This window comes from Scyliorhinus canicula, chromosome 4, assembly GCF_902713615.1.
Source record: "Scyliorhinus canicula chromosome 4, sScyCan1.1, whole genome shotgun sequence".
Classification (NCBI taxonomy): Eukaryota; Metazoa; Chordata; class Chondrichthyes; order Carcharhiniformes; family Scyliorhinidae; genus Scyliorhinus; species Scyliorhinus canicula.
This window is the reverse complement of record NC_052149.1, coordinates 174876770-175020948: the sequence shown is the minus strand read 5'-3', so window position 1 is coordinate 175020948 and position 144179 is coordinate 174876770. Positions and strand designations below refer to the sequence as shown.

The 144179-nt window shown below is 43.8% G+C and overlaps 1 protein-coding gene and 1 long non-coding RNA gene across 6 annotated transcripts; one reads left to right on the top strand and one right to left on the bottom strand.

The window, feature by feature from the left end:
- Nucleotides 1-66132: 66132 nt before the first annotated feature.
- On the bottom strand, nt 66133-124534 carry csnk1a1 (casein kinase 1, alpha 1). 5 transcript variants are annotated; one of them, XM_038795577.1, is made up of 12 exons: nt 124160-124534; nt 123858-123964; nt 117780-117906; nt 109752-109850; nt 103872-103955; nt 92312-92451; nt 87822-87900; nt 85265-85339; nt 84799-84905; nt 82910-83058; nt 80269-80277; nt 66133-67593 (listed from the first exon to the last, which is right to left on the bottom strand). In XM_038795577.1, the coding sequence occupies exons 1-12, from the start codon at nt 124280-124282 to the stop codon at nt 67586-67588; spliced, it is 1107 nt and encodes a 368-aa protein (XP_038651505.1). In that variant the 5' UTR covers nt 124283-124534; the 3' UTR covers nt 66133-67585. The 5 variants fall into 5 exon arrangements, with proteins under 5 accessions (XP_038651505.1, XP_038651506.1, XP_038651508.1 ...); XM_038795578.1 differs by lacking the exon at nt 80269-80277; XM_038795580.1 differs by lacking the exon at nt 103872-103955.
- A 98-nt stretch (nt 124535-124632) lies between these two features.
- On the top strand, nt 124633-143830 carry LOC119965180. The gene is made up of 3 exons (XR_005460445.1): nt 124633-124939; nt 128363-128568; nt 143221-143830. It is a non-coding gene; the product is annotated as an uncharacterized LOC119965180 (long non-coding RNA).
- Nucleotides 143831-144179: the final 349 nt, after the last annotated feature.

Sequence of the window (144179 nt, the reverse complement as noted above, 5' to 3'; positions counted from 1 at the left end):
GCATGCCCCCATGTATTATTCACCCCATGTTCCAGTCACTCCTTGAATTTAATGTGCAATGCTGCAGCTGAATCGTGAGGGATCGCTGCAATGATTTTGACTTTGTTCAAAACGGATTTGCCTGTTTTGCAGATTCCACCCATCAGTAGAATATGTTGCAGGCAAATGGAAAACATTTGACGGTTAAAATAATTTGTGACACTATTAGTGCACATTCAGAAAAAAAAGTGTGAAAGCTGAAGTGCAATCATTAACAGAGAAGTTGAAAAAGCACAATATTACTGTTTTTACTGTTTTGGTGGCACGGTAGCACAATGGTTAGCACTGTTGCTTCACAGCACCAGGGTCCAAAGTTCGATTCCTGGCCTGGGTCACTGTCTGTGCAGAGTCTGCACATTCTCCCTTGTTTGCGTGGGTTTCCTCCGGCTTCCGCCCACAAGTCTCGAAAGAAGTGCTGAAGGTAATTTGGACATTCCGATTTTACCCTCTGCGCACCCGAACAGGCACCGGAATGTGGTGACGAGGGGATTTTCGCAGTAACTTCATTGCAGTGTTAATGTAAGCCTACTTGTAACAGTCAGCACCATAAAACTGCAGTTTAATGCAGTTAAATGCATAAATGCTGTTTAATTGTTAGCCTCAAATAAGAGTTTGTCAAAATGCTCAAAATGGCTATCGCTCAGTGGAAGCAGAAGCACTAATATTAGCAAAAACAACTGGTCCCTCAAGACGAGAAGCGTACAAGATGCAGGAAGTTACATATCGCTTAAATCACTTTAAAAGGGGAGAGAAGATCACTGTTGAGACTGTCAATGTTGTTTGTGACAATGATGGTGCAATTGCAGAGTAGTAAATTTCTAAAAACAAAACTGTTGATTTATTGTGTGCTTTTCAACAGAGGTTTGGATGAGAATGTGAAAAACCGTTCCAGTAAGAAATCAAATGAATTCTACTGGCAGAACACTTAACAAACCTTTTTGAAGATAAAGTGAAACAATTCATTCATTCCATCGATAATGATGCACTCTGTGCTTCAAGATCACCAGCTGATTGAACAGGTTTGTATGTGGTGGCTTGCAGACATCCTTTCCAAATGTGGAAATCATTTTGAAAATATACCGGTCACAAATTCTTCCAGTGAAAGGTTTTCTTTCTGTATTGAAGAGTTAAAAATTTGCAAAGTATGATGAGTCAGACATGACAAAGTCAGCAATATTGATGATTGAAAGTGCGTCTTTACAAGAATTTGCCTGCGATGAAGCAATTGATGATTTTGAAAATTATAGGGGGGAAAAAAAGCTATTTAAATTGCAGTGCTAGCCTGGGATGAAGAAAATCTTTAAAATCTTGTCCATCTTCCATATTTTCTTGTTTAAGTTATGTTTTCAAAATGGACAAGATATAATGGCTGCAATTGGTCACACACTGATAGTTCTAACCACCATCGCTCTCAAGATGTGACTTCACAAAGTCTCTAGGACTAAGAACAGAATCCTGCAGACTGAGCCACTAATATTGGACTTGGAATTCACTGGACACTCCACTCACGTGAATTTACAGCAACAATTTCTTTGATTTTGTGAGCGAAAGTAAGGAAGTTAATTTTTGAAACTGAATGAGACTCTAATATACTTAATGTCAGTGGTTGCATCTTATTGATGGGACTATTTGTTCCTGCACTAGAGTGGCTCATTCGGTCTTCTCTGGCCTCTGTTGCAGTGATGTCATTGGCTGATTTTTTTTTCATCTCGTTGTTCATCAGCAAGTTCCACCTTGACTTGCATTAAAACACATTGCAATATTGACCATCTTTACATCATTCTGACAAGAGGCGAGCTTGGATTTCAACTCAGCAATGATTCATACAGGCATGTTTTTAACCAGTTAAAAAGCACTAAAGCAGTTAAGCAGTGATCAATTTGTGTATTTTTGTGGCTTCTTCCTTTGTGTTCTGTGGGGAGAGGGTGGATGGGGTTAGGAGGGGTATGATGTAATGGGAGGGGCAGAAATGAAAATGAGCGGAGCCCCACAAAGTGCAAGTCCACCACTGCCCGTCTATCTCCCATAATTCTAGTTCAAGAATCTGTCCACCTTAGCCTTGAATATATTCAAGTACTTGACCTCCTCAGCTTTCTGGGGTGGAGAATTAAAACATTGATGGTCCTCACGAGAAGAAACTCCTCTCATATCCATACTAAATTGACAATCCCATTGTCTGATACGACGTCTTGTTCTAGAACCCTCCACTTTTGCATCAACCATTTTAAGCCTCCCCAAAACCTAAAACATTTTAAGCTTCAATGAATACAGGCCAAAACTAATATCACCTCAAAGTAACCACTTCATCCCACGAATTGATTTAGTGAAACTTCTGAGCTTCCGCCAATGTAAATATAGCCCTCTTTCAGAAATAATTTATTTCTCACAAGAATTTCCACTATGCATAGATTTTCCCATGTTTCTAATTCAGAATACAACTTCTGAAGTCAGATGGGCTCAAAATGTTAACTCTTTCTTTCCAAAGATGCTGCCACTAGACCTGCTGAGCTTTTCCAGCATTTTCTGTTATTTCAGATTTCCAGCATCTTCAGCATTTTGTTTTTATTTCAATGTCTTGCACAATATTGGCATCATATTTGGACCTGCTGCATCACCACCAACTCCTGGGAGGTTTGGGGATGAAAACACACAAGGAGAGGGGTGCAAGGGAGGTCAGGGAAACCTGTTATGGGACCAGATCCCAACCTAGATTAGCAAACACAATGAGACCACAACAATTTTCAATTTGTAAACTGAGGAAGGGATACTTCACTCCAGGAGTGATTTCAGTGACAACTAGGGATCTTTCATATTTAAAAAACCTTTATTTAAAAGCTCAGAATTAACCAATTAACATCCAAGGCAAAAAAAACAAAACAGCTTTTCAAATAACTGTTTAAACAGTTCTTTCAAAAAAATAAGCACTTTCCCGTCTACTTCAAAAATTTAAATGAAGCTAAATCCACACACAGGTCAAGTGCCACTTCTTGATAAAGTTAACACTTACTGGCTTACAGATTTATTCACAAAGTCCTTGGGAGAGAAGCTTTCAGAAGTCAGGCTGAGAAACACACCTTTCCTCAGAAACCAGAGCAGAACGCTCAAAAATGAAACAGCAGACACAAGGCACCTCCCATGAGTGACATCGCAGCCTGTCTAATCTGGATATCTTAACCCACTTTCTGTTTAATAACATTACTGCAACAGACACATAATACAATAAATATTAAAAATTTCCTACATTCATCACAAACCTAAGGAAAAAAAATGAAATGCTGGACTCGGTTCAGCCTCCACAGCCCTCTGGTAAAGAATTCCACATATTCACTACCCTCAGAAAAAAAATCCCCCTCATCGGTCTTAAATGAACAAGAGTATGAATAGCAATGATTAGGGCTCCCTGTCAGCAGTGACAATTATGCTCTACATCCTCTTGCTCAGGGTTTGCCAACGTTTTCAAAGACTTTCCTCAATTTTAAAAGATTTATTTCCATCATTCTTCAGAGGCAAGGCCCCATTTATCAAGCAGTTATCTTCAGAGTCCTTTGCATGGCAACTTGAGTCTTAAGAAAGTGACAAAACATTACTGATGTGTTGGGTAAACTGGGTCTGCAAGGACTGCGTTTACTGCTGTAGTGAGAGAGACAGGCTTCCAACACTTGAAGAAATGCAACTCGATTTTATTGAACTCTTAACTATTAAACATACTTTAACTGTGGGTTGACACTATGCTGACTTGACTGGAGACCTGAGGCTAACCTGACCAGACTATCTTACTACCACGTGGTGTATGTTCTAGTTGCTGCTCACGGGCTCTGACGGTCTCAGAGGCTGGATCCCGAGAGAGCGGGAAAACTAGTGCCCTCTAGCTTTATAGTGGTCGTGTCCTGTCTGGTGATTGGCTGCTGTGTTCTGTGTGTTCACTGCCGGTCATCCTGTGTGTCCATCACTGCCTGTCTGTGCACCATCATATACCTGTATGTACATTATGACATCTCCCCGCCTTTTATTTTATTTTTTAAAAAACGTGTGTAGGTCAATTAATAGTGTGTGTGTGTGTGTGTGTACAGGAGCCTGACTATATACAAAGTATGTTAACGTATTTACTTGGGAAGGTGTCTAGTGCAGATAGAGGGCAGATAACAAATTAGGAAGAAACAATATGTACAGATGTGTAAACGGATCACAAGGTAATGCAACATTCAGTCTGTAAATTCAGTCTCTGTGGCGGGCGACAAATTCTGGTTGACCGCCTCAAGGGTGGGTCAGGGGCCGCCTGCACTGGAATGGGCGGAACTGCCTCCAATGTAGAGGTCGGTAAAAGAACTGGCAGATCGGTGGCCTCGTGGAAGGGTGCGTCCTGAGGAACCAGCAGGCGGGACATCATGTTCAGGTGGCGGACGTGGAAGTAGCCGCAGTGCCCGCCTATTACGCCGAAGAAAGGAACCATCATGCATACGAACGAGGAACAATCTCGGGGCCACTTGCTTAACCACCACAGCCGTGGCAGACCATCCACCGTCAGGTAGCCGAACACGAACTCGATCAGCAGGGACCAGAGCAGGGAGATCTGTGGCATGGGCATCGTACACCGACTTGCATTGGGCCTGAGACTGTTGCATCCTCCGCAGGACCGGAAAATTGTCAAGGTCCGGGATGTGGATAGCCGGCACTGTCGCCCGTAGTGTGCGGTTCATTAGGAGCTGTGCTGGGGACAGGCCAGCGGACAGAGGCTAACAGCGCCAGGTTGAAATCCGAACCCGAATCAGCCGCTTTACACAACAGTCGTTTAACGATGTGGACCCCCTTTTCAGCTTTCCCATTCGACTGGGGGTAGTGGGGGCTTGAAGTGACGAGCCTAAAATTGTACAGCCGGGCAAAATCCATCCACTCCTGGCTGCAGAAGCAAGGGCCATTATCAGTCATAACTGTAAGTGGAATGCCATGTCGGGCAAAAGTCTCCTTGCAAGCCTTGGTTACTGTTGCTGATGTGAGGTCAGGCAGTATGACCACCTCGGGGTAGTTGGAAAAGTAGTCCACAAGGAGGACATAGTCTCGGCCCTTTGCATGAAAGCGGTCAATACCAACTTTGGACCATGGGGAGGACACCAGTTCATGCGGCTGTAGAGTCTCTTTTGGCTGAGCTGGCTGGAACCTCTGACGCGTTGGGCAATTGAGGATCGTGTTGGCGATATCTTGACTGATGCCTGGCCAATATACTGCCTCTTGGGCTCGACGGCAACACTTTTCGACCCCCAGGTGACCCTCGTGGATTTGTCCGAGGAGCACCTCTCATGCTCTGTGGGATTACTATCCTGTCCAGCTTCATTAGTATGCGTTCCACTACCGCTAGATCGCCCTTTACATTATAAAACTGGGGGCACTGCCCCTTTTGCCAACCATCCGAGAGATGTCGCATGACCCGCTGGAGTAAAGGATCCCTGGCCGTCTCCTGACGAATTTGCACGACCCTTTCATCAGTGGCCGGAAAGTTGGATGCACAAAACTTTACCTGAGCGTCTATCTGACAAAGTCCAACTGCTCACACGGCATGGCGATGGATCTAGAGAGTGCGTCAGCCACAATGAGCTCTTTGCCCAGGGTGTAGACCAGGTCGAAGTCGTAGCGGCGGAGTTTGAGGAGAATACGTTGTAGCCGTGGCGTCATATCATTGAGGTCCTTTTGAATGATGTGAACCAATGGCCTGTGGTCCGTCTTGACCATGAATTTGGGGAGTCCATACACATAATCATGGAATATGTCGATCCCTGTGAGGAGGCCCAGGCATTCTTTTTCAATCTGAGCGTATCGCTGCTCAGTAGGTGACATGGCTCGAGAGGCATATGCAACTGGGACACAGGAGGAGGAATCATCCCGCTGGAGGAGTACTGCCCCAATGCCAGACTGGCTCACGTCGGTGGAGATCTTCGTCTCCTTGGCAGGTCGAAAAACGCCAGTACCAGGGCCTTGGTGAGTTTCGCCCTGAGCTCACGCCACTCTTGCTCATGAGCGGGGAGCCTCTGGAAGTCCATAGTTTTTTTAACAAGATTGCGGAAGAGTTGTGGTGTGTGATGCAAGGTTGGGGGATAAACTTCCCAAGGAAGTTGACCATCCCTAGGAAGCGGAGGACCGCCTTCTTGTCCTCCGGGGTCATCATGGCGTTGATCACCGACACCTTGTCTGCATATGGCTGCACACCGAACTGCGACATATGGTCGCCAAGGAACTTCATTTCTGCTTGACCGAACGAGCATTTGGCTCTATTGAGTCAGAGGCCATGCTCGTGGATCCTGTGGAACACTCGCTTGAGGCGATCGATGTGCTCCTGAGGAGTTGTGGACCAGATAAAGATATCATCGACGTACACTCGCACCCCCTCGATGCCCTCGATCATTTATTCCATGACACGGTGGAATACCTCTGAGGTGGAGATGCCAAAGGGCATTCGGTTGTAACAGTAGCGACCGAATGGGGTGTTAAATGTGCACAGCTTTTGACTGGACGCGTACAGCTGTATTTGCCAAAACCCCTTGGAGGCATCCAGCTTCGTGAAAAACTTGGAGTGAGCCATTTCGCTGGTGAGCTCTTATCGTTTAGATATAGGGTAGTGTTCCCTCATGATGTTACGGTTCAAATCTTTGGGGTCGATACAAATGCGAAGTTCCCCTGACGGTTTTTTGACACAAACCATGGAGCTAACCCAGTCCGTGGGTTTCGTGACCTTAGAAATGACGGCCTGGTCCTGGAGGTCTTGCAGCTGCTGCTTGATGCGGTCCTTAAGGGGTGCCGGCACCCGACACGGTGCACGATCCACAGTGACCTTCAGCTTCAGCAGTATCTTGTGTCGGTAAGGGAGTGTGCCCATACTTTCGAAGACGCTGTGGTATTGTTCTATGATGTCATCTAATTGGGCTTGGAAGTTGACATCTGGCGAGGCCATTGCCTCTGCGGACGACATGGTGTGAACCCGCTGCACAAGGTTCAGGAGTTTGCAGGCCCGAGCACCGAGCAGGGAAGCTCTGTTGGTTCCTACAATTTCAAAATGCAGGGTTGCTTTTGAAGAACGATGGGATACCGCAAGCTGGCATGAGCCACTGGCAGCAATGGCATTGCCATTGTAGTCGAGGAGCTGGCAGGCCGGTGGAAGAATGCTTGGCTTGACGCGGATGGTGTCAAGGTCAGACTTTGAAATGAGGTTTGCTGAAGCACCGGTGTCCAGCTTGGAGCGTATGCGAGCCTTGTTGACCGTAAAGGTGGCACACCACTCGTCGTCCGGATCAATGCTCATCACTGGGAGTTGTTTCACCTTCTTTGCTGAATGCATCGTATGCTTGGTGATGATACCCACCCGGAATGAGGATGTGAGGCCCTCGGTGTCGGGATCTGGAACCATGTCGGAGTCGGAGTCTGCAACGGGTTGCTGTACTGACCGGACGTTCCTGCGCTGCGGCTGGGATCGCTGTGTGTTGGGCAGTTGAGCAGATCTGCACAGTGCTGCTTGTGGCCAAGCTTGCCGCACTGGAGACAGCGTCGAGATTCTGCGGGACATTGCCGCTTTAAATGGGTGGAGCCACAGTTGTTGCAGGTCATCACTCGCAATCACAAGGCAGCCTCAAACGTCACCCAAGCACAACGCAACGCCATCCGCACTCTCAAGACCAACCGCAACATCGTCATCAAACCAGCAGACAAAGGAGGGGCCACCGTCATACTGAACAGAACAGACTACTGCAAAGAAGTATACCGACAACTCGACAACCAGGAACACTACAGGCAGTTACCCGCAGATCCAACCAAGGAACACATCCGCCAACTCAGCAGACTGATCAAGACCTTAGATCCAGACCTTCAGAACACCCTACGTGCTCTCATCCCACGTAATCCCCGCATTGGAGATCTCTACTGCCTCCCGAAAATACACAAGGCCAACACACCAGGCCGGCCTATCGTTTCAGGCAATGGGACCCTGTGTGAGAACCTCTCTGGCCACATCGAGGGCATCTTGAAACCCATCGTACAAGGTACACCCAGCTTCTGTCGCGACACGACGGACTTCCTACAGAAACTCAGCACCCATGGACCAGTTGAACCAGGAACATTCCTCGTCACAATGGACGTCTCGGCACTCTGCACCAGCATCCCCCATGACGACAGCATTGCTGCAACAGCCTCAGTCCTCAACACCGACAACTGCCAATCTCCAGATGCAATTCTGCAACTCGTCCGCTTCATTCTAGATCACAACGTCTTCACCTTCGACAACAAGTTCTTCATCCAGACGCACGGAACAGCCATGGGGACCAAATGCGCACCTCAATATGCCAACATCTTCATGCACAAGTTTGAACAAGACTTCCTCACCGCACAGGACCTTCAACCGATGTTATACACCAGATACATCGATGAAATGTTTTTCCTTTGGACCCACGGCGAAGAATCACTGAAACGACTACACGATGACATCAATAAATTCCATCCCACCATCAGACTCACCATGGACTATTCTCCAAAATTAGTTTCATTCTTGGACACAGTCGGCTCAATCAAGGATGATCATCTCAGCACTTTGCTTTACAGCAAGCCCACGGATAAACTCACGGTGCTCCACTTCTCCAGCTTCCACCCTAAACACATTAAAGAAGCCATCCCCTATGGACAAGCCCTCTGTATACACAGGATCTGCTCAGACGAGGAGGAGCGTAACAGACATCTACAGACATTGAAGGATGCCCTCATACGAACGGGATATGGCGCTCGACTCATTGATCAACAGTTCCAACGAGCCACAACAAAAAACCGCACCGACCTCCTCAGAAGACAGACACGGGACACAACCGACAGAGTACCCTTCGTCGTCCTGTACTTTCCCGTAGCGGAGAAACTACGACATCTTCTTCGCAGCCTTCAACACGTCATCGATGAAGATGAACATCTTGCCAAGGTCATCCCCACACCCCCACTACTTGCCTTCAAATACCCACGCAACCTCAAACAAACCATCGTTTGCAGCAAACTACCCAGCCTTCAGAACCGCGATCACGACACCACACAACCCTGCCATGGCAATCTCTGCAAGACGTGCCAGATCATCGACATGGATACCACCATTACACATGAGAACACCACCCACCAGGTACGCAGTACATACTCGTGCGACTCGGCCAATGTTGTCTATTTCATAAGCTGCAGGAAAGCATGTCCCAAAGCGTGGTACATTGGCGAGACCATGCAGACGCTGTGACAACGAATGAACGGACATCGTGCGACAATCGCCAGGCAGGAATGTTCCCTTCCAGTCGGGGAACACTTCAGCAGTCAAGGGCATTCAGCCTCTGATCTCCGGGTAAGCATTCTCCAAGGCGGCCTTCAGGACGCCCGACAAAGCAAAATCGCCGAACAGAAACTAATAACCAAGTTCCGCACACGAGTGTGGCCACAACCGGGACTTGGGATTCATGTCACATTACATTCATCCCCCACCATCTGGCCTGGGCTTGCAAAATCCTACCAACTGTCCTGGCTAGAGACAATTCACACCTCTAACCTGGGGTTACCCCTATCTCTGGATCTGTAAAGATGTAATTACCTGCAAATACTCGCATTCTAAGCATTGTCTAGCATCTTTGACTTTGTCTATATATATGTTTCTGGAACATACCTCTTCATTCACTTGAGGAAGGAGCTGTGCTCCAAAAGCTAGTGTTTGAAACAAACATGTTGGACTTTAACCTGGTGTTGTAAGACTTCTTACTGCCCCAGAATATGCCCAGCCAAGGTTGGCAACTGTATTAAGACACCCGATTGTGGAAGATAGCAGTTTTGAGCCATCAACTTTTATTTTATTTATATTTTTGCCTCACTTTCTTAAAACCAGAACCAAGGTTTCAGTTACAGGATCCCAGAATCCTCCATCCTGCTATAATATTTTTAAGCTGTAAAATGCACACCAGTAAGCTCAATCTCTTTTAAAAGTTTTTTAAATTTTCATTTGTGCCCTAGGTTCTAATAATAGAGCACTCTCCACCATAAACTGGAATTTAAACTAGTGAACGTATCACAGGTACGCTCCAGGATCTCATCGAAGATGGCACCAGAGCATGGCAACTCTGAGATCTCCCCCACTGATCCTCTTCCTATATCTTTTAGAACTGTTGTAACCTTGTAAATCTTAATTCTAACACAAATATAATCACTAACCATGTTCTTTTGCGTTACATACAGGTCTGGAGATTCTCTGACTTCTGGGAACTGATTCTGACCCACATGATCTGGCCCGACCAGACCCGGCAGGCCTCGGCTGGCATCCTGACCTCGACTTGGAAGCGGAGGAGACCCGACCTTTCCTGGAATACAACCCGGCATCCGGAGCACCTGACCCAGAGAGGCCCGTCCAGCGTCCTGACTCACCTGAATGGAGAAAAGATGATTGATGTGGTGGCCCGACCAAGCCGAGATAGAGGCCTGATCTCAGGAGTGCCTGACCTGACCACCAGCTCTGAATCCGACCACATGGCCTGGCTCAACCCGACCCAGAAAGACCCCGGCAGCAACTCAAACATCACCTAACCACTCCGAAAGGAGTGGACACCTCACACGAGGATCTGAACACACCAAAGACCCGACCTAGTGGAATCCGGGGCCCAGCCAGACTGTGAACACGCCCCCTGGTAACCTCCAAAATCGCAACCAGAGCCCAGGACCCTTCCAGATGCAATCACCTAACTTCCACAAGGTCAGACTTCTCTCATTGCATCCCGGGACCACCCAGAAGCTGCCACCGACCTAAGGAATGAGGGAAATGGGCCAGTCTGCAAGTGAGACTAAAACAACGTGGCTTCATGTCTCCTCTCCCTAACATACTCCTGGCAAACTTCCAGGTGATCAAAAACAAGCTTAACGTTAAACTTACCTCTCAGAAGGAAGCGAGAGGCTACTGTGTACTGTTTCACAGAGATATGCCCACTTCTGCCTCAGCAGACTGTGCCATTCAACCTGACGGCTTCTCAGTTTACCAGATGGAACGTGCAGCGTCCTTGGGCAAGGCAAAGAGTGGATAGGTTTTCCTCATTAACACCTCCTGCTGCTCAGACATGGCGACAGACTGCTCCCCGGACCTGGAATCCCTGACTGAAGTGCTGACCATTCTAACTTCAGCGATATCATGGTTGCGGTGTAATTTACCCACTGACCACTAGGAGTCTCATAGTATTTAAGTGAATGAGAGAGTTAGGTGACCTCAGACTGACGAGGGAGCTGGGAGAGCGGTTGCTTGTGCATGGCCATACTATTATTCATCGGTTGTTTGTATATATTTCATCGACAGTTAATGTTAATAAATAGTTTGTAGCTTTACCTACAAGTGTTCTGTACTGCCACAATTGTACTGCCACAATTCCACCAACACATCTCTTGTCCCACCAGGGACTCTAAACATCCTTAACCACTGCTACATAAAAATCAAGGACACCTACCGCTCCATTCCCCCAACCACATTTCGGAAAATCAGACCACAACACGGTGCTCCAACTCCTGGATTAAGAGGGAAGAAGCAGTTAAGGAGGACAGGCAACGCTGGTCCGAGGAAACGGAAGAGCTTCTACATGACTGGTAAGCGTCAGTGGACTAGTCCATATTCAAGAACTCAGCGTCCAACCCAGATGAGTATTCCACTGCCATCACAGGCTTCATCAGTGCGTCGATGACTTAGTGCCAAAGATGGCAATCCGCGAGTTCCCCAACCAGAAACCATGGTCTAACTGAGAGATCCACTACTGACTGAAGTCCTCTTCCAAGGTGTTCAAGGTGGGTGACCCTGATCTATACAATAAATCTAGGTATGACCTCCGCAAAGCCATAAGAGACACCAAGAGACTCTTCCGGTGGCGGCTATGAAGGAGCAAGTTGTACATTTGGTGGTTCCCACTCGGGTCGGACTTTTGGACATTTTCCCCTGATTTTCTACCGGACTTGAACTGTAAAACAAGACAGAGGCAATTTTACACTGAATTCCCACATCGGTGCATGGAGAGAAGGACTAGAAGTGCTTGTAAAGGCAGAAACAGTAAGACAGAGAAGGCTTGGGCTGAAGCTGCAGTGGGAGACAGTATGGCGGAGGGCCGGACCTCTGGTTTGTCAACTCAGGGGTCAACAGAGCAGTTGATGCAAGTAATTCAGGAAGGCTTTTCTAAGCAGAAACGGGACTGCTTGGACCCGATAAGAGTCGATTGAGCGGCTGGAGCTTAGATTGGACCCCCAAGATTGGGCGATCCAGAAGGTGGAGAAGGCACTGGCTGAGCAGGAGGAACATCAAACTGCGGTGGAGTTGGAGGTGGGGATGCTGAGAGACCAGCAGAAAAAGTTCCTGGAGAAGGTGGAGGACCTAGAGAATAGGTCCCGCCAGCAGAACCTGAGAATCGTTGGGCTCCCGGAGGGGTACGAAGGAGCGGACGCTGGGGCATACATCACAGACATGTTTGAGAAGCTGCTGGGGGATGGGGCATTCTCCCGACCCTTGGAGGTGGACAGGGCTCACAGAGCACTCGCGAGGAATCCGCGAACAGGAGACTTCCCTCCCCCCCCCCCCACCCCACACAGAGGGCAATGGTGGTGAGAATCTACAGGTACTTGGATAAGGAGCGCATTCTACAGTGGGCCAAGCAGACATGGAGCTGTAAGTGGGACAATAATATCCTGCAGGTCTACCAAGACCTGAGTGCGGAGGTGGCCAGGAGAAGAGCAGGCTTCAACCAAATTAGGTCGATCCTTTAAGAAAAAGGTGACGTTCGGACTGTTGTATCCGGCCCGCCTCTGGGTTACGTACAAGGAACAGCACTTTTATTTTGAGTCGCCTGGGGACGCACTGGACTTCGTGAAAAGGAAAGGATTGGTGGTGGACTGAGAACTTTTGAACTTTGCTGCAGCTTTCATGGTTTTTTTTTTTTCCTTTCTTTTTGTTTCTCTGTTCTTTTTTTTAAAAAAAAAAGTTTCTCGTTTTTTGTTTTGTGTAAGCTGTCTGTAATGCCTTCTGTATTGATTTGGGACCAGTGGCAGAGCTGAGTGAGTTAAGGTTTTCATTTGCACTGTTGGGCGATGGAGGTGTGCTTGTTTAGATTTTGGTGTTTTTCTGTCGGGCAATTGTATGGGGAATGTTTGATGTTGGAGTATGTTTGAATGAGCGGGGGGTGGGGGGAGGGTGGGGAGGGAACAATAGGTGAGAGACTATGGGGGCCACCAAGCTAGCTGGACGCGCTAGCTCACAGAAGCACAGTGGGGGGGTGTGCATATGTTCGGTTTATCAAAGGGGTTGGGTTGCAGAATGTTGTTACGGGGGGGGGGGGGGGGGAACGTTCCATTGATGAGGGAGGGACTTGGGCCAAGAGACAGAGAGGAGGTTGGGGGTGGAGGCTGCCTGGGGACGGGCCGGTGAAGGCACGGAGCACGGGCTGGAGGCAGGCCCAAAAAAGGGGATGGCTGATCGGCGAAGGGGGGGGGGGAGCCCTCCAAACAGACTGATCACCTGGAATGTTCGAGGGTTAAATGGACCAGTCTAGAGGGCAGGTGTGTTCGTGCATCTTAGGGGACTGAAGGCGGACGTGGTAATGTTGCAGGAGACGCACCTTAGAGTAACTGACCAGATTAGATTGAGGAAAGGCTGGGTCAGTCAGGTCTTTCACTCAGGACTGGATTCAAAGATGAGAGGGGTCGCGATCCTGATCAATAAGCAGGTGGTGTTTGAGGCGGGTAGAATAGTTTTTGATTTGGGAGGTCGGTACATTATCGTCAGTGGGAAACTGGAGGGGGTGCAGGTGGTGTTAGTAAATGTGTATGTGCCAAAGTGGGATGATGTGGAATTTATAAAGAGGATGCTGGGGAAGATAGCAATAGCAAGCGAATTGGCGGGATTCATGGAGCAGTTGGGGGGGGGGGGGGGGGGGGGGATACTTGGGTGATTTGGGCGGTCGAGGGTGAAGGAGTTCTCCTTCTACTCACAAGTGCATAAAGTGTACTCCCGGATCAATTTCTTCACTTTGAGCAGGGCCTTACTGGCAGGGGGTGGTGGACACAGGGTGCTCGGTGATCACAATCTCAGACCCTGCTCTGTGTCATGACATGCAGACATGCAGATAATGATATACAGACAGGAACAGACAGGCAGCTAATAAACACAGAGAACAGGACATGACCAATGAGCAGGCAGGACACTCGGGGGTGGTTTCTCACTACAGAAGGCACGAGGCACTCACACCCCGCCTCTTTCCACTGATGAACGTCTACATAGTGAGTCAGGGTGTATGTACAGAATCACACCTCCAGCACGTGGCTAAGAGACAGTCTGGTTCAGCCAGACAAGAGTAACCACACTTAGGTTAGCAGAGTGTCAAACTCAGAACTGTGCTAACTGTGCTACTGGTTCAATAAATCAGATTGAACTAACTTCAAGGTCTGGAGTATCCTTTGGTTAAAGCTGCAACCAGTTGCAGCCTGTGTTATCCCAGAGTACATAATACGACACTCCGCACTGGGTTGACCTGCAGTTTAGTAAAGACAGTAACCAGCGCCCGCACTGGAGGGGAGATGAGGGACTTTTGGCTGACAAAGGTGTGTGCGAGCGGCTGAGGAAATGTATTCAGAGCTATCCGCAGGTCAACGACACGGGGGAAATTTTAGTAGCTATGGTCTGGGAAGCACTGAAGGCGGTGGCCAGAGGGGAGCTGATCTCGATACGGGCCCATAGAGAGAAGGTGGACAGGGCAGAGACGGACCGACTGGTTAAGGAGATACTACAGATCGGTAGAAGGTATGCGGAGACCCCAGAGGGAGGGCTTTTAAGGGAACGGCGGAGGCTACAGTCAGAGTTTGGCTTGTTAACCACAGGGAGGGTGGTGGAGCAGCTGAGAAAGGCGAGGGGGGCGATCTATGAGTATGGAGATAAAGCCAGCAGAATGCTTGCACAGCAGCTTAGAAAGAGGGAGGCAGCCAGGGAGATAAGGAAAGTAAATGAAGATGAGGAGAACCTGGTTGGAGATTCAGCAAGGGTGAATAAGGCATTTAGGGACTTCTACAGTAGGCTGTATAGGTCGGAACCCCCTACGGGCCCCTACGGGTACCCAGTGGAGTTTTATAAAAGGTTCTCTGGGATATTGGGCCGGTGTTGATGAGGATGTTCAATGAGGCAAGGGAAAGAGGGGTGCTGCCCCCGGCGATGTCACAGGCCATGATTTCACGGATTCTGAAGCGGGACAAGAACCCGGAGCTGTGTGGGTCCCACAGATCGATATATATCTCTGTCGAATGTGGATGCCAAATTGCTGGCCAAACTTTTGTCCTCCGGGATGCCCCCTCTCCCCACTGTTGTTCGCTCTAGCTATAGAGCCGCTGGCAATTGCTCAGAGAGCCTCAAGGGGCTGGTCTGGGGCAGTGTGTGTGTGGAGAACAGAGTCTCGCTCCATGCAGATGACCTGTATGTATCGGACCCAAGTAAGGTTAAGGGGGGGGGGGTTGTTGGGTTACGGGTATAGGGTGGATACGTGGGTTTGAGTAGGGTGATCATTGCTCGGCACAACATCGAGGGCCGAAGCGCCTGTTCTGTGCTGTACTGTTCTATGTTCTATGTTCTAGGGGGATGGACGAAATGAGGATTCTCGGGGAATTTGGCTGGTTTTCGGGGTATAAGTTTAATATGGGGAAAAGTGAGATGTTTGCGGTCCAGGCGAGGGGACAGGAGAGGCGATTGGGGGAGTTGCCATTTAGGTTAGTAGGGGGAAGCTTCAGGTACCTAGGCATTCAAGTGGCGCAGGAATTGGACCGGTTGCATAAATTAAATCTGGCCCGGCTAGTAGACCAAATGAAGGATGATTTTCGGAGATGGGACACGCTCCCGTTGTCACTGGCTGGGAGGGTGCAGACGGTGAAGATGATGGTCCTCCCAAGATTCCTGTTCATGTTTCAATGTCTCCCCATCTTCATTCCGTGGTCCTTTTTTAAACGAGTCAACAAAGTGATCTTTGGCTTTGTTTGGGCAGGCCAGACCCCACGGTTAAGGAAGTTAATGCTTGAGCGGAGTTGGGGAGAGGGCGGACTGGCGCTGCCAAAATTTAGTAACTATTACTGGGCGGGGAATAGAGCCATGATAAGGAAGTGGGTGGTGGCGGAGGGGTTGGCATGGGAGTGTATGGAGGCTGCTTCATGCAGGGGCAGCAGTTTGGAGGCCTTGGTAACTGCACCTCTGCCATTCCCGCCGGCACGGTACCCCACCAGCCCCATGGTGGTGGCGGCCCTGAGAGACTGGGGGCAATGAAGGAGACATGTGGGAGCATCGATCTGGTCCCCAATCTGTAATAATTACCGGTTTGCCCTGGCAAGTATGGATTGGGGGGGGGGGGGGTTCCGGATATGGCGGAGAGCAGGGATTGAGAGGATGGGGGATTATGTTTATAGAGGGGAGTTTTGCGGGTATGAGGGCGCTGGAGGAGAAGTTTGGGTTGGCGAGGGGAAACAAATTCAGGTATCTGCAGGTGCGGGACTTTCTACGAAAACAGGTGTCAACCTTCCTGCTCCTACCGCTAAGGGGGATTCAGGACAGGGTAGTTTCCAGAGTGCGGGTAGGAGAAGGGAGCGACTCGGACATTTGCAAGGAAATTATGGGGTCAGAGGAGACGCAGACCGAGGAGCTGAAGCGCAAGTGGGAGGAGGAGCTGGGAGGAGAGACAGAGGATGGTCTATGGGCGGACGCGTTGAGTAGAGTCAACGCGTCCGCAACATGTGCCAGGCTCAGCCTGATACAATTTAAGGTCCTTCATCGGACTCACATGACAGTGGCCCGGATGAGCAGATTTTTTGGGGTGAAAGACAGATGTGCAAAAATGTGCGGGAGGACTAGCAAGCCATGTCCACATGTTCTGGACATGTCCGAAGCTTAGGGAATTTTGACAGGGGTTCGCAGATGTCACGTCCATGGTGTTAAAAACAAGGGTGGCGCTGAGTCCAGAGGTGGTGATTTTCGGGGTGGCGGAAGACCCGGATATCCAGCAGAAAAGGCAGGCGTTCTGGCCTTTGCTTCCCTGGTAGCCCAGATATGGATACTATTAGCTTGGAGAGACTCAAAGCCCCCAAAGTCGGCTATCGGACATGGCTAGCTTTCTCGGTTTGGAGAAAATTAAGTTCGCCTTGAGGGGGTCACTGTTAGTTTGCCCGGAGGTGGCAACCGTTCGTCGACTTCTTCGCGGAAAAATAATAGTCAGCAGAAGGGATGGGTTACTGGGCATGCCCGGCAGTGGAGGAGTTCTGGAAGGGGGTGGCGAGGACGGTGTTGAGGGTGGTGGGATCCAGGGTCAAGCCAGGATGGGGACTCGCGATGTTTGGGGTTGGGGTGGAGCCGGGAGTGCAGGAGGCGAAAGAGGCCGGTGTGCTGGCCTTTGCGTCCCTAGTAGCCCGGCGAAGGATCTTGCTACAATGGAAGGATGCGAGGCCCCCAAGCGTGGAGACCTGGATCAATGACATGGCGGGTTTCATTAAGCTAGAGAAGGTCAAATTCGCCCTGAGAGGGTCAGTACAAGGGTTGTTTAGGCAGTGGCAACCTTTTCTCGACTTTCTGGCTCAACGATAGGGTACGGGGACAGTAGCAGCAGCAACCCGGGGGGGGGGGGGGGGGGGGGGGGGGTGGGGAAGGGGGAGGGAAAAGCTGGGGAGGGGGGGGGGGGGGGAGGGGGAGGGAAAAGCTGGGGGGGGGGGGGGGGCGGACGATGACTATGTTTATTTAATTTAAATTTATTTTCAAGTTCTTTTGTTGTTCATTGGGGTTGGGGGGGGGTGGGGGATGTGATACATGCGTCGATACGGTCTGGGGGTGTTACAGTTATTATGGGTTATTTTGTTGCATTTCATGGTTTGTCGTTATGTTTTATATTTTCTGTAAAAAATTCCAATAAAAATTATATTTAAAAAAAGGGATGGGTTAGTTTAGCTTAGAGTAGGGGGTTAATAAAGGTGGACCTGTAAGGGAGGGAGACGGCTTTTACACAATGTTTATAGTTTCATGTACATTGTTTATTGTGTTGTTGTTATAATACCAATAAATACCGCAATAAAATGTTTATTAATAAAAAAAGGACACCAAGAGACAAGACCAGACTAAGCTAGAGTCCCAGGCTAACAACACTCGTAGGTAGGGGCAAGGCTTAAAAAATATAATGGGCTACAAAACTAAGCAGAATAGAATCTCTGCAATAGTGCACCCCTTCCCAATGGGCTCAATGTATTCTATGCTAGTTTGGAGCAGGAAGCCAATGAACCAATGAACCGATGTTACCTTCCCCAGCAACCTCAGACACTCCCATACCTACTGTCACAGCCTCAGAAGTTAGATCGACCTTCTTGAAAGTGAACCCATGGAAGCAACGGATCCTGACGGAGTCCCTGATTGAGCACTCTGCTCCTACTCAGACCAATTGGCAGATGTGTTCGCTAACATCTTCAACTTCTTCCTCTTCCGTTTCGGTATTCCCACCTGCTTCAAGAAGATCACTCTCATACCAAGAATCAGGCAATATGCCTCAACAACTACCGACCGGCAGCCCTGACATCGAATATTATGAAGTGCTTAGAGACGTTAGTCATGAGACACATCAACTCCAACCTTCCAGATTGCCTTGTTCCACTGCAATGCACCTACCACCACAATCAGTCCATAGCAGATGCGATCTCCCTGGCCCTACTCATCCCTGGAGCATCTCGACAACAAGGACACCTACATCAGACTCCTGTTCATTGTCTACAGCTCAGTCTTCAACACCATAATCCCAGCCAAGCTCATATCCAAACACCAAAATGTAGGACTCAGCTCCTCACTCTGTAACTGGATCTTCTACTTGCTGCCCCACAGACCAAAATCAGTAAGGATAAACAACGTCACCGCCTTCACGATAGTCCTCAATACCAGGGCCCTGCAAGGCTGAGTACATTGCCCCCAACGATACTCCTTATACACGCGACTGAGAGTCAGAATTTGGCTCCAACTCTAAGTTTGCTGATGACATTACCGTAGAGGGTTAGATCTCAAACAATGAGTCAGAGTAGAGGAGGAAGATAGACAACTTAATGAAATGGTGAAATGACAACAATCTCTCCCACAATGTCAGCAAAACTAAGGAGCTGGTCATTAACTTCAGGAAATGAAGGTGCATACACTACCATCTGCAATGGTTCCGAGATGGAGATGGTAGACAGCTTCAAATTTCAAAGTGTAAATATCAGCAACAACCTGTCCTGATCCACACACTTTGACCCTATGATCAAGGAAGCACAAAAAGCCTATACTGCCTCCGGAAATTAAGGAAATTCAGCACTTCGAAACAACTATTACCAATTTTTATAGAGGTACCATAGAAAGCATCCTATCTGGCAGCATTACAGCCTGGTATGGCAATTGCTCGGCTCAAGACCGTAAGAAACTAGAGTTGTGAACACATCCCAGTTCATCACGTGAGCCCGCCTCCCATCTATTGATTGTCTACACGTCCCGCTGCCATGGGAAAATGGGTAGCATAATCATAACCCGGGTTATTGTTTCTTCCATCGGGCAGAAGATACAAGAATTTGAGAACACGCACCCATAGATTTAAAAACAGCTTCTTTGCCGCTGTTACAAGACTCCTGAATGGCCGCTTATGGGTTGAACTGATCTTTCTATGCAGCTTCTCTACAGTTGTAGCACTATATCCCATATACTTCACCCAATGTCCATGTTTATGTATTTATCGTACTTTCTATGTTTGGAGCGTTCTGCCTGAACTGTATGCAGAACAATACTTATCACTGTACTTCAGTACATGTGACAATAAATCCAAATCTAATCTAAGGTGTGGAAGAATTTGGTTGCAACCAGAGCTCGTGGTCTTTCAGTGAGAAGGTTGGTTGAACATGCCATGCTTCAACTGAACTTGCCTGCCACTTTCCGCAGTGTTGATTCATGGTTTGCCAATGGGGGCCATCCAACTACCTCTTTTCAAGTGCAGCTTGCAGTTGGCAGACATCACTGTCAATCTTCTGTCCTCACCCAGATAACCCCGTGATTTATGATCTCTAGTACGTCCTGTAAATTAACTCAAGTGCCTCCTGGAAGTTACCACCAGAACCTTTACCACAATTATTTTCACAAACATTGTGCATTCAAAGCTGCCTTCACAGCTATCTTCTATTAAAGCAGATTCACTCTGTCTCCCCCCATCCATCCCATCTGTTGCAACCACAAGACCCATTTTCATTGCTGATGTTCAAAGGCAAATTCTTCCAGTCAGCCATCTCCATTAGGCCGTGCGCACTTTCCCACCAGCGCATCCCATGGAATTCCGATTGGCCAGTGTTCTTACTCAATGTACAACCAGGGCATTGAAAGGTGAACAAGGGGAGAAAAAAATAATTTGCACCAACCACAGGTGCCGATGAGAAGTCTGTGAATGTGGGAGTTTCCCGGCATGGTATGAAGATTCGCAGGGGTACAGCTCTGAAGGTTTTTTTTGAGGGGTGGTGTTTGGGGGGGGGGGGGGGGTTGCCAACAGTAAATTCAACACAAGCAACAGGGTGAAGGAGAGGACTCTGGGGAGAGAAAGCGAAGAGTCAAAACCAGGAGCAATTTGGAGAAACAGGTCAGGACATGGGATAGTGAAAAAACCTGGAACTGACCCGGCCAGCGTAACGGGGGCATCTAGTCACATAAATTTTCAACCATAACCGTTTTGTAAGGTCCAGTGTTTGTAACACCATAATGGTGAAGGGAAATAATGGTAAAGTTTATGCATAACGTTCCGGCATTTTAGAAAGGAAGTTGACTACGCACTCACAAGATGGACAGTAGGCAGATGAACCCAGTGACAAATGGATCTTTGCTGAAGTTAAAATAAAGTCAGGTTTACATTGGTGCAGCTACCAGCTGTGGGAAGTTACCAATGAGAGACAGCTGGCAGAGAGCAATGTAAAAGAGGTTTTAATATTGCTGTTCAGCCACCAGTTCTCAACTTGAGCATTTTCAGTGCAGTGTTCCTTCCCGCCTGGCCAAAAATACTATTTCTGAAAAGAAAAAGTTTGTTTTATTCAATATGGTAAATTTTGATTTAGGGTTGTTACTAGCTGTACATAACCAATATACATGATCAGTTTGGATAAATATCTCAGTGAATGCAACATTGATGTTGAAGGGATGAGGCAGGATTCCAATGCCCAGCCCTCCATTCTTCTCACCATTCAGTTCAATAGCTTTCTGGTATAATGTTCACCTCTACGTGAGAAATGGCAAGTAAAAGGACAGCCACCACACGCAGAACCACGACCCAGCAAAGAGTCATCATCAGGAAAAGAGAAAATAAGAAATAAAAGTCAAAATATTTAACAACATTGAGACACTGGAGAAGAAAGCCACGTACTTCATAGGAAATAAATCACTATCTCCACAATGAAAATTATTGCTGTTTGATTAAGACATAAAATGACTAAATGTCAAAACTGATGCATTGAATTCCAATTAGATGAAACTGCACATGCATCAAATACACATGCAATCATTTCGCTTGAGTCAAGGAGTCCAACTGGATTTAAACATTGTTGACATGACAGGGTGTGGGAAGGCAGCCACTCTATTTTGCGTTTTTCTTCTCACCGTGAAGCCGCTTTGCAATAAAAACAAAGTAATTTCCCAAGCAGAATGCAGCACCTCCCCAAATGCTCAGAACTGAATATCAGCTCTGGGAATGATAAGATAAGAGAAAGAATAAATGTTTATTGTAAATATTAGTCTATAATAATCTGATTAGTATTTTATTAAACACACTTTTCCATGCACATTCAAATCACAATGTGAAATAGCAAAGACAGAGTGCATGATGTGTATTTGTCTCATTGTCCGAGAGTTATGATGACATCAAAGGTGAGCCCAATCATTTCAATGATGAGACAAGGTGAATGCAGTTGGGCATATCCTCACTGGAAGAGACTTTGACTACTCAAATAGGAATTTTCTAATTTATCAGTGTTGATCTAATTCATGGTGAGAAAAGCTTCAGTAATTCGGTGATAATTTAAAATAAATGAGCAAATAAAGTAATGGCGGAATGCTGTGTGTACCTCATATAAAAATCACAGTTCATAGAATTATAGATCATAGAATTGTTGAGGAAGCAATTAGATTTGTTCCTGGAGAAAGAAGCTCAAAGCGAAATGGAAGACTGCATGGAAGGGAGCTGAGAGGTTAAAAAAAAACCTCCTGTTCAAGAATTCTTGCAATACTGATCGAGATGCACACTGCTCCAGTGAAGAAAGTTTTCAAAGCGATATAAAATGTGCAACTCATGCTTTGTTCAGGTAGCAATGAATTGGGTGGCCTTATTTGACTACAAATGATCTTGGTCATTATACCATTATCTGAGGTCCCTCACCCCAAAAAGCAAACACTACATATGAGCATTTGGCTCACATACACAATCTATTTTTAAAAAAGAGGCTTGGTTTCATATTACCACTTAACTGTGAAGCTCTTGTTTGTTATTGATGTTAGTTCTTTCTCAGCAGTCCAAAAGCTGTTCCCATAAAAGGGCATTTCTCCCGAGCAACCTAAAAGGTCTTCTTCCTTTAAACATTCCAGACATGAATCGCAAGACTTAATATTTTACCCCATTTACAATGATCTGTTCACTGTTTTTTATATTATTACACGCTGGGCATTCAAACAGGCAGATATAACTCCAAAATATTAACTTACATTTATATAGTGTCTTTAAAATATTAAAACATCCCAAGGCATTTCATACGCAAGTAATCAGACCTGAATTGACAGAGCCCAAGAAACAGATATTAAAACAAGCTTGGTCAAAGACATAGATTTTAATGAGCATCATTTCAAAGATATGTGGGGTGTCTTATGGAAGGAATTTCAATCCTTTTCACAGGCCAGAGGTTTACAGAATAAAAAATCCAATAGCTTCATTACAATTAGCAAACATAAATATCAGAGTAGTCACAAATACAAGGAGACTATCGGATAATTAGTCTTAATAAGCATGGCTAAGACGACTTCCGGTTGCTGCTATGCAGAGCTAAGCCGCACGTTCGGCAGCTCCCGCTAGGAACGGACTTTTGGGCTCTTTTTAGGGCCCCCAGCGGTACTTGATCGACGGTTTCCGACGTGGGAAGGTGTCAGCGGCAGATGCCCAGTGTTCTATCGTCTGGACCAGGAGTGGGGCCAGCAAAAAAGCGGTGGCAGCGCCTAGGAAAAAGCAGGGGAAGAAAAGCAAGATGGCAGCCGGCAGAGGCCTCGAGGAATGGAGGCGGTGGGCGCAGGAGCAGCAGCAGCGCTGCTTTCGGGAGCTCAAAGTGGAGCTGCTAGAATCGCTGAAGGCTACTACTGACAAGCTGCTGGAGACGCAGACAGCCTAGGGGGTGGCAATCCGGGTGCTCCGACAACAAGCCTCTGAAAGAGAGGATGAGGCCTTGGCCCTCACGGTAAAGGTGGAGATGCATGAGGCGCTCCATAAGAAGTGGCAGGAGCGGTTCGAGGAGATGGAGAACCGGTCGATGCGGAAAAATTTGCGGATCCTGGGCCTCACGGAAGGGCTGGAGGGGTCAGACCTGGGGGCCTATGTGGTCGCCTTGCTGAATTCGCTGATGGGAGCTGGGTTCTTCCAGGGGCCCCTGGAGCTGGAGGGGTTTCACAGAATACTGGCCAGGAGGCCCAAGCCGAATGAGCCGCCACGGGCGGTTGGTGCGGTTCCACCGGCTCGTTGACTGAGAGTGCGTGCTTAGGTGGGTCAAGAAGGAGCGGAGTAGCAAGTTGGAGAACACGGTGGTGTGGATCTACCAGGACTGGAGTGCGGAGGTGGCTAAGCGGAAGGCCGGGTACAACTGGGCGAAGGCGGTGCTCCATAGAAAGAGTGTGAAGTTTGGCATGTTACAGCCGGCGCGTTTGTGGGTCACCTACAAGGACCGTCACTTTTACTTTGAGCCCCGGAGGAGGCGTGTGCCTTTGTGCAGGCCGAGAAGTTGGACTCTGAGGGTCGGGGGCGGGGGTTTGTATGTAACTGTGTTAATTTTTGGTGGGGGGGTTCTCTGTTTTATGCTGGTTGTGTGTTGTTTCTAGGGCGGGTGGGGCGCTGTCTTTTTGCGTGGGTTCGGTGGATGGGCTCGAGTTGGGGGGTAGACTTGGAGTGTGGGGAGCTGGTGGTGGGAGCCGACAATGGTAGCTACCCTAGAGGCTGGGTAGGGCCGGGTGAAAGCGCGGGCTTTTCTTTGGTTTCCCGCGCTAAGGGTGGATGGGAGCAGGGTCGGAGCGGAGAAGCGCTTTTTTCCCCGCATGAGAGCGGGAGGGGGACGAGGAGGGTCTGCTGATGGGCATGGGGGAGGAGAAGTAGCCCCACGTTGGGAGGGGTCGGAGGTGTGGCGGGAGTCGCCGGGGTCAGCAGAAGTTAGCTGGCTCGCGGGAGTGCTATGGAGGGAGTAACGCGGCTGGGAGGGGTCCTAGCCTGGGGGGGTACCGGGTTGCTGCTGAAATGGCCAAGAAGGAGCTGGAGGATGCGGGGGGGCTGGGGTGGGGGTTTGCCGCCGTGGGGAACGGGCCGAGTGGGGGGGCGCTGGCCTGGGGCGGGCAGGGGATGGGTTATGGCTAGTCGGCAGGGGAGGCGGGCAGGGAGCCCTCTGATCCGGCTGATAACTTGGAATGTGAGGGGTCTGAATGGGCCGGTCAAACGGGCCCAGGTGTTTATGCACCTGAAGGCGGACGTGGCTATGCTCCAGGAGACGCACCTGAAGGTGGCGGACCAGGTTAGACTGAAGAAGGGATGGGTGGGCCAAGTGTTTCATTCAGGGCTGGATGCAAAGAACCGGGGTGGGGGTGGCGATCCTGGTGGGAAAAAGGGTGTCGTTTGAGGCGTCAAAGGTGGTGGCTGATAGTGGCAGGCGGTATGTGATGGCGAGTGGCAAGCTACAGGGGGAGCGGGTGGCGCTGGTGAATGTCTATGCAATGCAAGGGAGTATTCATTTTTCTCCCATGTGCATAAAAGCCTATTCCCGGATCGATTTTTTTGTTCTGAGCAGGGGGCTGATTGAGGGTGGAGGATGCAGAGTATTCGGCCATAGTTATTTCGGATCATGCCCCGCACTGGGTGGACCTTGAGCTGGGGGAGGAGGGGGGCCAGCACCCACTCTGGCGCCTGGAGGTGGGGCTGCTGGCGGATGAGGAGGTGGGCGGGTGGGTTCGGGGGTGTATCAAGAGGTACTTAGAGGCTAATGATAATTGGGAGGTCCGAGTGGGGACGGTTCGGGAGGCATTGAAGGCGGTGATTAGAGGGGAGTTGATTTCCATCCGAGCCCCTAAGGAGAGGGGAGAGCAAAAAGAGAGGGAGAGGTTGGTGGGGGAGATGGTGAGGGTGGACAGGAGATATGTGGGAGCGCTTTTTGGACAAGCTGAGATTTCTGAAGGTGGAGGAGGGGCAGGGGGCGCCAATTGAGCTGGTCACTGGGATAGGCAGCATGCAGTCGGGGAAGGTGCCGGGGCCGGATTGGTTTCCGGTCGAATTTTATAAAATGTACGCAGACCTGCTGGGCCCCCTGTTGGTTAGGACCTTTAACGAGGCAAGGGAGGGTGGGAATTTGCCCCCAACTATGTCACGGGCGCTGATTTCCTTGATCCTTAAGCGGGATAAGGACCCCCTGCAGTGTGGATCATATAGGCCAATCTATAGGCCGGTCATTCATGAGGGCCAGGCGGGGTTTGTGAAGGGAAGGCAGCTGAACACCAATATAGGTAGGCTTCTGAATATTATAATGATGCCGGCGGTAGAAGGGGAGACAGAGATAGTGGTGACATTAGACGCGGAGAAGGCCTTTGATAGGGTTGAGTGGGGGTATCTGTGGGAGGTGTTGGAAAGGTTTGGGTTTGGGGAGGGGTTTATCAGTTGGGTGAGGCTGTTATACGAGGCCCCGATGGCGAGCGTAGCCACGAATAGGAGGAGATCGGAGTACTTTCGGTTGCACTGGGGGTCGAGACAGGGGTGTCCCCTGTCCCCCTTGCTCTTTGCGTTGGCAATTGAGCCCCTGGCCATGGCGCTGAGGGAGTCGGGGAATTGGAGGGGTCTGGTGCGAGGTGGGGAGGAGCACAGAGTATCAATTTACGCAGATGACTTGTTGCTATATGTGGCGGACCCAGTGGGGGGAATGCCGGAGGTGATGAAGATTCCCAGGGAATTTGGGGGCTTTTCAGGGTACAAGCTCAACCTGGGTAAGAGTGAGTTGTTCGTCGTGCACCCAGGGGATCAGGAGGAGGAGATTGGTAGGCTCCCACTGAAAAGGGCAGGGGGGAGCTTTAGGTACCTGGGAGTCCAGGTGGCTAGGAGCTGGGGGGGGGCCCTACACAAACTTAACCTCACAAGGCTGGTGGAGAAAATGGAAGAGGAGTTTAAAAGATGGGACATGTTGCCGCTGTCGCTGGCGGGCAGGGTGCTGTCAGCCAAGATGACGGTGCTCCCGAGGTTTTTGTTCCAGTGCCTCCCCATCCTTATCCCGAAGGCCTTTTTTAGGAGGGTCAACAGGAGTATTACGGGATTTGTATGGGTGCATGGGACTCCGAGGGTGAGAAGGGTGTTTTTGAAGCGGGGCAGGGATACGGGGGGGGGGGGGGAGGCTGGTGCTGCCCAACCTCTGTGGGTACTATTGGGCTGCCAACGCAGCAATGGTGCGTAAGTGGATAATGGACGGGGAAGGGGCAGCATGGAAGAGGATGGAGATGGTGTCCTGTGTGGACATGAGCCTGGAGGCGCTGGTAACGGCACCGTTGCCGCTCCCTCCAATGAGGTATACCACGAGCCCGGTGGTGGCGGCTACCCTCAAAATTTGGAGGCAATGGAGATGGGAGGTTTGCGAGCTTGGGTGAGTTAGAGGGGAAGTTTGGGCGCCCCCCGGGGAACATGTTTAGGTACATGCAGGTTAGGGCGTTTGCCAGGCGGCAAGTGGAGTGGTCCCCTCTGTTGCCCCCACGTGGGGTACGGGACAGGGTGCTCTCGGGGGTGTGGGTTGAAGGAGGGAGGATTTTGGACGTGTACCACGTAATGCAGGAGGTAGACGAGGCCTTGGTAGAGGAGCTGAAAGGTAAATGGGAAGAGGAGCTGGGTGAGGAGATTGAGGAGGGGACGTGGGCAGATGCCCTGGAAAGGGTGAATTCCTCCTCTTCTTGTGCGAGGCTTAGCCTCATACCGTTCAAGGTGCTACATAGGGCTCATATGACCGGGACGAGGATGAGCAGGTTCTTCGGGGGCGAAGACAGGTGTGCTAGGTGCTTGGGGAGCCCAGCTGACCATGCCTATATGTTCTGGGCATGCCCAGCGCTGGGGGTATTTTGGAAGGCGGTAGCAAACACGGTGTTGAGGGTGGTAGGATCCAGGGTCGAGCCAGGCTGGGGACTCGCGGTATTTGGGATAGCAGTGGAGCCAGGAAGCGAAAGTGTGTTCTGGCCTTTGTGTCCCTAGTAGCCCGGCGGAGGATTTTGCTTCAGTGGAAGGATGCGAGACCCCCCCAAGCGTGGAGGCCTGGATCAATGATATGGCGAGGTTCATTAAATTGGAGAGGGTGAAATTTGCCCCGAGGGGATCAGTACAGGGTTTTGTTTAAGACGCTGGCAGCCTTTCCTTGACTTCCTGGCAGAACAGTAGGAAAATAGGCCGACAGCAGCAGCAACCCCGGGGCGGGGGGGGGGGGGGGGGGGGGGGCTGAAGGAGGGGTTGTTTTGGTGGAGGAGAGGAATGTGTACATGTGTTTGTTGAATATGCCGGGTGCTAACCTATTTCTTTTTGTAATTACTTTGGGGGGGGGGGGGGGGGAGAGAAGAGTTTTTGGGGGTTTTTCTTTTATTGTTTTTTGTTTTGTTTTTGTTGTTAATACTGTTTTCTTGTTGATATTTTCTATTTTTGATATTTTGTGAAAATCTGAATAAAATTATTTTTAAAAAAAGCATGGCTGCAGATTTAGTTCCAATGCCTGTCAAGTTGACTTTTGATTTAGCTGCAAATTGAAATACTGTATTAAACAGCTGAACTCTTGACATTGCAGAGAACTAGCACACTGCACTATTTCAATATATTAGCTAAATTATAATCAAGAGACCATATTGTGCTTCAGCAAACAATGTAATTGTTGTTCAGTGGATGTACAAGCTGCAAATTCAAACTTTGCCACTCCGATTCCTTCATCCTTGCGACTGAAGGTTACTGCAGTACATCAAATTGAACCCAAGTTTTTTTTCAAATTAATTTATGGGATGTGGGCGTCGCTTGTTAGGCCAGCGTTTATTGCCCATTCCTAGCTGCCCTTCAGAAGGTGGTGGTGAGTTGTCTTCTTGAACTGCTGCAGTCCACTATGCTGTTCGGGACAGTGTTCAAGGTGCTGCCCCAGCAACAGTGAAGGAGCAGCGATATATTTTCAAATCAGGGTGGCGAGCGACTTGGAGGGGAATCCCCAGGTCGTGGGGTTCCCAGGTATCTGTTGCTCTTGTCCTTCAAGATGGTAGTGGTTGTGGGTTTGGAAGGAACCTTGGCTAGTTACTGCAGTGGCACCTGTTTATGGTCCACATGGCTGCCACTTTTCGTCAATGGTGGAGGGTTTGAATGTTTGTGTAAGGGGGAGCAATCAAGTGGGCTGCTTTGTCCTGGATGGTGTTGAGCTTAGAGTGTTGTTGGAGCTGTACTCATCCGGGCAAGTTGAGAGTATTCCATAATAATAATAATAATCTTTATTGTCACAAGTAGGCTTACATTAACACTGCAACGAAGTTACTGTGAAAAGCCCCTAATCGCCACAGTCCATTGCCCGTTGGATACACAGTAGCATAGTGGTTAGTATTGTTGCTTCATAGGGCCAGGGTCCCAGATTCGATTCCTGGCTTGGGTCACTGTCTGTGCAGAGTCCGCACGTTCTTCCAGTGTCTGCGTGGGTTTCCTCCGGGACATGGGACCCTGGAGCTGTGAAGCAATTGTACTAACCACTAATTTACCCGAACTGGTGACAGAATGTGACGACTGGGGGTTTTCACAGTCTTCAGTAATATTGCTGGGATATTATCAGGACCCATAGCCTTTGCAATATGTAGTGCCCGTAGCTGTTTCTTGATATCATGTAGAGTTAAACATATTGGCTAAATATTGACATCTCTGATGCTAGGAATCTCTGGAGGAGACCAAGAACATCCACTCGGCACTTCTGGCTGAAGATTGTTGCAAATGCCTCAGCACATGTGCTGGGCTCTTTCAGCTCCATCTAGATAGGATCAGAGATGCTGAACTACCCGGCTATGTTCCTTATAACCAACTTTTATTATGTACTGCATTGCATCCACATCCCTTGCTCTATTTACAACTTATTTTGATATCCCAAAGTCTTACCCCAAATATTCCCTATGCCTGTACAGCCATCCCAGGCTCGATTCCCAAATGGGTAACATTTTTCTGTGTCTCTGCATTCTCGGAAAGGTTTATCAACATATATATCATCACCTGGTCACAACCAATTGCCACATGCCACCCTCTTACAGTCCTGATCAGTCAGAAGATCCACGAGTGGCTAATCTCACCAACCCCCTCGTCCAACTCACCTCTCCCACTATTGACTTTGCCAGCAGATTCTCAATCACCTACTCTGCCCGTAGAGCCCTCATGTCCAGTCTCTTTGTCATCCATGCTCTTATCGTGGATTAATATTTGACAAAGTCGAGGCACTGTCCTCCTCCAACACCCCTCCTCGGATTTCCAGATGGGTGGAATTGTCCTTGTTTGGTTCCATTCTTATTAAATCATAGCTAGGGAATTATCTGCAGTGGCTTTCCTTCCTGCTCCTGTACCTTTACTGCTGCTATCCCATAAGGATCTAGCTTGGGTCTCTTTCTCATTTATATGCTGCCCTTCAGTGACACCTCAGGCGGTTGCACAGTGGTATTGTCACTGGTCTACTTATCCAGAGCCCAGGGGATGCTCTGGGGACTTGGGTTCGAATCCTACCATGGCAGAGGGTGAAATTTGAATTCAATTAAAAAATCTACAATTGAAAGTCCAATGATGACCGAGAACCCATTGTGGATTGTTGTAAAAACCCATCTTGTTCACTAATGTCCCTGAGAATCTGCCATTGTTACCTTTATCTGGCCCACATGTGACTCCAGATTCACAGTAATGTGGTTGACTCTTAAATGATCTTGCAAGCCAGCAAATGGGCAATGAGGGTTGGGCAATAAATACCGCCCTAGCCAGGCACGTCCATACCCAATGATTAAAAACAATTCATCTGAAAATATTACTATTTCCACATATATGCTGACCACACCCAGCTTTACCTCACCACCACCTCGCTCAACTCCTTCACAGTTGGGATCATTCGCCTGGCATCCAATTTGGATGAGTAGAAATTAGGTACGAATTAGATATGATGAGCTGAGACGGGCAAAGTAGGACAAAGTTAGAGAAGTGGAATTCGGCAGGAATTTAAGAAATGAAAACCGCTTATTGTCACAAGTAGGCTTCAAATGAACTTACTGTGAAAAGCCCGTAGTCGCCACATCCCGGTGGCTGTTCGGGGAGGGTGGTGCGGGAATTGAACCGTGATGCTGGTCTGCCTTGGTCTGCTTTCAAAGCCAGTGATTTAGCCCTGTGCTAAACCAAAGAGACACCGACTATACCTGAACAAAAAAAACTTAATATCAGCTGACACAGAAAGGAACGTTGTGCGGTCAGCAGTTTAGTGGGAATTAGTTGACTAAAGTAGTTGACTGTCACACAGATCACTCTCCACCCACATTCCCTTCCACGCTTCAAATTTACATTCGCCACTCCAGGAAAATATACTACCGCCCCAATTACATTACAAATGTACTTTCAAAGCCCCAACTTTGTAGCACTCTAAGCCTGCGCTGACCAACTGGTGAGTGTATTCACAGATATCTTCAACACCTCACTTCTCCACTCAGAGGTCCCCACCTCCTTCAAGAAGACCACCATAATGCCAGTACTAAAGAAGAACAAGGTAGCGTGCCTCAACAACTACCGACCAGCGGCCCTGATGTCTGTTATTATGAAATGCTTTGAGCGTCTAGTCATGAGACGGATCAACACTAACCTCCTAGATGGTCTCGATCCACTGCAGTTCATCTATTGGCACAACCGATCCACAGCAGGTGCTTTATCTCTGGCCCTACAATAAACACTCAAACACCTCGACAACAAGGACACCCACAGGAGGCTGCTGTTCATAGACTACAGCTCTGCCTTCAACACCATTATCCTGACAATACTAATAACTAAACTCTGCAATTTTGGACTGGATCCCTCCCTGTGCAGCTGGATCCTTGACTTCCTTACCAACCAACCGCAATCTGTCAGGATAGGTAACAGCACCTCCTCCACAATAGTCCTCAACACCGGGGCCCCGCAGGGATGTGTGCTTAGTCCTCTACTATACGCCCTATATACACAGGACTGTGCACCAAGATTCAACTCCAATTCGATCTATAAATTTGCAGATGATACGACGGTGGGTCGTATCTCAAACAATGACAAATCGGACTACAGAAGGGAGATCACTTGGTTGCATGGTGCACCGAAAACAACCTCTTTCTAAATGTTGGAAAGACCAAGGAACTGATCATCGCATTCAGAAAGCTTAGCACGACACACCCACCTACATCAATAGCACCAAAGTGAAGATGGCCGATAGCTTTAAGTTCACCAACAGTCTGTCCACTCACGATGCAACAGTCAAGAAAGCCCAACGTCTCTACTTCCTATGGAAGCTAAAAAAATTCAGCATGTGTGCATCGACTCTCTCAAACTTCTACAGATATGCGATAGAGAGCACCTTATCCAGCTGCATCACAACTTGGTATGGCAACTGCTCGGCCCAAGGTCGCAAGAAACTGCAGAGTGTGGTGAATTCAGCCCAACACATCACACACACTGGCCACCCTCCCATTGATTCTGTCTACACCTCCGGCTGCCTCAGGAAGGCAGACAGCATTATCAGAGACTCCTCTCACCCAAGCATTGCCTTCTTCCATCAGGCAGACGATACAGAAGTCTGAAAACCCGAACATCCAGACATAGGAACAGCTTCTAGTCTCAACGACTCTCCCTCGGACTGATCTGTTCCCTGTAAGACACTATTCACAACGCCCTGTGCTGCTCTCCAATCATTATTTGCTGAAGTAGCATTTGTCAATGTACTCTGTCGATTATTCTTTTGTCTACTCTATACATACTGTGTACGTTCCCTTAGCTGCAGAAAAATACTTTTTACTGTACTTCGGGACATTTGACAATAAATATCAATCAGTCATGTCCTTCCAAGTCTGAATCCCTTGGACTAAACTGGGGAACAAAGGCCAGACTGGGCTTTTTGGGGGGAGGTGGGGGGGGGGGGGGGGGGGGAGTTGAAGCAGCAGGGAGAGAAGGAGATGGTTTTAATGGAAACGAGGGCAACAGATGAGTTGACTAAATCAGTAGCTGTGACAAACTGTATTGTGACAAATGGACCAAAGGCTCCAGAGTTGGGGTTTTGAAAGGACATTTGTTATGCAATTGGGAGATAGTATATTTTCCTGGAATGGACAAAGAAAGTAGGTTTGAGGTGTGGAAGGGAATGTGGGTGGAGAGTGATCAAAGGTGGCCTTTTAAAAAAGTCTGTGACTGTTACAATGGAACTAACAAGATCATGTGAGATGGTAATGTTAAAGGAGGTGGCAGTGCATATGGAGGGAGAGATTTGAGGATAAGAAGGTAGTGAAGAGGAGAGAGCATGGTGACCCGAGATGACGGTTGGTCACAGTCAATTGGTGCAGAAGCCTAAGGAGGAAATGAGTGAAGATATCTCACTGAGAAATGATCACACATTAGGGGATAGTAGAGAGCAATGGTTTCAAATGAGATGTGATGAACAAAGCAAGATGCTTAAAGGAGAAAATGCTGGAAGAATAAGGGCGCTTTCTGTAGATTGCCTGTGTACAGAGTCAGTTACACTAGAAACCAAAAACTTGCCACATCCAATGCTGTGCCTGAGGATTCACTTTCCAACCAATCCAGCTACTGTCTCTGCATGAACTCTCATGGAAACAACTCACGAATGAAGTAATTCCACCAGAACAGAATTTCTTCTCTGGAACCTCTAATTAGGAGTGAAAAACAAAGATATTTTGGTGCAAATATTGTTTATGATATGGAATGCACTACCACAGAAGGCTATAAATATGTAAAGGGAGAAACTCACTAGTGAAATAAAACAATCAAGGAAGGAGAATGAACATGAAACTGGGATTGAAGATTGAAATAGAGATGCTAAGTGAACCTTGGTTAAATGTTATGTTCTGACTCGTAGTCCAACAGTTAAGGTGGTTTAAATTTTACATCAGGATTTGACTGCATAATCTTAGAGTGATAATTTGGTGTAGTACTGAACATACAATGCTTTATTGATTTAACATATCATTCAAAAGTTGAAGCTCCAAGAACTGTTCAGCTGGACAAAGATCCCATGGCATTGCTTATAAGAGCAGAGAATTCCCTCAAAGTCTTGATCAGCATTTATCCTGCAACAAATACAGCATAAAGTCATTTTTTTTAATGATGTTTTGTGGGGCATTACTCCATGCAAAATGGCTGCCACATTTCTCTACAAAAGTGAGACGACATTGAAGAAATTGGGCCTTCATTCTTACAGGGCTTAACGGGGTAGATGTGCAAAATACCCTGGTGCGGGTATCTAGAATCTCAGAATTAGTAGGCCATTTACAACAGGGACGAGGGGTAATTTCTTCACTCCAGTGTGATCATAGAATTTACAGTGCAGAAGGAGGCCATTCAGCCCATCGAGTCTGCACCGGTCCTTGGAGAGAGCACCCCACTTAAGCCCCACACTCCACCCTATCCCCTTTATCCCAGTAACCCAACCTAACCTTTTTGGATACTAAGGGCAATTTAGCATTGCCAATCCACCTAACCTGCACATCTTTGGACTGTAGGAGAAAACCTGAAACCCGGAGGAAACCCACGCACAACATGAGGAGAACGTGCAGACTCCACACAGAGTGACCCAAGCCGGGAATCGAACCTGGGACCCTGGCGCCGTGAAGAAACTGTGCTAACCACTAAGCTACCGTGCTGCCCACGGTATGAATCTTTGGAATTCGCTACTGGAGAGCCATGGAAGCTTAGTCAGTACCTAGATTTTAAAAGTAATCCATTGGCTGTGAAGAACTTTGGGACATGGAAGACAAGATGGGTACAGGATAGACAGACACGCACACTTCTCGGACGAGTAGATCTCAAGTTGAAAATACAAGTTGCTTTCATGAGGGGTTATCTCTACAACAAAATATTTGTCAGCATTGTTCAATAGAAATTGTTTAGTAGAAAAGTCCCTCAAAAAATTTGCTACTTCCATTTATATATTTACATAATTATCCACTATTCAGTAACTAAAGGCATAGAAGAAAATACTTGCACACATGGTATTGTTTTACCACTTCACTGGCAAAAGCACATGGGTACACATCAATATATTGTGTGAATGAATACAGAGATCATATGCCCAAGGATAGTGGTGCATTACTTTTCCAAAAAACTAACCAAATATAATTTGTCACATCTGGATTTCTAGTTAAGCACATTGCATGAGTGCCTAATATATCAGGTAACTCTAGCCTATGAAAACACCAATGTGTTAATTGACTTCCCTCTTCCAGTAATCCCAATTGCAAAAATTGATAGGACTGGACAACAGTTCATATCAAAATCCAGAGTCTAGGAATGATCTTTGACAATACCAGTCATACATCTCAATTTGTTTCAGGTACTTATCCAACTCTATCTTCACTTTGTTGATAAAATACGTAGATTTTCAGCATAATCATAAGTTGCCTTTTTAGTCTCCGTCTACATTTAAATCTGTCCTTGTTGCACGCACAGAGATTATTTTATTGTGATGTCGTTCAAATCTCAAATGTGTATAGAAAAATTACTTGACCCTGTTTTTTTTTTAGTACAAATATTCCTAGCTAATGCCGTAACGCAATATGGTGAAAACACATTACCCAGAAAGAGTAACTGCCCATGCTGGAGGGGTTTAGATAAGCACACCTAGATTAGTCACTTCCTGAATGAGTCTTACAGTAGGCGTTACCGCTTAAGGCTGGATTTGACGTGTTGGACAGTCATGGTTGACTGCAGTGCGGAGTCATATCACTTTTGTTCCGCCTGCACTCGAAAAATCTTTGAAAAGTTCAAAATATTCAAGGTAAAGTAAGCAGAACACAGATAAAGTAGCTGCATAGCATTGTTATTCATAGCGTATCCATTATAAATTCAAAGTTTATCTCATGAGCACTTGTGGAAAATAGAGTTGAAAGGACATGATTTTGCTCACCTGTGATGCCTTGTCTGTTTGATAGCTTGCCAATAATTAAGTTGAGAGCAAAAAAAAGGTTCAAATGCACGGTTGAGAAAAAGTTCTTCAAAGTAATATGGTCTTGCCTCATGATTTCATCTCAATTACATTATACAACTGCCCTCGGGGGGGGGGGGGGAAATGTGCAAATCAAGAATTATTGTTTAACTTTTAAAAAATAATTCTATTTGACATCATCACAGCACCTTTGTAAAATGCACAAGTTAATGTTGTTGCCAAGTAGACAATCAAGATCAATTTAATATAAATCAATAAAATAGACCGACTTTGTAATATAGCCAGCTTTTTGTTTTAGCCAAGTGCTAAACTTCAGGGATATTTGGGACTTTGGGCTGGGGTGCGGTGGGGAGGGGAATGCATTCCTGCTTTCGGCAATGAAAGTTTGGATCAATAAACTCCAAGACTGAATGCTCTTTGTTTAAAAAAAAGTTTAGAGTACCCAATCCTTTTCTTCCCCAATTAAGGGGCAATTTAGCGTGGCCAATTCACCTACCCATTACATCTTTTTTGGGTTGTGCGGGTGAGACCCACAAAGACACGAAGAGAATATGCAAACTCCACACGACAGTGACCCAGGTCGAACCCAGGTCCTCAGCGCCATGAAGCAGCAGTGCTAACCACCGCGCCGTCACTTCATACCAGGTCCAATTGCTACTAAAGCTAAATGAAAATATATTCGCTGCATATGTATCATCTCAATATTACAAACAGAGCAAAATATGAGGTTATTTCTCCCTGACCCACAAGTGTCTAGGTGCTATACCTATATGAACCACTCGTTTAAATAGTTTCAACTGATAATGTAAGACAGAAATCCAGTCAAATAGTTTCAACACAATGTAAAGTGAAATAGTCTCCCAGAAACCTGGACAAAGTAGTTTGTCAAATGTGGCACTCAGCCATAGCTCAGAAGATGCCAAAAGCAATGTGTGGTGAATGAGCTGCTCCCAATTGCCACCCTGCTTAAAGGTTTTCATGCATGGACATTAGTTGAAGGCTGAAGACTGGATCAGGCTCTTCAAATGGTTACCCCTATAGCCCTCCATCACTATTTGTTTTTATATTGATCTCTGTGGTACTATCACGTTTTCCAGAATGCATTCCTTCAAAACAAATGGAGTTGACAGGTTAGATGACCATTTCTTTCCTTTAAATACACAAGCAGCAGGATTCTCCATCAGCGGGATCCTCTGGTACGCCGGCAGCATACCCACGCCCACAGGTCTCCCGACGGCATGAGATGGCCACCATGGGAAATCATATTGGCTGGCTGTGGGAATGGAGAATCCCACTGCTGGCAGGGGCGCGCGTGCTGGAAAACGCGGCTGGTGAACTGGAGTATCCCGCCCAAGACCTTCGTAGTGCCACGAAGGAAATCTTCATATATTACCATAATGCAAAGGATCTTTCTGAACATATTGGTAATGAAAAAGCTAAATCCTTTCTGTGGTTACTCCGCCACTCATCGAAAAATTTTGTTTCACAATACTATTTGCAGAGACTTCAATTCCAAAATTGAAATCCAGAGAATGGGTATGAAAAGTCCTATTTTGACCATAATGGTAAGTGAATGGGCGATCCTCAGATTCCATTGTTTGACTATGGCCTAGCCATCAGAAACTCATCACAAAATGATGGAAAGTGATGCACTGGTCACATGACAGAAACTAGGTTTCTGATTAGGATACTTCAGACACATTTTTGGAGCAGACAGAGAAAAACATCTGGGCCAGGAAAAGGAACAAGGCCTTGCCCAGGAAACATCAGTAGACAGAGATTTGACTTGGCCCTGACCCCTCTCGCTAAGAAACTGAATCAGGACTTCACTACAGGGCTTCAGTGTTGCAGCTCGATTGGAGTGATAAAGAAATCTGCTACTGTGAACAAGTAAACAACAGCAAATGCACCTCCTTAAAACCTCCAAGCTCCACTTCAGTATACCAACATAGGATTACAGGCCAGCAGGGTTTTAAAGCTTTACTCTGGAAAAAAAAAAGTGAGCGTGACAAGGGTCTCTTATGACCTAGATGCACCCTTTTTTCGTAATCACAATCTTTGAGTTTCTGTGTATGTATGCGAGAGAGAGAGAGAGTGGGTGTGGTTGCATCTATATCCAGGTGCTGAATAGCATTTATTTCCTTTGAAACTGAAGAAAACAAGCCTGCTCCTTACAGTTCGAGCAATCGGGTGGAGTTGGTTTAAAGCATTTTAAAACAAACCTTTTAGCCAAGAGGTGAAAAAGGAAACCATCCACATCATCTCTCCCCCAGTCCTTAACAATGGGTCTTGCACATGTCCACGGCAAGCATGCCAGATTTGTTGCCTATCCAAGATCACTCAAATTAAAACAGTTAAGGCTGTTGCCTTTTTGACATCTATAGCCCAGCTTTAGTGAACTTTAGTAAGGGACATTGAAAAACATAATGGTCATCGATTCCTTGTACGAGAAAACGTATCTATCCTGTCACATCCAATATGGTAGGAAAATGTCACTCTACCCTGAAAAGTAGTTATTGAGGTGGCAGTCTATTTATTATAAATACTGCATTATTGCTGAGAAAGCAATTGCATTGAAACAAATCATTTGTGACGAAAACGTGACATAGCTGATCGCCCTCCATGTCATAATACAGACCCACTAAACAATATACTCTGCAGCCAGAATTACATCTGTTATGTATAGAGAAATAAACCTCTTCAGAAATAACTCAAAATTATGCTATGTTTGCCATTGAAATGTATTAACAACTGCCAAAACTTACTCACCCACCTCGTCTTCTGTTGGAACTTTCCTTCCATTTTATTGGTCACCAAATACTTAAATAGGAATATATAAAATTTTGTTAATTGAAAAAATTAAGTAGCCGTAAAATAATTTATTTGTGTGAACTAAAGTTGGAAAGTTCTGCCCACCGATTAACCAGGGGCATGATATACCTTATTAATTGCAAATGGAATCAAACTAATATTTGGTTCTTATAATAATAATAATCTTTGTCACAAATAGGCTTACATTAACACTGCGATTAAGTTACTGTCAAAAGCCCCTAGTCACCACATTCCAGAGCCTGTTCGGGTACACACAAGGGAGAATTCTGAATGTCCAAATTACCAAACAGCACGTCTTTTGAGACCTGTGGGAGGAAACCGGAGCACCCGGAGGAAACCCGTGCAGACACAGGGAGAACGTGCAGCCTCCACACAGACAGTGATCCAAGCTGGGAATTGAACCTGGGACCCTGCTGCTGTGAAACAACAATGCTAACTACTGTGCTATCGTGCCGCCCATTTATTGCACTAAACATTGAAAATCAGAGTTTCAAAAGGTTAGAGAATTCACTTTAACCATTTTGTAAAAACTAGCAGTGAAATTGGTGGGAATGAATTGAAAAAGCAGCAGCTGTTATCTCGGAGCTAAGAATTTGTGGAACAGCAGCCTGACTGAACACCAACATGTAAATCAACCAAGTCTGCATCATCATTGCACTTCTCCACAATGGGGAGACCTGGACAACATATGCAAGGGCAGGAGCAAAAGCCCTTTTCTGCAGAAACTCTTCTGCAATTTCTACTTTTGCGGTCTCAGATGTATCCTCGGTATCTTTTGGCGGGACAAGGTCACAGATTAAAGAGGTCCTTGGGCATGCTACTTCCATCAGCATATACTCATTGCCAAGTTAATGATGGCACTGGCTTGACCAGATTCATTGGATGGATGATCGCCGTATACCTGAAGACCTTCTCTATGGGGAATTGACCATTGGCTCACAATGTCCTGGGCATTTAGCTCAGTTGGCCAGACATCTGGTTTGCAATGCAGAGCAAGGCCAACACCATGGGTTCAATTCCCGTAACGGCTGAGATTATTCATGAAGCCTTCTCCCTTGCTCCTCACCTGAGGTTTGGTGATCCTGAGGTTAAATCACCACCAGTCAGCTCTTCCCCCTAAAAGGAGAAAGCAGCCCATGATCATCCGAGACGATGGCGACTTTACTTACTACAACTACAGCAAAAAAGTCCTTCAGCTGTGATTGAAGTCGACGTCTTTATGACTCGACACCAAATGACAATCACGTGTTAGTTTAATTTTGTGTTCGTTTATTTTCATAACAAAGAGGGAGCATGAATATGGTAAAATTAGTTTGACTGTTAAAAATATATATTTTGGATTGTGAAGCCAAAGCAAATCTGTGTGGTGATGCTTATTGATTTGGAGATAGGATCAGACAGCTCCCAGAATGCCATATAGTTTCCATACTTAAAAGATAATTGCATCAGCAATCCCTAATGCTTTAAGATTTGAATACTGACACTTTATTGTTGCTTTTCAAACATTTGATATACAAACCAAACATTAAAATAAAGCCAAACACCATTTATGCCAATATAATATTAAAAACAGAAAATTCTGGAAAAACGCAGGCCTGGTAGTTTCCGTGGAGAGAAACAGGGTTCTTGTTTCGAGACTATGTGGCTCTTCTGCAGAGACCAACTACTTTAAGCTGTTTTTAAAAAAGTTACCACAGCACTGCAGACCATTCAGTCCATCGTGCTTGATAACCAATTAATTTCACTTCCATTTACCCTACAAACCTGCTTTTCAATACAGATGCAATTCTCTTTTGTTCTTATTGAATCAGTTTCCATTATCCTTTCAGGCCACAATTCCTCTGCAACACAAAGATCCACTCATCTACCCTGGGTATTGCGTCATTTATATTCAATCAGTGGTCTGGTTACCAAGCTACCCAAGTTTCTCAGAATTTCCTCAATAATAATCCTTTAATTTTGACCGTTAGCAGATCCAAATAGTTCTTTAAAGATAATTTTCCCCGTTCTTTTTAAAAAAGTCTTTCCCCATGGAAAATAGGTAGGTTGAGAGAGAGAGAGAGAGAGAGAGAGAGAGAGAGAGAGAGGAGAAAAATAGGAGGGAGGAAGGAAAGAGTTGAGAAACTACTTTTCCCAAAGGGCTGTGAATCTGTGGAATTCACGACTCCAGTGTGCGGAGGATGCTGGGACAGTGAGTGAATTTAAGGAGGAGTAAGACAGATTTTTGATTGGTAATGGGCTGAAGGGTTATACAGAACGGGCAGGATGAAAACGTAAACACTTCACAATTCATCCTGAATGAGTGGTGGACAGGATTAGGGATCCGGAGGCCGGACCCCTGTCACTCTTCCTGTGATGCTGTGCTCTGGTGCTGTCCCACTTTAGAGCCTGTTGATTATTTTTAGAAATGAAAATCATATTCCTACACCATTTGAATATGTTCCAAATATTCCAATAAAAAGAGCCAAGGAGTTCACAGCTTCTGATTGCAATCTGTCTTCAGTTCAGGTTAACTGCGCCACAAAATATAACCAGACATAACTAGTTAAACCAGTTGGAAAATTGGTGTGAAGTGTGTTCCGGTTAGTCTCGGGTAGGTTTTTGTTAATGCCCGTTCTTCTGGTTAGGATCTGAGCCAGTTACAACTGTTTGTCCCTTCTGGGATAAGAGGGAGGAAAAGTTGACATTTAAAAATATCAATTACTTTCTTTCAATTTGGAAGTGACCCACACCAAACAAAAGGTTTGTCTTTATTGCTATTGCACTAACATAGTTGTCTACATCAGTGCATCTCAAACTATCTGATGTGGCGTACCGGCAGTTTTTTTTTTCAATGTGCCAGGGACCGGTGAGCGAAACAAGCCAATCCAGGATTACTGTCTCTTTCTTTTCTGGAAACACTCCAAGTACCGGCAGACGATGGCTCGCGTACCGGCACCGGTACGCGTACCACACTTTGAGAAGCACTGGTCTACATAACAAAAAACAAACATTTTGTAAAGAAAGCAAAGTGCATGAAAATAAAGTCATAGGGCGCGATTCGCCACTCCCGCGCTGCATCGGGAAGGCCGTTGTGAACTCGGCCGAGTTTCACGACGGCGTCTGAGGCCGCTCCTCGCACCTTATTCACCCTCCCCAGGGGGCTAGGAGCAGCATTGAGAGAAACGCGGCCGCCGGGCCTTGACGCTTGCGTCAAAGCGGCGCGCCGAGAATGACGCGACGGCGGCGCCTAAGTGACGTCAGCTGCGCATGCGCAGGTTGGCCAGCGCCAACCCGCACATGCCGTCTTCCCCTCCACTGCCCCGCAAGACGTGGCGGCTTTATCTTGCGGGGCGGCAGAGGGGAAAGAGACGCCGGCCCGAAGATCGGTGGGCACCGATCGCGGGCCACTCCCCTCCCGAGCACGGCCGTGGTGCTCAATCCCCTCTCCGCCCCCCACAGGCTCCAAACTTACCTTTCGCGCTATGTTCACGCCGGCAGTGACCAGGTGTGGTTGCCGCCGGCGTGAACAGGTCGGGAACATCAGGCCGCTCGGCCCATCCGGGCTGGAGAATCGCCGGTCGCCGTGAAAAATGGCGAGCAGCGATTCTCCGAGCGGGGGGTGGGAGAATTACGGGGGGGGGGGGGGGGGGGGGGGGGTGTGCCAGGGCGGTGTGTCATGATTCACCCGGCCCTCCCACCCGGCGTGGGGAGTGGAAAATCACGCCCATAGTTTGTTAAAACTGAATCATGTATTTAGACAATTAGAATTTTACTCTCATTAGGAAATCAAAAACAAACCGCTGCATTTTCAGAAAGTACTGAATTTCAGGAGACATTACACTAGACGGACGTTTGTTCAGGTCACTTGAAAAGATCAGATGACCCTTTAAAAAAAAAACCCCACAGAAATAAGAAAGCTTCTCTCTCTACTCCTGTCTTTCTACTATGTTGCACTATCAAAATCCCACAGGATTTTAGTACAAATGCTTCAAGTGATATGGGAAAAGCTTTTGAGACTAATCCTCATTTACAGAGCAGGAGATTCAGCTCAAAACTGTCCAAAACATCTAACTCACTAAGGTACAAAATTAGTTCTGCCATATGTGATGAGATCCCCTCACATTCTTCTGCAGCAGGGGCCAGGAACTCCAAGTCCTTACAGGCCCTGTGAGTTTCACACATGTGCAGGCCAGGAGCAGATGGTGCATGCGCAATCCGACATTGTTTAGTTTTTCAGGCCTAGGATGGGTCCAGGGTGCCTGTGTGAAGAGAAGAAAGTAGTGTGAAAACCCCAGTCATGTGACTGAGAGCAGAATACCATAGTTGAGACATCAGTGTGTGGGGGGGGGGGGGGGGGGGGGGGGGGGTTGTAATGTAATCCCAAGGGATGTGGGTTGGGGCAAGTTCCAGTTGAGGGGAGGGGGGTGTATAAAAGGAGAGACACAAAGAGCAGAGGGGAAAAAAAAAAAGAGATTCCAAGCAGAAGAGGGGCTGCAGTTGGCAGACTTTTATGAGGGCTCAAGAGAACCCCGCCCCCTTTGGATCAGTTGTGTTCTGTACGGCCAAAGAGCTGATGTTTTGCTCAAGTAATACTCCGAACCCAGGAGAACATGATTCAATCCCCTTGCGATGGGTCATTGTTGACCTCTAAGCTGGAGTGACTTTGAGAGAAATCCAAGGTGAGATCTTCAAAGATGAGGATTTGAATCCTTAAGAGAGTGTCAATGAAATTGGTTGACTCAGTGCTTACTGATAATGGAGTGGATTGCTGATAAATCCAGGTGCTCTGTTTAGATCACATTTGCTATTTAGTGTGCTGTATGGAGTGTTCAACTATTTGTCTGCTAATTCACATGAACATTTAGGGTTAATGTGAGGTACAGAGTATAAGACAGATATTGTAAATTATTTTATCATTCAGACCATGTATACTAAAGACATTGATGAAAGTTCGTGAAATCGTGTGGCTTTATTCCTTAGCAAATGTCTTGAATCTGAAACTTTGATTACTGTAAACTAAACATTACTGATCCCTAACCAAATCTTGCCAAAAACATGGGGGTCTGGTCCAAGATCATAACACCTGCCAGAACGCTGGCACACGTCAAAATTCCTGCATTTGTTTTGGATCAGTCACCAATTCTTCACAAGCAAGGCACTGGGGATTACTGGAGCTGTAACTGACTTTACCACTTCCAATCCCAACAGCATGTATTTTCTACCATCTGCTGCTGGAGAACAGCTTCCATTAGAATCATAGAATCTACAGTGCAGACGGAGGTCATCTGGCCCATCGAGTCTGCACCGGCCCTTGGAAAGGGTACCCTAATTAAGCCCAAACCTCCACCCTATCCCCATAACCCAGTAACCCCACCTAACCTTTTTTGGACACTAAGGGCAATTTAGCATGGCCAATCCACCTAACCTGCACATCTTTGGACTGTGGGAGGAAACCAGAGCACCCAGAGGAAACCCACGCAGACACGGGGAGAACGTGCAGACTCCGCACAGTGACCAAGCCGGGAATTGAACCTGGGACCCTGGAGCTGTGAAGCAATTGTTAACCACAGTGCTACCATGCCACCCACTAATTTGCATATGTAGATTAACAACAAGATACATTCCCCTGTTGTGACATGATTTAGAATTCCCCACCATAAACATATGGATAATGTATAAAAATGTAACTTATTCATCTGCAGACACTGTGCCATCTATAATCATAGATTGATACAGCATGGAAGGAAGTCATTTGGCCCAAACTAGTCTTGCCAGCTTTTGAAAGAGCTTTCTGACAATAACTCTGTTGCCCTTTTAATCATATATTTTCTATTTTTCCTCTCTAAATATTTATCTTAATTCCCCTTTGAAAATGCTTCCACAACCTTTTCATATAGTGCATTCCAGATCATTGTAACTTGGCATTAAAAAAAACCTCTTGGCAGACATCTTAATCAGTGTCATCTGGTTATCAACCCATTTGCCACTGGAAGCAATTTTTCCTTAATCACTATTAAAACCATTCAGGATTGTAAAAACCTCCATTAAATCTCCTTAGAGCAGGTTAAGGAGAAAACAGGTTCCGTTTCTCTAATTGTTCCATTTAATCAAGTCCCATATCTCATTCTCATAAATCTCACCTGCATCACTGATGTCATTCCTGGCATGTAATGCCCAAAATTGAACACAATACTCAGCTAGGGTCTATCTAGCCAGTATTTTGTAAAGGTTCAGCATAACTTTCTGGTGTTTGTACATTATATCTTGATTTATAAAGTATGCTTTTTCAACATACTCCAGCTTAAAATATAGTGTTAGGAAATGCAGCAAAAGGCAAGGAAGGCAGTGACACTTCAAGAGGTGGTGAAATGGGCATGCATATGAGAGATTAAATTCAACAGAGGAAAGTGAGGTGATACACTTTGGTAGGAGAAAGACACATACCTTACCAAGCAAAACAAAGAGCCAAAGATCGATCCTTGGTTTGATAGAACATAAATCCCTTTTAATTACTCAATTGAAACCGTGACCACAACCATAACGAGAGAGACTTTACAACAGATAACGAATAAAACCAATGTCTATTCGAGTATATATTTAAAACTCTTGACACCAAGGGAAAACAAAATGAAGTCACTTTTAGAATGATTAAACGTTAAAACATTTGACACTCAAACCAATATTAAAAGCATTAATCAGCTTTGAAAAATAAAATGGTCAGTAAGACCAAGTGAAACAACAAAATTATAAAGGAATCGCGCATTCTGAAGTTGACACAAAACAGGCTATTGACAGAATAGGAAGAAATATGTACAAAAAGGGCAGTTTCAGAGAGTTAGGACTCACTCACTTCTCCTGTGCAAGTGCAACCAACATTCTGTTCAGCAGCCTGTTTCATCGAAGAATCTTGAGGCTTTGTGAGTATGTACCTATTACTTTAAGAAATGTATTAGATAGAGGCTTTATAGATACTTTCAGATTTCCATGTTTACATATATTTTCCCTCATAAGGAAGACAATCTGTAAGCAAATAACAAAGGACTGTGAACAGATTATTATTGTTAAACTATGCATTTAATACTCTGAAATATTTCCACTGAAAAAATATATACTCTGCATTTTACTTTCAATAAGTTTAGGGTCCGAGACGCTCATTTAGGATGTCTTAAATTACAAAGATCCACAACCAAAAGAGGTAGATAATTTAGTTAAGAGCAATTTATCCAAAAACTCTTCCATTGGGGTAACTGAAATCTGCTTAACTGTTTACGAACTGGACCAGTAATCTTCCCCCTAGTGAGAGCTGATTCTGTCTTGCAGGAAGATAGTTTGCCCTCCTCCGCTGGTATAGTCTGAAGTGGACTTGTAAAGCATTTGGGTCAAGGAATCCCAACTCAACCACAAAGCTAAACTGTACAGTTTTAAAGAGGGTGAAAGAACATACAAATCAGGGAATGCTTATGGACCATGGCATAGTGGTTAGCACTGTTGCCTCACAGCAACTGAGAGCCGGGTTTGATTCCGATCATGGATTTCAAACAACATCCTTCTACTCTCCTCCCGCATATTCCCCTCAAGCCCACAAAAGCTTCCTCCTGTGGAACCCAACCACACCACAAACTGTCCCCCTCCCTCCATAATGCAACCAAGCCCTCACCCTCCAGCCTTCCCCCACCCCCTTACACCCACCAATTTCACTTGCCTGGGGTCCACAATGCCTCATCTCTCATGGCTGCTGTGTGCTCCCCTCGCTTTGGGGCATCGTCAAGCGCCTGTTGATGGCGTGGGTTCGCTAATGGTGCCACCCAACGAAAAACCTCTTGACTGCTCGCAGCTGACCTAGTGGCTTGATTCGGCAGTCGCACTTCACCCACCTATTGTTGGCCTAGGTCCGTTAGTGTCGGTGCCTGACACAAACTTTCTCACCTGTTCGGCTCCTGGTGGCTTGATTCGCAAACCTCAGCAGCCTCTCCCTCGCCCTTCGTCATGGTCGTGCACTCATGCATGCCTCAAGTGAACTGTTCGTTACCAGTTTTCCTGCTCTTTGAGACTTACGGCTGATTTTGCTCTGCATTCAAATGCAGGGTAATCAGCCTCCGATTGGATGCCCAGTGCACCGCCTGGCAAGGGGCCCCACCACCCCAACCAGTGTGTTTCATTATAAATCCGCCTATGGGCTGGAGTGGATTGGGAAAGGAGTTTAGCAGACAAGATGGTTGATAAGCAATGGCAGATATTTATGAAAATAGTTTACAACTCACAACAGAGATAAACGTCCCAATGAGGAAGGAGGATTCTAGGAAGGGGATAATTCACCATGCTTATCCAAGGAAGATAAGGATTAAAATTAAACTGATAGAAAAAACACACTGTGACAAAGATTAATGGATTGGGAAAGTTTCAAAAACAACAAAGGTGACCAAAAAAATGATGAAGATGATGATAAAACAATGAGGGTAACATAGCAAGCAATATATAAATGGACATTAAGAGCTTCTTTAAATAAATAGATAAGTAGGAAGAGAGGACCTGATGGGTTGCATCCTGGACATTAAAGGAAGTAGCCACAGAGATAGTGGATACGCTGGTAATAATCTTCCAAAAATCCCTAAATTCTGGAAAAGTCCCAGAATATTGGAAACCTCCCGTATTCAGAAAGGGAGGGAGACAGAAACGGGTAACTATATGCCAGTTAGCTTAAATTCTGTATACTGGACTAACATTTTTCCAATTAAAGAATGCAATAGCAGAGCATTTAGAAATACATAATATAATCAAATAGAATCAGCATAGCTTCATGAAGGAAATCAAGCCTGACAAGTTTATTAGAATTCTTTTGAGATGATAACATTAAAGGAAAAATATTAGGGGCAGCAGGGTAGCATGGTGGTTAGCATAAATGCTTCACAGCTCCAGGGTCCCAGGTTCGATTCCCAGCTGGGTCACTGTCTGTGTGGAGTCTGCACGTCCTCCCCCTGTGTGCGTGGGTTTCCTCCGGGTGCTCCGGTTTCCTCCCACAGTCCAAAGATATGCGGGTTAGGTGGATTGGCCATGCTAAATTGCCCGTAGTGTCCTAATAAAAGTAAGGTTAAGGGGGGGTTGTTGGGTTACGGGTATAGGGTGGATACGTGGGTTTGAGTAGGGTGATCATGGCTCGGCACAACATTGAGGGCCGAAGGGCCTGTTCTGTTCTATGTTCTATAACAAGCAGGATAGATAAATGGGCACAAAAGGTTAGGCACTAATTAAGACCACATCGTGAATACGGTGAACAGCTTTGGACCCTGATCCAAGGAAAGATATGCTGGGATTGGTAGCAGTCCACTTGGTTGATCCAGGGTATGGAGGGATTTTCTCATGAGAGTTGGAGTACGTTGATCCTGTACTCATTGGAATTTAGAAGAATGAGAGGCAACCTTAATGAGACATAGAGGATGCTCAGAGGGCTCAACAGGGTAGATGGCGAGGGGTTGTTCACCTTTGTGGGAGAGTCTAGGCCCAGACTCTGGGTACAATGTTAAGAGTAAAGGGTTGCACATTTAAGGTAGAAATTTGGAATTGCTTCTCCCAGGGGCTAGTGAATCTGGAATTCTATATCGCAGAGGGATGTGGAGGTTGGCTCATTATATAGTCACTATATTCTTCCAGGCGGAGATGCATAAAGTTCTAATCAGTAAGAGAATTGAGGGTTATGGGGATAAGGTGGGAATGCGGTGTTTAGGATTATATCAGATCAGTCATCATCTCATTGAATTATGCAGCAGACTCAATGGACCAATTAGCCAACTTCTGCTCCCACACCTTATCGTCGACTGTCTCTGTGGAGTTTGCACATTCTCTCAGAGTCTGCGTGGGTTTCCTCTGGGTGCCGCGTTGCCTCCTGTGGTCCAAGGATGTGCAGGTTAGGGGAATTGGCTGTGATCAATGCAGTTAGAATTACAATTACAGTGCTGGGGCTAGGGAGTGGGCCTGGGTAAAATGCTCTTTCAGAGGATCGGTGTAGACTCAACAGGCCGAATGGCCTCCCCCTGCACAGGAGGGAATCTATGGATCTTTGAAGGACAGCCTATCAAACCAGTTCATAAAGGCATATGGAATCATTGGCTTTACAGAAGCATGAAAGCCAAGAACCTACATCAATTGTTCACTCACTTCCAGCTGGAGATGTGCTCAAAGGAAATTCGGAGGAATATTTAAAGGAGAAACAAAATTACAGGGCGATAGGGAAAGGTGGTGGTGAGTGGGACTAAATTGGATTGCTCTTCAAAAGAGCCAGCGCAGATGCAAGAGGCCCAATGGCATCTTTTTGGGTTGCATTATGCCATGATGCAACGACAAGCCTTCGCAATTTGTCTAGTCACCTTCAAAGATTTATATACACCTCCATAACTTTCTTCTTGCACTAATTATACTAGTTTATCTCAATCCCCATACCCTAACTATATACCCATCCATATATCTATATCTACCATTATATGCACTTGTTTCCTGTCTGTTTTTTTTAACCACTACTGTCCTTTAGTCAAATTCATATCCATGCTGCCATTACACCTTTAATCCTAATGTGATGTCTATTATGTGGTATTAATGGATTAAACAACTTCTGCATGTCCATAAACACAATAGCATTACCCTAATCAAACCTCTCCTGCTGAAGAACTCATTCAGATTTGCCTCAACTAATCCGTGCTGGCTTTCATTTATTAATCCATATTTTTCCAAGTGACAAATAATTTTATTTTCGATTAATGTCTCTAAAAATTTCCCCAGTACCGGCTATCCTGCTGTTGCCTGGTTTTTCCCTCTTTTTGAACAGAAGCACACAATTTGCAATCCTCCTGCCCCTGATGCTGCTCCCTATGCCACCCCTCAGCAATTTCCTCCAAAGCAACCTCGTGGCTTCCTTGCTTCCAAAAGTCTCTCAGCTGGGTCATAAGTTCAAACATGGTTTGTAAACACACATACAGACATATTAAACCAAGCCAAAGGTAAACCAGCCCCAATTCACCTTAACTGAAACCAAGTCTTTACCATTTTCAACCCTCAGTATAACCCAGAATAGACATGGTTATAATATTATGTTTTCTCTTTTTGGAAATGCATCTTGGAGTACATTAGTTTGTAAAATTAAAGTGCATTTTCTGATGTACCTCAGCCAAAATTACATTTCCCAACATGCTCCATTTGTTTCTGAATATCATATAAACGATCAAAGATGCATTGATACATTTCATCATTTCAACACAAATATGTGGAGAAGCACATGCAAGGAACTAAATCTCACCACAAAGTAGGACTGCTCAAGGTGAAGGGCAACAGTTTTGAAGATTGGAATGATTTTCTATTAAAATATAATCTCAGGATTGGCTACTTTCAGGGTAGGTGGCAAGTTGGATGAACAGCACAACTCCTTCCACAAACACCCGATATGCATTAATTCAGTTCACGTAATTGCTACTCTACCAATGTGAATTTTCAATTCACGTTATTTATCCTTGTGGGATCGTTCATTAATACATACTTAACAATTCAGCACAAACTCATCACCACAGGCCCTTACCATGCTGGTGTATGAAATTTGTTTGCATTGAATTTATTTGGTGATTCCAGAGCTCAGCTAGCTCAAGTTCAACCCCTATTTACAATTTCACAAATGCAGACGATATTAAAAACTGAACCTGAAAAACCTTGACAAAGTAATCATGTGCTCTTGTGCAAAAATGGAAACAGTCATTTGGTAATATAGAACTCAAGTTTTGCTCAAAAAGGTTATGTCAAAGCTTTTTGTCTTGCTCATCAGGACACTTGCAAGAATACCGACATAAGGGGAAAAAAGTAATTTATTTTTTTACAAGTATGCTCATTGGTTGGACTCTGATTAGGTGTTGCCATGGAGAATGTACCAGGTAACTGGCAGTTAACTGCCAAGTTTTGTAATTTAAACCTCATATAAAACCTCAGGAGGAATGAGTGAATGGCTGTCACTTGTGTTCAGCTGAAATAGGTGCAATGTGTATACATGTTCATTCTATCTGTAAACTACAGGACCCCGTGTATCAATATAGTTTCCAGTACATCAAATGCACCACACTGCAAGTCTGACTATCTTATATTGGTTTTCAGCATACTGCCTAGCACATGGAGGATTATTTAGCAAATAAAAACACAAAATGCTGGATAATCTAAGCAGCTCTGGCAGCATCTGCGGAGAGAAAAACAGAATTAATGTTTCGAGTCCACATGACCTTTCTATAGAATTGATTATTTAGCAAAATGTTGTCCAATTGCAGAATCACATATGTTGTTAGACAGTGTTTTGAGTTTTGTGCACGCAGACCCATTGGGTATGGTCTGTACCTTGTCCATTGTGAGCAGCTGCTGAGATAGATGCGATCAGCCTTTGGGACGTACAGCCTGTGCACCTACACTAGCAATGAAATTCATGTACCACATTATAATTTGAGAGATAGGCAGAATTTATTTTTGGCCTTGACGGCAACAACCGGTTAGTGGTAAATACCACTCGTGTTGCTTCTGCAGGACCAGCATAAAATTGCTGCTTTTTACCCGTATAATCGATATTCTTCAAAATGTCCTGATGAATGCAAGTTGAAAAGCTTCGACATGTCTTTTTTCAGCAATAGAAAAGTGGAAATCTAAGTTATTCAACATTATAAAGACACCAAATACACACTCAGCTACAAGCTGCGGTAAATGGTGAAATCCATTGCTCTATTAGAGAAGTGACAGATTATATTACACTTATGTAATACAAATTCAGTGTTAAGATAAATGTTGAATTATGTGAGTAAAATATATTTACCAGTCTCAAAACATGAACACTGAGGGAATTTATATTTGATCGAGAGCAAGCTATTTTGGACCTGTGTTGACTAAATATTTTGGTTCCCATGAAGTTGCATCACCATCATAGATAAATTTCAACTGCCCAAGCCTTTGATAGTACCTTTACCAGTTTAGGAAAATTTGATGCCCTGCCAAATAAAAAATATTTTAATTCTGAAAACTACTGGAATTATCCAATGTCCATTTCCAAACAAAGCATCACATTGGACTTCACACATCTTATGCTGTGGCAGATGGAAAGTACCAGTCTGCCCAAATCACAATTGAATCAGCTGTCACAATGGTTTGTTATTTGTATATTATGAGGCGGCATCGGAAGTCAAGATAAGTTTCAGGACACTTGAAGATTTAAAATATTAAATTTAAACATATGCGGTCTAAAAAAGAAAGTAACATTCGAAGACACACAAGAATAGGTTTACACAGTACTTCTCACAAACCATTGCCCAAATGATTTTGGCTCAAGTAAACCTGAAACTAAACTCTTTTTGATGGCAACAGTCCTAGATTTTTAATCTATAAAATTCCAGTAATATTACCACAATGCCCTGCTGGTCTGGGGAAAATTTTATACTGGTTTCTCTTCCAAGGGTGACAGAAGCTGGTGTTCACAGGTCTAGCTTCAGCATACACTGCCTTTGTCAAGATCTTGGCTGGAATTCTCCAGCTATTCGCTGGCAGCGGGATTCTCTGGTCCTGCCAGCAGTGGACCCCCACCCAAGGGCGAGGTGGCTTCAAATGGGAATTCCCATTGACAGCAGCGGGAGCTGAGAATTCAGTCGCTAGCAAACGGTGCGCCGCCTCGTGCTGTTGGGAAACATGCAGCTGGGAGGTCAGAGAATCTCACCCCTCATATCCATCCCGCAAGTCTTCAGTTCCTCTTTGGTCACAGTATATGCCAACAATTAGCAAAAATATAAAATCCTAATTTCTCCTTGCACTTGAACTTGTTAAATGTGAAATTTTAGAAGTTATGAACAAGTGAACATACTTTTTATGGCATAAATCCTTCTAAAAATTCAAAATATAGTTTAAATCTAAATGCTACATGACTCTTGTGCAAACAATAGTGTTCTTTCACTTGCATTTCATATTCCACTTGAGCTGCAGTGCTCTGGGCCAATCCTTTAAATTTAATGGTCTCGTGAATATATCCCCAAAACACATCAAATTTTCTGGATTTGATTAAAAAACAGATTCACAGACTTTTGCATCCACCTGGTTCATTAATGTCCTTTAGTGAAGCAAACGTTCCACCCTTACCATGTCTGGCCCACATGTAACCCGAGGCAAGGTGGTCGAGTCTAAAGTGCTCTCTGATATGAAAATAAAAATCGCTTATCGTCACGAGTAGGCTTCAATGAAGTTACTGTGAAAAGCCCCTAGTCGCTACATTCCGGCGCCTGTTCGGGGAGGCTGGTACGGGAATTGAACCATGCTGCTGGCCTGCTTTAAAAGCCAGCGATTTAGCCTAGTGTGCTAAACCAACCCCGGAAACGGCCTAGCAAGCCACTCAGCTGTATCAAACCAGCACAGAAAAGATTAATAAAATAAGATGCGCTGCCTGACAATGAGTCAAGCACGGGACACACTAATAAAGGCATAGTCTGCCCAGTTGACCCAGCAAAGCCCTCCCAGGACTATCTGAGGACTAGCACCAAATTTGGGAAAGCTGCTCCCCAGACAAGTTAATCAGCCCGACAGCCATATTCTTCAGCCAATGTCCGAGTTCTTCCCCAATTATGTTCAATATGACCAACAGGACAGATCCACCAGCGGTGGAAGCACAGTGGTATACAGTCAAGTTGGAGTATATCCAAGTTCTCAACATTGACATCAGATCTCAAGAAGTCTTGCGGCATCAGGGCAAAGAAGCCTCCAGCTAATTGCCATCTTCAGCTCTCTCTTAGCTGATGAATCAGTACTGCTCAATGTTAAGCATCACTTTGGGAAAAAAAGCGCCAAGATAGCAAGGGCAGATTATACTCTGGGTTGCTGATTTCAATGTCAATCACTAGGAGTGCCTCAGTTAGTACTATTTTTGTATATTTCACCGTACTATTTCTATTTAAATAATAGAATTTACAGTGCAGGAGGCGGCCATTCAGCCCATTGAGTCTGCACCGGCTCTTGGAAAGAGCACCCTATCCAAGATCAACACCTCCACCCTATCCTCATAACCCAGTAACCCCACCCAACATGAAGGGCAAATTTGGACACTAAGGGCAATTTATCATGGCCAATCCACCTAACCTGCACATCTTTGGACTGTGGGAGGAAACCGGAGCACCCGGAGGAAACCCACGCACACACGGGGAGGATGTGCAGACTCCGCACAGACATTGACCCAAGCCGGAATTGAACCTGGGACCCTGGAGCTGTGAAGCGATTGTGCTATCCACAATGCTACCGTGCTGCCCAAGTCCTGAAGGCTATATCTACCAGATACGAGGTGAGAGTGATAACTGAACAGTTCTTGTGAGTCATGTGCTCACACGGAGAACACTACCCAGTGTGTAGTGTGGCACTATCACTACACTAAATGGGACATATTCAGAATAGATCTAGCAGTGCAAAATTGAAATTCTACGCGGTACTCAGGGCCATCAGCACCATTATTGTGTTCCACCACAATCTGTACCCTTACAGCATATTCCACAATCTATCATAAAGACAACCATGAATGAATATAGGCCAGGTTCAGCACCAGGTATAATTAAAATTAGTGGCAAACCTGCAAAGCCACAAAGGACTACTTCCATATTAAGCAGCTGTAGCAACATTTAAATGTATTCTTTCACGGAATCAGAGAGTAGTTAGCTAGGCCAGCATTTATTGCCCTCGAGGTCATGGTGGTGAGCCACCTTTTTGAACCACTGCATTCCATGTGGTGTAGGTGGTTTCACAGGGTTGCTAGGGAGTTCCAGAATTTTGACAAGGCAACAGTGAAAGACCAGCAATATAGCTATAACTCAGGCTGGGGTGATATGAATGGTAACTTTTAGGTGTTCTCGTACATCTTGTTGCCCTTGGTGGGAGAGGCCACAAGTTTGGAGGGAATTGGAGCATTGGCGAGTTACTATAGTGCACTTGTAGATTGCACACTGCTGCTACTGTGCATCAATGGTGATGGGAGTGAATGCTGAAAATGGTGGACAGGGTACTCATCAAATGGGCTTTGTCCTGGGTGGTGTCAAGATTCTAGCATATTGGAGCTGCACTCATCTAGGCAAGGGAGTATTCCCTCACACTCCTGACTTCTGCCATGAAGATGGACAGACTTTGGGGGATCGGGAGATAAGTTACTCGCCACAGAATACCCACTCTTGGATCGGCTCATGTAGCCACCGTATTTATTTGGTTGCTATGGTAACCCCCAGGTTGTTGATAGTGGATGATTCAGTGATGGTAATGCCATTGAATGCCATGGAAGGTAAACTCTCCCTTGTTGGAGATTGTCCTTGCCTGGCACTTATGGCACAAATCTTACTTGCACCTATCAGCCCAAGCCCGAATATTGCTCAGGATTGCTGCATCTGGACATGAACTGCTTAAGGAATGGTGTTGAACACCCCACAATCATCTACGGACATCCCTACTTCTGACCTTATCGAGGGAAGGTCATTGTCAAATCAGCTGAAGATGGTTGGGGCTAGGTCACTACCCTGAGGAATTCGTGCAGTGATATTCTGGGAGTGAGAGGATTGACCAACAACCATAACCATCTTCTTTTGTACTAGGCATTTGTTGTGTCCCTCCACTCTCACCAATTCCCAATGACTCCAGTTTTGCCAAAGCTCCTTGATACCACATTTGGTCATATGCTGCCTTGTCATCAAGGGCAGTCACTCATCTCTCCATGTAGTAAATAGAACTCACAACCAAAGGACCCGATCTAGATAGTCTGTCCTATCATGCCATGAATTCCCTCCGATCTAGATAGTCTGTCCTATCATGCCATGAATGACCATAAGACAGAAGTAGGTCACTTGGCCCACTGAATCTGCTCCGCCATTTAATGAGATCATGGCTGATAGGATAGAATCCTCAATCGATTCCGCCCCCCACTCCCCACTTATCCCCATAACCCTCAATTCCCTTACTGATTAAAAAAATCCATCTAATCTCAGCCTTGAGCATACTTAACAACCCAGCCTCTATAAGAAATCCAGATTCACTCATCTAAGAGAAGAAACTCCTCATCTGTCTTGAATGGGTGACCCCTTATTAAGATTATGCCCTCTGGTCCTAGACTCTCCCAGAGAAAACTTCTCTCACCATTTACCATGTCAAGCCCCCTGAAAATTCTCTATGTCTCAATATGGTCACTTCTCATTCTTCTAAACTACAATTAGTACAGGCCCAATCTATTCAACCTCTCCTCATAAGAAAATCCCTCCACATTCGGGATCAACCTGGTGAACCAACTCTCTTTTCCTTAGCTAAGGAGACGTAAAATGTTGACAGTATTTCAGGTGTGGTCCAACTAGTGTCTAGTATAGTTTTAGCAGAAGTTTCCTATTTTTATACTCCATTCCCTTTGAAATAAAGGCCAATCACAAGGGACAATTTACTAGTGGGAGGAATAGACAACTCCCAAAAAGGCCTATAGCCTAAAATGTGGGTGGAGTTCAGCACATGAATTCAAAGATAACAGCTGAAATATTTGCAACTCTCTGTGTCAAGTGGATAATCCATCTGTTTCCTGAGGTACACACCATCAGAGATGTCAGTCTTCACCCAACTCAATTCATTCCACTTAAGGAATACAAAAAAGTCAGGAAGTGTTGCTGCAACTGTGCAAGACATTGGTGAGACTGCACCTGGGGTAGTGTACAGTTTTGGTCCCTTTACTTGCATTAGAGTCAGTTCAGCGAAGGTTCACTAGATTGATTCCAGAGTTGAGGGGTTTGTCCTATGAAGAGAGACTGAACAGTTTAAACCTATACTCTCGAATTTAGAATGAGAGGAGATCTAATTGAGGATTATATGACAAAAGGTTTGACAAAGGAGATGTAGAGAAGATGCTTTATCTTATGGGGCAATCTAGAATGAAGGGTCAGTTTTAGGATAAGGAATAGCAGATTTAAAACAGATGAGAAAAAATTACTTCTCTCAAAGGGTCTGCAAATCTGTGGAATTCACTACTTCAGAGTAGATGCCGGGATTTAAATTTGCAGAGATACAGGTTTTTAATTAGTAATGGGTTGAAGGGTTATGGAGGCAGGCGGGAAGTGGAGCTGAGATGAGATCAGCTACAAGTGTTGAATGGCAGAGCAAGATTCAAGGGGCTGAAGTGCCGAATACGGTTCCTAGTTCTCATTCTTATCAATAAATTACTGGATGCGGCAGATACAGCATATGGGCATGGACAACATCTCTACTATAGTGAATACTTGCGCTTCAGGATTCACCTGGATTCTAGCCAAGTTGTTCCAGTACAGCTGCAATATTTGCATCTACCCTACAAAATGGAAAATTCCTAAGTATGCTAAGCTCAAAACAAAGGAGGGAAAATTCAATCTGGGCGATTACCAGCCAAGTTTATATTCAATCATTAGTAAAAGATGGACGGTGGTGTTGACAGTACTATCAACTGGCACTTAATCACCAACAACAGCCAAAGCTCAGCATGGGTTCTCCCAGGACCACTTGACTCCAGCCTTATTACAGCTTTGGTTTAGAATAAAGAAACGTACAGCACAGGAACTTCGGCCCTCCAAACCTGCACCGACCATGCTGCCCGTTTAAACTAAAATCTTCTAGACTTTCGGGGTCCGTATCCCTCTATTCCCATCCTATTCATGTACTTGTCAAGATGCCCCTTAAACATTATTATCGTCCCTGCTTCCATCACCTCCTCTGGCATAGAGTTTCAGGCACCCACTACCCTCTTGTGTAAAAAACATACCTCGTACATCTCCTCTAAACCCTGCCCCTCGCATCTTAAACCTATTCCCCCTAACAATTGACTCTAACCTAGGAAAAAGTCTGACTATCCACTGTCTACGCCCCTCATAATTTTGTAGACCTCGATCAGGTCGCCCTCAACCTCCTTCGTTCCAGTGAGAACCAACCAAGTTTATTCAACCTCATGTTTAAACATGAACAAAGGTGTTCAATTCATGCCAGTGCGCACAGAGGTTAGCAGTGCTTTCTCGCAGCACCAGGGTTAAATTTTAGCCTTGAGCGACTGTGTGGAGTTTGCACATTCTCCGTGTCTGCGTAGGTTTCAACCAACTGCCCAAGATATACAGGTCAGGTGGGGTTATGGGGGTAGGGTGGAGGAGTGGGGCTATGTTGGGTGCTCTTTCAGAGGTACAGTGCAGACTCAATGGGCCGAATGGCCTCATCCTGCAATGTAGGGATTCTACAGGGAGATTTTCTGGTGAAATGAGTGAACACCCTTTACGTTGAGACCGGATTTAAATGAACGTGGCCTCAAGGAGCACTTCTAAAAATGAAGGCAACTCCCCACTAGTTTTAGCTTGCATGAAGGAAAATGGCTGAGACTGTTGGAGGTCAATCAGCTCAGTTCCAGGATATCTTGCAAAAGTTCCACAGGGCAGTGTCCATGTCCAACCACCATCAGCTGCTTCAATGATGTTTCCCCCATCACAAGCTAAGAAGTGGGGATGTTCATTTAATCGCATGTGCAGTTCCATTGCAAAATCCTCAGAACAAAGCAGTACATGTCCGCATGCAGCAAGGCCTGGACAACATTCAAGCTTGGACTGATTAGTGAGAAGTAATATTTGTTCCTTACCAGGCAAAACTGCCTCCCATGAGATTTAACAGCACCAAATCCCAGACCAACATCTTGGGTCTTCATTGACCAGTCCAGGCGCATGACAGGTCAGAACATGGCCCCAAAGCTTTGCCACCACCTACAAGACACAAGTCATGTGTGTGAGATGGAAGTCTCCACTTGCCCAAATGTGGTTCCCACAAGAAGTTCAACAACATCAAGTCACCTGATGGATTGGTACCTCACCGACCATGTATTCACTCCCTCCACCGACCATGTATTCACTTCCTCTATCATCTACCATCGACAAGATGCACTGCAGAAATATGCCAAGGCTTTTTAAATAGCACCTCCCAAAAATACGATTCTCCCCTCTAGAGATACAAGGAATGCAGATGCATGGAAACACCATCACCTGCAAGCAACACAACCCTCGCTGTTCTATTATAGCCACTGGATCAAATTCCCAGGACTTCCTGTCCAACATTGCAGAGTATAGCTACAAGACAGATGCAGCAGTTCAACAAAGCAACTCACCACATCCCTCTCAATGGTAATTAAGCTTGAATCAAGACCCTGGAAGTATCTAGTCTTTTTTTAAGCATACAACCAGTCACTGAATTAATGGAATCAGCACAAAGTGTGATCAAGGGAGTGGCTCATTTTTGTTTCAGACAGAAGAGGAAAAGTACATTTTTGTTTAATAGCAGTTTTGAAATTCAAAACACCTTCCGAAAGGTAGAACTGGTTTCTGAAAATGATTTCCTAATTCAGTCACTTAAGTCCACATTGTTGTCATAAGTGCGGCTCTCCAGTTGCACGTACATTGTGGGCTGTATGCAAGCTTCAGATGCAATCACAGGATTAGAGATCAAAAAGTAAAAATCCAATAAATTTAAATGGAATTTCAAAGCACTCTAAAGGTCACAACCTAGTACTTAACAACCTGCTCAATACAAATGGTTCACTTGCAATACAAGGCTACTCTATTAGACGCATTTGCGGTAGAATACCTTTGGCTCCAACATATCGGATATGGTTAACAATGTTTAGATCTTTGCAGTTACCTGTTTCTAATACAATTATGGAAGAAAAGCTACTGATTTTACACGCAATGAAGAGCTGTTTGACTCAATTCTAGTTTGTAACTTCAAGTCATCCATTTCTAATATACATTACACCCCATTAGAGTCTATTTAGTGCCCTTTCACTCCATTCTTCCCTCTCACTTGTCCTTAATTGTTATTATGCTCATTTTTGTGTATTCGCTGTGAATCAGTTGTTAGCCACTTGCCTCTGAATCACAAGGATCTGGGTTCTCTAGCCCCATTCGGAGCTCAAGCATAAAAAAAATCAAGGCCGACACGCCTATGCAGCACGAAAGGGAAATTGCATCAGAGGTATCGCCTTTCAGACAAGACAGTAAACTAAGGCCCCATCGGCCGGCTGCCATCGATGTATAAAATACTTTGGTCACTATTTCAAAGAGCAGAAGAGTTATCCCACAGTCCGAGCCAATATTCATTCTTTGATCAACATCACAAAAATTGTCATCTTGTCACTGTTGCCTTGCTGTTTGAGAGTTTGCTGAGCATAAGTTAGCTTTTGTTTCTCCTACACCATAAGATTCTCCTACATCCATTTCAAAACGTCCAGTGGTTGTAATAAACACTATATAAATGCAAGTCTTTTTAAAAATTGCATGGATCATGCTTTCATACGTAATTTCCAGTTAGCTACCGTGGGATATTTAAAGTTGCACAAGAACTTTAAAGACACTTTGTAAAAGGTATACATTAATATGCACAAATACATACAGCTCATATCGCTATGTAATCATATTGTCAAACTACATAAAAGCAGTTAAATACACAAATGTTTTATCTGCTACAGAACCATATTGTAACCCCAAATGTTACAAAACATCTGCCACTGTGGTTTCGGCTTAGCACTGCTGCCTCAGTACCAGGGACCCAGGTTTGATTCCGGCTTTGGACGACTGTGTGGAGTTGTGGGGGATTGGGCTTAGGTAGGGTGGTCGTTCGAAGGGTCAGTGCCGACTCGATGGGCCAAACGACCTCCTTCTGCACTGTAGGGTTTCAATGGCTGTCCGACAAAATGGGAGACTTTCAAAGAAGCGATTAATATGGTACAAACTAGATACGATAGACACCCCAGAAAAATAAAGATGCGGTATCCAAAGCTGGAGTATCCTGGATGACAAAGGTCACGGAGGAGAAAAAAAAAAGAGCCATATGATACATGCCGGAATAATAATAGAAATAGAATCAGGAGAAAGGCTAATGCTGAAATAAGGAAGGCTAAGAGGAAACACGACAAAAGAATGGCAGGTTGTGCTAAAACAAATAGTAAAATCTTCTTCAAACATATTAATAGTAAGGGATTAGTGAAGGTAGAGCGGACGCCGTAAGGGACAAGCGGAGGTACTAAATTAGTACTTTGCTTATGTCTTTACCAAAATAGAGGATGGTGACAATGGCCCAGTTGAAAATGTGGGTGTTAAGCAACTGAGCAGTCTAGTGATAAAGAGGTGCGCTAAAAAAGGCAGCACTTCAGGGGCTGAAGCAGTACTTCAGGTGGAAAAGTTGCCGGGGTGGATGGGATGCATGCTAGATTGCTGCGAGGGGGTAAGAGAGTAAATTGCAGAGCCGTTGACAGAAATTTTCCAGGCCTCACTGAACACAGGATTAGTCCCGGGGAATGAGGCCATTGTCAAGAAAGGGGCAACGGATAATACAGGGAGCAACAGACCTGTCTGCTTGACATCAATTGATGGAGGCCATAATACAAGATAAATATACACTTGAAGAAAAATAAGTTAATACTAGATAGTCAACATAGCTTTGTCATGGCACGTCATGTCCGACAAACTTAATTGAGTTATCTGACGAGGTGACAGAGGCATCAGATGAGGGTAGTGCAGTGGAGGTTGTATATTTGGACTTTCAGAAAGCATTTGATATGGTGCCAAAGTGCAGGTTGGAATTAGAAATGTTTGGGATTGATGGGTCCTTGGCAGCACAAATTAAAAGTTGGCCAAGAGAAACAAAAGGTGGGTAGAGATGGGCATTTCTCAGACTGGAGACTAGTTGAAAGTGATGTTCCCCAGGGCTGTGTTGGGACCTTTGCTTTTTCTGATTTATTTGAACGATTTAGAGATTGGTGTTGAGGGCAAAATCTCTAAATTTGTAGGTGATACTAAGCTAGGGAGAATAGTGAATTCGGAGGATGACGCTGAGTGACTTCAGAGGGACATTGACAAGTTGTAAAATTCTATGACTTAACTTTATTTACGTCACTGTGGAAAAGTTCTCCAGTAAAGCATTACATGTCTTTTGTTTTTTCTGTTTTGTAAGAAATGCAAAATTATCCAGTTTACCAAAAAAGATTTACATATCAAGACTTTGCAACTGCCACATCCAATTATTGACTGAACATTCGGTTCTGAATCACAAATATACTTTAAAAATCAAAACCTTGGTCTAATAATAATAATAATCTTCATTATTGTCACAAGTAGGCTTACATTAACATGAAAATCCCCTAGTCACCACACCCCGGCGCCTGAGGGAGAATTCAGAATGCCCAATTCACTTAACAAGCACGTCTTTTGGGACTTGTGGGAGGAAACCGGAGCATCCTGAAAAAACCCACGCAAACATGGGGAGAACGTACAGACTCCGCAGACAGTGAACCAAGCCGGGAATCAAACCTGCAACCCTGGTGCTGTGACGTAACAGTGCTAACCACTGTGCTACCGTAGCAATTTTAGGTTGCTGACAATGCTTCCATTTTTGGAAGACCATTTGCAATATAGCAAAGCTCCTGACCCACTGGAAACTATCCTTCTCTGGGGAAATGAATCAGAACTCCTCAGTTTTCTTGACTGCTTTTCTAGTGTGATGTTTTGCACAGAACCATGGGCCTTATAAAGTACTGGATCAGATATTATGTTAATTGGCTGCTAGGTAGAGATCTAGGCTGGAAACCAGGTTTGTTTTGCAACTTCTCCATTTAACATTCATCTTTATTCCAGATCAGGGCACAAGAAATGATGCAAGAGTCTTCCATCCTTCCCCCATCTTAAATATCAAGAGGTCATGTCCAGTTCTTGGTCCACTTACACCACCATTAGGTGAAACAAAATTTGCTAGATGAGTACAGTACTGCAGAGTTGCATTCAAAAGTCTTAAAAACCCCAGAACAGTACAATAGAAAAGTAATCAACAATCTTATCGACAGGGGGTGGTTTAGCACACTGGGCTAAATCGCTGGCTTTTAAAGCAGACCAGCAGCACTGTTCTTCCTGTACCAGCCTCCCCGAACAGGCGCCGGAATGTGGCGACTAGGGTATTTTCATAGTAACTTCATTGAAGCCTACTCATGACAATAAGCGTTTTTTATTTTCATTGTAAAGTGCTACCGAGTCTATTTTTTTAAAACGTGGTCTTCCTCTTCTACCCCTTAGCAGCACTGCTCTAATTTTTCTTGTCCATAGGGCAAATGCCTCGGATTGCCTGAATAGGTAATCAATTCCTATCATTTTCATGTGTGATTGATGGGGAAATCACCAACCATCTCCATTCTGTCTAGGGAAAGTGGTTTCATTATACAGACCCATATGTGTTAACCACTAACTCAGGGCCTTCCAATTACCTCATTCTGCAATTTGGACGATTTTGTTCTGCCTTACTTCCAGTAATGGAGGTTTCTCCAGAATGGTTGTCCTCGAGTGGAATTAGTAAACCAAATTCAACAAGGATTATATATACACTTTAAAATAAAAACTACATATTTCTCTAAATTAAATATAACGGTCACTTTCCCCAAGTGGGATTTCAGATGAGCATTAGTGCCAAAAATTAAGAGGAACGGTTTGGTCAATATTTCATACATCAGCATTTGCTTGCTACACCTAATCCCAGTACAGTTACTGAGAGGCACCAGTAATTAATTCTAGGTGTTTGGATTGATTTTCCCTTAATTTACAAAACATGTTGCAATCTGTAGTTTACATAATCCAAAATCACAAAAACATTTAATAGGTTCAAACTGATTCCTTCAATGTGATAAACTCCAGGGATGTAGCTTCCAAAGAATTTGAATTAAAAAGGTAATGGTGGAAGGTGAATCCAATCTTGCTAGCTGCAAAATCAAAAATACTTTCGCTCTCAATACCAAAATGGCCCAATTGCGTGTTTTTCAAACTGAGTCATTTTACATTTAAGACATGTAAATTCTGCAAATATAAAACTCATGAAGAACAATTTGATTATCAAAACCTTTTAAGTTGCAACAATTATTTTAACAGAAATTGAACTAGAATAGTTCAACAAATGAGGCATTACTGGTGCAGTAAATATTGACACACCTGAAATGCTCTGTTGTAACTTTGGGAAACCCTCGTCTAACTTTGGGAAACAATGTCAACTACTAACAATAGTATAAAATATCAGTATGCAGCAACAAAAGTAACATTCAAGTCAATGAATGGAGAAAAGAGAAATGCAGCATGTAAGTTGAGAGACAGTGCAAAGTATGTCTGATGCCAGATGGAAAGTCGTCCCAATGACCTTGAAGGTGCCATGGAATAATGATGTAGATCCTGAAGATGTCGAGCCAATTCGAGAATCTATGCCCTTCATAACCTCCACCTATTATTTCAGAATACTTATCAAAATATACCTTCCATGCCCAGGTGAAAAATCAGATGCATTCTTAAAACATTTCTTTCACAAATTACACAAGAAATTTTATGCCACTCAAGTAAATATATATCATGCACAGAACTTTAAAGAATTTGTATTTTACAATGTAATGACTTCAGCAACAATTAATTTTAATTATCACAAGCAACTAAGCAATTATCTAGTTAATATCACAAAACTATTGGAATGACAGATAAAGGGCTGGATTCTGTTGGCGTGATCCTCCGCTTTGCCGACAGCACACTCACGGCCACGGATTTCCCAATGGCATGGGGGTGCCCACAATGGGAAACCCCATTGGCCGACTGGTGGGACGGAGGATCTCGTTGTCGGCGGGGTGTGTCGCACCAGAAAACAGGTGCGGCGGGACGGAGAATCCCGATCAATGTCTTCCGGCAAACAAATTCCCTGAATTACAGTTCTGGATATAACCAAATATGCTGCTTCTTTAACAAATCCATCTGGCACCTTGAAAGTAGTTTTGTGAACCTTCTGAATTACTACAACTTACGAACAATCTTTCCAATGTGCTGGACAGCTACTTCCTATAATCTAGTTTAACTTTCGTATGGATCTGTATTTCTCATCTGGGATCATTTTCAGATAACTGCCGATGTAGGGAGAGAAACCCATTTATAAAAAGAACTGCAAATTGTCAGTATAATTTCCAGAAAAATAATATGACCAAGTGACCATTTTGCACAGCAGTAATACCTCACTACAAGCAGCATAAGTTGTCAGCAAGACCAACAGCACATTTTGGAAACAACTCAAATGATGTCCGGAATCATACTTTCATGTAGTCATGTGACTCTTCAAACATGCATCTGGCACACTTTTGTTTTCCGAGAATCACAATCAACTGGATTTTTGCCCTAGGTTACAAGTTAATATTCACTGGGCCACCAACAATTTTATGAATTTTCACAGGTTAATATCTGATTCCTTTCATGTTAATTCAAAATTTGTATTTTATTTCAGACTTTCAAATAGATGCAACAGAAGTAATACAGCTGTACACTTCAAAAATTGAAAGCTGATTGGCAAACACATTACTGTTTCACTTAGATGTCACAATATCCCAATATATACAGATATTTGATATACAAAACCCATAATTGTACACTCATTCTGAAAAATAATGATAAAAATTAACTAGAGTAGATCAAAAATAAATGATTAAGCAGTAGCTCAGTCTCAACAAGAAAAATTGCCATTTGGCAGTTTCACTGTTTGATTTTCAGCATTTTTGACAATTCATTGCATTGTTAGAAGAAATCACCATCTCTATTTAGCTATCACCTCACATGCGATTCAGGATTTAAAAAAATATTCTTCAATTAGCAATTGCCACTTTTCCCTCAATGGCTAGGCCTTAAGTTTTATAGAAAGAGAGATGCAAGGAGCAATACACCTACATTAAAAAGCATCTTACCAAACACAAGATTGCTCTGGCTTTGAACACATGAGCCTATCGGGTATAGGGTTTACAACTATTTCCATACTTTTCAGTGGCAAAGTACCTAATGGTTCCAGCAGATTGCATCAATATTTAAAATGTCAAATGCCACCTGATCCCAAGAGCCAATCTGCAAACTCAAAGATATGTACTTAGCCAAATCTCAAATGTCAAGAGGCATGTTTTAAGGTGGTCACTGCTTTTTAAATATTCACATTATACTTCAGATTAACAAACAGAATTTGCAAAGTTTTAGTCAGGATCGAAAATAAACAGGACTCCAGAAATGAAGGTGCATCCAGAACAATTGAAAAAAAATTTAAACATATTTTTAAACAGGACTAATTTATAAGAGCCGATTAGTCACAAATTGCTAACAGAAAAAGCTCAGGGTAGTACTTTCTCCATTAGCAGTACTCTTACAATTTAAGTAGAAAATAGCCACCAAATTTCTTTAACATTTCAACAGAAGCACAATTTCTGTCAGCAGAGTCAATTGAGATAGTCAACCCTACCCTGACAGGCCATGCTAGTCAGGTCATCAAGCAGGTACATCCAGGGGTTGCTCCCTGCAAAACATAGGAGGTGCTACTTCAAACTAGATGGAACTACATTTAAAGTATGCTGACTTTGGAGGTGGATATGAAGTCATATTATCAAGCATTTAGCTTGAAGATTGCACTTAAGCAGGACAGCAGGGATAAAATACATTCAAAAGATCTCCATGTTACCAATAACTAATTTTAGAAAGTAATGTTTTATCCATGTATTCTTCCACAAAGTACAGAGCAAATAAAAGTAATCTGCCTTTCCTTACAAAATCTGCTCCAAAGATTAACAGGCAAGAGTAGGGGAGGAATAAGATCACTATACCATGTGATAAATCATAGAGGAAGCAAAATGAATTGAAAGTAATTTGATCATATGCATAAAAGTTTGTTAGAAATATGAATATTACATCTGACAGTACTTGCATGATGAATTGGCAAAAACTAAGACTGGTCAGGTGGTTCCGACAAGTAATTTTTAATTTATTCTTACATGCTAAAAAGGAATAAATTACACTGTTAAAGTACTTCCAGCAATAAAAGATTTCAGCTGGGCCAGAATCACAGCCAGCAACAGTTGCCATTTCTGCACTGTACATCTTGACTGCAAAACATCAGTAATTTTCATTCATTTTACAAGATCAAAAGTAAAAAAAACCTCCAACGCGCTTTTAAATTTCAAAGAAACTCCAAAGTTCAGCCATTGAATATACAATGGTATTTGCTTAGTAGCTGCAGAGGTTCCATCTTGGATACATATTCTTTCTATAACCAATCAATTCACTGCAGCAAGAACAAAGCTAATGCCGCCCCAAAAAAATTACAAAATAACCACCGTATTAAAAAAGGAGAAAGGTACATCCGTCTACAAATCTAAAGCTATCTGTGAAGAAATGCAACGTTTTTAAATGAACTGGCATTTGAAAGTTTGATTTGTTTTTAAAAAAGTGAAAGTTGAGGGGAGTTGCATTGCAAACAGGGAAATTCAGCACAGCAATATAAAATAACCCTATTCTTTTATAAGAACTGTGTTTTCTTATTCAATTAACATGTAAACAAAAAGCTGACGTCCAAAAACACCGTAAATCTCAGGTCAGAGTAGATGTATACAGTGATTACAATGCTATCTAAGCAATTTACATACAAGGTCTTAAGTTGTTAGCTAAGCTTGCGATGACTAAGCTTTTCTTTTAACCAAGTACAATATACTTAATGCAGAGTTCTAGATTTATCTAGTAGTCACTACTTTTGTCATTTCTTCACATTAGATGCCACTCTAGCATAAGACAGCAGGCAGAGTCCTTCCAACAGAAAACATGGATTCTTTGGTTGCTATCAGTTTACTACTGGTTGCAGGTGCTTTAATAGAGAAATCCCAGCCTTAAGATATTTACCATTTTCCATTAGGCAACAGGAAATTTGGAACACAATACAAGGGAAAGGTAAGTAATGCAGTGCACTTTTCAAGTACAAGTTTGGGCCGAAATTCAGAGACTGCTTACGAAACAGCTTCCATGTGCCATTTAAGAAATATCCTTAACTTCCAAGCAGTGCGGAAACAAAAAAAAAATTGGCAAATTCACAATGTTAATTTTCTCTCCATGTGTCAACCACTTTCTTACATCCCATTTATTGAATAAAGAAAACTGAACACCAGCAAGTCTGCTTCAGTTGCTCTATTTTGAAAGATGAAATTGCGCTTTTCCAGGAATTAGTTTGATTAAAGGCTGCTACAGTTGCAGGTACAGTTTTAATATGCTCTTCCCAGAGTCTGCTGTATCCAGTAGAGTTTAATTCATCAGTTAAATGGTTGTCCACTGAACGGCATGTACATGTGAAACAAAAATCAGAAGGGGAGTGACAAAAGGCAACCTGCTCTCACATGCTGCTTTGCTCCTTCGTTTCAAATTCGAGATCAGAAACCTGTAGAAAATAAAATGATCAAGTTACTCAATGAGATGCACATTTCATTAATTGCATAATAACCTGTATGAATACTTTTGACTACATTTCAGCACCAAAATTGTTTCTATTAACTATATAGTTCTCAACATACATATATGGAAAAGGTCAGTAGCATTACTTTCTACCATATTCATATGAAGTATACCAATTCTCTTCCATGCAATTCATTAGGGAACAAATAAATTTAACAGGCAAGGGAGTGTGAATGTTAAAGAGGAACACCTAAAGCAATGTCAGCAGGAGGAAAGAGGATTTTCAAGTAGTCAGAGAATATTTTTCTTCTAGGCAAGAGACAAGTCTAAGTTTATATCTGGCAAGATTACATGAGACAACTGCATTTTAATTAGCATCTTTAATGCAACAAAACATTGAGGAGCTCCCCAGATAAATTTTGAAAGAAAGTATGACAAAGGAGTCACATAAGTAGATATTAGGTCAAGTCACCAAAAGGTTGACCTATTGCCTTCGAGGAAGAAAGCATGGCAGAGGGGGTAGAGGTGTAGAAAGGATATTCCAGAGTATGGGACCGAGGCAACTGAAGGTGTGGCCACTAGTGGAGTGATTAAGATCACGGATGCAAAAGAGGCCAGAATTAGAGGAGTGCATATATTTGAGGGTTGTGGTGCTCGAGAAGGCGACAGATGTTGGCCATGAATCGATTTGAAAACAAGGACAAGAATTTATTTTAAAAATCACGATGCAGTTTGATCAGACAGCACCGTGTGCAGTGGTTAGCACTGCTGCCTCACAGTGCCGAGGTCCCAGGTTCGATCCCGGCTCCGGGTCACTACAAGTGTGGAGTTTGCACATTCTCCTCGTGTCTGCGTGGGTTTCACTCCCACGACCCAAAGATGTGCCGGGTAGGTGGATTGGCCATGCTAAATTGCCCCTTAATTGAAAAAAATGAAGTGGGTACTCAAAATAGAAAAAAAAGATGCAGTTTGATCAGGAGCCAATGCCAGCCAGTGAGCAGAGGGATGATAGCAGGACAGGACTTGCTGCAAGTTAAGATACAGGCAGCAGAATTTTGACCTCAAGTTTACGGAATGTAGAATATGGGAGACCAGCTGGGCTGCTGGAATATCAAGTCTCGAAGTAATGAAGGTTTCAGCAGATGGGCGGAGACTGCTGCAAAATGGAGTGTTACATAAGAACTAGGAGCAGGAGTAGGCCATCTGGCCCCTCGAGCCTGCTCCGCCATTCAATGAGATCATGGCTGATCTTTTGTGGACTCAGCTCCACTTTCCGGCCCGAACACCATAACCCTTAATCCCTTTATTCTTCAAAAAACTATCTTTACCTTAAAAACATGTAATGAAGGATCCTCAACTGCTTCACTGGGCAAGGAATTCTATAGATTCACAACCCTTTGGGTGAAGAAGTTCCTCCTAAACTCAGTCCTAAATCTACTTCCCCTTATTTTGAGGCTATGTCCCCTAGTTCTGCTTTCACCCACCAGTGGAAACAACCTGCCCGCATCTATCCTATCTATTCCCTTCATAAATTTTAAATGTTTCTATAAGATCCCCCCTCATCCTTCTAAATTCCAACGAGTACAGACCCAGTCTACTCAACCTCTCCTCATAATCCAACCCCTTCAGCTCTGGGATTAACCTAGTGAATCTCCTCTGCACACCCTCCAATGCCAGTACGTCCTTTCTCAAGTAAGGAGACCAAAACTGAACACAATACTCCAGGTGTGGCCTCACTAACACCTTATACAATTGCAACATAACCTCCCTAGTCTTAAACTCCATCCCTCTAGCAATGAAGGACAAAATTCCATTTGCCTTCTTAATCACCTGTTGCACCTGTAAACCAACCTTCTGTGACTCATGCACTAGCACACCCAAGTCTCTCTGCACAGCGGCATGCTTTAATATTTTATCGTTTAAATAATAATCCCGTTTGCTGTTATTCCTACCAAAATGGATAACCTCACATTTGTCAACATTGTATTCCATCTGCCAGACCCTAGCCCATTCACTTAACCTATCCAAATCCCTCTGCAGACTTCCAGTATCCTCTGCACTTTTCGCTTTACCACTCATCTTAGTATCATCTGCAAACTTGGACACATTGCCCTTGGTCCCCAACTCCAAATCATCTATGTAAATTGTGAACAATTGTGGGCCCAACACGGATCCCTGAGGGACACCACTAGCTACTGATTGCCAACCAGAGAAACACCCATTAATCCCCACTCTTTGCTTTCTATTAATTAACCAATCCTCTATCCATGCTACTACTTTACCCTTAATGCCATGCATCTTTATCTTATGCAGCAACCTTTTGTGTGGCACCTTGTCAAAGGCTTTCTGGAAATCCAGATATACCACATCCATTGGCTCCCCGTTATCTACTGCACTGGTAATGTCCTCACAAAATTCCACTAAATTAGTTAGGCATGACCTGCCTTTATGAACCCATGCTGCGTCTGCCCAATGGGACAATTTCTATCCAGATGCCTCGCTATTTCTTCCTTGATGATAGATTCCAGCATCTTCCCTACTACCGAAGTTAAGCTCACTGGCCTATAATTTCCTGCTTTCTGCCTACCTCCTTTTTTAAACAGTGGCGTCACGTTTGCTAATTTCCAATCCACCGGGACCACCCCAGAGCCTAGTGAATTTTGGTAAAATCATCATTAGTGCATCTGCAATTTCCCTAGCCATCTCTTTTAGCACTCTGGGATGCATTCCATCAGGGCCAGGAGACTTGTCTACCTTTAGCCCCATTAGCTTGCCGATCACTACCTCCTTAGTGATAACAATCCTCTCAAGGTCCTCACCTGTCATAGCCTCATTTCTATCAGTCGCTGGCATGTTATTTGTGTCTTCCACTGTGAAGACCGACCCAAAAAACCTGTTCAGTTCCTCAGCCATTTCCTCATTTCCCATTATTAAAACTCCCTTCTCATCCTCTAAAGGACCAATATTTACCTTAGCCACTCTTTTTTGTTTTATATATTTGTAAAAACTTTTACTGTCTGTTTTTATATTCTGAGCAAGTTTACTCTCATACTCTATCTTACTCTTCTTTATAGCTTTTTTAGTAGCTTTCTGTTGCCCCCTAAAGATTTCCCAGTCCTCTAATCTCCCAGCAATCTTAGAGGATCTTACAGAGGTCATGCCTCCGATCTGTGCCAACCATTCAGAAATAGAGGGATAAGGTGTTGCAGATCAGTTTTGAGGAGCTAGGGTTACTTCCAGTGACACAGACACCACTGCAAGGAGCACAATGAAAAAGGGGCAGATCTGGATTTAGGTTTAGGAAATGAAGCTGAGCAAAGGGCACCAGTGGTCATAAATTTAGCTTGATATGGAAAAGAACAAAGATAGACCAGGAGTTAAAATCCTCTATTGGGGAAAAGGCCAAATTTACTTTGGCAAAGTGTGATTGAGTAATGGTAGATTGAAAACAACTTGAAGATAACTCATTGGGGGCATGTGAGGAGCAGATAGAGGATTCAGAATAAATGTTCTCTCAAAGAAAAAGTATGCAAATGCCAAATTTAGAACCACTTGGATGTCAAGGAGCATACCGATTAGGTAAATGCCAAAAAAATGGAAGTTTACTTCAAGTACCAAGACCTCAAAGCCTGAGAGCATAGATAGGGTTGAATTTTAAAAAAAATTAGGAGCAAAAAGGCATGAAAAAACATTGGCAAGTCAATGAAAACAAAAAAATGCTTCATAACTGCGTAAAAAGATAACCAAAAGAAAAATAGGGACTGAGAGGCCAACAGGGTGAATTTAATATGGAGGCAGAGGACATGGGCATAACTCTTAGCGTACACTTTGCATTGTTTTCATATGGGGAGGGGGTGGGGGGGATGATGCAGACACTAGTTATAAGGAAGAAATATGCAAAATGCTTAAGATAGCGAAAAGTGAACAATGGTTAGGTTTAGCATCTTTCAGCAGGCAAATGAATCCCAGCTGTTAAGGAAGGAAGGAAATTGTGCAGGTTCTATCATTTGTCAATCATCTCCAACTGCAGGTGTGTCAGACACCCAACATTGTACCATTATTGCAAAAGGGAGAAAGGGGTAGACTTAAGTAATTACAGGACAGTCATCTTAGCTCAGCGACAGGCAAATTATTAGAAAAATTGAGGAACAGCATAATCAGAATGGCATGATTAATCAAGATCCATCAGCATGGAAAGCTGTTGTACTAACTTGATTGAACATTTTAGGAGGTAACAAGGAGGGACAATGACAGTAGTATACTTTATTTAGACTGCATAGATTTTAGCAACCTTTTTGACAAGGTCCCACAGTTACTGGTCAGAAAGGTACAAGCCCATTATATCCAAGGAAAAGTGGCAGAGTGGATCCAAAGTAGGTTCAGTGGTAGGAGTGAAGGGTCCATTGGTGGGTTTGTGACTGGATGGCCAATTACAGTGGGATTCTGCAGGGTGCAGTATTATGTCCATTGCTTTTCATGGTGCATACCAATCATTTTGACTGTCAGCTGCAGTAAGATGCCAATGGAATGCTCAGATGGGTACAAAATTACAATGGAAATTAAAATGAAAATTTGTTTGTAGGAGAACGAGGTATTGGGAAGAGCAAACAGGACATGGAATAATTTCAGGGCACCAAAAAGCATTTAGTAGCACAGCATGGCAGCAGATCATTGAAGGTCATAGGCCAGCTACACAAGGTGGTCAAAATGACATTTGGGATAATGTCATCTAGTAGATGTGGCCAAGAACACAAGAGCAAGGAGTTTACGCCACAATTAAATTGTTATACTGATGATTATAATTTCTCACATCAAAAAGGCTAATAATCAAAAGGTGTGGGGAAATATCTAAACTCAAGTTAAAATATTGAAACTGTGGGAACACATCATCTTTTCAGAATCCAAACCACAATTTGTTTTAAAAATTTGTTCATGGGATATGGACATCGAGAGCTGTGCCAGCATTTATTGTCCATCCCTAATTGCCCTTGAGGGGCCAGTCAAGAGTCAAGCACATTGTTGCAAGTCTGGGGTCACATGTCGGCCAGACCAGGTAAGCATGGCAGATTTGATTCCCTAATGGACATTGGCCAATCTAACAATATAAGCACAGCCAGTAAGTTAGATACAAGTGTAAATGCTGGTATAAAATGCTGAGATGGAGCACTAAGCAGGAGTCACAATTCGGAACTTTTAAGCCAATGGGGGACAAAGTGACCCAAATTCTACATATATACGAAAGCTTGTCTCGTTGTGCGTGTGGTTCTCTTTGTTCTCTTTCATTTGCCCCTCTGGGCTTTTTAATTTTTCTTTTTTACATTTGAAATTGTACTAGGTTTTGCAATAAACTCAATCTCAACCTACCATCGGACCCTGACTCTTATTGGAAAATGAGATCCTACAATTTGGCACTGCGAGCAGGGCCGCTGGAGGAAAAGGAACCATAGATCTGGACATCAGACCTATATCGGGCCCTGGAGGCAAGGACACCTCTTTATTAAAAAAAGTCCTTGGCACTTGTTTAGATGGAGTAATGCGACCCCAAACCTCTCCAGTTTGGTAGTTGGCTCAAGTACCAAACATACGTCTGGAATTCGGCAGTATAAAGTACAGATATACTGACCTGGCTCAAAAGCCCCATGGCTAGAGTCCTTTAAAAGAATCACCATTATGGGAGAGGAAAAGAACAACACAGTTGCGTACCACAGTCGAAGGCAGGAAGGCCCCACTGGACTCTGAAACAGGATCCTTCGGCAATTAAAAGAATATATAGAGCAGCAGTTTGACTCATCCAAAACCTGTACCGAGATTGAGGAAAAATTTGGTATTTCCATAGGATAATGGTCCTTGGAAGATATTAGACTGGGGAAAAACAACCCACAAGAAAGAAAAGGAACAAACCAAATGGTCACCATGAGCCAGGTTCAACAGCAAATCAAAATTATGAGTTAATCCCAACATGATTGCATTGGGCAGGGTGCGAAGGAGCAGCTGAGGGCAGTCTGTGAAATTTTAAGAAAGGGAAAACCTGATTGGAAAAGTTAGAAGTGGAAAATAAAGAATGCAAGCCTGAAAATAAGGAATTTAAGAAAAAATTGCATGAAGAGCCAATAGCATAACCGAAAAGGCCAGGGGCATCCCTTGGATTCACCCACGACTAAAATGTCCAATTTGTACCCATGCCTGGAGAAAATAGAAGAGGAACTGCGAAAAACACAGTTACGCGAAGCCAGTCCAGAAACAGATTCCGAATCCTCAAGTTGAGAAAGTAGTTCAGAGAAGGAACTCTCCTCACACGACTCAACCCGCTGAAGAAATAACGGGTTAAGATTAAGCCACAAGAAACTGACCAATGTGGCGAGAAAACAATTAAAGTTAAATACGCCCAACATTTTCACCATGTCCCAGCAGACATGGGAAAAAATTGATAAATGGTCTAAAGAATTACCACACGTCAAGAAAGGGGAAATGAAGACATGGGAACAGCTTGAAAGTTTAAAGGGCATTGACCATCTCCACCCGTGGGACAGGGTACAGGTCCGGACAGTAATGGTATCCAGATGGAAGGGGAAGAAAATAAAGAGGTTCAAGTCGCCCTCGGTGACGATTAACAGCTATTAGGGGCCAGAGGGGCCGCAATCAAGCACTGGCTACAAGTTTTCAGACCAGCAAAAACAGACTGGGGTAAGATCGCAATTTGACAGCAAAAAGGGCGGAGGAAGTGTTAAGAGTATGATGAATGATTTTGATCTGTCTGGTTGGAACACTCGGGACTGAACAACGAAGGACCCGAGGATATGGACAAGAGCATTTTTGGGCCCATGAAAGCTGCCCTCGTCGCTGGATTAAAACCAGAATTGTCAAAAATGAAGATCACCCTGCCCGTTGGGAAGGCTGAGAAACAGAATTTTGCAGTATTAGTGGATCGATGTAACCAACTAAACCGGGATATAGGAGCTAAACTCCGAACCACGCAGGCAGTGCGGAAACCCAAGGATCCTAACAACACACAAGGCAGATGTCCCAGAAAATGTCACTACTGCAGAAGGCAAGGCCACTGGGCCAGGAGGTGCAAAGACAAAGGGCGAGGAGGGGACGTCAGGGAAACAACCCAACACATAAACCAGGCACACCCTCAGATGACGACAAATATGGGAAAGATTCAAGCAGCTTACACCACAGCAACAGAAGGAATTACTGGAGGTTACAAAAAACTAGGGGAGTCCACCCTTGCTCACCTAGTACCTCTCCTGGCACTGATCAAACAGCGAGGAGATGGATTGTACGAGGGTGGGTGATCAAGATATAGACTGTCACCTGAAAACAGGCGCAGAATTAACTTTTGCTCTTACTGTTCAAAACCATTTTACCTCTCGGCTACAGGTTGTAAACTGCCCACTGGGCTGAGGGACCAAGGCGTACTGGTCAAAACACAGCTCCTCCAACAGCCCCGTATGGCCAGTACGAAAACCCAATGGCATCTGACCGCCAATTACAGGAAGGTCGCCGACCCCTCAACTATTTTTAATGCTCTAACACCGGAACATAAATGGTTTCAGTTATAGATATGGCCAATGGATTTTGGTTGGTGCCACTGGCACCCAAGGTTCAACCACAGTTCGCCTTTACCGTCCAACAGCAACAGTACACCTGGACACGACTAACAGCCCTACGGTATTTCACATGGCCTGACAAAATATTCGGGAGAATTACTTGCCTTGCATTCCATGGTTATTAAGTACTTGAATGATATTCTGTTGGCATCCAACTCTGAAGAACAACATGAACAAGACCTATGTACCATGCTGGACTTCCTCCACCTGAGGGGACACAAATCCAGACAAGACCTACGTACCATGCTGGACTTCCTCCACCTGAGGGGACATAAATCCAGCATTGCCAAAGCACAAATTGCCCAAGAGGAGGTTGTGTACCTGGGACAAAAGATTTCAGAAGGAAGGAGAGAACTTTCCCCGGATAGAACCACAGCCATTCGGGCTGCCAAACAGCCCACTACTATCCAAGAACTCAGGTCCTTTTTGGGCTTGTGTAACTCGAACCAAAATTGGATTGACTCCTACACACAGCTGACTCGGCTAGTGAATGACTTATGGAAATCCAAGGAAGCCGTTGCCCCAATGGAGAAGAAGAGGCCTTTGCAAATCGGAAAAAGGCCTAGTGTTCGGCTCCGAGAAACCCCGACAACGGGAAGCTATTTATCTTGTTTGTCCATGCGAAAGATGGATATATGACAGTAATATTGGCGCAAGAACATGGGGATCTGCAGAAACCTATTGAGTACTATTCAGGAAAACTGGACGCAGTGTCCCTCGATGGGGTAGTTGCCAGAGAACCATGGAAGCCACATGTCAGGCTCTAATGGCCACTGCGAGCCTAGTGCCGGACCAGAGGCTAACCGCCAAATTCTCCCACAGCATACACATTTTGCTGTCTAAGAACAGAGTATCCCAGATGACCGCAGCCAGATGGACAAGATGGACAGCGATCCTGGAAGCCTCCCTATTGTACAGGCTCGCCCATGAACTCATCATCTATGCTCCCGCTTCCTGAGGTGCAGGAAGAGGGGGGGGGGGGGGGGGGGGGGGGGGGGGGGGGGGGGGGGGGGTGGGGGGGGGGGGGAAGAGGAGCATGACTGTGCGGAGATTTTAAAATGGAGAAATCGAGCCTGACCAGACCTAGACTTAATCCTGTTTACAGACGGCTCTTTTGTTGACAATGGCATCCGAAAAGGCAGGATGGGTGGTCACAAGCCTACACGAGTTTGTGGAAAAGGGTTGCCTGCCCTCAGGGCCATCAATTACAGGCCCTGGCGGAGGCATGCCGGATAGCAAAAGGACAGACGGCAAATATCTATAGACTCAAAGTACAGCTTCGGAGTTGCTCACGATTTTTCCAGGCGGAGAAGAGCATTTCTCACTGCTGCCGGTTCACCTATCTAAAACGGGGAAGCGGTATGGACACTTACTAGAAGCCATATAACTGCTCTGCGAAGTGTCCATTTTGAAGTGTAAGACCCACACAAAGGAAAATACCAGAAGCGCAAGGAAACACCCTAGCTGACCAGGCAGCCAAAGAAGCCATCTCACAACGTGCTTCCCCAGAAGAACTGACACAAATAGGCAAACTGGGAGCAATCAGCCTGACTCAAGACCTACAGCAATGCAAGGCAAGTGCTCGAGAAGAAAAATGGACATGGATTGAGACAGGAATTCAGCTATATGATGAAGGCATCTGGAGACAAAAAGGTACCGACAAGCCAGTCGCGCCACAAGCACGGATGCCCTTTTTAGCCCAACAGATCCACTCTGCAACAAATGATGGCACAGTCCCAGAAAAACTGGTGGAGTCAGGGATTCAAAAAACATGCCCAGTTGGCAGTAGACCAGTGTAGTCTGCCAGAAAGAATCACAGACCTATCATGGTAATGCCCCAACTGAAGACCCCTGCCGGATCATTCCAGCATTTGCAGTTGGACTATATCTCCCTTCCTCCAGGTCAAGGATACACCAATGTTCTCAAGATGGTCGACACATTCTCAAGGTGGGTGCAAGCTGTTCCAACTAGAAGGGCCACAGCTAATTGTACAAGATCCTAAGGATTACATTCCCCAATGGGGAGTCCGGACCAGCATGGTCTCGGAGCAGGGAACCCATTTTACAGGTGCTGTCTGCTAAGAAGTCTGTAGATTACTAAACATTACCTGGGACTTGCATTGTCCTCAGCACCAGGGCAAGTGAAACGAACGAACAGAACTCTGAAACAACGACTTGCCAAACATCATTAGGAAGGAATGCCATGGCCCCAAGCACTACTAATAGTCCTGTGCAGTATTAGGGAAACTCTGAATAGAATTAGGAGTCCAAGTCAGTTTGAAATGATAACAGGGAGACCCATGTCTCTGCCAGGAACCATTAATTTACAAAAAGCCGATTGTCACTTGATGAGCGATGCCTTATTAGAATATTGTCAGAATCTAACAAACACTATTAGTTCTATGTCCTAACAGGTATCAGCAGCCTGGGGACACGCACCAGAAGGAGGATATGACATCATTCCCGGAGTTTGGATTTACACAAAAAAATACATAAAGAACCTCTGGATGCCAAGTGGGAAGGACCCTATCAAGTGCTACTGACCACCCAAGTCCAGGGGAAGAAAGCTTGGATTCATACATCTCACGTTAAACGAGCACACTGTTTAAAACTCCTAGCTGTTAAAAGGACAATTCTTATTTGCCAATATGTTAAACCATATTGTTATAGTCATTGCTTGCCGTTTAAGTTTTTGCATTCCTTTCTTTCCCTTGACCAGCCAGGTCATGCCCAGACAGGTTCCGAAGGAACCAAATGTCAGCATCTTCCTTTACATGTCCTATATGTGTGCCAAAGACTCCAACCTCTCCAGCTGTTGGGTGTGTACTTATATTCCCATCTACTCTAACTGAGGCATTACCTTAAGACCTATCCCCTTTAGCCCATCTGAAACAGTATATCTTCCAGAGAATCTGCTCACTCTCCTCTGTGATGGGGCGACCTCGTGTGTAAGGGGTAACTACCTGACAGACGTAACTGGTAACATTGAAACATAGCAGTTAGTGGGTTATCTTTTGACTGTTTTCTCAGGGTGGTACAAGCCCACTTATAATCGGAGTCATAGACCCCAATATATAGAACTTTCCACCGCCTCAAGTCAGAGAGGATCCACATGCCTAACTAGTCACTGGTCGGGGGGGGGGTCGAGGACAGAAACAGGTCGGACACAGTAATTGCATTCACTATTTTGACATGACAAGAGCAAACTCCACTAAGGGATGGTCAAAACATGCCTCCCTATTGACAGATTTTCACAATCTTACCAGCAGAGGCAATTTCTCCGAGTGCTGGTATCCTGAGGTGGTGGCTCACTTCGCCTCTTATAATGGTACTTACTTTATCTGTGGTCACGGGGCCTATCCCTGGCTACCACGCTCTTGGGCAGGATCTTGTTATCTGGGGTATGTTGTTCCCTTTATCCATCATTCTATCTCCCTCAGAGGACCGCAGATGAGACGCGGCATCACAGATGGAAAGATTCTTCTCCATCCTGGTATCTTTTTATGGGACCGCTAAGCTGGCAAGGGAGTCCATTAATTTGGCATACATGGAAAAGTTGGGCAATGATAACCTTGAAGCCCTAATTAAAATAAATGCAGAAATGGTTGCCCTTCGTACTGTGGCCTTGAAGAACCGAATGGCTCTTGACTACGTTCTTGCTGAAAAGGGAGGAACTTGGCTCTATCCTGGACAGCTCCCAGAAAATTACTAATTTGGTGGAGCGCACACAAAAGACAACAAAAAAAACTCAGACAACCTCTATCCACCACCTTGTGGAGTTGGGCAACTGGATTTTTGGCCTCCAAGGGAACCTCATTACTTCAAGGATTGATTTTATTCTTCATTATCATTCTTATTCTGTATTGTGTTTTTCTGCTTATTTAGTGCTGATGTAAACAATTAACCAAAGCCCCACCTAAGGTTATGTTTCTCAAGGCTAACTGACATCCCCTCTTGCCTAATAAGTGAGTTTCCTACGTTTAAAGGTTTGTAACAGTGTTTTGGCTTGCCCATTCCAGTGTTGAAGGCTGTCCTAAACAAAGGAACCATCAAGGGCATCTGTGAATGTGTTCCTCTGTGCTATTTTCCGCTTGCTTGCTCTTATTGATTAATTCTCTTTTAATTTTTAGAAGAATCAAAAAGGGAAAATATTGAAATTTAATTTAAAATATTGCAACTGCAGGAAAATACTCTGGGAACACATCAGCTTTTCCGAATCCAAACCAAAAATGTGACATTGTAAAAATGTAAGTGCAGCCAGTAAGTTCGATACAAGTGTAAATGTTGGTATCAAGTGCTGAGATGGAGCACCAATCAAGAGTCACAATTCAGAATTTAAGTCGATGGGGGACAAAGAAGGGGTGTGACCCAAAACGTAGATGTATAAGAAAGCTTGACTCTGTGCGCGTGGTTCTCTTCTTTGTTCTCTTTCTTTTGCCCCTCTGGGCTTTCTATTTCTCTTTTATGTTTGAAATTGTACTAAATATGTTTTGCAATAAACTCAATCTCAACCTACCAACAGACCTCGACTTTTACTAGAAAATAAGAGATCCTGCAAAGGGCATAGTTGTTGAGTACTTGGCAAAAGGATTAGAGGGGAGCTGTGGAGAAAGAAATTCACCCAGAAACTGGTGGGGCAAGAAACCACTGCAAAGGGTGGTAGAGGCAGAAACTCTAATCACATGTAAGTAGTACTTGAATATGCACTTGTAAGTGCTGTAACATAGAAGGCTACAGTCCAGGGGTTGGAAAGTGGGATTAAGTTGACGAGTTCAAACATAATGGCCTAAATGGCCACTGTAATTTTTTATAACTCGCTCTGGTGAGCCTGTGACCAATTCTACGTGGTACACTTCAGGAAGGATGTCAAGGCCTTGGATGGCATGCAAAGGAGATTTACTGGAATGGTAGGGGGTGAAAAGCCATTATGGGGGGGCAACTAAGAAACTAAGGTTGTACTCAGAGCAGAGGTGTTTAAGGGGAACTTTGATCAAGGTGCTTAGAACAATGATGGGTTTTGATACAGTAAATAGAAGTTGGTTTCCAACCTTCTGCCACTGAAAACAAAGGACACAGATTTAAGGTAATTAGCAAAAGAACTAGCACCAACAGAAGAAACTGCAAGCCAGTGGCTGTGATTTTGAAAGCAGTGCTTATAAATTAATGGCTTCCTTTTTAACATCTCATTCTATGATTCTGTAATACCCAATTAGAATTATTTTATGATTTAAGTTTTTGAAAAGTGTGCGCGCAAAATAAGCACATTTTTAAATATCCTGTATTCCAAATCTTTGCATTAGCTATCAAAGTCAGAGTTGTTACAGAAAATATTGCAGGACAGCAACAGTATTGCCTCAATAGATTTCTGGATCTTTAATTACTTGCTGCCATACTTATACAAACTACAAACAAAAAAAATTGGCCAGCTTCCCCCCCCCCACCCAGAAAAAACCCTTGTGGCTGTCAGGTGAAGTGGCAAATTAAAAATCTGTGGATGCTTATCCAACAGAAAACTATGCAATATCCAGAATTATCAGTAGTCTTAAAGGAATAAGCTTGTCATTAGTGACCCTGCATTAACTGTTGCACTCTGACTTTAGCTCCCAACTCATGTGACACAAACTTTCTGAACCTTGTGGTTAACTGGGGATACTTATAGTTTGCAAAAGAGAATTCCACTGTGTATTTTTTGGATCAATAAAATAAGTAAAGCTGTTTCTTAGCTATCCTGCAGTTTTTAAACTGTGTTTCTAAAATGTTAAATTGTTTCTGTGGCTGCAAACAATTTGTAAATCCAGGTTAAAAGAAAAACAATCAAGTATTTTCCGTGCAAATAAAAATAGCTTCAAAGTAATGTTTCCTTAAGAATTTTGTGATACCTGGGTTAAGATATTTATGTCCAGTTTTAGATTTGTGTCCTATGTTGGCACCTTAAAGTTAGAATATTCCTGACAAATCTGACCCGAGGGTTCCATTCCTGCAAACAGGCACTCTTTCAGGTCAATAGGAACTCAAGTGTTGAGAATATATTGCCAAAGGGTGGGCAAGTCACCAGGTACATTGGCTTGCACAACCACAACAAAATTGTGTGGAGGGGGGAGAGGGGGCTTTCATAACCAATACTTCAACACTAAGTGGGTGATGAACCCAGTCTTCAAGTTCATCAAATGCAACGAGGTTCACTGGTGCTTGACTTTTCTTTCTCATCACAGTCTTAAAGCCCTGATGAGTAACATCAACACTTAGTAGAAAATGATTTTCAACATACAATTTGTGTGCACCCCATTAGATGAGAGATTTTACATGCCCAGTTGAAATTTCTCAGTTTCAGGTGGGCTTCTTATATTTGATTTTACACTGTGCACGTTAGCGCAGTGGGTAGCACAATTGCTTCACAGCTCCAGGGTCCCAAGTTCGATTCCCGGCTTGGGTCACTGCCTGTGTGGAATCTGCATGTTTTCCCTGATTCTGCGTGGGTTTTCATCCAGGTTCCTCCCACAAGTTCCGAAAGACATGCTTGTTAAGTGAACTGGACATTCTGAGTTCTCCCTCAGTGTAGCCGAACAGGCACTGGAGTGTGGCGACTAGGGGCTTTTCACAGTAACTTCATTGCAGTGTTAATGTAAGTTTACTTGTGACACTAATAAAGATTATTATTATTATACTGCCACAGAAGCAAATTCGTATTTTAGAGTTAGAGTTAAAACATTGCAGGATAGCTAAGCAACTTGCACTTCATGACTCTAGGTTAATGGATCTTTTCTTCATTGGTTTGAACAGATTGTGAATGTGCTTGATCGAAAAAAGACAAAATGGAATTCTCTTATGCAAATTATCTGTACCCCCAGTCAAAGGCCGTTACTTATAAAGAGGTTTACTGAGCAATGTATTAGCATCATCCTTTCAACAACTCAATAACATTCACTGCCCGACATCATGTTGCATTAAGCAGTCAACATTCATTAACCTAGAATTTTGAAGGGAAAAAAGACATTGCTGTCCTCTTGGATACAAATCCGGTTAGGAAGCTAAGCACTCAAAATGCACTCAGCTTTACAACTTATGGACCACTATGATACTGAATACTCCAGTAACTAGGTTCTAGACAGGAAACCACTTCCAAATATAAAAACAGTATTCGATTCTAAAGTAGATTCAAATGCAGTTGTCTCTCACCAAATAGTTCATTTTATCCATTAAAGCAGTGGGACAATTGGTGTGGTCTTTAGCTCATAATGGAACAAAGGAAAATACTGTCCAATTGTTGGATTATGGTCAATTCTGTGGTAAAGCTGGAGTAAATGTTTCCTGCACTTATTCCTTTATCCTGTCTGTTCCATCTTTTAAAAGATGCTATTGCTACCTTAACCTCAATCATTTGTTTTTTATTTGTTTCCATCAAATTGTTGTGGAAATAGTGTTTTCCCCATATTTAGATGTATAAATATCAGGTCTAAGTTGAATCATATACCAAGTCTAAAGTAATTTAAAGAGAGGAATTCATACCAGATGGTGAAGTTCAATTAACCATTATCCTCCCTCTTCAAACACCAATGTACAAAATAGTTTAGTTGAATAGATTCTTGACTATCTGCCTGATTTAATACTAAAAACTGGCATGTCATCAACTATCTACATTGCCTCAAAATTTACAGCTTCATTTTTCAAAAAAGTCATACTGCTACCAACCTTTCATGTTGCTCTTGGACTTCTCAGTTTGCTTGCCTGTAGGGGTTTGGGCCTGCTGCCCTTGCCCACTAGAAGAAGCTGCCTGTTGTGCTGCCTTTTGCTTCAACATTGTCCAGTCAAAGGTATAGTCATACTGATGATTTAAGGTTCTAAAGAAAAAAAGTACATATGACATGCTATGTGACTAAATCTAAAAATGTTGAGAATTCTACTAGCAATTCTTTTTAGGGCCATTATTTGAATTTCAATTCATGCAATATTTTTAAAAACAAGCTACTCAAAACCCCAGGAACATTGATAGAGAAATAGTCACCTCCTATTCAACTGTCTGCACAAAGAGGATGCTGCCAATGTTACAGTAAAGGATGCAATATTGGAGATATCAGGAGGTATGAAAAAGAAAAACACTCAAAAGGATTGCAACCACTCCAAGTAGAAAAGCCACCTTAATGCAATGCATCCCAGGTTATAAAATGAATGAGGAAACGGAAGTAGTTCAGGTCACAATCTTCCAATCCTTATTAAATATCAAGAGGTACCAGAGAACTGGAAGATTGCAAATGTTGCAACTGTCCAAAGGAGAGAAGAACCCTGTAACTACAGGGTTACAAAAGTGGCATGGAACCTCAAACAAGAACTTAGGACAAAGCTATCACTGGAAAGATACAAATTAATAAACAAATGACCAGCATGGACTTGGAAGGTAAATCATAATTTTGTAACTTCTTTGAATTTTGATGAAGTAATGGGTAATGCAATTAATATGGTGCGCATGGACTGTCAAAAGATGTTTGATAGAGCGCCACATAATGGACTTCAATCTTTCTAGCAAACCTATGGGATAAATGGAGATTGGTAAAGTGCATACAAAATTAGCTAGGAAAGCAGAGAGCTATCAACTATTCTTTTACAGACTGGAGGGAGGTATGCAATGTTCCCAAAGGGTCAATATTAGAACTGCTCTTTTTGATATATTAATGGCTTGGGTGTAATTTTCAAATGTTAACGAAACACAAATAGTAAACACTTCAAGAGGATAAATAAGCAGAAATATGGCACTTGAAACTAAATGCAGAATTGTGATGTGATACAATTTAGCAGGAAGAATAGGGAGGCACAATATATACTAAATGGCACAACTGTAAATGGGGTGCAAGAGCAGAGCCTGAGGGTGAACACAAAATCTTTAAAAGGTAGGACTATAAGCTAAGGAGACTTTTTTTTTTAATGGGGTCTTTGGCTTTATAAACAAAAGCTAGATAGTCATGCCAAACTTTCATGAAGCACTGGTTAGGCTTCAGCTGGAGTGTTCTGGTCAATCTCCATTTAGAAGGGATAAATAAAAACAGGATGCAGAAAGATTCACTAGAATAGTACCAAGGATGAGGGGCTTCAGTTGCAGGGTGAGATGGGAAAGCTGGGGTTATTCTTACAGTAAGAGATTTGATGGTGAGGCTCAGAATAATTGTTTTGGTACAGTGAATAAGGAGAAATGGTTTCGAGTGACAATGAGGGGTAGAAAAACTGCCGAGTTATGATCTGAAATGCAATACTTGAAAACAAATGAACAGATTAGATAGCAGCCTTCAAATGGAATTGAATAAATAGGTGAAGGGAACAGGTTCTCAGGGAAATGGTCAAATAGCAGTGATGTGTCCCAATTAGTCCCACATAGGCCGAATGGTCTCTTCCTTTGTTGCATCATTCTAACTGCAGTTCTTTCCAATATGTGGAAGATGAGATTATATCAATGTACCTAATTATACATTTAAGAAAAATTGTGCAGCATATTAGTAGCAAGATATGAAAGCAATCTTTTAGTAAATTCCCAAGTCCTCCATTTTTAAAAATGATTTTTCCAAAAAGTGCACTGTGGTTTCACAAGTCACCTGAAAAGAATGCGGAAAAGTTGTCGAAGATACATGTAATCTGGTGCTTCTTCAAAACGTAGTCCACGACAGTAGTTCAGGTACATTGCAAACTCAGCGGGGAACCCCTAATATAGAGAGGTGAAAGAGTTAACTTTCTATTCACATAACATTTTTCTACTGAACAGGAAAGGATCAGAATCCCCTTTTGAAAAAGTTCAACAAATTTAAATTTTCTACATCATCTTCCTCTGCCATATCTTGGAGCCATCACACTAAGTTACTCAGTTAGTACAAGTTGGAAGATCTGGTAACACTTGCAATGCAAGGCATCATCAATCCCTCATCGCTGGGAACACCACTGCTCAAAATGTCAGTTGATCTTTATTCAAGCACCCAGTTGGAAGATTTAAAAGGCACTTAAGCATAAACAACATTAAAAGAAAATGTTATTACCAGATTCAACAGACTTAGAAATAAAACCTACCTTACACAAAACCTCAACTGGTGTGGACATCTTCTTCTCACTAATCTTCTCATATTTCTGCTTCTTTGTGGCTGCCTGTAGAATAAACATTTGAGAATGGTCTGAAGTGCACAAAGGAGTTGAACAGCAAAATCCAGCATGAACATTTTATAAACCAAGCTAAAAAACTGTTGGCAAGTTCTGATGGTCAATCAAGCTTAAAGATAGTCATGCAACATTGATATCAAGGGCAACATTTACTTTTTAAATAAAAAAGCAATTTATATACTGAAGTCAGGACCTGCCCATTAATATTAATTGTAATTATTTGGGCGTGGTCACAATTTGAATGCTTTAAACTTTTGTTGCATTCTAGCTGTCTATAACCATCAAGGAAAGATCCCAAAAAGAGCACTAGTTAGTGAACAAATTTACAAAGTTGATGAGATAAATACAAAAATAAATACTTGCAACCCCCATCCGAAAACAAAGACTGGGGCAAAGCAGGTATTTCAAAATTGCTTACCAAGGACTCGGTGGGTGCCAAGACACACAAACCTTATATTAGACTGGAGACATTAAAGGAAAATAAACAGGAGCAGACAGTAGTTGTCTGATGGCGTCAATTAGTTCAATAGACGAGCAATGACTACGTCAAAATATATGGGAGGCTTTTGGTGTAGGAGTGGCACATAGATCTGGTTCAAATGATTGTTAGAATCACTTTGCATGCAGTTGCAATAGCACTTGTAATAACAATGCTGAGGTTCAGCATGTGATGAGAGAAAGGTTTACAAAGATTCACTATTATAATATAAAAAAGCAAGCACCATGTACAGAAATGATATGCAACATGAAAGCAATATTTCCAATTTTTGTTTATGGAATATCTCAGCTATTCGAAATACTTTTTTAAAAATGTCAGACCAACACCAGGTAGACGAATGTAATAAATATGTTATTGCAAAACAAGTATTTTAAATCTATTAAGCAGTATCAATGTATTTCCTTTAAAGGACTGCACAATTCAAATGGTTTGCCAAAAACATTCAGAAGAAATAGTTTACATATAGATTTCCTTAAATTATAAATGCTTGAAGTAGGGCTTGTTCATGTGCTGTATGGTTCTTTGTATTCCCATCATACAAATGTAGTCTATACCTAAATACTTAAAATTGCAGGTCTTTACCTTCACTTAAACTTACTGATACTGAAAAAAAAAATCAAGCAACTTTTCTTGCATTTAAACTGCAAACAGCAATTTGTCCCAGAGCAGGGCGTATTTACTTATGCTCGAACAAGATAAGATGCTTTTGGTATTCACCAAATGCACAAGAACATTCCAGTTCCATATTGAGCTGCATAGAAAGACAGGGCAACAATTGAACTGGGAAAGAAATAGCAGGGGTGAAGGTAGTATAATCTACCTTTAGTGGATCATAAAGTTGATGTTGGAAGAAGAGAAATCTAGTGAGGAACAAGCTGTAAGCCTAGTGGTAAGGTCACACCTGCACCTAGTTCATATTCCATAATGGTTCCAAAGATGCTGGTGCCCTGCTCATTAAGTTGAGAAGTAAATACTCCACAAGCAACAACTGAGGAGCATGTTCTTACAGACTTGATTTGTTGCCAGTCTCGGGGGCTTCTTGCCTGACAGACAGTTAGCCAAGCAAAACAGTTTCTGAAATAAATGTTTACATCCTTATGATTTTTTTCTTTATAATTCAGAATAAACCGAATGCATTCAGAAAGTTGTAATAAAAATTTGCAAATCACATCTAAGGCTCCTTCCCCAAAATCTGCACCGAGGGTTTTCTTCAAAGATACAGAATTAATTCATTTCCAAGTATATTGTTACAAATCAATTGAGTACACAATAACAAGGAAGCCTTACTATAATTGTACAGATCTTTGATGTGACAAGAGTACAATGCATGGTTTTGGTTCCATATCCAAGGCTATACTTGCAATAGAGGCTTCCAAGCAAAGGATCACTAAATTGGTTCCTGGGTGACAGGGTTGTCCTCTGGTGTGAAGTTGAGCAGATTGTGCTATGTTCTCCGGTGGCAAGAAGAATGAAAGTGAATCTCATTAAAATATTCAAGATGCTAGGGAGCTTGATAATGCAAACATTTGAGGGGATGTTCCCTCATTGGGGAATCCTGAACATGGGCCGGGCCACAGCCTTAGGAGAAGCAGTTTATCATTTAATCTGAGTTAAGGAGAAACTTATTCATTCAAAGCTATGTCAATCATTGTAATTCTCTTCCAATGGTTTGATTGTTGAGTATATTTAAGGCGAAGAGAGATTTTTGGTCTCAAGGCATCAAGGGTTATAGGAAGCAGACAGGTATGTTGTGTGGACGAAGATCAGCCATGAATATATTGAAGAACAGCAGAATCACAGGGCCATATGGTTCACTTCTGTTCCTAATTCTTACATTAATTTCCTCAGCTATTAAAAATACAGCAAAATTGATTACAAAAATCAAATCCAAATAATCCCAATCCATGCAATGTACATTAAGTCACACCTATGCTGCTATTGAATTATTTCCAAAGTCGCCTCTGGATTTACCTTCAATCCTTGCCATGGAAGGCTGGTTCTGTTGAAGTACATCAGTACATATCCTAGAGATTCCATATCATCACGACGACTGGTGGGAAAAAGTTAAATGTCTTAGAGTTTCCTTAATAATTCAGAGTAGTGCAGCACAGCTTGGATCCTGACTTAGATACTCAAGCCAGGGAGAACAGGTTAATATCAGTTGACATTTCACTACCCAAATCACAGGAACAGCTCCAGGGACCAAGAAACAACACAAAATCGAGTCCTCCTATGCAAAGCATAATTAGTAATATCTTTGAACTTTTAGAAGGATTTACAGATGAATATTTTGTAATAAAATATCCCACCCAGCAGGCATTTAGTTGCCCCGACTGCAAACATACAGATCTGTGCTCCTTTCAATTCTAATGAGGCAACAGCTGGCTTGTGCCAATCTACTAGCAAATCCCACTTGATTATTCCATTGATTTTTTTCAACTCCTAGCCATGCCTAATAGCTGCCCCAAAATGTTTTGCCCTCTTATTTTTGCTATCCCTTGTTACTTTTGTCAACATAATTTTTCATAACCACAAGCAATATCCACTTTGGCATTATAAGTCATCACTGAAAAAAAGTGCTGTAAAACTTCAATTCAGTAGACACACTGGCTACACGCTGATCCAGTGATAATCTTAAAAATCTATCTCCACAGTTCTCAATGAGCCATAAAACACTGTCCCCATACAACTCCAACTCACCTCGGCTTTGGCGAGGAAAGGGGCAAATTGAAAAATAAATGCCAAATAAAAATACCAATTTAAAGATGCCATTCATTACTTCCAATCATTTAAAAAATAACTAGGCAAAAACATCACCCAATACCAACGTGGGCTATAATATGTCCCAAACCACCGCATGCATTGCACTTTTGGGATGATAGGCAGAATAACATCCAAAGTTGTTTTGTCACGTTTAGAGACAGTTTGGATGCAGTGCAACTGGGTACCTGTATTTCATTTTAAAAATGAGATCAAGTCAGCATAAGCAAGTACAGCTAAAAACCTTCAAACATCTCTACATAAAGATGTATTGCATTCCTCAGCTGACAAGCCTACATACAGCCAGAAGTTAGCAAGCCATTTTACAAAAAATTATTCCAAAGGTTAATGCAACCAAGGAATCTTTGTAGATGTTAGGTATAGTTAAAAATAAAAGAGCCAATATCTCCATCTTCAGTAGAAAAAGCAACCTTTGCATCCCTCAATAAATCAGACGTTCCTTTACCAAATTGTTGGGATATTCTATTCCATAATAATCAAGTTCAAGAGGAAGAATGCAATTAAAAAAACTAGTTTGCTGTTTTTAAACCCCACACACAACCAAAATGAAAATCAAATAACAATGCTAATCACAAACCAGTTATGTCCCTGCATGCTAATCAATACCAATCCTAATTGGTCGCCACATTAGCAAAAGGATGTGGATGCTTTGGAGAAGGTGCAGAGGAGGTTCATCAGGATGTTGCCTGGTATGGAGGGCGCTAGCTATGAAGAGAGGTTGAGTAGATCAGGATTATTTTCATTAGAAAGACGGGAGATTGAGGGGGGACCTCATTAAGGTCTCCAAAATCATAAGAGGTATAGGCAGGGTGGATAGCAATAAGCTTTTTCCCCCAGAGTGGGGGGCTCCATTACTAGGGGTCACGAGTTCAAGGTCAGGGGAAAAGTTTAAGGAAGATATGCGTGATACATGTATCTAGACAGATACATGAATGGGCAGGGAGCAGAGGGATACAGATCCTTAGAAAATAGGCGACAGTTTTAGATAGAGGATCTGGATCGTTGCAGGCTTGGAGGGCCAAAGGGCCTGTTCCTGTGCTGTAATTTTTCTTTGTTCTAATCAGTAACCAGTTATGCCCCTACATGCTAAAACATTCTTTGGTTTAAAGTGAACAAAATAATAATAATAATCTTTTAGTGTCACAAGTAAGCTTATTAACACTGCAATGAAGTTACTGTGAAAATCCCCAAGTCACCAGATTCCGGCACCTGTTCAGGTACACTGTGGGAGAATTCAGAATATCCAGTTCACCTAACAGCACATCATTCAGGATTGTGGGAGGAAACTGGAGCACCCGGAGGAAACCCATGCAAACACGGGGAGAAGGTGCGGACTCCGCAGACAGTGACCCAAGCCGGCAATCGAATCCAGGTTCCTGGCACTGTGAAGCACACCGACTAAACTATTTTTTTTCTTGAAATAAATTTATCCTACAAAAATTGTCAAGGTTTTTAAATAACATTTATTTGAGCACATTCAAGAAAATGGGAAATACTGCAATCAGTCAACATATCAAAAATTAGATGCCGAATTGATACAATTAGAGCATATGTATGCTAGATGGTGAAGGCAACATGTCATGAATGGAGCTAAACAATCCCAGAACCAACAGATCAGATCAAATCTCTGCAGTCCCCTCACAATGAATGGTGGCCGACAATTAAACAGGTCCCATGAAAATCCCCATCCTCAATGGTAGTGGAGCCAGGCACAGCAGCACAAAAGGTGGTAGCATTTGGAGCTATTTTCATCCAGTACTGCTGAGTGGATGACCTATCTTTCTCCATAGCTTCTGATTCACTCCATGTGATGAAAGAAATGTCTGACCACATTAGAATCAGGAAGGTGATGGAAGCTAGCAATGTGCCAGCTACAAAGACATTTGCGATAGAATTATCTTTTTCCCCTTAAACAGTGCTACCCAATGGCACTTACTATATACCAGGTCAGCTGCAATCACTTTAGCTTCTGCCAAAACCACTACTCCATGCCTCATTATATTCTTGACTCAAACATGGCAAAACACAGAGTAAAGGCAGATTGAGTGCCTCAGACATCAAGATAGTAGTTGGCCTCAAAATTGAAGTGAATGGAAATCGGAGGCTTCCCGCCACTGTCTGCAGTCATATCAGCACAAAGGAGGCCAATCATCTCAGGTCTAGGACATCACTGCAGGAGCTCACATGGCAGTGTCCCAAGTCCAACCACCTTCAGTTGATCCTACAATGACCTCCCCATGTTAAGATCAGAAGTGAGCATCTTTGCTCCAAATGCAGTGTTCACTTCCATTCAGACTCCTCAGATACTGGAGCAGTATGTGTCAATCTGCAACAAAACCTGGACAACATTCAAGCTTGGGCTCGCAAGTAACACTGCACCACACATGTCCCAGGCAAAGACCATCTCCAACAAAAAATAATTCAACAATCTCCCCTTGACATTCAATGGCATGAACAGCGCTGATGTCCCCAATATCAACCGTCTGGCGGTCAAGGACCAGAAACAGAACAGGAACAGTCATATAACACAGTCATATAAATACTGTGGCTACAGTTTTTGCTGGGAATTCTGTGACAGCTCATTCAATATACGACTTCCCAAAGCCTTTCCACAATCCACAATGGGCAAGTCAGAAATGTAATGGAAATTTCCTAATTTGCCTGGATGAATGGAACTCCCAACAACACGAGGTTGACACAATGCATACCAAACGGCAAAAGCAGCATGCAATAGACAGAGCTAAGCAATCCCACAACCAACGTTCTGCAGTTCTGCTACGTCCAGGAATGGTGGTGAACAATTAAACAACTAACTGGAGGAAGAGGCAAGTCCTGAAAGATGTGCTGTTAGGTGGATTGGACATTCTGAATTCTCTCTGTGTACCTGAACAGGCGCTGGAATGTGGCGACTTGGGGCTTTTCACAGCAACTCCATTGCAGTGTTAATGTATGCCTACTTGTGGCAATAAAATTTATGATATTATTACACATATATCCTCAATGATGGGAGAGCCCAGCAAATTAGTGCGAAGACAGAGGCATTTGCAATCTTCAGCCAGAAGTGCAGTAAATGATACATCTTGATCGCCTCCTAGGGTCCTCAGCTTCTAAACTGCCAGTCTTCAGCAAATTCCATTCTCTCCAAATTATGCCAAGATCCTTCAGCATCCAAACCCACAAAACTCCAAGTTTACAGTTACACTACAATTCCCCCTTCCTAGTTTTTGACCTGTATTTACAATACCCCTGGGATTGCTGATTTTCTCAACACCTCTATTATCCATTCCCGTCCTCAAAAGATTCACTTTTCCCATCCAGGGCACTTCCCCACTAAGGTGCACTTCTTCATTCCCTCAAGTCTAATATGTAAACTGGAGTATTTCCTGCACACAACCAGCTCAGCCATCTGTCACTATATCTGTAGTTAAAGTCAAGGTCCTCCAGCACCAATGCTTTGCAAATTCTGCTCCAAGATTATCCTAGTGATCTAAAATCATTCTGGATTTTCTTCAATAACTATACCCAATTTCCACCACTCCCAACTCCAACAAAAGCAAGGAATTTAGATTCCTCTGTCACCAGGATAGGGACCATCCATTCAAGTGCTGCTGCCTTGAACACCTGTCCCTTCCAAACCAAAGTAACAATTTTGGTATTAAAAATATAATTGAATAGCTTACCTCTGTTCAATACCTAGATGTGCATTGATGCTGGCGTAACGTGCTGTTCCTGTGAGATTTTTGTCTTCCCTGTATGGTATGTGTTGTCTTGTCCTGTTGTCACGGTATTTTTTGGCCAAACCAAAGTCAATCAGAAACAGCTGTAATATGAAATACAAGGCAATGTAAAGTGAAATCCAGTATTAGCTTTAATTTTGTAATACATGATACTAATTAAAGAGCAAAATTACAATACTGCAAAACTTCGGCTATAGTGGAGTGTGTCAGCAGGCAGAGAGATACAAAATAGGAAATTCTAATTAGACTTATTTAAAATATGATTTCATTCATGCAAACAAACATAGCCACCATTGGCACTCAATTTGTCCCCCCCCACCCAGAAACATCATAACCATTTCCTTTTAAAGGAGAAAAGTGATGGCATGCTAATGCATGCCGAGTGTAAAAAGATATTAAAATCAAGAGAAGGGCCTGAATTAGTGATGAAGGTGCATCATTTTTCAGGAACATGGTTAAAATACAAAGATTTTCCTCCAGACCTTGGAAGTCATTTGCTTATATGATTTTCAATTTGAATAAAAAACATATTTACTAACAGAGAGGATACAAGCCAAGGCTGCAAAACAGCTAAAAGCAGTCATGTACTCAAATGGAGAAATTGGCACCTCAGCACAAATAATTTTTTTCAAAAAGTGAAAAATTAATGCAAATGAAACATAATTTGCACAGAATACCCCTCCTCTAAGGGGTGTTGACTCATGATAGTCAAATGGCAAAGAGGAGGATGGGGCCATCTGGGCTGTGGGGGGGGGGGGGGGGGGGGGGAGCCAAATGTTTCCTTTCGTGGACTTGGACCTAATCAACAATTCTCATGTTAGAGATACCATTTTCACGTTTCTCTCTCTCCCTGTTTAATCTCTTCAATACTCAGTAGTAACAAAAGAAAGACATTAGATTATGGCCAAAATGTAATTTTTCCATTACTTTTTGCTTGTGCAGTTTTAAAAAACAAAACAAATTGCACATGGAGGTCATTCACATTTTATATGATTAACACATATTGATTCTTAACATTAAGCAAACTAAGGAATGACAGTGGATTACAATGGCCTTTTCCTCACATTCATCCAAGTAACATCCCAACTTCCTCACATTCATCCGAATATCTCTCCACATGAAGTTTGGCTGACCTAAAGTTTCAACATGCATTCACACCAACTACATTTAGCATCTCGGTCCAAGATTAGACACTGAAGCCCAAGGTCACTTTCCTAATCCTGTGATGGCCAGACAGATAAAACATGCCACCCAGTTCAGCACCAAGCTGGACATACCAGAAGACTGGAGATTGGAACTATAGAAATTAAATGATCTGCTGTTGTCATCCAGGAAAACAGCTCCCCAAGGTTCCTAACTACTGAGGCGTGACTCCTGCTGCACGTATGAGCACTGGGAAGTAATAGAACTAGGCTCAGTTCAAATAACCTGCTAATTATTACTATCTAGATTTGCACCAAGAACAAGGACTTGACTAAACAAGATGAATGCCAACACTGGAATTGATTTAACACCAATGGAAGTACAATCTGCACAATGTGCATTTCTGTAACACTTTTGTGATCAGATTGGTCATTCTTCAGCTCATTTACTTTTTTCTCTAAAATGCAGTAACAGTTTTCATCAATTGTGTATAAAAAAATGTAATTTATTTAGGCAACCAATATTTTAAATCTAGATCTCCATCAGCTCCATGTTATTTGTTAGTAATATATTAGAACTTGTATGATACCAACAAAATTTTAGATTTCACTGTACATCCTGGCAAATGTACTGCAACATTAACATACACAAATCAAACTGAACAGTGTTACAGGACACAAATTCAATCCATTTTCAAATTATGCTTGCATATAAAACTTGAATGGTTGAAATCAACAATAACTCACTCTTCAGGAGTATGTTCATATGAAAAGCAACATACTGTGTATTTTGCTCAAGTCTTCGAACATGACCATAGGTGTGTTGCAGGCGGGTATCAGGAGGATTGAGGTGTATCTGGGGTGGTCCCAATCGCTATTGGCATTTTTTTTTTTTTAAATTGAAAATGGTGGCCTTTTAAATGAGAAGGAAATGATGCTGTGTGTAGTCTTCCGGCCATAAGTGGCAGTAGTGAGCAGGCCACGCGCCCGGCAAGTACACTTGACAGCAAGCACCCAATATGTGCATGTTTTTGACACCAAATCGCAGAGGAGGGTTTCTTCTATTTTCTAGCTGCTGGCAAGCAAGGCAAGAGAATAGTGAAGATAAATCATTTTCTTATGGGCAAGTCATGACCAGAGACACAATAGGTAATATACCTATTGGCCAGGATCTTACACCTGAATCTGGAGAGCGTTGCTCAGGGGAATCCTCGCAGGACAGAGCTGTGCTAGCTCTGTACAATCTCTATGGCCGCTGGTTAGCAGCCTACAAAGAATAAACCTAACTCAGGAACAAAGCAGTATAAAGATTTTGAAAGTAGTAGCGTGTGAAAAGTATATTTTGAAGTCAAGTCCCCAGAGTCAGGTATTAACTTCCAAGGGACTCCAAATGAAAAGACTATGCTGTTCTACCTGACCTGTGATAGCACATTAAAAACATGCCAAAAGTCCATGAGGCTCTCAGCATTCTGGAATAGCATCTCCCAAGCGTATCCAGTGCTGAGTAAAATGAGCATATTGTTGCTTTGTCCTTCACGATGACCTGTGCGTCCAAGGTTAGGTTTTCCGTTCTTACAAAGGTGAAGGTAGCACAAAGGAACTGGCTGAAGTCTGCACCCGATATGCGCATTGCCCTATCCTGTGAACCCGATTGGAATGAGATTGTGAGGACCAAGCAAGCCCCCCCCCCACCCCCCCTTCGCATTAAAAACAAGTGTGTCCCAAAGTTGGCCAACATGGCCAGATGGCAAAAGTGGGACCCGGGGAAAAAAAGTTTGGAAAACATGGTTTTAAAACATGGGCACCAAGTGTTAATAGGATTCATTCAATAAAATGACCCGGCATCAAGGCAATTTCCAGGGTGCAAGAATATGCCACAGTAGCACTTCAACTATATGGATAAACGGCAGCCAAGACATTTGAAAATTCAGCAAGGTAGTCATTCTACATACAATAGTGCACACACAGGGTGAAAGATTGGAGGATGTCCAGCTGAAGCCATTTTTAAAAATATAAATACATAGGCACAAGTGCAGTCACCCATTACATCTGATCCAAGGTGGTCAGTCACCATTTCCTACCAAAGTTGAGTCTTCCTAAGGGAGCTCAAAGAATAAAGGACAGTGAAAGGTAAAATGTCCGAAGCTTAAAACATAAAAGATTGCCTCCATTTGAGGCAAAGAAAAACTTCTCTGTAGAGATTTTATGAAACTTCCATCAAATTACTTGGTATCTTTCTGATCACTTGCCATTAAACAAAGGACAAAACAGAGATTAAAAAACTAGCAATATGCAAAATAGACTGCATCTGTGAAAATTTATCCCAAGCACAAAGGAGAAAATCAGTGCATAGAATTCAATTATCCATCAATCACAAATGTTTTGAGGTGACTAAATTGGCGATGCTGCCGGTTTTACTAAATATGTAGCAACAGGAATGCAGACACTTCTACTCCAACATCCACAACTGCAATGGTAAAAGCAATCCTAAATGACATGCGTGTTGACATGCTAGGAAGTGCCAATGGCCTCTCACCCGTCTCCCAATAGACCAATATCCATATTTATTGGAAAAATAAAGCTACTGTTTATTTGTTAATAGAATCTACACAGCGCAGGAGGCCATTCGGCCCATCAGGTCTGCACCGGTCCTTGGAAAGAGCACCCTACCTAAGCCCACCTATCCACCCTATCCCCGTAATCCCAAACAATCTTTGGACACGAAGGGGCAATTTAGCATTGCCAATCCACCTAACATGCACATCTTTGGACTTTGGGAGGTAGCCCACGCAGACGCTGGGAAGTGCAAACTCCACACAGTCATCCGAGGCAGGAATTGAACCTGGGTCCCTGGAGCTGTGAGGCAGCAGTGCTAACCACCGTGTTCTATAGAACAGAATTAAAATTTTACTGCTGATGGCAAGGACAGGAATCCAATATGGTCAATAACCCTCAACTTGTACCATGGTCCTCACATCAACTAGGAATTGATAAAATATTCAGGAATATGGTTTCTCAAGCCATTAACCTCTCCTAAGGACCTTAGTTGCCTCAACTGTGAAGTGAGACCACTGTATAAGATAGTTTGAATGTTTCTCTAGCACCAAGTACAAACACCAGTGACATACTACGGTTTGTATATTCAATACAAATGACAATTTCCATACATTGTACAGATTACTATTTACTGATATAGCCATACCCAAATTATAGCCAATGAAAAAACATGTCTAAGATCGCCCTCCAGCCCCCATGAAAAAAAAAGACTATCTTTATTAATAAAATGAAACTAAATTCAAATTTCTCAGCTTCTTATAACCTTAATATTTCACTTAACTTGGATCCAAAATTTGATTTCACAGAATCACAGAATTTACAGGAGGCCGCCATTTGGCCCATCGAGTCTGCATCGGCCCTTGGAAAGAGCACCCTATCTAACCCCACACCTCCACCCGATCCCCACACTTCCACCCTATTCCCATAGCCCCACCTTACCTTGCCCTTTGTGTCCAGAAAGGGTAAGTTAGTATAGCCAATCCACCCACCCCTGCGCATCTTTGGACTGTGGGAGGAAACTGGAGTACCCGGAGGAAACCCATGCAGACACGGGGAGAACGTGCAGACTCCGCAGACAGTGACCCAAACCGGAATTGAACCTGGGAGCCTGGCGCTTTGAAGCCATTGTGCTAACCACTATGCTACCGTGCTGCCCCCAAAATTTAGACCACCAAAGTTATTTTACTGCCTGAAAAGCTTGTCTGGTGCTGCACTATGTGTTTATTAGACTTATACCGGAGTCAAAAGGTACCAGGTTCAAATGCTATTTCAAAGACTTGAGCGCCAAATCTAGTGCAACGGCAGATTAATGACACCCCATGAACGGATGGTGTACTGCTGGAGATGACACTGTTCAAGTGAGATTTTAAACTGAGGTCCCATCTGCCCTTTCAGATGGATACCAAAGATCCCATAGTATATTCATCCAGTTATCTAGTCAATATTTATCCTACAATCTAAGTCAGTAAAAAAAAAATCTAGTCATTAATACATCGTCAGCTCTGGTAATTTAGCTGCCAGGTTTCCTATATTATAAAAGTGACATTTAATTGGCTGAAAGGGGTTTTGGGGTGCCCTATGGTTTTGAAAGGTGCTACATAGAACATAGAAAAATACAGCACAGAACAGGCCCTTAGGCCCACGATGTTGTGCCGAACTTTTGTCCCAGATTAAGAATAAATTAATCTACACTCCATCATTCTACCATAATCAAAGTACCTATCCAACAGCCGCTTGAAGGTCCCTAATGTTTCCGACTCAACTACTTCCACAGGCAGTGCATTCCATGCTCCCACTACTCTCTGGGTCTGTGCAAGCATTTTAGTTCTGCTGTGTTGCTAATATCGTCATGACCGATTGATCAATTCTGGGCAACAAATCCCCAACATAAATAATGCAGACATGTTAAATTAATTTTGACATTAATTGTTATGACAATGTTACAAGTTTTCATACATAAAGTATCCAGTAGTGTTAATTTTACTGGGGAGCTACAATGCATCCCAATTTTCTAAAGGGTACAACAGGAGTTGCCTGATAGAATTGTCTGCAATTTGCAGTTCCAATTATGTTCATTCACATGAAAATGTTTATGCACACAACTGATTTTTGGTTTTGGTGCATTTAGATTTATTATGCGAAAGGCACAAGTGTCATCTTTGGTTCAGTGGTAACATTTTTGCCCAAGTTAGGTTGTGGAGTCCAGCCTCTTTTCAGAGAGATAAATGTATGATCCAGTGCACAGAGGTGGCGTCATCGTTTGGATGAAATGTTAACAGATTTCCTTGAAGGTAAATGAGCCCATCGCATTGCTCCAAGTGATGTTCCAAGTTGATTTGAGTGATCTTCAGGCCAGAATTTCTCTCAATCACACATCACTATAAAAGGGGTTTGTGGTGACATATGTGCCGAACCTGGCTGTCGTGCAATGGCTGATCTGCAACTCAATTCCACATACCCATCCACCTTTGCCACATTGTTCAATGTCAGTTTAAAAATTGATCTTCCATCAATTGCTATTTGCAGAAGACAGCTCCAAACTTCTATCACCCTTTGAATGAACAAGTGTTTCCTAATTTCACTCCAAAAAAGGTCTGATGCTAAATTTAACCACACCCTCTAAATCCTCGACTTCCCAGATAGTGGAAATAATTTCGCTCTATCCTGTTCCCCACAATATCTTGAAAACATTGATCAAATCATCTTTTAAATTCAAGGAATACAACCTTAGTTTAATTTATTCTCGTAAATTGAGTCTCCAGCCATCATTCTGCTACTATGCAGCCCCACCCAAGGCAAATGTATCCTTTCAAAGGGGCGGTGCCTAGAACTGTTCAGTTCTCTAGGTGCAGTCAGACAGTGCTTTGTATTGCTGAAGCATGACTTTTACTTCCTTGTGTTCAATTCCTTTCGATGGTCACTTAATCTACTAATATTGTGATGTTATGCTTCCATCCAAATTGCTTGAAATGCCTTGTACTTTTGTATCAGCCAATAAGCTTTTTTACATTGATACACAACTGGGAGATCAAAAAGGCACCAAATAGGCTCACTTCGCCTTAATAATCCCTTTTACATTCACCTTATTAGTTATCTACACAATCATAGAACCCCTACAGTGCAGGAGGCCATTCGGCCCATCGAGTCTGCACTGCCCTATCCCCGAACCCCACCTAGGGGCGATTTAGCATGACCAATCCCCCCCAACCTGCACATCTTTGGACTGTGGGAGGAAATCGGAGCACCCGGAGGAAATCCACGCAGAGTCAGGTACAATGTGCAAACCCTAGTCTCCCGAGGTCAGAGGTGAACCAGTCTCTGGCACTGTGAGGCAGCAGTGCTAACCACAATCTGCCAAGTAAGGAGAACTGAAAAGTTGGAATGGAGAACAAATAGTTAACTATTGCAGGTCTCTGCAAAGGCCACAACTTTGCAAAGCACTCAGGCATACTAAAATCTTTTAAAACTTCTGAAAATTCACCTACTGGCTAATGATCTGCCAACATGGAGTGATAAGTCAGGGTAGTCACTTACCTTCCTGCTTACTAAACAATCTCAATTCTATTCTTCTCTTATAAAAATTACTCAATTAAAGCACACAGTGCTTGGTCACCCTACAAGCAAACATTTATACATTATGGCTTTAGCAAACATAAATGTCGAAGCTTTACCCTGGAATGAGTACCTCAAGATAGCTTTATAATCACATCTAAAATGAAACCATTCCCCCTTGTGGAATGCTAATTCAGTTCCAAAGAAAATTCATCATAGCTGGTCAGTTAAATTTATTTCTAAATGTGCAGGTCAAGGTTAATGTATTCAAATTATCTGCTCACTAGGATCACTGACAAAACATTCGTCATCAAAATATTGTACAATTGTTGAGAAGGGTTTCTCTCAAACTCATGCAGTTAAATGTTTGTACACAGCAGTACTAAGGATCCTCAAATGCAAGTAAAGAACAAAAGTTGCAAATTTAAGCATGCAAAAATAATAATAATAGCTTATTGTCACAACTAGGCTTCAATACAATTACTGTGAAAAGCCCCTAGTCGTCACATTCCAGCGCCTGTTTGGAGAGGTCAGCACGGGAATTGAAGCCACGCTGCCAGCATTATTCTGTATTACAAGCCAGTTATTTAACCCACTGTGCTAAACCAGCCCAGCTAGTTGTAATTCTGTTCCTTCATCCACAATATACGGAACACCCCCCTAATTACAAATCTGTAGCCAAAATGACTGAAGCAGTGATTTAACTAGTATTTCACAAGTTAGGAATACTATGCTAGATTTTCGTCATTAGCTGTATCAATCATATATACTTTCATACATACATACTGCAGAATCCAGAGCGCCCCACCCACCCACCTCATTAAGCACCACCTGCCAAACCTGTGGCAGAGTCTGCAGATCCAGGATTGGACTTTCAACCACCACAGAACCGACCTCCCCGGAGTAAGCAGGTCATCCTTGATGCTGAGAGACTGCCCAAGAAGACATACTTTTGCAAATAAATGAAATATTCCTGAATCCAAATCAGAAAATGAACTACTGGTATTAGTCTTACAACACCAGGTTAAAGTCCAACAGGTTTGTTTCGAATCACTAGCTTTCGGAGCACAGCTCCTTCCTCAGGTGAATGAAGAGGTGGGTTCCAATTCCAATGCTCTTGCAAAATTAAGACAATATGACTACCCTGTACCTGAAATGGATATAGACAACAGCAAATTGAAAATAAATCAATCCCATTTATATTCCAAAACAATCATGAGGTAATCTGGCTAGTTTGAATCAGTATCAATTCAAGTGCATTTCGGGATAACCAAGCCTTCAAAGCATGCCACATTTAAGCAACTGAATCTATGACTAAGTTCAGATTACAGGAATGAAAATTCACATATGGCCAAGGTTGCTAGCTCATTACATTGAAAGCCTTAATACTGGCATTTCTGCTTGAAAATGATCAATTTATGGGCAGCACGGTGGCGCAGTGGTTAGCACTGCTGCCTCATGGCGATAAGGACCCAGATTTGACCCCGGTCCACTGTCCGTGTAGAGTTTGTACAGTCTCCCAGTGTCCGATTGGGCCTCACCTCCATAACAAAGAAATGCTGGGTAGGTGGATTGGCCAAGCTAAATTGTCCCTTAATTGGATGCTCTAAATTTATTAAAAAGAAAATGATCAATTTATTGTAAACTGCACTCATTACCCAATAAATACTAGAACTAATAGCATAGCAGCTACATATTGCTATTTAATAAAGCTTCAAAAGGATTAAAGATAAAAATACCAAATAGATGGATACGCGGCATTCAAGATCAGCTGTATATCATTTTAACTAAAACAGTTAAAACCCTTAGTTTTGGGAAAGTCAACATGAAATTAACTTTAATATCCAGTGACTAATTTAAGGACAATTACCTTTTTAAAAATTAATTATTTCACTGGTTGAGTGCATCACTGGCAAGGCCAGTATTTGTTGTCCATTCCAATTAATTCCCTTTGAACAGAGTAGCTTGGTAGGCCATTTCAGAGTGTAGTTAAGAGTCAACCACAATGTGGAGGTCTGGATTCATATGCAAGCCAGATTGGGCAAGGATGGACATTAGTGAACCAGATGGATTTTCCTAACAATCACTTATTGTTTTATGGTCACCATTACTGAGACTAGCTTCCAATTCCAGATTTTATTAATTGAATTTAAATTTCACCTGCTGTCATGCACAAAGATGTGCAGGTTAGGTGGATTGGCCATGTTAAATTAGTCCCTTTTGTGTCCAAAGGGATAGGGTGTGGGAGTAGGCAGACGTAGATACTCTTTCAGAGCATCAGTGCAGGCTCGATGGAATTTTATGATTTGTACAAGTGCCCCAGCATTACTAATCCGGTGACATCAACCCACCATGAATAAATTACTGCTATTAAGAAGGGGAATTATATACCTAAACGATGCAATTCAGTAATTTATTTTCTTATCTCCCCCCCCCACCTATTTACAAGCTCAAACATCCTGGAAATTAAAGTGCTTTGGCCTCATTAAAGAAGTTCACTCTTTCAAATACCACCAACCTTCCCATTTGCAGAGTCTGCTATAAGTGCTTTCAAAATGCTACAAATAATTATTGCAATTCAAGCTATTGGTGAATTGTCGCTGGGCCAAAATCCTGGAACCGCTGCCTAACAGTAATGTAGGTATATCAAGACCCCATGGACTGCAGCAGTTAAAGGCTCCAGCCAACCACAAGCTTCTCAAGGGCAATTAGGAATGGACAATAAATGAGTGTTGCCAACTAAAACACATCCCATGAATGAATGTTTTAAAAATCAAGCAATTTCAAATAGTTTCTATATATGTAAATTTAATTGCTACTGAAGCAGCTCACTTGTGGCAAACCTCTAGTACAAATGCACTTTTAAACACTGTAATTTCTGTTCCAAGATTCCTCATCAGCAAATCCCTCAGTTTTTATCATGTTAAACAAGCCATGGAAAACATTGCAGGAGCTAACTTCACTTGCCTTCCAATTCCTCTATTCATAGGAAACTCCAGTGGAGATAAAATAGACATTATTAGAAGGTCAATTAGAAGTACCTGACCAGACAAATGAAAGCATTTGTCTCATATTTATGGACAGAATTCTATGCTGCATACTGTATTTTATTGTAAATTTTTTATCCACATAATTCAAATGCAGGACAAACCCAAACATCACAAATTGGAAAACGACTGGTCAGTCACCAATTAAGGAAGAATAAATGGAGCAAATACTTCAGATCTGAATTGCAAAAAAGGTCGATTCCACTATGCAGTTAGCTTAATATTCAGCGCACAAACCCTGCTTGACCCTGATTATTTTCTTCCTAGAAATGGGTAACGTTTACCTGTTCCCATGATATACTCTTCTCATTCTTAGAACTTTCATGACAAAGCACCCACTTATTCAAAATGAAATGCTTTACATGCTTTAAAATAGATCACACACCCTAAATTTTGTAAGTATAATGAAGCAAGATCCAAAACAAACTTCCACACATTTGGTAAATGGCTAAAACAATGCTAGATGAGACTGGTATAGTTCATCCAAACACTCATACTAATCCCTCAAAGACGGATAGGAAAATAAGATTTAAAATACTAATCATTCAATCGGCCATTTCTTGGTCATGGGAGAAAACTATTTCTTTTCAATTGTTTTTGTTGAACACTCTTTCAAACTGCAAAATATAACCCCCATTTAAACTTTATATGCCAGTTCTAGTTGCAATTAAAGTATTACTAGAGGTATGAAGGAATGTAAAGTCACTATAGTCAACATGGTGACTAAGTAGCACTCACCCAACACCTCCATGGTGGCTGGTCTGAGTCCCAGTGAAGGCCAACACTCCAACCTGCCCCCATTTTGCCAGTTCTCACTGTGGGAAGCTAACAAATCCAGACTTCAAAGGTGGACACACCTCCTACCTAGCTGGTTCACAAAGCACCAGTGCCAAAGGGGGTCGAACAAACGTGTTTGTTTTCTCCCAGCCAGAACTCAGTCAAAGGGAGGAAGGCTAAAATAAAATGAGTGCAGATACAAAGAAATATAAAAGGTTATACATAAATGGTCAAACTTTAGCCCAATTCTAATAGCACACAAGAGCCAGAAAAGAATTAAGTGAACAGAACTAGAATTTATTTCCAAGCAAGAAAACAAACACGTTTACCATGTATGTCTGAATAATGCCAACACAGATAGTGAGTGGCCTTAAATCTGATTGGAAAAAATGAATTTTGGGTTGGCTCGAGTAGGAGACAGTTTCAGACCTGATTTAATCCTGAGAAAGCTGGATCGTGAGAAGGACTAACAGTCATGCTTCTTTTCCTCTTCCCCACTGGAGATTCTAAACACTGAACAAATGAAGATTGTGGCAGTGCATGAACATTATTGCTGACATAGAAAGGCCAGCGCAGACAGGCAACACGGAGGCTTTTAAGAAGGGGCAGCCAAATGCCATCCATCTTCCCAACATCAACTCTATCAATTTTGTGTTCTAAATTAAACAATAAAAGCAAAACCAACACAGCGCTTTCAAAATGAATTAAAAGCCATTAAAAGTTTAGAAAAACAATTATGTCCAGTATTGGAATAAAATATCCCCAATTTAATCTAAAGTGCAGGGGAAAACAATTACACAAGTGCATCTGCAAAATTGTGTGGCATAACAGCACAAGTAGCAGTTCAAGAAAAATACTTAGCACTGTGCCTTATTAGTACATTAGCTGACATTTGGCAAGCTTAGTCAAATATATCCCGTGGCCTTAAGTTATTAATGTACAAAGGATCCAGGCAATGTCAGAAGATGGATCATCAATATCATGCACCTATCAACCCTGGGCAGGTACTGCTGACAATTCTGGATAATCTTTTGTTGTCCGGCTGCTCTGGTTTCAACTATTTTGTTGCATCTCCATTCAGAAAAGAAAATTATGAAAAGGAGATATCAATATATTACTGTAAATGCAACATTTAATTGATATTAATGACATTGCAAATACAGTAAACAGTTACTACACAGGAGAATGTTTCAATCTTATGGAATTGACAATTTACAAGGGTTACAGTGCTACAAGTTCACGGTCACAATAGCATTACAAATGTTTTTGAATTAAGAATTTTTCATGTATCATGTAATGAATGTCAAGACCTTCAGTAAGGAAGAGGTAGAAGGCATTTCGGTAAAATATTGGGTCAGATATTCAGAATGGTTAATATTAGGCAGTAGGCATGCTGAATTAGTTATTTAAATGAGCAATTCACTGGATCACAGGCACAATTACCTCTCCATTAGATACAGATCTGATGGCATTATTTACAAGTCACACCTACAGAACTGTATCTGTTTTTTCATTAAATACAATTATTTCAATACATTTCAAGTTATTGATCAGCAGTAACAATATGCCTACAGAATACTTAAGACTACAGTGCTTTCTGCTTATTGCATTAAGATTTCCAATTTATTTTTGCTGTAATTTTGTCACCCAAATCTTCCCTTTTTGCAAATGTAAAAAGCCCATCGACAACTGAGCTTTTGTTACCTTTTCATTTCTCCCGAAATAAGTTGCCAAAATAAGAGACAAACATGCCTCTTTACAGTATCGTCTCATAAATTTTGACCATTTCTGACATTCAGAACAAACTATGGCAACATATTGCCTTTATGAATTCCAAGTCAATATTGGATGCATGTCATTTACTATCCATCTATTCGTATAAAAATAATGGAAATGACTTTTAGAATCTGAAAATGCACCCCCCCTTTACCCCTGGAGTTTGATTTCAAGCTGCAGGACTGCTCCAAAGGGAGTCATTTTGCACTAACACTTGAACATTGAAAAGGAAATAGGAGACTATTAAAGCCACAGAAGGTGCCTAAACCAACCTGACCACTGGATGATCAAGGTGGGAATCATGGTTGATAATCATATTTTAAATCAAGTTTGCACAGGCCAACTGTAGCTTCTTATGATGCTGCCCAACTCAGATTAGCTAATGCAGCACCAAGTTAACGTAGAACCCAGCTACTATGTATGGTTAAACTACCTGCAGGTCAAAGTAGAGAAAGAATTTTGAACATGCTACCTCGAAAGATGTAATTACTTAACATGGTGGCTGTCCAGATAATTGAGATTTTAAAGAAAGTCTAAATTAGGCCAAGGTCACAGCTGGACCAAAATGGTTACCCGAGAGAAAGTTCACAGAAACCAAAACTTGTCTAAAAATACCACAGGATACCTCAAACTTGAAAAGCAGCAATGACGAAGTAGTTAGAAAAGAGGGAACTGAAGACAGAATCAGTTTGGGTTGTACTGTAACTGCTTTTAGGTTGACAGTAATAAGGAATGCACTGTAATCCATCATGTAGTCCATACTGTATTATGCCAGTTTACTGGCACTTATTAATAAAAGCGTGGTCTTTATTAAAGGAAGTGTGTCTGCTGGAGCATATGAACTTGAGCTGTAACCTGACTGCTGCTTAAGATATATTGCAATTAGATATATATTGTTAATAGGGCGAATTTCAACACTATCTGCAATTATACTACAAAAACAAACTGAACTAATGTTGATTAAATGCCAGCTATGGTCAAACAAACAACTGGGATGAATACTCTGTCAAGCCTAGCAACTAATAAGTCAACACTGTTCAACACCACAAATGTAATTTAATCCTTGACATAATTGAGATAAAAAATATAAATTGCTGACAAAAAAAAACTTACAATACACAGACAAGACTAACAAGGTTTCATTTAAAAATAACTCATTTTGTCCCCTTCATTCAAGTTGAAATTTGCTAGAACAGGTGGCACAGCCACCCAGTCCCAGAGTGGCAGATCAGCCCCTACAATTCCCTGAGGCAGAACTAGCTTCACCTCAACTGTTGGGACACATACGGAGCAAAGGTCAGACATTTCCCAACAGCAGGAAGAAAACAAAAAGTCAATTCATCTTTCTCATAGCCCTTTCTATCCACAAGATTGCACAGAAACATTATATCTTTGAGCAGCAAGATGAATAATTACTGAAATTAATGACAGTGGCTCAGTTGGCAATCACATTTTTGTCAAGTAGGGTACTGAGCCATAAAAAAACTCTGAAAATTCCAGGTTTACTTTCATGTCAATTATTTGTTATTAAAAGGGACAATAGAACTATCCTGACTATGGAGAGTAAAATGTCTGTTTCTGCTTATTAACCAGCAATTTCTTTTGTAAAGTGCACAAGGATATTGGAAGAAGATAAAATTGGATTTATTGACAAATTCCGCAAGTAATTGTTAGCCTGTTGGCACATTCTGCCCAGGCTCACATGAAAATTGTTATTTCATGTGCTGGCAACGTCTAAAGAACTGTACCCTTGACAAGTTACTACTTGGTTGAAACAGTCTTAGGAGAAAAGACAATGAAATGCTTCCATAAATTCAAAACCCCAAGATATTTTTAACGTCACCTGTACACACAAGGAATAAAATCCCACAAGCAGCTTTTGTGTAGTAAAATAGCATAATATAGTAATTGGCATGACTAAAATATGACTTTTATTGCCTAGAGGGGAAAATTATTTCTTTGCAGACAACCTTCCTTTAAGATTAAAATTAAATAGGCCAAGTTGTCATTCGTACAGGCAGACTCTGGTAAATACTTTTAAAGGGGATTGCAGCACCTAAACGGTAAAAAAAACATGCTTTGCTAATATATCATTGTGACGAGTTAAAAAGCAACTGGATTTAAAAAAATAAGTTGATTGGTGCTCCAAGGTTATCTGTCACTATAAACAGATCAAATGTACCATCAATTGCAGCATGCGTAATGTTGCCAATGCTGCCTGTCTGCTCAAGCTCAAAAATGACAAACTTCAATCAAGCACACAAACATACAAAGCTCAACTTCATTCCTTATGAAATGAAAGTGGGATTAACATCGCTAATCATTCCAGACCATTATACAAATCTTTCAAGAATGACAAGAATTCACACATTTAACTCCTTGAATCTTATACAAAATAATTTTAGGCACATCCTTCCTCTCTGGAATAAATACAAGGAAAGCCAGCACAAGCATGTGAAATAAATGAATAGTTTGGCTTACTTAACTATTCAGCTTTTGTAAGGACACAACCTATAGGATAGATGGGAACGCAGTAGTGGGTTGACAAGTGTTTGGTAAACAACATATTAATGCATGGGTAAATATCTGGTTAGCAGACAGTTATTGTGGACTGTCAAGTTTCAATGACGTGGCTGCGATTTATAGTTTTTCATAACTAATTGAGGGGAGGACGTTGTGGACACCACTGCTCACAAACTTAAAAAGATTTCCATTGGGGAGAGGAATGGCAGATGAGATTTAATTCAGGAAATGTAAGGTCATAAGAATTTGCAGATGAAAGGTTAATGCATATCATGTACTAAATGGGAAGAGGCGCATCAGGACAAGGGTGTATTCCGGATTTCAACAAAAAGGTCGCAACAGTCAATGTTTCCAGGCTGCTAAAAACACAAATGGAATGCCGGAGATGTAGCAGAGTATAATAAATGCAGACAAGTCATATTACGAGATCCCTTCTGGGGTACTGGATAAATTTTTGATTGCTACTTTATAATGGATCTGGAGTGTGAAAGACGTACAAGAATGTTTACCATGGTTTATTCTAGATCGTAAGAGATTATGGGTTAGTCTGGGTCTTCATCCAAGAAAACAGAGGATATCATAGAATATACAATGCAGAAGGAGGCCATTCGGCCCTCGAGTCTGCACTGGCCCACCAACGCCATACCTGCACCCTATACTAACTTTTTTTTGGACACTGAAGGGCAGTTTAGCAAAGCCAAGCCACCTAACCTGCATATCTTTGGACTGAGGGAGGAAATCGGAGCACATGGAGGAAACCCACGCAGATACGGGGAGAACGTGCGGAATCTGCACAGACAGTGACCCAAGCCTGGAATCGAACCTGGGACCCTGGAGCGGTGAAGCAGCTGCGCTAATCACTTTGCTGCCGTGCTGCACCTAATGAATGTTTAAAAGAAAATGTTTTGGTAAATTAGATAGAAGTTAACTTTTCTTGAACTGAATCAGCACAAGCATCCTATTTACAAATTTTATTTACAAGTTGAGGAACTACCTTTCCTGTTAAAAAGATGGTTCTAGTGTGAGGAACTGGATGAGTTCCTTGTTAACAAATGGAATTTAAAAAAATTAATTTTTTAATGCACCAATTCCACTCAGCCACAGATACGTCACGTGAGCCATCCAACTGCAGTTGTTTTACTCTCCAGGTGACCCAATGCGATTACACATAGTTTTAAACTGTTACTACTTATTGGGGGGAGGGGAGGAGAGAAAGGAGGCAGTGAAAGACCTGTTCATTTATTTTACATGCTGTATTGTACGTTGATAATGTAAAATTAAAATCAGTAAACACACCTTATTTTAAGAACATTTATGTAACTGCCTAATGCTTTATGTCTCCATTTAATTTGTCAGGACAGGAATAAGTGATTCATAGAATCCCTACAGTGGAGGAAGGCATTTGGAAGAGGGCATTCAGCCCATCAAGTCTGCACCGACCTTTCAAAAGAGCAGTCTACCTGGACCCCCCCACCCCCCAATTGATCTGCACATCTTTGGACACGAACGGACAATTTAGCACGGTCAATCAACCTAACCTGCATATCTTTGGACTGTGGGAGGACACTGAAGCAAACATGGGGAGAACATGCAAATTCCACAGACACAGTCACTCGAAACCGGAATCAAACCCGGATCCCTGGCCTGGCACCGAGAGACAGCAGTGCTAACCACTGTGACACCATGCACCCCATGATTTATCGTGTCTTATTTTTGAAGTAGACACCTCCATCTATTGAAATTTTCATGATTAGGTTTTAAACTAAAAGATGCAAAATTAAATGGAGTCATAGTAAAATGAACAGGCTAATTTACTGTTCCCAAAATAAGAATCCAAGGTATTATTTAAAACAACTTCCTTCTAAACAGTGAAGGCATTTATAATAAAAGGCTAAAAGTATCTTTTTTGCTGGAGGAAAATGTCAACTGTTCAAACTTGGCTGTCTTTTCAATTAAATTAACTTCTGCAACTGTCTTGGATGTATTAAATACATTAGTGCGAATACCAACCTTATTACAATGACGTCCAATACCCATTAGAAAGTTGTCCGGTTTGATATCTCTGTGAATAAAATTCTTTGTATGCACATATTCAATTCTGCTGATCATCTGAAAAACAAAATGTGAGAAAATACGGAATTATATTACATTGATATTACTTTCAGATGCAAACTATAGTAAAAAGCAAAGTTACCATAGCCCTAGATGACCTTAGGCTGCTTTCCCCTTTCAGGGGGAAGAGTTGACTTGCGGATCAACACATTTCAGGAGAGGGGTAAGGCGGAGAAGACTAGGTCTTCATGAATAACCTCAGCTGGTATAGGATTTGAACTCGCATGGCTGACCTTGTTCTGCATTACAAACCAGCTGTCCAGCCAACTGAGCTAAACCGGCTCCCTTATAATTAAATATGGATATCACAAAATAGTGAACTAAAGTCTGTACATAGATGACTCATGAATGCAGAAAGGTGAAGAATAATTTCATATCTATTATCAAACATTAGAGTTTTATACTCTACTAAAATTGAGAATAAATTTGTTTTGTACTGTGCCTTCTCATTTAAAACTGCTAATCTAAATCACATAAGGGCAGCACGGTGGCCTAGTGGTTAGCACAACCGCCTCACGGCGCTGAGGTCCCAGGTTCGAATCCCGGCCCTGGGTCACTGTCCGTGTGGAGTTTGCACATTCTCCCCGTGTCAGCGTGGGTTTCGCCCCCACAACCCAAAAATGTGCAGAGTAGGTGGATTGGCCACGCTAAATTGTCCCTTAATTAGAAAAAATAACTGGCTAATCTAAATTTATTTAAAAAAATCTAAATCACATATTTATTTAGCAAGTGATGCAAGTTAATGCTTAAATATGTAACGTTAAAAGTACAAATAGAGGGCAGCAGGGTGGCGCAGTGGGTTAGCCCTGCTGCCTCACGGCGCCGAGGACCCAGGTTCAATCACAGCTCTGGGTCGCTGTCTGTGCCGAGTTTGCACATTCTTCCCGTGTTTGCATGGGTTTCGCCCCCACAACCCAAAGATGTGCAGGCTAGGTGGATTGGCCACTCTAAATTGCCCATTGGAAAAATGAATTGGGTACACTAAATTTCTTTTTTTAAATTCTAGAAATAGAGACACATCATCATTTATGCACAGGAGGCCAAGCCTATCGAGACTATGTCAGCATGTGTACATCAGCAAACACCAATGGGATTTCTTCAGACTGGATTCATTCTCCATTGCTTGAAATATTACAGTGCAGAATTTTCCAACTCCAGTTTCTATTCCCACAAGTTTCAAAATAATCCCCAGGAAAAAGAACAGACTTCCATTTTTCTAGTGCAGCTAATCAGCAAGCAAATACACATCAAATCACAGCTGATTTCCCCCAGAAAAAGGTGCAAATAAAGCCAGTTATTTCTCACAAATATTTTGTGCACGAATCATTGAATTTTGCAACCCTGATTTAACTTGAGTTGACCACCAAAAGCCATTTGCCAAAGCACACAAATCATTGCCAATAAAAGATACAGAATGAAAACATTAGATTATGAAAAGATAATTGATTTGTAGATGACGAGCAAGCCAAAAATACTGACAACTTGTATGTGAATAGCTGTAGTCCAATGGTCTTTGAGAAGGTGTAGCGTACTGTGAAATAGGCACATAGCATACAAAAGCCTGCAGTTCTAACATACCTTAGGAATTGAACCTTATTCCAAAAGTATGGTTAAGAATGTTGCGAGAAATCATCCAATTTGACCCACAACACACTGCAAAATCCCACTGAGCTTGGTACCACAAACTACAGTAAAGTTAATTTCGAAGTGTCCGGATTAGCTCAGTTGCCTGGAGAGCTAGTTCTAATGCAGAGAAAGGCCAATCCTGTGGGTTCAATTCCCGCACCGGCTGAGGTTATTCATGAATGCCCCACCTTCTCAATCTTGCCCCTCACCCGAGGTGTGGCAATCCACACAACATCGCCACCAGTCAGATCTTCCCCTCAAAGGGGAAAGCAACCTATGGTCATCTGGAACTATGCCGACTTTGCTCACTTTACTACTGTTAAGAAAAACATCTGCCAAACCAATGGCCAACACTAATGAAGCGAGGAAGGTCACAACATATTTCAAATCCCTCCATGACCGTACTCCTCTAAATCTGCACTCTAATGCTGGATCTTATGCATTTTCCTCCAGCAATACACTTCTCAAAGCCTGCCTATTGACTTAAGGTTTGGGTTATCAGACCATATGTCCCCTTTTCTAGATCCAGGTCATGCTTTGCTTTATATAGCTCTTGTGAAACATCCTGTGACATTTCATTACATTAAAGGCGTCACATAAATATTTTACACCTGAGCATTACGAAAATTTGCCCCAAAATGCAAGAAACAAAAGCCACTTAAGTTGGATGTGAAAAATGCAAACATGACTTCTGATCTGTTTATTTAAAAATATACAAAATACAGAAAAGTCAAAAAGCAAAACAGCTTTTAATGTTGGCTACTATGGCTATCAAAGGGTGGAGATGTATGCAAATGGATCCTGTTCATTCGCCCACAAGTGGCAAAATAGACATTCCACCTGACAGCATGTTTATTACCAATCATGTTTTGGGAAACTATAGTAAATAAATTAAATCAATCACAAATCTAATCAAATTATTTCTAAGCCAAAATCTGTCAAGTTATCAATCACATGGAGAAGCAGCAGGGTTACGAATGAGAAGTTGATCTGTTTGAAAGAAACTTAAAGAGGCTTGACAAGGTAAACGTTGAAGAGTTATTTCGCCTTGCTGGAGAGTCTGGAAATAGGGGCCATAGTCTCAGGTTAAGGGATCAATCATTCAGAACTCAGGAGAAATTTCTTCAGAAGTTTGTGAACCTTTAGAATTCCAAAGCAGAAGGCAGTTGATGGTCAGTCTTATATTGTATATTCAAGGCAGAGAGTTATAGATTTTTGGGCACCAAAAGAATTAAGGAATATGGGGAGTGTTGATGTACAAGTTCAGCCATTATCATTTTGGATAGTGAAGCAGGCTGACAGGAATGTATTAAATTTATATTATCAAAGTTATTAAATTAGCTGTCTTACATACAATTCACCCCCACATGATCAAGCACACGATTACAATACAGAAGGCAGCCATTTGGCTTATCTTGCCTGCGCCAGCTCTAAAGAGGGGGTGCGCAAATCACGTGCATATGTTTTGGTCCTGTCCAAAGCTGGAGGATTACTGGAAGGAGGGTTTTAGGGTAATCTCTAAAGTGGTGCATGTGAAAAGGGACCCGGGCCCTCGGGAGGCCATATTTGGGGTGTTGGACCGGTCGGGGTTGGAAACAGGTGCGGAAGCAGATGTTGTAGCCTCCGTCTTGTTGATCGTCTGAAGGCAGATACTGTTGGGATGGAGAGCAACCTCTCCACTCTGTGCCCTGGCATGGCGGGGGGATCGGTTGGAATTCTTGACTCTTGAGAAGGTTAAGTCTGAACTGAGGGGAAGGATGGAGGGGTTCTACAATTCATGGGCATTATTCATTATGCACTTTCAAGAATTGGATAACATCGAACATTAGTTGGGGCAGGGACTGAGTGTTAATGGTGACTATCAGTGATTCCTGATTCACTTTTGTTATGTGTTTATGTTAACATGAGGGCAGCTGTTTAGGGGTTGGTGGGAGGATGGGATTGTTGTTGTTGATATGGGGATTGACATTACATTTGTTACTGCTTATTGTTGGTGGGTGAAAATGTGGAAAAGGAGAATAAAAATATATATTTTTAAAATCACTTTCTCTTCAAGAAAAATCCTAGAATCGCCAATCTATCAACGTAACTGTGTATTGCATTCCTGGAAACATTCAAATCATCTCCCTCGCCTGTGACATAATTCTAAAGTGCAGTGTTCAGAATTCAACACAATATTCCAGTTTAAGCAGCAGCATTTTACAAAAATTCACCATTACTTCCTTGTTTTTATACTCCAGGTTTCTAGTTATAATGACCAACTTCAACAGCGTGGGTGGGGCCCAGCTAATCATATGCTCATTGTCTGGTACTGCTTGAAGTTGGAGACATTTTTCGGGGTTGTCTTTCAGCACCATGTCAGCAATCCCGCACACGGGATAGGAGCTGGGTCAGTTGGGGACCATATTTAGGGAGTCGACCTGCTGGAGTTGCAGGCAGGAGCAGGGTGGGGGGAGGCAGTTGTTTTAGTTTGCCTTGATAGTTGCAGGGGGGGGGGGGGCGGTTCTGATGGGGTGGAAGTCCTGTGCCTTGGCGATCTAATGGATTTCTTACACCTTGAGACCGTGAAATTTGCCGTATGGGGGCAATGGAGGGTTCCACAATTTTATTTTTCATTTTGTTGTGTTAGTTAACGTCAACTGTTTGGGGGGGGGGGGGGGGGGGGTTGGTGCAGTGTTTATTGCATCTGGGGGGGTCTAATTTTGTGTTTTGCAAAACATTAAAATGCTAAAAATTTGAATAAAATACTTCTCAAACACAAAATACCCAATATCCTGTATGGCTCATTTCTCAACCTGCCCTATCTTCAAAATTTCTGCATATAATGTTTAAAAGAAAATCTTTATTGTCAAAAGTAGGCATACATTAACACTGCAACGATGTTACTGTGAAAAGCTCCTAGTCATAACATTTCAGCACCTGTTTGGTACACAGAGGGAGAATTCAGAATGTCCAATTCACCTAACAATACGTCTTTCGGGACTTGTGGGAGAAAACCCACGCAAACACAGGGAGAATGTGCAGACTCCACACAGACAGTGACCCAAGCCAGGACCCCAGGTCCCTCTGCTCCTTTATTTCATATTGTCTTTTCTCATTCTTCCCACCCAAATATACCACGTCGTACTTCTCTGAATAAAATTTAATCTACCAACGATCCAACCATTCCTTCTTGAAGTACATCACTCGTCTCCTCAGTTCATAATAATTTCAAGTACTGCATCAGAAAATTTTGAAATTGTGTGATTTACATGCCCAAATCTAAGTCATGAATACATAAAGAAAAACTGAGATCCTAATACCAATCCCTGCAGAACCCCATTGAATAACTCTCCAGTATGAACAATGTTCACACTACTGTTTCTTATCACTCAACCAGTTTAGTATCAATGCTACTGCTAACCATTTTATCCTGCAGGCTTCAACTTTGCCGGCAAGTCCGGGAAGTCCATAAACAGCACTCAACTGCATTTTTCTATTTGCAACCTCACTGAAAAACACGGGCTTTGTCCAGAATGAATCAGTGCAGTTTTCCTCTCTCTACATCTGTCCAAGTTTGACCTTCATTCCAACAGAGCCCATAAGAGAGCCTAACATTTCTCACAAAAAAGACAAACATCAACTAAACCAGACAGTGCAGAGAAAAGCTCAAACTATAACTAGTCAATAAACAAAGAGACGATACAGCCTCACTACATTGGAAATGAGTACTGGTAGTCTAATTAGCCTAAAACCTACACAATCAGCGGAACTCAACTCTTGGAATTCCAGGTGATGATGCAACTGATCTCCACTTGTTACATAGTAATTACAGTATGGCGATAGGCCACTAGGGCAATATAGATCTTACATACCCATCAGTGCTGCAGTATAAAGTTCTTTGCATAATGACCACTGCCAGATATCTTTTTTAATTATTCTTGGGACCTCTGGCAATGGCAGCATTTTTGCTAGTCCCCAATTGCCCTTCAGAAGGAAGTGAGCCATCTCTTACACCGCTGCAGTACATGTGCTGCAGGTACATTTACATTGCTGTTAGAGAGGGAGTTCCAGGATTTTGAACTGGAGACAGTGAAGGAACATTATAGTTCCAACTCAGGATGCATGTTCCCACGAATCTGCTTCCTTTATTCTTCTAGGGGGTAGAGTTTGCAGATCTGGAAGGTGCTATTTATGGAGGTTTACTGTGTGGTTGTGGTGCATCTTGCATATTGTACACACTGCTTTGATTGTGCACTGGCGGAGAAGATGGATGTGGTGGTGATCTGGGTGATTCACACTCCTGACTTGTGCCTTTTAGATAGTTAAAAGGCTTTGGGGGGAAATAGGTAGTTGAGTTATTCACCATTATTTCAGCTACATAGCATTTATATTGCTAGTCCAGTTGTTTCTGATCAATGGTAACCCTAAGGATGTTGAGACATTCAACAATGGTATTGTCACAGGGAGATGGCTAGATTCTCTGAGATAATCATTGCCCAAGTACCACATAGCACAAATGCAACTTGCCACAGAGCCCAAGCCTGAATGCTTGCAAATGGCACTAACAGTCTGACTTAATTATGGGGGGGGGGGGGGGGGGGGGGGGGAGAAAAGAGAGTCATTGATGAAGCAGCTGCAGATGAGAGAGCCTGGAACGCTACTCTTCGGAATGCCTGCAGCGATATTTGGGCCTGAAATGATTGGCCAACAATTACAACCATTTTCCTTTGTGTAGGTATGACTCCAATCAATAGAGAATTGCTCTTCCAATTCCCATTAACCAACTTTTCCAAGACTCCTTGATGTTAAAGGCAGTCATCGCTTCCTCATCTCTGGAATTCAGGTTTACATCCATATTTGAACCGATCAGGAATGAAGTGGTTCTGGTGGAATTCAAACTGAGTCAGTAAGCAGGTTGTTGCTGAGTCAGTGACACATGATAGCAATGTTGATGACACCTTCCATCACTTTGCTAATGACAAGAGAAGTGAATCGAATTGCCTGAAGACTGACATGATATGGGAGTCTCTGGTGGCCAAGATATTCACTTAGCACTCGCCATTGAAGATGCACCGACTATCTGGCTCTGCCATCACTGAGGATGTTGATGTTTTTTGAAGCCTCCTCTTCCAGCTACTTGTTAAATTGACCCCCCCACCATTCATGGTTTGGCACTGTAGGATTGCAGACTTTGATCTGATCCTTTGGCTGAGGGAGCACTTAGCTATCCATCATATTCTGCTTAGCATGCGTGTGGACTTGTGTTGCAGTTTCACCAAGTATGCAACTCATTTTAGACTGTTATGCCCAGGACTGCTCCTGACATGCTTTCCCACAATGATTATTGAATCAGGGTTGGTGCTCTGGCTTCATGGTTAAAGTAGAGGGAGGCACGTGCCAGGTCACGAGGTTATAGATGGTTCTGAACTGAAACACTTGTTGGGTCAATCCCTTTGGTAGTGGTTGTGCCACACATCATAATGGAGTCCTCCCAATGTAAAACAGGACTGCACAGTCCCACCAACACTCGGGTGTTGACCTCATTCTTGCCTATCTACCTGCTGCAAACGCATCAGCCCATGAGTGTTGGTGGGACTGCACATTCTTGAATAGACAAAGTATCGTCTTTGCATTAATAGCATGCTCCATTGTGGTGTGTGGCACAACCACTGTTAAAGGGATAAAATAAACAGATGCTACAGCTCAAAACAATCTATAACCTCATGGCCTAGCACACCCTTCCCTCTAGTATCACCATGAAGTCAGGGGACCAACCCTAATTCAGTGATCAACTCAAAAAGGTACATCAGGAGCAGCACTGGGCATACGCAAAAAAGTGTTTCATATCTGTTTTCTAACCCCCCCTCCCCCCACCAAATCTGGGGTGTTGGGTCACTCACCTACCTGGAAAATATGTTCTTTATAATTCTAGTCATGGTGCTACCGAGCCTGTCTTTGTGATAAACACTGTAGTGGCACACAAAGTACAGTGAACTTTAGTTGCTGCCAGCTGCATGGAAATTAGTCAATCGCTTTCATGTGTCTTCTGGGAGGTCTCAAAATGGTTGCTCATCATATGTATGAGAAATTATTCATTCCAAGCCTACTGTAATATACACCTTAATATTAAAGGTGTTCCCATATTTCAGATACTTTCTCCATAAACCACACAAGAGCAATATCAATGTTCCTTTGGCTCTCCGGTACTTCAGTCAAAAGCTACAGCCGCCCAAAGGCCCCATATTATTTTGTTATGCAGCAGCCGTACCCAAGACATAGACTAATCCAATCAGGGCTTGTTGCACATTTATTACATACCTGGTCAGCTAACATCAGAACAGTTTTCATCGTGAACCTGCGAGAACAGAAGTTAAAAAGATCTTCAAGGCTTGGTCCAAGCAAGTCCATAACTAGGACATTGTAATCCTTTTCTTGCCCATACCACCTGCAAATAAACAGTTCAAATTCTTAGCTTGCATTTATCTCTATATTTGGTGACAGAACATGCATGGTCAATTTTAAATTTACATTTTCTGAATCAAAAACAAGCCTGCTGAAATTACAGGTGGGCCTGTAATTACAGGTTAATCATAAATATGCATCCAGTAAAGTTACCTAAACAATATAATATGCTTGAATTAAAATGGCAGAATATTCAAAATTGGTTGGGCATTAGGATTTGCAAAATATTTAGAATCTAAAATTAACCATTTAGATGTAACTAGCACTTCTAATAATATTAAACCGAGATCCCACAAAACATTAAACAGTGGGGTAAAGATGACTCAAAGGGTTAGTGAGTACGCGTGCAAGAGAGCGAGAAATTACACAAACTCAAGATTGCTTTCCCTGGAATTTAAAACATCAATGGGTAATAATCTGGCCCTTTTCAGAAATAATGTTTTCGTTAATACTTCTACAAAAGAAGGAGGATGTTTAGAACACTCTTCGGCAAACATTAATTGATGCTGAGTTATTTTGAACCATTTTACATCGATGCCCTCTATCCTTTTGCCAGTACAAACCGTTTCTCCTTATAGAACATAGAACAGTACAGCACAGAACAGGCCCTTCAGCCCTCGATGTTGTGCCGAGCAATGATCATCCTACTTAAACCCACGTAACCCGTATACCCGTAACCCAACAATCCCCCCATTAACCTTACACTACGGGCAATTTAGCATGGCCAATCCACCTAACCCGCACATCTTTGGACTGTGGGAGGAAACCGGAGCACCCGGAGGAAACCCACGCACACACAGGGAGGATGTGCAGACTCCACACAGACAGTGACCCAGCCGGGAATCGAACCTGGGACCCTGGAGCTGTGAAGCATTGATGCTAACCACCATGCTACCGTGAGGCCGTATGTATGCTTCATGATCTAAAACATCACTATCCAATCTCCTCTCAGGTGGACAACTTCTTCAACCTAACCATGTAACTGAAATACCTCACCCCTCAAACCATCTCAATCGTTTCTTCTCTTGAAAAACTTCAACATCTTTCCCAAAGGGTGGTGCCCAGAACTGGACACGAATGGTGACCAAGCTAGTGTTTATAACAGGTTTATCAAAACTTCAGCCATTATTGCACTGAATGGCAGTACTGGTTTAAGAGGATAAATGACCACCTCAAATTCCAATCTGCCTTATTTGGAGATCATATGCAAAACAATAATAATCAGGTTGGTATTCAAAGGGTTTAAGGCATGCGCAAACAGGTTTGGCTTTATATCTAACCCATCCACTTGACGAGAGGCCTTCACTGCCCATGCAAAAATGCATGCTGCCCCATCATCTCTGATTTTACAACCATCTGATTTTAACCTAGTGTAAAGTCAATCCAGAATCAAGATATGAATAAACACAAAAGCAGAGCAAGAATTCTTCAAGGACTCTCACCCACATCAATCTGGTGATAGTTCAAGCCCAAAGAGTGGATTCAGATTATTGCTACAGTAATTGCTGTCGTCGTGTGAAACAAAAAACACTTTGCAATGGCTTTATAGCTGCAGTTGGACATCCAGTCAGATGCACATAATGCTATCAAATGGCATCCCTTTCTCATTAAAATTACACACAATAGCTTTTCATACAATTCCGATCGCAGACTTGGGTAATAAAATGCAAAAAAGACCTTTATATGATGTACTCGTACATATCTAATTTGATCCTTTGAGTGTCAAAGTTGCATTAAAGTACTTTCACAAGGTGACACTATCCCCTGCTACAAAGAAGTGCCTTCAGATGCTTAGGGCCAACATTTAGCTGCTTTGTGCAATTTATCTGGGTGGGGCTGAACTTCGAAACAGACTTGCCTAACACTCACTATATCAAACCAGCAACTCAAAACTCTAGAAAAGTAATACACCACTACTTCTGTCATGCATTCTTAGATAAAGATCCACACTATGAGCAAAAAAACGAAGCCAATATTTTAGAAACTGGACACGTGTTTATCCAACAACTTGAAATATTTGGTCTCAAAACTTAATGCTGCAATACTCAAGAGTTTGATGCATTCAATCTCAGCCAGGAACCTTGCTGAAACCATACATTGGCAGAGAGTTGTAAACCGTAACACTTCCTATGGTAAAAGTAGAAGTCACACAAATCTCAATTTAACAATGGCTATAGGTCACCGGAAGCAAATAGGCACCTGCCTGAATGGGACATATGGCAAGAAAGAAAAACTTACAATTGGTACTGCAAGTTATAACTATTATTAATGCCCCTTACAGCATTTATTTCAATAAATGGGTTCAAATAATTTTGTTACTAGAATTTTATCACGGCAATCAGCTTAGAACTCCCTACAAGGCACAGGAAACCATGCAGTCAGTCTTTGTTCAGTAATAACTCTCTTCCAGGTCAGAGGCTGTGGACTCATGCCTCATTCCAGAGACCTGCACTATTGAAGATGCCATCTTCCGATGAGACCTTAAATCAAGAATCCATCGACCCAGACAGACATGGAAATCCTCATGGAACTACTTGAAAAATGGGAGACTTCGCCCAGTATCCGTCATATTCTTGTAGTCAACACCCTGTTGCGTACAAAATGGTGGTCCAGTTTTCTACAACTTTGAAGTACTTTTGAAATGTACCAATGGCTGTAGGAGATTGAGATGAGTGAAAGGTGCTACATAAATTCAGATTTTTCTGTACAGCGCAATTCCACAAATTGAAGATCTGTTCAGTGAATATTTCTGACGAGAGATACCTCTTATACTACAATTTCTCTGTCCACCAAAGTAAAAGGTTGCACAATAGGATCAGAATAGTACCAAAGTGCAAGAGTTCAACATACTGCATTATACAGTTGTAACCATATTATGAACCCGAAATTTCACACAATGAGATTATTTCAATGAATTGTGCAATAAGCACATGAGCTATAAGATGAAGACAAATTGTGTGTTTGAAGCTGCAGAATTTTATTGGCCAATGGAGGTGCGGTTTGGGTTCACTAACTAATATGCCAGAAAAAGTTGATTTGTCAACCAACTCCTTTTATAGTTTTGACCTTTTCAGAAGACTGTTAATCTATACTGCAAGGACTCTAAGCAACTCCAGGCCATAAACTTAAAAGGCAAAATGGCATTTCTCATCAGAACATTAAAAAGCAGACAAACCCAGGACGAGGCCCTGAACACATAGAACGTCACGAACATTTTTCTTGAGATAATTTCCCCAAATCACTGCGTAACAATACTCTTGTAAACATTAACAGCTCCACAATGGTTATGGAACAACCATGGCACATTATGTTTTCTATCAAATACAGATTTTAAAAATATGATTGGCATTACACTGTAGCATTTAGGCCAACATAAATAAAAACAGCAGACTAAATTGTAGAACCTGATCAGCTCTTGCATAACATGTACACAGACTACAAATGTGACTTCTAGCAGTTTAGTTACAATTTAAGCTGTTTCAACAAGGGACAACACTTGTTATGCAGTTTGCACAAAAATAACTGGTTAGCTCAAGAGAGTGATAATAACTAAAGGCTAGGTTGAAGAAATGGGTCTCGAGGTAGGAAAAAAAGCTAATATTTAGAATAGGCAAAGATTGTAGTCAATCTACTGGAGAGGGGGGTTGTTAGAGCTTTAGCAGAAGTGTATGGCATGCTCTTAGAAGAACACAAATTGTGGTTGATTTCTCCCATTCCATACTCAAGGGACAGAACCAAATTACAAATCATTCCACAACTGCATAACAGCTAACAATATCAATTTACTAGAAAAATAACAGATATATGCAAAGGGTAATGTCACTTTGCTGTCCCAATTAAAGACAATTCCACAATACCTTCTGTATGTGGCCTTCTCCAAGACTGAAAATAAGCAAGCAATGCAACCTGCAAAGTCTGCTTCCCCCATCCCTATTAGTTACAGGGTAGCATTCCACCACATAAATGTGAACCAAATATGGTACACAACAGGTCTCCAGAGAAGCTCTTCCGATCTAACAAACATTATTAGTAGAGACTGAATAACTACATGAGCCTGTACTACCATTCAATCAGATAATGGCTGATCTCTGCCTCAGCTTCTTCCCATGGATAGTCTTACCCATCACGCTCCAACAAAATTTGTGCCACACCTCTTCTGGAGCCCAAGACAAGACTTCAGATGGGGCTCAACCAAATTCTAATTGTTAATCACATTCTATCTGTATGCAAACTTTTAATTGCCTCCCCCTAGGAACCTTAAATCCCTTTGCTTCTCCACAACTTTCAATCAATGAATACTCCTGTCAGTTTTCCAAACTTATATAAATTCGTGCCTATGCATGCAACTTACTGTGCCTACCAACTTTGTGCATTTTGACAATCCGGATGATCAACTCCAACCCCGTTCCTTCAAAAGATACAAATCACTGGGTACTGCCACTTTACAAATCCAATCAGATAATGTTCCCATTACAATTGCTAAGTGCTTCACGCTCTATTTCCCAGCATTTTGTTCATTTCTGCCAGCTCTGTGCATTTTTTGTAGATAGATGATCCCCATATCACTGACCTCAAAAAAACTTATGACTTACCGATTACAAATTCATACTCTGTCATTATCTTTCAGACTCCAATAACTCACCAACTGACATTAAATGGACAAGGTTTGTCAGCTGGATTACTTGCACAATGCAGTAATTTTCCAATACATGGGCAATGCCCCTAAATCTAATGCTTCAAAACTTTTTTGTATTGATTACTACGGGGTAGAAAACATACTAATAACTTTCCATCTTTAATAAACTTTTATTATACAGGCCAAGACCCTCCTGGTGAATTTTAAGAATTCCTATACTTTTGGTTCTCTTCCTCAACTGTGAAAACAGATACAAAGTACTATGAAATAAGTGCTCCATTTCCTTATTGCCTATATTTTCCTGCATGTTATAGGCCTACATTCCCATTACCACTCAAAATTTAAGAAAACGTTTGCACCTCAAGATTGATCTTCACAACTTATTTTTATAAACTCGTTGCACTTATTTTTGTACAGCTATCCCAATCTGCAGGATTTCCACTTTAAATACGTTATTTTCGTTTGTCTTTCTTCACTTTCTGCTCCAAAACCGCACAGGAGCTTCATGCCCTTAAGTGACTGGAAACACCAAGCTGCCTCCTTCGTCCCTAAACTCAAAAGTCAAAAAGTTGCAGAGCACATAAAACTCCGTAGTTTCAAGTCGACCAAAACAAAAAGAGTACTCCTGCCATTTTTTTTTGAAGCCGTCAGCGCGTTTATGAAACAAGCGCCCCCGGCTGTCGGAAGTAACACGGACTAACCGGGGCTACCATCAAGAAATATCTAAATCCTGTGGGATGAAACTTGCTCCTAATCACGTCGATCCGCCATTTTATGACATGTCCGTACAAAACACAACAAAAGAGCAGCCATTCCACGCAGCCATCCGCACTGTACATGTCAGAACACAATTTACAAAAAATAATGAACACCAAGCATACAATTTTTAAAAGGTGATGTGCAAGGGCTGATTTTCAAACGGCGAAGTTGTGCTGGTTGGGAAGGGAAGGGGGGGGGGGGGGGGAAGAGAGAGAAAGGAGGAATCGCATGAGAAGGAGACATCAGAGGGTAGGCCGCAAAAGGTGATCGCCTGAGAGGGGAGCTTCAATCGTTTATTTGAAAATAATCGCACTTCGACCCCCAATTGCTAGCCTCGATTGATGAAAAGCCAACTTCAAACATCATTTAACAGAAGCCGGGGTGCATTTTCGCCTCACGTTTTTGACTGAGTTGAAGAGGGGAAGGGGGGGGGGGGGGGGAGGGGTTGCCTACCGCACAAACACTTGGAAAAAGGGTCAATTGTTACATAAAACACGCACACAAAACAAACCCCCAAGAAAGTTATCAATTTAACATACCGGATGTGAGGAATGCCGACTCCTCCCTGTAAGATTTTGTACAGTTTGCTCTCATAGAGAAGCTGAGGATGCCTCGCTTTCTGTGATTCCAATTTTACGGCCACCTCCTAGGAAGATTCGGGGGGGGGGGGGGGGGGGGGTGAGAAACGGAAGGGCAAAACAAAAAACAGGAGATGAAAGGGAAGAGAATAATAAACAAAACACTGGTCAGTCAACGATAGAAACAACAGCAGCAGTTACATGGGGAAGGGAGCTGGGGGTTAAAAGGGCGGAATCTCTCTCTCTCCCCGGCCCACACTCACCTCCCCATTGGTGATGTTAATCGCCAGGTAGATATCGCCAAACGACCCACTGCCGATTTTCCGGACCAGTTTGTATTTTCCACCGACGATAAATTCCGCTTTCGAACCACTGGCGCTGGCCATCCTCGTCGTTAGTAATTTTCTCTCTCTCTCCCCTCGGTCGCTCTCTCAGCACGACGACAGGGGGGACGCGGACATATAGAGACCACCGGGTTGCGCCGCCTTCCCCCACGTCCTCTCCTGAATTATTCGGATCCGTTTCCTGCTCCTTTTGCTATTCCTTTCCCCCTTCCCGAGCGCCGCCGACTCTCCCTAATGCTCCATCTTCTCGCCGTCAAGTTCTTTCTTCTTTGCAAAGGCTTGTGGGGCGAGGGGAGACGGACGTCATCGGTTTTTTTACAATCATCGTCCCGTTCTCGCGCTCATCGCCATGGTGATGCGGCCCCGCCTCCCTCCCGGCCGTGGGCCATGATGACGACGCACCTCCACTGTGGCGGACGCAGCCGCAGCCACCACCCGCCCCCGGGGTGGGTGGGGCAGTGCGTTGCATTCTGGGGGTTGTAGTCCGCTGCGCAATAAAGAGGGGGTGGGGAGACTACAACTTCCATCAGCCTGTGGGGTTTTTCGCTGCCATTGACTCCTCAATTTCAACAGGTGGTGTTCGGAACGTTGGGCGACACCTTCCTGTTTCAGGCAGGATTTGTGTTTCCTTGTATTGCTGATGGCTCTGCAGACATCTCCAAATTGCTTTAATAAAGTGCTGGGAATATTCAGCTGCAGGTTAGGCATCACCTGTGAAGAGAGGAGCAGAGCGAACGTTTCGTTTTACATCTGAACTGGGAAAAGCTAGAGATGGAATATGTTTGAAGTAAGGGGGTTGGGAGAGAGAATAACAGGAAATGTTAGGGTGGCAGACAGATTGGGGGTGCAAAGACCAATGGGACAAGTGAAGCAAAGGATGCACGAGTGGTGATGGGAATGACAATGGGAAATCTGCAAAGAGACAGGAAACAAAATGGGAGCTGAGGTCTGATATTGAATGCAATTTGAAGTCTGGAAAGCTGTAAAATATCTTGTGAAAAGATAATGTGCTGTTTCTCAATCTTGTGTTGAATTTCGTTTGAGAACTTTAGGAGGCTGGGGACAAAGGTAAATGTGAGAGCAAAGTGAAGAATTAAAATGGGACCTGACTAGAAGCTCAGAGTCACTGAGGTGTTCTTCAAATTGGTCATCCAATCTGCGTTTGGTCTTATTGTAGAGCAGACTGCATTTGCGGAAAACAAATACCATATACTGAATTCAAAGGAGAACATGCTAATTGCTGCTTCACCTGGAAAGAGTGTTTGAGGAATTTGAAAGTGAGGAGGGAGGAAATAAAATGGCAGATGTTGCACCCCATGCACCTGCACAGAAAGGTGTTATGTGAAGAGGAATGGATGTTACGCATGATTGAGGAGTACACCAAGGTATCTCTTTGGAATGCTAAAAGGGGAAGGGAAGAGAAAATGTGTTTGGTGGTGACGTTATGCTTAAGGTGGCAGAAATGGCAATGGATGATCTTTTGAATATGGAGGCTGGTGGGGTGGAAGGTGAGAACAGGGGGAATTGTATCATGGCTTGGGTGGGTGGGAAGGAGTGAGGGCGAAACTAGGAAATGGAAGAACATAGTTGAACACCTTGACTGACTGGTTGTGGGGGGTGCAGGGAAATGTGCAGGGCAGTGCATGAAGTGGAATCCTTGGTTGAGGAAAAAGACATATTTAATATATTTTTAAAAATCATGGAGCACAGCATAATCTGAACAGCTGTCATCGGGAAACTGGGAGGATAGAATGAAATCCTTAAAGGAAGCAGGGTATGAGAAAGTGTTATCAAGGTAGCCCAGGAATCAGTGGCTTATAAAGAATGTTAATTTATCACCAGAAATGGAGTCAGAGAAGTCAAGGAAGAGTCCGAAATGGACGTGAAGGTGAGAGAAAGGTGGAAATTACAAACAGAATTTATGAAATTTTCCAATTCAGAGCAGGAAACAATCATCAATGTACTGGAAAAATGTTGAGGGAGCCGGCTTGTGTGGGACTCGAGAAAAGGATGTTTGACATTTCCTACAAAATGACAGACTGCTAGGTGCCATGTGGGAGCCATAGCAATACCTTTTATTTGGAGGAAGTGAGTTGAGTTAAAGGAGAAGTTGTTCAATGTTCGAAGTAGTTCAGACAAACAGAGTAGGATGGTGGTGGATGTTAACTGTTTGGACTTGCGTCCATTCAAGGAAGAAGCTGAGAATCCCAAGAATGCCCCGGTTGTGGATGGATGTGTAAGAGAGATTGGATGTCCAAGGTGAGTAGGTGAAGGCCAAAGCCAGGAAATTGGAAAGTAAAGTGATGGAGGGCATCGGAAGAGTAACAGATGTAGGTGAGAAGCAGCTGGACAAGAGGAGAAAATAAAGAGTTCCATCAGGCAGAAATAGGCTGGAATAATGTGTCTGAAAGGTCAGTCCTGGTGTGCATTCTGGGAATGAGGTAGAAGTGAGCTGTTTGGAGTTGGATGAGATCATTGACAGACCTGAAAACAATGGCTTAATGTTCACTGGTGGTGTCCAAGAGAATTGGTTTTCAGCCTCTGCAAGGTAAAGGCCAGTACGTCAGATAACTACATCATCACCTTTGTTGGCAAGTTTAATAACATTGTTAGGGTCGGACCTGAGAGAACGGAGTGTAGCACGGTCAGAGGGAGCTAGATTAGAGTGAATAAGGGAGAAATCAGGGAAATTGAGATAACTGATATCAGGCCCGCAGTACTTGATGAAAAGATGAAGAGAGGATAAGAAGGTAGAGGTCCAAGCAGAGGGAGAATATTGGAGACAGGTGAGGCTGTTTGCTCGGTGGGGACTAGAATCCTGGTTAGAGCAGCATCAGAAATCAGAAGGTTGAAGGGTATTGTGAATACACATTGAGAGTTAAGATTCGAAGAAGGGATTGGGTCAGAATTTTGCATTTCTTGCATCTGAGACCAGAGTTTATCTCCTTCAGCCATCTCGTATCGAAGCACTGGAATTATCTCCTGAAACCTCTCCATCACTCCACTTCTCCTTTAAAACCCTCCTTAAAATTTGCCTTTTTGAACAAAGTTTTAGTCATCCGTTCTAATACATTTTTTGGCATTATGCCAATTGTTATCTTATTGGAAACACCATTGTGTTTCTGCTCCTGGCTTCTTGAATATTCCTGATTTTAATTGCTGCACCATTGGTGACTGTGATTTCAGTTGCCTTGCCCCTGCCCACCGCCCTCACCCCAGAATCTCAATGCCTCTCTTGATTTCTTCCTTTGGTCATCTGACCTAATATTTCCTTTTGTAGCTCATTGTCGTATATTGTTCTTTAATGCTCCTGTGAAGTGCTTTTTATTATGTGAAAGATGCCATATAAATTGTTGTTGATTCTCATATTTCCTGCAATACTGTCACCAGAAATGTACACCGTACTCTAGCTTTGGGTCTATAGAAAACTAGGTGTGTTTTATATAATTCTAGCATAACTACCCATTGCTCTTGTACTCCAGACCTCAGCCTGGAAAGGAAAGTCTCCCATATGCCTTCTGGATGCCTATCCTGCTACTTTCAGGGATATATAGACATGCATTCCAAGGTCCCCTTGTTCCTCTACGCTTCTCAGAATCGCAGTGTTTATTGCATATTCCCTTGCTTTGTTTGCCCTCACTGAACGCATTATCCACCTGTTCTCCAGATTGAATTCCATTTGCTGCATTTTTGTTGACTTGATTTCATCCTTTGATATCTTCCTGAGGTTTGCAGTTTCTATCAACCAATTTTTGTTTTCTTTTGTTGCCAAAGGAGAATAGCATTGACATTCAACACACTCAGGAGGTTGTTACATGAGATTTATTGAATCCTGTTGCATTTTGAAAATTAAAATCGCTTATTGTCACAAGTAGGCTTCAAATGAAGTTACTGTGAAAAGCCTCTAGTCGCCACATTCCGGCGCCTGTTCGGGGAGGTTGGTCTGCTTTAAAAGCCAGCTATTTAGTCCAGTGTACTAAAGTGTTAAAAATATTCCATGAAGATAGTGTTCCTTTAACAAGTGCCCTCCTATTTCTGCCTCATGGTTGAAAGAATTATAATTTTATATTGTGTATGTTATGCTTCTTTAGTTGATGGACTTTTCCCCTTTTTCCTATTTAGGGTTTCCTTGCACTGTATCATTTTGAAAGCGTGCTTGGACATTTGTCTCTTACCGTAGGTGAATCTGGAGCTTAGTATGTGGACCTGTATCATTCTTCAGAATTCCTAAATACTGCATCACTGCAGCTTCTCAAAGTTGAGAGATATTAACATGATTGAATGAAATGGACAAACGACACTGCTCACTGGTCCTTAATAATAAAGAGGTAGGTTCGTGCCATCAGTTCTGAATTTGCTCATGAATCTTTTACGGACGTAAAGATTAGCCATTCAGCATATATAAAAATAGAGACATGCTCTCAGGAAATTCCAAACTTTTCAAAGCAAATGAATTATTTTTTGAAGTTTTAATCACAGTTACATGTTAGGTCACCCAAAGCACAGTGTGATGAATGACTCCTCGGTCTGTCCTTGGTAGTCTTGCTGGAGGAATAAATGTTGGAAGGACACCAGTAAAATTGATTTTGCTTCAAAAAAAATTATCATGTAATACTTAAAATTCACCGAATAAACTGGAGACTTGATTCAACTTTTCTTTCAAAAGTCAGCACCTCCAGCAATGCAGTATCCCCCCAGTATTTAGCTGCAGTGTCAGCTTATGTTCTGTATCTGTTTTGAGCGATAAGCACGTTTTTACACAGAAACTCCTCTCATGCACACCTTTACAAGACCTGATATATCTTGAATAATTTCAGCGCATTCTCTAAGAGCCCTCATCCAGATATATAACTACTCCAGATTGATCAATCCTGAATTTACTTCGGATGTTGATCAGTTTGTGGTGTAACTGGCCTGCTCCCATTGGCGAAATCAGGATCCTGCCAAGGTGTGGCGAGAAACCAATAATCACTTGAAGCCAATCTCCATACAATTAACGATGGCAACCTAGCCCCTGCCATATTTAACGGCCTCCCGATATCTAACTGCCTCCCCAGCATGTGGTCAACCAGGTGCCATTAGTACACCTTTTTAATAACATGAAGCTGGCGAAATGGCTGTTGTGGGATTCCGAGGAAGTGAGTAGCCATCTTTGTTCCTGGGCAACGAGTCTGGAGGCTTTGGCGTGACTGCCCCAGTGCTCGGGGCGAGGGGGGGATGGGGAGGTAGTGGGTTAGCCCCCCCCCCCCCCCATAGTGGGGGGCTGCCGGCCTCGGTTCGGGGGGGGGGGGGGGGGGGGGGGGGCGGGTGTCGCCATCGGAGGAAGGCCGAGGGTTCACCATTTGGCTGAGAGGGGGTAGTGTCTCACGACCCGCTGGATTGTGTGTACCCATAACGGGGGCAACCCTTGCCTACCTGTCTCCACAGCCACCCATAACTCCCATTGATCGTTGGGATATCTGGCTGTGCGGCTGAAGTCTATTGCTAATCGGGAATTGGCAATTGTAGCTAAGTGAGCACTTCACACCTCCCAAGTGGATTCCTGTGGGTATCTGTGCCACATAGCTTATGCTAATCCACCCGTTGTTGATTTTATGGCTCTGGGTGCCGTCCCTCCTGGTCATGCTCCCTGAGCTGACGCCCCTGCTGCTTCCTCCCAGGCGACATTGGCTGCCCTGTGGCTGACCCTCCAACAATCTGGTCATGTCGGCATCCCCAGATTATGGTGCTGGTCTCCTCGGTGGCATAGCTGCAAAGTGTGGGGTTTGCTCTGTGGGATCTGTTTAAGTGCTGATTCCTCTTGGTGGGAAGCTGGTGGGCACCGTCCCAACACATTAACGTTTGATTTAAGTAGACCAATTAATTTTTGAGACCAGTGACGGCCTCGCCAGATTAAGCGCCAGGAGCATCGCGGCAGTTCCCGCTTGCTACCACGCTTCGAAAGTTTTCCATTAAATCGATTATTCTTATACAAAACACTTTTTTCTCTGTGTATTCCATTATGGCAAGCAATACAGTTTATTCGTAATTGAAGAGTTTCTCTTGTTAGTTTTAACAAAGGGATTTCAGTTATTTCATGTACATCATTGCTGTATGTTTAGTGGAAATTTAACTTGTGGCTTGATGGACTAGACCATTTAACCAATGTTCCTAATCATAGAATTTACGTGCAGAGCCTTCATAGAGGGCAGCACGGTAGCACAAGTGGATAGCACTGTGGCTTCACAGCGCCAGGGTCCCAGGTTCGATTCCCCGCTGGGTCACTGTCTGTGCGGAGTCTGCACATCCTCCCCGTGTCTGCATGGGTTTCCTCCGGGTGCTCCGGTTTCCTCCCACAGTCCAAAGACGTGCAGATCAAGTGGATTGGCCATGATAAATTGCCCTAAGTGACCAAAAAGGTTAGGAGGGGTTATTGGGTTACGGGGATAGGGTGGAAGTGAGGGCTTAAGTGGGTCGGTACAGACTCGATGGGCCGAATGGCCTCTTTCTGCACTGTATGTTCTATATTCCATCGAGTCTGCACCAGCCCTTGGAAACAGCACCCTACCTAAGTACATGCCTCCACCCTATCCCCTAACCTAACTTAACCTTTTGAACCCTAAGGGGCAATTTAGCATGGCCAATCAACCTAACCTGCACACCTTTGGACTATGGGAGGAAACCTATGCATACACGGGGGTAAAGTGCAATCTCCACACAGACAGTTACCCGAGGCCGGAATTGAACCTGTGTCGCTTGAGCTGTGAGGCAGCAGTGCTAACCACTGTGTCACCATGCCGCCCTAATGACCCATACAGTTAGCTTTTTCCTACCAATCTAATGGATGTTTAAAGATAGTCATTACATATTAGTAATCTCTGCTGATTGAATTTTCAAACAAGTACATTCATATTTATATTTTATGCAGCTATTGTAGAGTTAAACCAGAATTTATTTATCTGAACCTTCATATCTACTGGCCAATTTTCTGTAGTGCCGCACGCAAGGAGATTTAGGGGAGGATTTTCGGAGGACTGGCAGAGGAAAATATTGGAGCATTCTGCACCTATTTTCCTGCTTGAATTCATATTGAATATAAATGGACACCTAGGACTTGCACTCAGGAGGCTGTTTAAGTATCTGAATTCAATATCTACAATAAGACACTATTGCAGCCTTGTGGAGGAATGTGTGCAGAGTGCATGCTTTTCCTACTTTCTTCAGTATGAAGAATCCAAATGAATTGTCCTTAAAGAAACAGCTGCAGACCTCTCTAAAAGGATAAATCTTTTGTTTTTTATGATTGATGTGGGGCCCGAAGTAGCAGAAGAAATTCTCTTCAGTGTCTCACAACGATCTTCCAGCTTGCTGCCAGTGTCTTCTTGCTACTTCCCTCCATGCGCCCAATATCCCCCTCCTCCTCTCACAATTGGAATCAGCTACATTGACTGTGAAACAAGCCTTACTTGCCACTGGTTTTTGTTCGACAGCTCAACGATTTTTGACTCAAAGAAATCATCATGACGCAATGCATCATTTGGTGCCTTTGTCACTAAGATTGAAATCATCCGATCAATCACCTTGGCTCTTGACTTCCCATAGCCCACCAAGCCAAATTTCCTTTAACCCCCCCCCCCAACTTTCTTCCAAAGTAGCGCCCTGTTTCCAAAGTCCCTCTCTTCACCAAATTCCGTGAACCTGTAGTCGCCTCCGACGTCAATGTCCATTTTTCAAGAACTCAATGTTTGAATCCTTTCAATCCAGTTTCCGCCCCTGTCACATAACCAAAATATCTCTTAGTCACAAATGACATGTGACTGTGAGAGTGGTAAACAACCTCCCTTGCATGTTGACCACACCATCTTCTTCCAGTGCCTCACCTCTGTCACCCAGCTGAGTGTGACTGCACTCGTCTTGTTCCATTCTAATCTATCTAGCTATAGACAGAGAATCGCTTGCAATAGCTCCTCTTCCATTCCCACACAATTACCCCTGTTGTCCTTAAGGATTTATCCTTGGCTGCTTTCTATTTGTCATTTGCGTGCTGTCCTTCAGTGACTTCATTGCTGTAGGCTTTCACACGTACATTGATGATGCCCAGCTCTGCCTCAACACTACCTTTTTGAGCCTCTACACTGCTTCAAATGTACCAGACAACATGGCAGATATTCAATACTGAATAAGTATAAATTTCCTCCATTTAAACATAGGGATGATTGAAGCCATTATTTCTGGTCCCCACTACAAACTCTGGTCACTGGCAATATCTCTACCCCTGACATGTTGAACTAGACTGTCGGCAACCAGGTATCAACATTTATCAGAGATGAGCTTTCAACCGTATAGCCACACCATCACTGCCTATTTCCACATCAAATCCACATCTATACTATTACCTGATCGTAGAGCTGCCTATGCCTCAACTGATCTCTGCTGCTGAAACTCTCGTCCATACCTTTTGTAACCTTTAATCTTGGCTATCCAATGCACTCCTGGCCATCCTCCCATATTCCTCCCTGGAGGCCATCTAAAATTATAAAGCTGCTGGTGTCCTTTCTCGTATCAAGTCCCATTTACTCATCATCCATATGCTGACTGAACAATGCATCCATTTTAAAATGATCATCCTTGTTTTCCAATCCCTCAATGGCTCACCAATCTCTATCTCTGCAATCTCCTTCAATCCCACAATTCTCTGAGATATTTGCTGTTCTCTAATTCTGGCCTCTTGGACATCCCCAATTTTAATCACCCCATCTCTATATCTCCCTTTAAAATGCTCGGTAAAGTCTACGACTTTGATCAAGATTTTGGCCATCTGCCCTAATATCTCCCTATGTGGATCCGTGTCTTGTTTTATAATGCCCCTTTAAAGTGCTCATAACCTCTGATCTCCAGGAGTTGTACTGGGGAGGTACCCCAAAGACGTGCTGCCCTTCCCATCCCTGGAAGTCCATATGTATTTACATTGTGTATTAATCGTATGTCCGATGTTTTTCATGTATGAAACAATCTGCCTGGACTGTATGCAGAACAATACTTTTCACTGTACCTCAGTACACATGACAAATCTAAATCTAATCTAATCATAAGGACTGTAAACCAATTGTGTGTGAAGTTCAAACTTCCATTGGGCAATTACCCTGCACTGGGAACCATCTCATATTCTGATTTAAGTTGGAGTCTTTGGATGGTTCAACTGTCTTACAGAAATAGTTACCCAGGAAAAGTTCGAACTCCTGAGTAACAACTAAGGTGCTGAGCACCACTGCCCCCACCTCTCAACTAAACGCCCTCATGGGACCAGCCCTCACACCCCATCAGCTGCCTCCGTCCTTAGCTATGCCCCAACCCTTCCTCGACTACCGATCCCACTGACTACCCTCCCCTCACCACCCCTCCCCACATACTGGTACCCCTCCATCCTGCCCACACATTACAAACTTAAAAAGTGCCTGGACCTTTCAACCTGCCTCCTCGACATTAGAATCCCTACAGTGCAAAAGGATTGAATCTGCAACGACCCTCTGAAAGAGCACCCTACCTAGGCCAACTCCCTTACCCCATCCCGTAACCCCACCCAAACTTTGGACAGTAAGGGGCAATTTAGCATGGCCAATCCACCTACCTGCACATCTTTCTGAGAGAGGAAACTGGAGCACCGGAGGAAATCGACACAGATACGGGGAGAACGTACAAATCCCACACAGTCACCCAAGGTTGGAATTGAACCCGGGTCCCTGGTGCCATAAGGCTGCAGTGCTAACCACTGTGTCACCATGCTGCCCCTTTAGCTAGTTAGCTAGTACTTCCTTTGTCCTGACTCGCTTGACAAGAGAGTCGGAAATCCGGGCAAAAAAGGAACGGTTACATTTTAGTGTAGGTAGATGGGAGCAAAGTTTTTTTTTAAAATGTTTTTTATTGAGTTTTCATATTTTATATTGAACAAATAACAAATTATTAGAGAGAAAAAAACGAAAAAAAACACGCAAAATTTAACATGTATATTTACAGGTAAGCATCTTCGTAATAACAGCTGTGGCCGTCCCCTTTAGCCGGCTTACATATTTTACATTCCCCAATATGGCCGAGGCACATGTTTATAGGCATTTATTTACAGTTTGGTTTTGGGCCTTAGCTAGCCATCAAACCCCCATAACGAACCCGTAGCCCCCCCCCCCCCCCCCCCCCCCCTTCCCAGCTACCTTCCCCCGATTCCCGTCCACTTTCCCCTGATTCTTGGCCACCCGACTATTCTTCCTCTTGTACGTTGGCCACAAACAGGTCCCGGAACAATTGCATGACTGGCTCCCACGTTCTGTGGAAGCCGTCGTCCGACCCTCAGATGGCGAATTTGATTTTCTCCATTTGGAGAGATTCCGAGAGGTCGGACAGCCAGTCTGCAGCTCTGGGCGGTGCTGCTGACCGCCAGCCAAACAGGATTCTACGCCGGGCGATCAGGGAGGCAAAGGCAAGGGCGTCCACCCTCCTCCCCAGGAATAGATCTGGCTGGTCTGAAACCCCCGAAGACTGCCACTATCGGGCATGGCTCCACCCTCACCCCCACCACTTTGGACATAGCCTCGAAGAAGGCTGTGATGGGAGCAATGTTACAATCCAACTGTGATTGCCACTCCACAAAAGTTATGCCCAATTATGTTAAAAGTGTTATTTAATTAGAAGTTGTTAATCTACGTTGTTAGTATTCCTGTAAAAACTCTTGAAGTTAAACCTTGGTGAATGGTGTGTACAGGGTTTGCAACTGTACACTAAGTTCATAATTGCTGCCAAAAACCTTTCTTACCCTGAAAAACTATTTTATATTTGCAGAATGTCAAATTTCACCATTATTGTCAAAAAATCCACATTATTTAAAAGTTTTTGTAAAGCTCATTTATGATGTGTTAGCTTCTATGTAGATCTAGGTTGGGTCAGTGGGTCAGTGCAGACTTGATGGGCCGAATGGCCTCCTGCGCTATTGGGATTCTATGCTGGGCAGCAGGGTAGCATGGTGGTTAGCATAAATGCTTCACAGCTCCAGGGTCCCAGGTTCGATTCCCGGCTGGGTCACTGTCTGTGTGGAGTCTGCACGTCCTCCCCCTGTGTGCGTGGGTTTCCTCCGGGTGCTCCGGTTTCCTCCCACAGTCCAAAGATGTGCGGGTTAGGTGGATTGGCCATGCTAAATTGCCCGTAGTGTCCTAAAAAAAGTAAGGTTAAGGGGGGGTTGTTGGGTTACGGTTATAGGGTGGATAAGTGGGTTTGAGTAGGGTGATCATGGCTCGGCACAACATTGAGGGCCGAAGGGCCTGTTCTGTGCTGTACTGTTCTATGTTCTATGTTCTATGGACTCTGTCGCGGCATCTCCTCACATTCCCATTTGAATAGCCAACATTCGCATTCTCCCTCATCTTTGTGCTATAGTACAACCATGCATCACCCTCTAACACCTGCCATTCCATCTTCTCCACACGATCTGTTCCTCACACTCAACTCTACTTTCCCTCCTTGCATTGTATAACTCCAGAGAGAGGCAGACAACCAAGGATGGGAGAGCAGGATGACTGGTTGGACTCTCCAATGACAGCCACCTTGATGGCCGCTGAAAATGCCTGCCGAATGAGTAAGCAAGATTTGTTCCATGAGGTGGCAGATGTCAGCAATGACCGGCTGTAAAATCCTGAGCCTCACATATTGATTTTTTTTTTTTTTTTAATTTTTTTATTGGAATTTTTTGCAGAAAATATAACAAAAAGTATAGTAAAAAGCAGTAATATGCAACTAACAGCCCCATAACACCCACAATTCCCCCCATACCGTAACATCACATGTATCACATTCCCCCACCCCCCCCCCCCCCAAACAAGAGAACTTAACCATAAATTAAAATTAGATAAATCAAATTTAAATAAAATAAGCTAACATAATCAACCCCCCCCCCCCCCCCCCCGGGTTGCTGCTGCTACTGTCCCAGTACCCTATCGTTGAGCCAGAAAGTTGAGGAAAGGTTGCCACCGTTTAAAGAACCCTTGCACCGATCCTCTCAGGGCGAATTTAACCTTCTCAAGCTTAATAAAGTCCGCCATGTCATTGATCCAGGTCTCCACGCTTGGGGGCCTCGCGTCCTTCCACTGTAGCAAAATCCTTCGCCGGGCTACTAGGGACGCAAAGGCCAGCACACCGGCCTCTTTCGCCTCCTGCACTCCCGGCTCTACCCCAACCCCAAAGATCGCGAGTCCCCATCCTGGCTTGACCCTGGATCCCACCACCCTTGACACCGTCCTCGCCACCCCCTTCCAGAACTCCTCCAATGCCGGGCATGCCCAGAACATATGGGCATGGTTCGCTGGACTCCCCGAGCACCTGGCACACCTATCTTCACCCCCAAAGAACCTATTCATCCTCGTCCCAGTCATGTGGGCCCTATGCAGCACCTTGAATTGGATGAGGCTAAGCCGCGCACACGAGGAGGAAGAATTTACCCTCTCCAGGGCATCAGCCCATGTCCCGTCTTCGATCTGTTCCCCCAGTTCCCCCTCCCACTTCGTTTTCAGCTCCTCTACTGACGCCTCTTCCTTCTCCTGCATAAGCTTGTAGATATCGGATATCTTCCCCTCCCCGACCCAGACCCCCGAGAGCACCCTGTCACTCACCCCCTTCGCGGGGAGCGCAGGGAATCCCTCCACCTGCCGTCTAGCAAATGCCTTTACCTGCAGATATCTAAACATGTTTCCCGGCGGGAGCCCAAATTTCTCTTCCAACTCCCCCAGGCTCGCAAACCTTCCGTCGATAAACAGGTCCTTCAGCTGTCTAATGCCCGCTCTATACCATCCCCGAAATCCCCCATCCATGTTCCCCGGGACGAACCTATGGTTCCCCCTTAACAGAGCCTCCATCGAGCCCCCCACTTCTCCCCTATGTCGCCTCCACTGCCCCCAAATCTTGAGGGTAGCCGCCACCACCGGACTCGTGGTATACCTCGTGGGAGGGAGCGGCCACGGCGCCGTTACCAGGGCCCCCAGGCTTGTATCCCCACAGGACGCTCTCTCCATCCGTTTCCATGCTGCCCCCTCCCCCTCCATCACCCACTTACGCACCATCGACACGTTGGCTGCCCAGTAATACCCCGAGAGGTTGGGCAACGCCAGCCCCCCCCCCATCCCTACTCCGCTCCAAGAAGACCCTCTTCACCCTCGGGGTGCCATGCGCCCAAACAAATCCCATGATGCTGCTGGTCACCCTTTTAAAAAAGGCCCTAGGGATAAAGATGGGCAAGCACTGGAAGAGGAACAAGAACCTCGGGAGAACTGTCATTTTGACGGATTGCACTCTGCCCGCCAGCGATAGCGGCACCATGTCCCACCTTTTAAATTCCTCCTCCATCTGTTCCACTAGTCTGGTGAAGTTAAGCTTATGAAGAGCCCCCCAACTCCTGGCCACCTGCACCCCCAGGTACCTGAAACTCTTCACTGCCCTCCTGAAGGGGAGCCTCCCAATTCCCTCCTCCTGATCTCCCGGGTGCACTACAAATACCTCGCTCTTTCCTAAGTTCAGCTTATAGCCCGAGAAGCCCCCAAATTCCGCTAACAGTTCCATCACCCCCGGCATTCCCCCCTCTGGGTCCGCCACATATAACAGCAGGTCGTCTGCATACAGCGATACCCGGTGCTCCTCCCCCCCCCCCCCCCCCCCCCACCAGACCCCTCCACTTCCTGACCCCCTCAACGCCATGGCCAGCGGTTCAATCGCCAGTGCAAAGAGCAGGGGGGACAGGGGACACCCCTGCCTGGTCCCACGATAAAGCCTAAAATACTCCGATCTCCTTCCATTTGTGACTACACTCGCCATCGGCGCCGCGTAAAGCAGCCTCACCCATTTGATGAATCCCTCCCCAAATCCAAACCTCTCCAGCACCTCCCATAGGTACCCCACTCAACTCTATCAAACGCCTTCTCTGCATCCAGCGCCACCACTATCTCCGCCTCCCCCTCCACTGCCGGCATCATGATAACATTGAGCAGTCTCCGCACATTCGTGTTGAGCTGCCGCCCCTTGACAAACCCTGTCTGACCTTCATGAATTACCTCTGGCACACAATCCTCTATCCTGGTAGCCAGGATCTTCGCCAGCAACTTAGCGTCTACGTTAAGGAGTGAAATAGGCCTATATGATCCGCACTGCAAGGGGTCCTTATCCCGTTTTAGGATCAAAGAGATCAGTGCCCGCGACATCGTCGGGGGAAAAGCCCCCCCTCCCACGCCTCATTGAAAGTTCGCACCAGCAGGGGACCCACCAGGTCCGCATATTTTTTGTAAAATTCTGCCGGGAACCCGTCCGGCCCCGGGGCCTTACCTGACTGCATTTGCCCGATCCCCCTGACTAGCTCCTCCAACTCTATCGGCGCCCCCAGCCCCTCAACCAGCCTCTCTTGAACCCTTGGGAAACATAGCCTGTTCATGAAGCTCTCCATCCCCTCTCTCCCCCTCGGAGGTTCCGACCGGTACAATCCCTCGTAAAAGTCCCTAAAGACCCCGTTTACTTCTGTCCCCTTCTGCACTACATTTCCACCCCCATCCTTCACTCCCCCAATTTCCCTAGCCGCATCTCGCCTACGGAGCTGATGCGCCAACATCCTGCTCGCCTTCTCTCCATACTCATATACCGCACCCTGCGCCCTCCTCCACTGTGTCTCCGCCTTTCTGGTGGTCAACAAGTCAAAATTGGCCTGCAACCTGCGCCGTTCTCCCAGCAACCCTTCCTCCGGTGCCTCCGCATATCTCCTGTCCACCTCCAGAAGCTCTCCCACCAGTCTCTCCCTCTCCTTCCTCTCCCTCCTTTCCCTGTGGGTCCGGATGGAGATCAGCTCCCCCCGGATCACTGCTTTCAGAGTCTCCCAGACCATCCCCACCTGGACCTCCCCCGTATCATTGGTAACCAGATACCCCTCCATGCTTCTCCGAACCCTCTTACACACCTCCTCCTCCGCCAGCATCCCCACATCCAGGCGCCAGAGTGGGCGCTGGTCCCGTGCCTCCCCCATCTCCAGATCAATCCAGTGCGGGGCATGGTCCGAAATCGCTATGGCCGAATACTCGGCATCCTGCACCCTCGGGATCAACCCCCTGCTCAGGACAAAAAAGTCTATCCGGGAATAAACCCTATGGACGTGAGAGAAAAAGGAATACTCCCGCGCTCTCGGTCTCCCAAACCTCCAGGGATCCACCCCTCCCATCTGGTCCATGTATCCCCTCAGCACTTTGGCCGCCGCCGGTCTCCTACCCGTCCTTGAACTGGACCGGTCCAGTATGGGATCCAGCACTGTGTTAAAATCTCCCCCCATGATCAGGCCCCCTGCCTCCAGGTCCGGGATGCGGCCCAACAAGCGCCTCATGAAGCCAGCATCATCCCAATTCGGGGCATATACGTTCACCAGCACCACCTTCTCTCCCTGCAGCCTACCCCTCACCATGATATATCTGCCCTCCTTGTCCGACACCACCTCAGCCGCCTCAAACGCCACCCTCTTCCCCACTAGAACCGCCACCCCCCGGTTCTTTGCGTCCAATCCTGAATGATAAACCTGCCCCACCCACCCCTTCCTCAGACGGACCTGGTCCGCCACCTTCAGGTGGGTCTCCTGGAGCATAGCCACGTCTGCCTTCAACCCCCTTAGATGGGAGACCACCCTGGTTCTCTTAATCGGCCCGTTCAGCCCCCTCACGTTCCAGGTAATCAGCCGGATCAGAGGGCAACCCGCCCCCCTCCCCTGCCGACTAGCCATAGCTTGGCAGATGTTCGCCCCAGGCCAGCATACCCCGCTCGACCCGTTCCCCATGGCGATAGCGCCTCTCCTCTTCCCCCCCGGCCCTCATCGGCTCCTTCCTAGTCGTTCCAGCAGCAACCCGGTATCCCCCCCCCCCCCCCCCCCCCCCCCCCCCCCCCCCCCCCCCCCCCCCAGGCTAGGACCCCTCCTAGCCGCGACGCACCCTCCATGGTACTTCCGTGAGTCAGCTGACTTCTGCTGACCCCGGAAGCTCCCGCCAAAACCTATCCCCTCCCGGCTTGGGGTCATCCCCCTCTTGCCACACCTCCTTGGCATTATTGCAGCGCGGGAAAAAAGACCCGTAGAGGCCCTTCCCCCATCGCAAGCTCCACCCCCCTGCCCCGCAGCGCGGGAAACCAGAGGAAAGCCCGCGCTTTCACAATGCCACACCCCATCCTTCTGACGCAGTTCCCCAAAATCCAGTTTCCCCTCAATCCCCAGCCCCGTACAGAAGAGAACATATAGAACACAAACCCCCAACACTCCCCACCTACCCCACAACCATACCCAACAGACAAACCCACCCGTAAACAGAGCAAAAAGAAAACCAGCATACATAACACACATTTCGAAGTTGAAAAAGTTGAAACAGTTGGAACAAAACAGCCACAGCGGAAACAACGCCGGCCAAAGTATGTTCCCAGGCCCTAGTTCAAGTCCAGCTTCTCCGCCTGTACAAAGGCCCACGCCTCCTCCGGGAACTCGAAGTAATGGTGCCGGTCCTTGTATGTCACCCATAGGCGCGCAGGCTGCAGCATTCCAAACCTGACCTGCTTAGCATGAAGCACCGCCTTCGTCCGGTTGAACCTGGCCCGCCGCTTAGCCACTTCCGCACTCCAGTCCTGGTAGATCCTCACTACCGAATTCTCCCATTTACTGCTCCTCTCTTTCTTGGCTCACATATTGATAGTGATGATTGTTTGGTTTTATTTTCAGACCTTGTGTGAGGGTTTCAGCTCTTCAAACAGGATCTTTGTTTTTCTCTCCTTTGTCCTATTCTGCAGCAGGATGCTAAGCAGAACATAGCTGGTGCTGCTACTGTTGTTGCTCCTGGTGTTGCTGCTCCAAGTGTTAGCTGTTCTCATGCAGTGAAGGCTTGCAGTAGGGAAGTGCACACTAAGCTCAGCGAAACCCAAAATGGGTGAACTGACTTCCAAGAAGTTGGACATCATCTGTCTTAACAGTGAGATGAAGTGCTTGCACCAGCCTCTCATCTAGACATGGCTACTTTAATAAGAACATGGGGAGTCCACACTGAGTAAGAATAAAGAATTTGGTTAATTTACAGTTACGTTATATACAATTCCTGATAGATCCCTACCGGGTCTCTTCACAGTCGGTGCCTTACTGGCTGACCTTTTATACAAGGCTGATTGGAGCTCCCCCGCCTCTCACTGGGGGATCTTGTACTCCGCGAGAACTACAAGTAAGATAATCATTCCCACTCCATACGTCTCATGCGGAATACGATATTTCCCCCACCTCCCTCCACAAAGTCCAAAGGCACCCTTGACGGCCAACGAGGAGGAGCAGGTGGAGGACATCGGCTCTGCTGAAACCCCGAGTCCCCGAAGCATCGGATTAGGTGGTGTAGACCTCGAAAGGGAACGTCGCCTGCAGCAGGAACGCCATGGTAGACGATCGGCAGGAGGCGGCTGTACTGACGAATCGGCATCCAAGACCTCAGACGTTTGCGTCTCCATGTCTGAGTCCGAAGGTAAAGTGTTGGGCAGGTTAGCGCCGGCACTGGCTGGAGGCGTCACAGCAGGCTGGTTTGGCAATTGAGTTGGAGGACCCAGGACAGGATTCTTCCGATGAAGCACACGAAGGACCAATTGCCACGTGCGAACTTGATCGAAATACCTTCGCATCTGTTTCCTCTGCATCCGAACTTGGTAAGAGACTTGTCCTGTTTTACAGATGACAATCCCAGAGAGCCAGCGAGCACTGTCAGTGAAGTTATGAACAGTCTGTTGTCAGGTACGAAGTGTCAAAGAGGTCGCCATCGAACCGGGCAATGCCCATGCAACTCTTGGTTATGGCGCACCTTTGCACTGATGTCCAGCAGATGCAAACGGAAGTCTGCGACCCGTCAGCATCTTAGCGGGGGCCACCCGAGTTACTATGTTCTCGTAAGTAGCCAATAACAAGACAGCGCTGAATCCTTGTGGAAGCAATTGGTGGGGTCGCCTTGTCTTCATGGAAGAGTCCCAGTAACAGCTTGTGATCCTTGATGATAAAGAAATGGTGGCCATAGACATACTGATGAAATCTCTTCACCCCAAATACGACTGCCAGACCTTATTTTTCTATTGGAGTGTACTTGCGTTCAGCCAAAGCCAGCTTCTGGGAGGCAAAGGCGATCGGGCGTTTACGGCCATCGCTCATCCAATGCGAAAGGTCTGCCCCAATTCCATACGGTGATGAATCACGTGACGAATAATGGCTTTGAAGGATCAAAATGCATCAACACCCCCCGAAGAGGACAAACGCCATTTCACTTTTCAAAATGCCTCTTCCTGGGCCGTGCTTCTTGAGGAACAAATTAAGGGGGGCCAGGACAGTTGACAAATTTGGAATGAATCGTAATTGACCAATTCAAGAAAAGAACAAAGCTCTCCACTAAGGCATAGGGAACGGGGCAGACAGGCACGGAAATATCGGGGCTGGGCTTCCAGGTCCACCTGAATCTTGGCTACAGCCGCTTTAATTGTACCCAAGCCTGGCTGGAAAATCTCAGAACTTGCTCACAACCTCACACAGACCGCCAGATTCCAATTGGAGGATATACTTTCAGTCCAACTGCATCTGGTGTACCCAATTGCGGTCTAAAGGCTAGGGCCGCTTCTTTGCACGACAGTGAGGCAAAGGCAGACCGAGTGGCGGCCATAACTTATTTTTGTAATGCTACTGGAATAAGCATTGCCGCCACAATATTCAGTCGATCTTCATTATAAGTAGACAAATGAGCTGATGTGTTAGCCGAAGTCAATGTGTTCACACCCTCTTCAATAAGATCAAAGATGCTCTGTGCCACCACAGAAACAGCAGCTCCTGCACCCCATTCCATTTGGAGCATATGGCCATTTACCTGTATCGGAACTTGAATAGGAGCCACACTGGATACTGCCAAACAGTTTTGTATCTCAGCCTCATCTTTTGCCTCTTTTGTGTCATCTAGATGTAAAGACTGGCCCCGGGGCCGATACCTGCCTGGATTGGAGTGCTGGCCCTCCTGCTGCCTGCGGTTATGCCTAGGCCGACGCACACAAGTTGCTCAAGGACCGGAATCTCTTTCAGCCGTGTCCAGGGAGGTCCCACATCTCGACTGCTGGCCCTTTGTCCAGAGGCCGGAGTCGCTGCAGCGGTCGGTCCTGGCCATAGGGATACTACGTAAGGGGTACGCCTCAAAACATTCACCTGCATCCCTTGTATTTCTTGGATGCCGCGTTCTGTGCTCTCTTGGGACCAAGATATGTAGCATCTGTTGAAAAGTCGGGGGGGTTTTGTCCAAAAGTTTTATTTTTGTGTCTCTATTATTTATATCTCAGACAATCATGGAGCATATCTGATAAAGCAGTTCCGTTCTCATAAAACTCTTCCGTAGCCGTGATATGAACTTGTGATGGAATCACCCGGGGGCTTTTCCATCATATGAAAACGATACCTTTGAATGATCACTGGATTTGGGTTAAAATGTTGTGTGTGCCACAAGTACCACAAGCTGGTCGAATAAATGTGTATCTGGCACTGCCGGGTACATAAGACACCTGATAAGGTTGTCAACTGTATGACCGTCTGGCGCTCATTCTCTGTGATGTTGTTGGCCTGGAAGAAGTAACGTATCCTTTCTGCATACATGTTCCAGTTTTCTACACCGGCATCAAATGCATCCAATTGGCCATCAGAGGCATCACAAAATAATTGGTTCCGACCTGGGTCCAGAAAATCGGGGAGGTGGCTCGTCTGAGTGGGTAGTAGCGTCGATGGCAAACCAGCTTACCCCTCAACACCAGTTTAATAAGGACACGGGGAGTCCACATTAAGTAAGAATGAGGTTTATTTGTAGTTACGTTATATACAACTCGCGGTAGATCCCTACTGCATGTCTTCACGGTCGGTACCTTACTGGTCGACACT

Excerpts from the sequence above, each read along its gene's own strand:
- csnk1a1 (XM_038795577.1), bottom strand. The coding sequence starts at position 124,282 with ATGGCCAGCGCCAGTGGTTCGAAAGCGGAATTTATCGTCGGTGGAAAA. Across the intron at positions 109,851-117,779 it reads TTCTGATGTTAGCTGACCAG|ATGATCAGCAGAATTGAATA; the intron begins GTATGTAATAAA and ends TTTGTTTTTCAG. Across the intron at positions 83,059-84,798 it reads CTTTTCCGCATTCTTTTCAG|AACCTTAAATCATCAGTATG; the intron begins GTGACTTGTGAA and ends TTTTTTCTTTAG.